This window comes from Anopheles ziemanni, chromosome 2, assembly GCF_943734765.1.
Source record: "Anopheles ziemanni chromosome 2, idAnoZiCoDA_A2_x.2, whole genome shotgun sequence".
Lineage (NCBI taxonomy): Eukaryota > Metazoa > Arthropoda > Insecta > Diptera > Culicidae > Anopheles > Anopheles ziemanni.
In genome coordinates this window covers 24855764-24977659 of record NC_080705.1, presented here as the reverse complement: position 1 = coordinate 24977659, position 121896 = coordinate 24855764, and the positions used below count along the sequence as shown (strand labels likewise).

Below are 121896 nucleotides of genomic sequence, written 5' to 3'. Positions count from 1 at the left end.
ATTCTGCACATGTGGCAAAAAGACCACCGTGTTTGTGACGAATAAGAACATGAATTCGGACTTATATAAGAAGGAGTGCGTTATGAAACAAATTTTGCCATTTGTTAGGTGTTAGGATGGTCCAGTTATGTTTTGGCCTTATCTAGTAAGCTGCCATTATAGCAAGGATGTGTTACAATGGTACAACGATACTGCTGTGAAATTCATATAAAAATGATGAATGCACCGAATTGCCCCCAGATCCGCCCAATAGAGCGATAATGGACAATAATGAAACAAAAATTAAAGAAGAAGAGAGCAGTAACTAAGGATATAATACAACTGAAGAATTTTTTTAATTTACTGGCCAGAACAGTGACTAAAACTGTTGTGTGCTGGTTGATGGGCGGTATCAACAAAAAAGTTCGAAAATTTCTTCGTAAAACCAGAACGTAATATTTTTCAATATTTTTTTTAAATATATTAAATCAAAACCTATGATTCTTTCTAACAAAGTTTAATTGGATGAATGGTATAAAAGATACACTCAATACAAAGTGTCCCATTTCTAAATGAACCAAGCCTTATCACGTGATATGAGTGCCTTTTCACGTGATTTTATGTGTGAGAAAAACTGGAGCTCGGCTCGAAAAACATTATCGGTTCGGTTTTCCTGTTTGGATAAATTTTTTAAAGAAATCGGCACTTTGAAATCCCACTAATCAGTATATAGCTGTTCTCGTCCAACTACACTGATAACGTAGTTGCGGTCTTTTGTATAAGCCAATGTTCAGTTGATCAGTCATCCGTTAGCGCTCAACCAAGTTCGATTTTCGTGTGTTTCTGGTGTGGGGCACAAACAGAGGTTTTATAAGTGGTGGAACTAATAACAAAAGTAAAAATATTGCTAACATTTCAAAGAAAATTTAAAATATTGCATATTAGTGACCGAACATGTATTGTAAAGAAAAACTCGCTTTTGTTGCGTTACTTTGCTTCCATCAATGGTTTCTACCATCCGTGACAGCGTTCAGTAAGTGTTTTTAAGGATAACTCACACATGAAAATATGCAAAGGATTATACGTACTTACTACACAATGTTTTCAGATGTTAATCGTTACAAAATTGCTTTCAATAAAATGCGTGGAGCACCGACCATTTTACCAGCAAGGAGCGAAATAACTCTCTCCAAAGATGAAGAACTTTGGATGAATTGCTCATCGTCCGAAGACATAACATGGCTGTTTGAAGAGTCCTTTCTAAACATAGCAAGTATTATTGATGCTTAACATTGGGCTATTTATTAAGTAATCTTTTTAATCAATTTTACAATTTACATATCGTTAAAGAAAGATGTTAGAAAAACCGATAGCTACAGCAACGGAGAGTATCGCAGTTCCATTCACATACCGAAAGCTAACGAAGAATATGTTGGGCAGTACTATTGCATCAAGGAGAAAGCAACAGACTTTTCTAACACGTTCAAGCTTCACCTGGATGATTTGGAGGCACAGTTTAATGCAACCAGTATCTATGTGTTTGTAACGGGCCTCCAGAACACCGTCGTCCCACAAACAGAAAAAACTATAAAAACCGACATAGTCGACGGGCTGGACTTCGTGGTGCAGTGCAAGCCGACCGCAAAAGATGTCGAAGTCGAGTTAGTAACTTACAGAGAAGTAAGTAATATTTTATTCAAGTATCATATTTTCTACTTCGAACATTTGATTATTATTCAACTAATTTTTTTCAGAAAAAACCGGTTGGGAGACTCGTTCGAAAGAAGGGTATTTATGTTGATTTCAACAGTATTGATAGTGATACGGAATATTTGTGCCGCGATAAGGATAGGCATAGTTACTTTATCATGCTACAAACAGGGTCCATCGGTAAGTTGCCATGGAAATTCTGTAAGTTGATGTGGAGGTTAAGTTATGTCAAAAATGTTTACTTACAGAACGTCCGGGTAAATTGTACCCACATCATATAACAATCAAAGCAGAAGCCCGAGCCAAAGGCATTCGGGAAAGCATCATTCCTGTAGGACGATCGGTCACACTTACATGCAGAGCAGCAGTATGTCCTAGTAATAAGATATCAGAAGAAGACATCTCCTGGTACCATGATGGTGAACCTATAACACCGGTAAATAGAATTTGCACATCCTGTTGAACTGACACTCCTCTGCTAAACAAATCATGCTTTTACATCTTCACAGAGCCGACGAATACACATCGGTCGAATGAGCTACAACACCTCGTCAGAAGACTTTTGCTTAGACACCATAAGCCAAACACTGACCATCGAAAGCCTCACTATGGATGATGCAGGATCGTACAAGTGTGTAACTACTGACAGAGTCAATAATCAAAACGAATATGGCAGCTTCAAGCTGTTCGTACTGGACCTGAAACCTAAAACCCGTCCAAGCAATCACACCTCGTTTAATGATTAAATTCCTTTCTCAACTCCATCGATTACGAAAGAGGAAGAATAAACATAATTTAGTTTTTGTCTAGTTGATAAATGATGTTATTCATTTGTGAGGAATAAATTTAAAGTTCTTCCTATTGTTAATTGAATCAACTTTTGCTTTATAGCAAGCTAGCGGAATAATAAAGTGATGCTTCAAAACACCAAACATGCCAAAAGATAGACAACAAATATATTACAAGCAGCTGTTTACAGAAAATCTTCAAAACTAAAAACAGTTAAAGCTACTCAAAAAGAGCGGTCAAAATTGCCGCTAAGAAACAATATAGGGATAGTCAAGTTGATTCTCAGAACTGGTTGAACAGAAAAATTTGAAAGTTTTGTTTTAGGTGTAGCTTTGGATTATAAGATAGGCATGTTGTGAAAAATAATTCAGCCGTTTTCTCACCAATTTTGCAACCAATTATGAGGAAGCAAGCTTGCCTAAGACGAGAATGTGAGCGCACCGAAACGAAATTACTTAAAATCTGCGGAAAGAAAACTTGAGAGAAGTGTGTTCTTATGTTTATTGGTATGCTTACCTATGTATTCGTTATTTGTTTTGTTCTACTGTTTGTTCTTTCAATCTACTGCAACAAAATCAGCACCGTTAAAGCCAAATTAATTAGAAAAACACACTTTAAAACCCCCGAACGTCCCCACGATATGTTTACGATAGATAACTAACGGGATCGACATCTCCTTCGCTATCCAAGGGTTATAAGCTGGGCAAAATTCAAAAAGCTTGCATGCCCAATGTTTTATGTGAAAGCTAAAGTTGGATGCTGAAGACATAAACATTCTGCATGCTTTCGAGTTTCAGAATCCGATTCGATTTCAATTTCTGTTTTAAAGGAATAATTTGAATTAAATCGCAATGTAGATTGTGTTGAAAGTAATTGAAACACAATGCAGCCTATTTCATTCAAGAGAAACTTATGTCAATCGTCGAAATTAAATGTATCACGTTATATGAAGTGCGTGTGAGTAAGATTGCAACCCGAATTAAATTGTGTTACATAAGTTAAGCCGCTCGGAAGAATTATCGGTTCGGTTTTCCTGTGAAACAGATGCTGGCTGAATTTTGATTTGAAAACGGAAATGGCGTGCTGAACAGAGTAATTTGTTTTATGAAACCCCCGCTTATCAGTATGCGGCTGTTCTCTTCCAGCTGCAATGATAAAGTAGTTGCGGTCTTTTGCAGGCTCTAATGTTCAGTCATCCGTTAGCAATTAATCAGGCAAGGTCGGTTTTCGTGTGTTTTTGATGTGGGGCACAAACAGAGGTTTTATAAATGTTCAACTTATAACAATAGTGAAAACATTGCTAACATTTGAAAGAAAAACTTCAAATATTGCAGTTTCGTCACCGAACATGTTCTGGAAAGAAAAATTCGCTATTGTTGCGTTACTTTGCTTCCATAAATGTTTTCTACCATACGTAGAAGCGGTCGGTAAGTGTTTTTAAGGATAACTTACACATGAAAATATGCAAAGGATTATGCGTACTTACTACACAATGTTTTCAGACGTTAATGGTTACAAAATTGCTTTCAATAAAATGCGTGGAGCACCGACCATTTTACCAGCAAGGAGCGAAATGACTCTCTCCAAAGATGAAGACGTTTGGCTGAACTGCTCATCGTCCGAAGAAATAATATGGCAATTTGAAGAATCCTTTCTAAACATAGCAAGTATTACTGATGCTTAACATTGCGCTATTTATTAATTAATCTTTTTAATCAATTTTACAATTTACATCACATTAAAGAAAGATGTTAGAAAAATCGATAGCTACAGCAACGGAGAGTATCGCAGTTCCATTCACATACCGAAAGCTAACGAAGAACATGTTGGACAGTACTATTGCATCAAAGAGAAAGCAACAGACTATTTTAACACGTACATGCTCCACCTGGACGACCTGGAGGCACAGTTTAATGCAACCAGTATTTATGTGTTTGTAACGGGCCTCCAGAACACCGTCGTCCCACAAACAGAAAAAACTATTAAAATCGACATAGTCGACGGGCTGGACTTCGTGGTGCAGTGCAAACCGACCGCAAAAGATGTCGAAGTCGAGTTAGTAACTTACAGAGAAGTAAGAAATATTTTATTCAAGTATCACATTTTCCACTTCGAACATTTGATTATTTTTTAACTAATTTTTTTCAGAAAAAACCGGTTGGGAGACTCGTTCGAAAGAAGGGTATTTATGTTGATTTCGATAGTATTGATAGTAATATGAAATTTTTGTGTCGTGATAAGGACAGGCATAGTAACTTTATGATGCTACAAACAGGGTCCATCGGTAAGTTTACCATGAAAATTCTGCAAGTTGATGAGGAGGATAAGTTATTTCGAAAATGTTTACTTACAGGACGTCCTGTTAAAATGTACCCACATCATATAACAGTCAAAGCGGAAGACCAAACCGAAGGCATTCGGGAAAGCATCATTCCTGTAGGACGATCGGTCACACTTACATGCAGAGCAGCAGTATGTCCTAGTAATAAGATATCAGAAGAAGACATATCCTGGTACCATGATGGTGAACCTATAACACCGGTAAATAGAATTTGCACATCCTGTTGAACTGACACTCCTCTGCTAAACAAATCATGCTTTTACATCTTCACAGAGCCGACGAATACACATCGGTCGAATGAGCTACAACACCTCGTCGGAAGACTTTTGCTTAGACACCATAAACCAACAACTGACCATCGAAAGGCTCACTATGGATGATGCAGGATCATACAAGTGTGTAACTACTGACAGAGTCAATAATCAAAACGAATATGGCAACTTCAAGCTGTTCGTACTTGACCGGAAACGTTCAGGGATCCACACCTCCATCAATGATTGAACTCCATAAAATGTACAAATTGTACAAATGACCGCTCTTTGGATGTGAGTGTTAAACAAGTGAACAATTATGCAATTAATGATAAAAAAAACTGACAATAACAGTTAGATTAAATTGATGTGAAATTATTTATTTTAAGTTCGTTTGTTCGTTACTCAAATAAGTTATTCCTTCTAATTCATTTGTGATACAAAGACGTTAGCAGCTCGATAAATCTCAAAGCATTGGACCGGTTTTGACGATCTGTTCAAGGTGGAACTGAAACAAGCCAAGCATATCTAATATTGTCCTAACCGGTTTTTTTAGTAACCGAAGTATTCTCGTATCGTATTTTCTTGTGATTCTTCTATTTGTGGAACTCGTTCATTCGCTTGCAACTGTTCGCCGGTGAGACAGCAGACACACGTCACGAATATATTCGATGTTGGAAAACTAAGTTATAATCAAGTTATCATTTACTCAAAGAGCTCTTATAGCAGTGATTGTCTGTTTTTACTGTGTGTCAGACAGCGACATAAAACTAGTGTTTTTATTTCATTTGAAAATTTCCTAATGACACAGTTCAGAAAAGCAACAAGTGAAAGTTTAAGAAAAAGATTTGTAGCAGTTGTTATACATACTCACGTTTGTTCATGCTAATTTTGATCGCACAAAACAGCAATCTTTACATAAAAACAAGTGTTGATAATGTTTGTATGTTAAAGCAATGACTCAATTTACTTAACCAGACCATTGCTGTTTCTGTCGAAAACTGATAATGTTAACATGAAAAGGCCACCATCTGCAAAGCCTTCGCTCTAGTTTGTTAGTCCAAGGTTTCCCGCAGACTCAACCGGATGCTGTCTCCATTCCTCACCATCGCGTGTGAAAGCCGAAGCTTGTGAAGTTTTGAAGAGCCAATCGTCTTTTGAGGATTAAAGAGTGTACTTGTGAAGTGTCGTATTTATTTAGTGTTATACATATATATATATATTCCTGGAAAAGTTGAAAAAAAAAATACTTACGGGCAACTAATGAGCGCATTATTGTGAAAAAAGAATCAATCTGAAGAATTGGAAAATGGTTTGCAAAAAGTTGATGAAGGCAATCATCATACTCTGTTCATATGTTGCCTATCTACCAGAAATTCGTGCTTTGGGTAAGAGAGAACATATACGAGTGTATATACACTCTAAATTCTTTAAGGCAAACGGTAATACGATATCCGTAGTTAGGCCACTTCCATGGATTACCCCCAACAACTATAAAAGATCTAAGAAACAGAGCAACTCAAAACATTGCACAAACATTTGTTCAAATACACATTGGAGTTACATTGAGTGTAAAAGACAAGCGTACGGGTTAAGTGCCATTTGCTAGGAGTTGTAACTCATTTACGTATATAAGCGATACATAAATAATCGTCACGTTTTGTCCATTGTCTTCTGAACAGAAATACTTACAGCAAGCAAATTTAATAGAACAGTTTTTGCTTTGCATTATTTTCTTTATAACCGTCTTATTAAAAGAGTGTGCGAAGAGCCACAAGAAAATTCATTAACAGCACCGTAGCTTCACCTGTAAAGCGGATATACAACCACTATAACCTTTGTATAGAAAAAGGCAATGAAAAGCCTTGCTGTTTACAATTTTACAGATATAAACGCCTACAAACTCAAGTTCGATAGAGAAAGAGGAGCACCGATCGTATATCCAAACAGTAGCGAAATAACGCTTTTGGCTAACGACGATTTGTGGATAAGATGTTCATCACCTGAGAAAATAGTATGGCAATTTGCAGAATCTTTCAATAATATAGTAAGTTCTTGGCAACTTTTATGATTACTTTTGATTCGAAACAGTTTTTTGTTAAAAATTGCAGAAAGATGTCGTAACAACAGATCATTTCGTCGATGGTATGTACCTCAGCTCCATTCACATAACGAAAGCTAACGAAGACCATGTCGGCCAGTACTACTGCATCAAGGAGAAAACACGAGACTTTTTAAACGAGTACAAGTTCCATCTGGACGACCTGGAGGCGCAGTTTAATGCAACCAGTATCTATGTATTTGTAACGGGCCTCCTGAATACCATCGTGCCGCAGGAACAAAATTTCATTGAAGCAGTCGACGGGTTGGACTTTGTGGCCCAGTGCAAACCAACCTCGAAAGAAATAGTTGTAGAGCTGGTGACTAACGATGGAGTAAGTTTGCGATTGCACGTTTATTATTGTGACCATACGATAGCAACAGTCGTTAGTCATTTTATATAATTGTGATAATTCTTTCAGCTACACAACTCTATCGGGTTTGTTGATCGTAAAAAAGGGGTGTACTTAGGGTTTGACGATATTGATAACCAGAAGGAGTACTTGTGCCGCGATAAAGACATTCCGAGTATCAACATAATGCTTGCCACGTTGAATTTGGGTGAGTTACGGAACCGCCCAATATTTTAAACACCCAAAAGTTTAGTTAACCAAAGCTTTAAATGAAATGTTTGTTTTCCAGCGCGCCCCGTAATTTTATACCGTCCGCATATTACCAGCAAAACGAACAACATCGTCCCGTTGGGTAAAACTGTAGTTCTCACGTGTGAAGTTGCTTGCTGCACATGTCTCAAAAAGGAAATCAAGTGGTTTCACGATACAATACCCATTATGCCGGTAAACGATGCCGATCTCTGTCTAATACTGCCATATGGTGATCGTACCCATTTTTCTGCCTTCCCAGAGTTCACGAGTTAACATCAGCCGCGTGAACCACACAGAAAACCCGGAAGACTTTTGTCTGGACACCCTTCGACAAACGATAACCATCGAAAGGCTGACTCTAGACGATGCGGGAACGTACAAGTGCGCCGTCAATGATTCGCGCGATGACAACTATACCGACTTCAAACTGTACGTGCTGGAGCTGAAACCGAGAAATTACCGATCCAACCGCATCTCGCGGGATGCGGGTTCGGACGACTTTGTTTTCTTTCACACGGAAAACAATCCTACCACGGTTAACGTGAGCCGTTCTTTAGATCGGCCGGTGAGAATGGTAATAGAGTACGATGCCTATCCGAGCCTGACGTCCGTCGAGTGGTACAAGGATGGACGTCGGCTTAGCATTCCACAGGACCATCGGTATCAAGCGACGGAAACGGATACAGACGTGCAGCTGGTGATCAACAACGTATCGCTGGACGATGTCGGCCTCTATACGGTCGTTGCAAAGACAGACACCGCACAGGATAGCTACAACGTCAGCGTGTTCGTCTACGGTATCGATCGTCGCGAAAGAACGGACCTTGCATAGAACGAATTTTCATCTATCCTTGTTCTTCCAGACAAACCTACGTTGAAACTGGGTTCCATCAATACGACGGTTGGAATGATGGTAGAATTCGTTTGCGAGAGTCACGCCTTTCCGAAACCAGTTTTTGACATCGGTTTCCTGCCGTGCCATTTATTAGACTGGAAAACCTGCTTGGGAAATCTTTCACAGTATAAAAATGTAATTTATCGTGCAGCTTAAAACATGGAAAACGACCTAGGCTCAACCAGAATGTATACTTCTTTTCTACTTCCCAGATGGATAGTAAGGAAACTATCATAAGCATCATCGAGGTGCATCATACGATCAAATTTCAAGCCAATGAATCTGGAATTGTACTCTGCGTCGTCACCAACGACTACGGAAAGGCTCAAGCGGAGGGCTACTTGATCATCGTTAATTCTTCGCTCCAGTTTGCCGTGGAGGGAGTCATAGTAAGTCTGCTCGTTGTCCTTACCCTGGTAGTAGTGGTCGTTGTTCGCCGACTTCGGCGCTTTGTGCGGTTCAGAAAGCCCCCGATAGCGAAGGATGAAGAACTGGTCATTCCGGAGCAATACGAGTTCCCCCGGGAGCGGCTGCGACTTGGTTCGCTGATCGGTTCTGGGCAGTTTGGTGTCGTACTGCAAGCGGTCGCCGATGGTATCGTGACGGAAGGGGAGGAAACGACGGTCGCCGTGAAGCAGGTGCGTGATACCAATCAAAGCAACATACTCAGTGTGCTCATCGCGGAGCTGAAGGTGATGATTCACATCGGTCACCATCTGAATGTCGTCAACCTGCTCGGTGCAGTGACGCAGAATGTCCCTAAGAGTAAGTGCCACCACCGTAACAGAAAAGAACACTTTGGATAGTTTTTAAAGCGGTGCAATTATTTTAGATGAAATGATGATTATTGTGGAACACTGCAAGTATGGGAACGTTTCGGACTTCCTGTTCAAAAATCGGACAAACTTTGTCGATGAGCTGGATCCAGTGACGGGACAGTACACAAGCAACCGCAACTTTGAAGATCTAGATTTAAAGTAAGAAGTGAACGACCAATGTTGTCCCTAACACTTACACTAGGCCTCCTACCTTGCAGTGACACCGTCGTTGGGTGCACCTTCAGTACCTCACATCTCTGCTCGTGGGCAACGCAGATCGCCCGGGGAATGAGCTTTCTGGCCACGCGCAGCGTCCTCCACGGTGATTTGGCAGCGCGCAACGTACTCCTGTGTCCCGGCAATGTGGTGAAGATTTGCGATTTCGGCCTCGCTCGGACCCTCTACCGGACCAACGTTTACAAGAAAACGTCCCCAGATCCACTGCCACTCAAATGGCTCGCATTGGAGTGCATCACGGATCGAACCTTTAGCACGCACAGCGACGTCTGGGCGTACGGTATTGTCCTGTGGGAGCTGTTTTCCCTGGGAAACGTACCCTATCCGGAGCAGGGCAACAACGTGGAGCTGGTTAACGCGCTGAAGCAAGGGTATCGCATGAAAAAACCCTCGGCCGCCAACTTCGAGATGTACATCATCATGCTGAACTGCTGGAGACAAGAGCCAACCGGTAGGCCGAGCTTCGAACAGCTGTACCAATGGTTCTACAACTTCCTACCTCAAAACATCCGAATGGTAAGACGCTTGAAAGTGAAACAGAAAACATGCCTTGAGCAAACAAAATTATCACCACCGAACTATTTTTCTTACTTCTCAAGCACCACGATCAACAACTCTTGACGATCGACAATAATGATGGCAAGGTGACAATAGTAACAGACACATGTAAGGATTCGTTTGTTTATCTGTTTCTCGTTATATTAGATTTTTAATCATTTATTGTAAAATATTTACAGGCACTGGAAAATACAATCCAGGTTACATCGATATGAAAGGATTTGCATACTGATGGGGAGCGTGTTGAATTTGATAATTTAAAAAAATGTTACTGGAATACTTATTTCTATACCATTTAAGTATATTTGCTGCGATGGCATACTTTTTATAAACATATTCAACTACATGAATTGTATGTAGAGTTCAATAAGCAACATGCTAATACGTAGAAGACACTAACTAACCCGGTTGAAAGAAATATTAATTTTTGCTGCTATCATGTAGTTCTAGCAAGAATCCGAGCAATCTTCCATGGAAAAACTTGCTGTAACTACATGACAGCTGGAAAAAATTTGAATTGAATTTTTGTCAACCAGGAATGCATCAAATGTTAATTTTTTCGCCATTTCAATATGAACGAATTATTACGCAGTATATTGATTGAATAGTATTACGAACGGCTGACCACCGATCTATAATATACCGTCTTTCGGTCACCGAAAACTCTCTTCGGAGAGAGGCCTTGTCCCACTAGGAGATGTCGTGCCACTAAAAAAAATATATATATAAGTTACGTCTCGTCTGTCGGTGCACGTCTTTATTCTTCCACGGCTCGCACAAGAAGACCGATCGTTTCCGTCTAACCACCGACGGATCCTTCTGACAGTGAGATGCTATATTAATTAAGGTTGATATAGGTCTGCTGTATCCTATCGTACTATAACTTATATATTGATTGAATATACTTTTATATATATTATATGGGTCCGCGACAGCCGAGCGGTAGCGCCGGTTAGAAAATCGGCCCATGAGCGCCGGGGCTCACCACCTCCACGGCGTGGGTTCGAATCCCAACCGAGACCGGACCCTCCCCTGTACGAGAGGACTGACTATCCACGTACAACAGGGAAACAAGTCTCGTAAGCCCTTAACGGGCAGGCATGACTAAGAGGTCGTTACGCCAAGAGGAAGACTTTTATATGCAATTTACACTTAATCATTAATCACCTTATAAATAGCAAAACACCACGAAGAAGAGCTATCGCATGAAATGGTGCGACCACGATTTTACAGATGCATTTTTTTTTCAAGAGCTTAAGTTAAGATTTAACGAACAGCTGGAGGTTTATCCTGCAGATGAAATCATGCTTCAGCCACTGAGCATTGAAGAAACACGAGAGGTTAGTCCTCAATAAGATTAGAGCGAGACGACTTAGGAGGATTTTTGGTTTCGTGAGGAGAGGCAATGCAGCAGCAGATATAATGATGAGCCCTACGAGTCGTGCGGAGATTCAAACAGGCTCCGTTGGGCTGGCCGTAAAGCCCATTTAGCCTGTCCCCAAGGACAGAGGAGGCGTGGTAGGCCTAAATTGAGGTGGAAAGAGGGCGTAGACGAAGTCAGCAGAAAAGCCTATGTACGGAATTGGACCAGTGTGGCGAGCAACCGCGAGTGGTGTCGGATAGAGTTTCATCAGGTTAAGATCGCTCAGCAGTTGTAGAGCCGCATGAATAAGTAGGTAAGTAAGGTTAGATGATTTAACATTAATCATGAGTAGTAAAAATTATCAAATATTATAACCATTTTAAAAAAAACAATTGCATACATATATTAGAGTACCCGCTCATTCTTACACACTATGAATGATAAGATAGCCTTATTCAGGCAAATCAGAGAATGTAGCACATAATCTTGTATTGTATATTCATTAATATAATTTTTTTTTCCGTAGGATCCCCTTTCAATGACATTTTTTCGGCTATTGGGTGCTCACGATCATTGTGTGCATTTGCTAGAACAACGAATTTAATCATTTGTGGTACAAGAAGTAGCAGGAAGAAATTTTTCTCATGATTCACTATTTGTTCTGGATGTATATGAGCTAAACGATTGTAACGAGTTGAAATTCTAACGAAAACAAAAATTAAAAAAAATCGTTTGTAATTTACTGGTGCTTAAGTGATGTTCTTTAAGTGATACATATGTGCTAAACATAAGTATCGTTGGTTAACTATACGAGAATGAGAATGATTTAGTAAGAATACAATCTTTGAATAAAAACATGTGCAAAGCGATTCGAAATAAAGTTAAGGCTGCATATCACAAACCGATAGCTTACAACACGTTCAACTTAAAGTGTTCACTGAAAAGGGAACTTTGTTTACCCTGCGCGAGGTTTATGTGCACAATGTATCATAATTTCTCGGGGAATACCCCTTCGCTCACGGGGTGCGAAAAGATTGATGGTGTGAGGCATCATATTGCTTACCTTTCCTCGAATCACACAAATAATCCCGCACCCTCAACCCCGCTAGGGTGGTTCTAACATTATCTAACGACGCGCACTGACCCGGTGGGAGAAGTTCGACGGATCCCACACTCGAGTGCAAACTGGCCGATGGGTCACGTTGGGCGCGTTTGCGGCGCTGCTGCAGCGATTAAAAACCGGAAACCAACGCTCGATCAACCGATCGTCCAACCGGTAGTGTTGTCAGTTATCGGAGGAGTAGCACCATTAAAATGAGTGGAATATTTACTACCCATTTCACGATTCAGTGCACGTTCTGTGCACGATGCTTCGAACTAGGCGTGTGTTGGTGGCCTTTCGAAAGTTGCTACCACGAGCCAAGCTGCAACGGGTAGGCAGGATTTTACAATATTCATCGATTCCTAGTAACTGTCATTAGTACTATCTTCGCTTTTATTGTTCCTCTTTTAGCTGATCTAGCATCAAGCGTCCCATGACAGATGTAAACAAACCAGATTCTGAGCTAATACCAGGGTAGGCAGAAAACGCTTGTACTCTGCTCGCTGTGGGAACTTGGGACTTGCCGATTGACTCATTTAGCTGCTGTAGAAAATTTCCGAACCTAGAACAAAGCCTCCTGGTGGATCGGTGTCTACTCCGGAGTTAGTAAATAATTCAACATTAATTGATCAATCCGCTCAATCTCCATGCCAGACGTCAACGGTTACTCATCGATCGTTGGCCACTTATTCCACTGCTAGCGATAGCACAATGGTCAACCGGTGTTCCCCGGGTTCGGTTTGCTGAGGATCTATCGGATTGCAACTAAAAACCGGATGATGCACGAGGTACGGCTATCATCCCGGCCGGTTTTAGTTCGTAGGTATGTAGCACTCATCCCAGCATTAGTATCAATCGCACACTGCACGATCTTCCATGACGTACTTGGTGGAGCTTTCGGGAAAAAGAGAGGGAAAGTGTATGTGGGTATGTGTAGTTAGCTCGTGTCGCTCGGGATTGTTCATAAATTGGCGGAACCAACCGACAACGGCGGGATTCTGCTGCGAACTCTCCGCCACTGACGTGCGAACAACAAAAGTTGTCACTTTTATATCAACTTACCTGTAGCGTGTCGATCACTGATATCTCTGTGCCATTAGGTTTCCGGTCTGCTGATCACGGCTCATTTCTGCCGGTAATCGATTTGTGCGGTACTTTCGGCGTGACCAAGGTGACATCTTCAACAGCCCAACACGAACTATGGCTGTCCACGCATATAGTAGTGCAAATCCCTCGGCAAATGGGATCGTGAGGTTCAGTTTGCTGCTGCTTTGCATGGGCATGCTTGGATTGGCATTCGCTTGCGTAGGTATCCATTTCCCAAGGTTTTTTGAGGCGAGAATATAAGAACCATTTTTAAAAATACATATTCAACTGCTGCCTGCTTCCAGAACGGTGGCTACAAGGTCAGGGTGAAGAAGATCGAAAACTGTGCTGGACCGGACGCGGTTATTACGGCCGACGAGAACTTTACGGTCGTGCTGACCAAGAACTGTGAAATTAAGTCCCGTGGTTGCGTGCGGTTTAAGGACTTCAAAACGGCCAACGCCAAGTATACGATCAGCAAGGATGGAGTGCAAGTGCTGCAGGGGTCGATGGACCTCTGTGATCAGGCATCGCGTCCAAGGCGCACGGAGCACATCGCCGAGTTGCTGCGAAGTCTTGGTGTACCGGAAAAGTGCCCCATAAGTGCGGTAAGTTAGAGAACCGATGTGACGAACACCGGAGATCAAAGGCCCGATTGTGATCCATTTCATTTTCTTGTAGGGAGAAATTTGCACCGAACCAAGTCAAGTGGTAAACATCAATCGCTTCAAGCAGTACCTTCCTCTGGCCCGAGGTGCTATCGGTGTAGATGTGGCCGTACAACACGATTCGGTTCGTACTTTTCAAACGACCATGTGCTGTGGACCTGATAACTAAACTTCACGTTCTCTTTTTGACAGGGAAAAAGCTGCTTCAAGATACGCTTTGACATTACCAAGTAACAACTTCAGAGCTGCGCTTCCAACTTCATCAGCAACAATCCTCCTATTGTCAAAGGCTGGTAAACGTGCAACAGGATCAAACAATCATTTAACGGTTGGCCATCCAGAACCTTCTGAGCAGTTTGGCGTAAACCGTGATGTGATAACAGTTGATTGTAAAAATAAAATACACCAATATCGCAATGTTATTTCACGATTACTATCGATTAACCTAAATTGGTTCTATAAGTTAATTAGGGGCTGTTATTTTCTACAAAAATCTTTAATGTAATGATTCTTCATCTATCAAAACCATTCTTTGAACACGTAAGAGAATAGCATTGCTTACCTTAGTATCGAGATTATAATAAAGAATATAGAGCTAGAGTGTGGAACCTAACTATATGGAAGTAATCATGGAAGCTACCGCTGAAGCAATGTTAAAGTCGAAAAATATTGATCAAGCAACACTTGAATCAACAATCGTTCAAACCAACCAACCCATATATGATCCAAGGATGGAAAGCCATTTCTGCAGGGCGAGGATGGGCATCTGCGAGAAGTGGTCAAGTCCACCGGGTACGAAATTCCTCGCTCTATTAGTCAACTGGAAAAGTTGCTGAATTGTTTTTATTAAATCAATTTGTTAATTATTTTATTTATTCAATTATTATCACATCAAAGCATAAGAGAAAAACATATACAATTATGTTACCTCAGATTTTTCAAAAGAAAATGATAAAATTATAAAAATGTATACGAAACGTATTTTTACGTATTTAGGAAACATCGTGTTCAAGAATAAAACATTCGGATCTCAAGCGAAACCAACTACATGGAAACTGAAGCCTGAAAAATATTTAAGACGAAAAATATTGATAAAGCAACACTTGATTCAATAGTCTTTCAAACCAAGGTCGCCATTTGGTTTCAAATCTACACTTCTCTTTTGTTTTAAGTCTGAGGTGTTGCAGAAACATACCACATTAGACGATACACAGTGTAACGAATCGTTCAAGGTAAGTTGATATTGCTTTCGATTTTACGATACTTTTCTGTATACTAACTGGTTTTCTAGAGTGCAACTTCTAGTGTGTCGATTACTGCTACGTCTGATGGCTGCTCACACTTACAGTAGTACTAAGCGCCCAGCGAATGGGATCGTGAGGTTTAGTTTACTGCTGCTTTCCATGGGCATGCTGGGAGTAGCATTCGCTTGCGTAGGTATCCATTTTCCAAAAGTGCTTGAAGACGTTTTCAAAAAATAACCTTTTTGATTTCCTTCCTGATATTTGCCCCTCTCCTCAGAATGGTGGCTACAAGATAACGTTGAAGAAGATCGAAAACTGCGCCGGACCGGATGCGGTTATTACGGTCGATGAGAACTTTACCGTCGTGCTGAACGAGAACTGTGCGATACAAACCAGAGGATGCGTGCACATAAAGGACTTTAAAACGGGGAAAGCCGCATACGCGATTACCAAGAGTGGAAGAAAAGTGCTTCAGAGCTGGATTGACATCTGTGATAATTCGTCAGCATCATTCGGGATGGAGCTTTTCACCCAGTTCCTGCGTAGTCTTGGTGTACCGGAAACTTGCCCCATAAGTGCGGTAATTGCAAAAGAGCTGAATATGTTAACACATTAGAAAATGAAAGTGGCCCCTGAGCAATGGTTATGTTTTATCTCATACTTTCGCAGAGAAAATCGTGCATCGAACCAAGCCAAGTGATAAACATTGGTGCCTTCAAGCAATATCTTCCTCTAGCCCGGGGTGCTATCGGTGTAGAAGTGGCCGTACAACACGATTCGGTTCGTACCTTGCAAACGAACAGTTTTCCACGTTTGGTGTAGACCAGTTCAAATAACAACTACCGATACTTCATACTAATGTTAGCGATCTTCTTTTTACAGGGGAAAAGCTGCTTGAAGATAAGTTTTGACGTCACCAAGTAAAAACAAGCTTATTTCAAAGAATGTTGAACGTGCAGCAGGACAGTTAAAACAATCATTAACCGGTTTGCCATCCGAACTCTCCCGAAAAGCTCGACAGGAACCTGCTATGGTTAGAACTATATTTGTTTGTAACAATAAAAAAACACGTTTAAAGCAAGGACAACTATCATCTTTAAAAAACAGCATTACCTTATTGTGTCTGTTTAAGATCTTTTGAAAAAATAGGAATTCATTGTCGAATTGATAGAACAAAGATTTCAAGTAAACAAAAAAGGCGATCCCGAATAAAACTTCCACGTTGTTACAGATGAAAATTATTGATAAAGCAACACTTGAATCAATAGTCTTTCAAAAGAAGGTTGTCACTGGATTTGGTTTTGAATCTACACTTGTCGTATTTTTTATGCCCGAGATGTTGCAGAAACATTAGGAGAGACCGCATTAGGAGAGACACAGTGTAACGAATCGGTCAAGGTAAGTCGATATTGCTTATGATTTTATGATACTTTTCTATCTAATTGCTGGTTTTCTAGAGTGCAACTTCTAGTGTTTCGATTACTGATTCGTCTGATGGCTGCTCACACTTACAGTAGTATCAATCACCCGGCGAATGGGATCGTGAGGTTTAGTTTGCTGCTGCTTTCCATGGGCATGCTGGGAGTAGCATTCGCTTGCGTAGGTATCCATTATTCAAAAGTGCTTGAAGACGGTTTCAAAAAAGAACCTTTTTGATTTCCTTCCTGATATTTGCACCTCTCTTCAGAATGGTGGCTACAAGATAACGTTGAAGAAGATCGAAAACTGCGCCGGACCGGATGCGGTTATTACGGTCGATGAGAACTTTACGGTCGTGCTGAACGAGAACTGTGAGATACAGACCAGCGGATGCGTGCACATAAAGGACTTTAAAACGGGGAAAGCCGCATACGCGATTACCAAGAGTGGAAGAAAAGTGCTTCAGAGCTGGATTGACATCTGTGATAATTCGTCAGCATCATTCGGGATGGAGCTTTTCACCCAGTTCCTGCGTAGCCTTGGTGTACCGGAATCGTGCCCCATGAGTGCGGTAAGCGCAAAAGGGCTGAATATGTTAACACATTAGAAAATGAAAGTGGCCCCTGAGCTATGGTTATGTTTTATCTCATACTTTTGCAGAGAACATCTTGCATCGAACCAAGCCAAGCGATAAACATCAGTGCCTTCAAGCAGTACCTTCGTCTTGTCCGGGGTGCTATCGATGTAGAAGTGGCCGTACTACACGATTCGGTTTGTACCTTGCAAACGAATAGATTTCCCCGTGTGGTGTAGACTTCTAACTTATGTCAACGATCTTCTTTTTACAGGGAGAAAGCTGCTTGAAGATAAGTTTTGACGTCACCAAGTAACAGCAACCATATTTCAAAGAGTGCTGAACGTGCAGGAAGACAAGCAGGACAGTTAAAACAATCATTAACCGGTTTGCCATCCAAATTCACCCAAAAAGCTCGCCAGGAACCTGCTGATTGCGGCTATGTTTGTTTGTAACAATAAAACAAAATACGTTTGAAGTGAGGACAAGTAACAACTTAAAAAAGCATCATTACTTGATTGTTGTAATCAAAATCTTTTCAAACAAATTGAATTGAAGAAAACCCCGAATAAAACCTCCACATCGTTACATTTTCATCTGTATTTCATATTGCTAAAGCAACACTTGAACAAACAGTCTAGCTAGACAATGTTGTCGGCGATTCTCTGTCTGGTTGTACAATCTGCCTTTGTCGTATATTTTTAGTATGTGATTTTGGCGGAAACACACCGCATTAGGAGAGTCACACAGTGGAGCGAATCGGTAAAAGTTAGTTAACATCGCTATCGATATTACTCCACCGGCAAAAGGGTATAAAGCTTACTGTTCCCGCTTTACTGTGTTGATGTTTCCAACGGAAACCATGGGTTCGAGAGCAAACATTATTCTTCTGCTATCAGTGTTCTCTTTAGTACATCGTAGTGCTTTTGCGTGTGTGAGTATTATCTCTCAAGTGCTTTCCATTTGATAAAAACGAGCTGCGACCGATCTTAATTTTTTCTGATATTAAAAGAAAACTTCATTGCAAATCACCAACGTCGAAAACTGCGCCGGACCCGATGGAATCATTACGCTGAGCGACGACGCAACCATCACCGTGAATGCCGACTGTTCCCTATCGCTAGGTGGGTGTGTAAAGGTGAAAGGTTATAACACAGCTTCCGGGCAATACCAGGTCAGCTTAAACGGCAGGCGAGTTGTGGGCAAATCCGTTGACCTCTGCGATCCTACCATCAAGAAAGATATTATCGGCAAAATTCTGCCCGGTGGCGTCTGTCCCCTGGGAGAGGTAACTGCGGCGGCATTTTCACTCACGTCATGACCAACGAGTAAACGTTTTGTTTTAATTTTCTTTCCTTTTGTTTTCTAGCGGGAAATATGTACTGATCCAAACATGAAAATTCCCGTAGGGCCAATGCTCTCCATGCTCAAGGGCACGATAGTGATCGAGGCAGTACTCAACCACGACACGGTACGTGTCGGAAATACGTTCAGATATCGTAGATCAGAGATGGGTAGATGCCTTGTTATCGTTTTTTATTCCTTTTTTCAGGGTATCAGTTGCATAAAAATTGAAGCGGTAGCTTCGAAGTAAACAACACACGCCCAACCATTGGCGCCGATTTGAATGCAGATGAAAAAGTGAAAATGATTTTTAAAATGAACCTCAAATAAAAGAAGTAGCCAGATTGGTCATCATGTGTTCAGTTCGATCAATTGTATTTATTATAAAAATAAATTAGTTTTAAAATTGATCTGCTTTTCATCGAACCGTCTGGAGTCCAGAAGAACCTGTTAGGTAAGGTATGTTATTTAATCATTTGACGGCTTACAACGCTGAATTAATTTGAAAGCAAACGTGATTGCATGTTCACACAACCACATGCATTCCCTGTTTGATACCAGATAGACTTAATTACCCCGGAAACACATATGATCTCATTTGTGGCCGCTCACGAAAACAGTAAAATGATGCTATATAAACATTCCTACCAGCCTTAGTGGCAGGAAAAGTTTACCAAGTGACCGCAAAATGCACTCATCTCGTACAACCACGACACTCTGGCTGACCGTGCTGCTGATGGGCCACGTTTGGTCAGCAAGGGCGTGTGTAAGACTAACAAAAATCCTCTCCAAGCTGCTCGCCTGTTCACCTACCAATCTCATTGCAGAACGGTGGCTTCGAAATGATCCTGCACAGTGTGGAAAACTGTGGCGGCGATGGACAGGTCATCACCATCGACCCGGGAACCACAGTCGCACTGACGAAGGATTGTGGCGTACAAACAAAGTCGACCGTGCGCACCCTGGGTTTCCGCACGGCGCAGGTGAGAAATTCGAGAGTAACAAACTTCTTCACACGATCACAAACCAAATCTCTCCCCGCAGATGCAAGTGACCATCACGAAGAATGGCTTACCGGTGGTGAAGGAGTCGGTGGATCTGTGCGCCAGTATGGACGATGCGGCCACCAACCAGGATGCGACGGAGGTGATGACCATGTTTGGCGTCCCGAACCACTGTCCCGTGGAGCCGACCGAGATCGTTTCCGATGGAAGCAAGACGTACAGCTTGGATAAGTACAAGCATCATCTACTGGTGGCGCAGGGTAGAGCACTGATCGATGTTGTAATCCAACATGATAATGTAAGTAGCACTTTAAGCAATGCCCCTTTCGAGTAGGATACAATGTTTGCTATTATTGATTTGATTTCAGGGCAAAAGTTGCTTCAAAATTGACACAGAAGTCGTCAACAAACATATGCTTGGTTAACAGTCGGGATCGTTTCTTGCCAGTCTCAAGTGATGCGATAAATAAATGTGTAAAATAAAAATAGATTAGAAAAAAATATCGCTTGCGTTTCGTATGTTTCGGTTTATTGTTCAATTCTGTTACTACTTCGTTCTGCACTAACTAGTACCTTGGGAGTCGTTTATGTATTAAATTATTTAGATCGAACATACCATTATAATGTTTTCATCATTTAAAAACGAACCTTAAAACAGTAGCCAATCAATCGATTAGTTGTAAATAAGCACGATGACGTAAAAGAAAATTGATAACTTTTTCACACATTGGGTTTTTTTTTCAAACGTTTCCTTCTCGTAGTAATGAAGCGTTTTTCTTTTTCATACAATCGACCGTCAAATTACAAAAACTGCACAAAATGATTCACCTGTTAAAGTAACGAAAACTTTAGAAATAGAAATTGAGTTTTAAACTTTCAGTCAGAGTGGAGCACCTCACCAGGCAAGAAGTGAAAACGGTTTCGGCTACAGAGTAAGGTTTGAAAGTATAGTATGTGTAGTATGTGAATGTTGGTGATTAGTTAGATTAGGGGCGTTTCATGTTACGTTCCTTTACACGTTCAGCTTTGCTCGTGAAGTTACTCAGCCCAATGGAGCCCAGACTTTGCCTTACTTTTCTCCTGTTAATGGGTGCGGTGTGGACCGATAGTACTGGTAAGATAAAATATTTGTACGGCAGCATCTATGAAGAGTTAATACGATGGGTTGTATCTTTTGTAATGTGCAATGTTTTACCAAATACCCTCCCAAAGCGTCCACCGACTACGGGATACGGCTTGTACTCGAGCATACCGATTTTCACACCGAATGCCCACTTCCCCCTAACAACGACTCGATCGTATGGAAATTTAAAGTGTACGATACTGAAAAAGTAAGAAAAGATCTAGTTTATAAAAGTTAGTCATGATATGCAGCGGAAATAAGTAAATTCCTTGGTTCATTTCCAGACACTAGAATCAAACCATCACATTCAGCTTGAAGAAGGACAGTTGTCCATGCAAAATGTGTCGAGGATCAACGCAGGTCTCTACGGGTGCTGTTACAGCTCCGACAGCAGCCCCTGTGCCACTCTTTTGATAGCAGTAATGGTCAGCAACTGTGCAATCGATCTCACAGGGCTACACCGTCACACTGGCGACAATGTGACGGTATTTGACTGCACCGACAAATTTCTTCTTGAGGTTAACGTTCCCGGTATTAACAATGAAACCAAGCTCGATACCAAATCGGTCTATAAGCAAGATCTTTCGCTTTTAAAAAATGCTGGTAAAGATAAGGTAACCTTTTCCTTGCCAAGCGGTAGCGTAAAGCAAGGCTATGTGTTTGACTTAGTTGCCAGCTACAAACACCTAAGCGAGAGCCGCCGGCTGAATGTCCTGTTCTCCGGTAAGTTTACACTTTTCCCTTTTCGATCCGTTTGGAAGCAGACTATATCTTATGATCGCTTCATAGGCAAACCCCAGCTTCAAATGAATTATACCAACTCTATGTCGAATGTCACCAGCGTTGATGTCCTCTGTTCTGGTTACGCGTATCCTGTAGCTGAAATTAACGTGTTTTTTATACCCTGCCAGTCATTGGAATGGGACAGCTGTAAGGAAAACAATGTCTCATCAACCGAATTGTCAGTGAATAAGGCAAGTTTTTCTTTACGTTTTACCAAACTTTTATATCAGTTTTGCTTCTGAGGCGTGGTATTGTTATCACGCAATGAGTAAAGTCAGTGTGGGGTGGATTTCACTCTGAAGAAAATTGAATCATGGTGGGGGATGATAAAAAAAACTGACCAAACCTAATTTAAGAAATGTTTTATCAGACTGACGAGCGATACACTGGCCGTTTCAATGCAACCAGTTCGCTGCAGAGCCCGGTGTCCGGAATCGTACGCTGCGCCGCAAACAACTCGAAAGGCGTTCTTGAAGTCGAATCACTCTACGTAAAGGATGGCGATGCGCCATTGGTACTAAAGCGCACTTATCCACACACCACCGTCTATCCCTCTGATTCCGTGAAGTTGACGTGTATGGCCATCTCAAATGACACGACGGGGCAATTCCGTCTGGCGCATGACAAGAAGAACGCTTGGATCAACGCAGGACGTACTAAAAATGTGCCGAGCGAAAAGTACACCTTGCAGAAGAACTTTACCATAGCCAAAATAAGTACCACAACGACTGCTCGCTGTGAGTTTAAGCTGAGCAATGGGACGGTTTATAAAGCGGATCTAACGATACCGGTTCGAATGCCGATTAAACCGTACTTGATAAATTCGTCTCCAGGAATAACGAACTACGCGCTGAACGACACATTTAATGGGGAAGTCGAGTTAGAGTGTGACGCCGACGGTGTGCCAAAACCGGTGATTGGATGGTTTAGAAACGATCAGCTCATACCGGGCGTTGTTGGCACAAAGTACAGTCTGAACGTTACGACAAGCGCGATCCTTTCGAAGGTGAACTGTATGGCGTACAGCTTCATGGGAACGGTCAACAAAACGTGGATTTTCACCGGGAAGAACTATCTCCAAACCCAAAAGACTCCTTTCGACGTCGTCAAAGAGAATGCGACATACATCATCCTGTTCGTATCGTTGCTCACGGTTTCGGTGCAGCTGCTAACCATCATGCGGATGGCAAGCCGGCGCCGAGATGCGAAGAGGTCTGATCGCTGCGGGGAATCGTCCATCGTTCCACCCCAGTACGAGATCGATAAGGAGAAGCTCAAGTTCGGCAGGAGACTTGGCCAGGGTGAGTTCGGTGTCGTGGTACTGGCGGAAGCGACCAACATTAAGGATTGTGAACCGACCACGACGGTGGCGGTGAAAATGATCAAACGGAACAAGCAGGAGGACACCGTGATCAAGATGCTCATCTCGGAGGTGAAGATGATGGTCCATGTTGGTCAGCACCTGAACGTGGTGAACCTGCTCGGTGCCGTCACGAAGAACATTCAAAAACGTGAGTACTCGACACATGATTACTTTCTTCAACACATTAGGGTTCCACGTGGTCTTGCATGCTTTTAGTTTCTCTGACAGTTTTATTGAAGCGTGTTCTTCAAAAGAAGATTTCCTTCCATCAGAGCCGTTTTATGGTAATTTGTAATTATTGATCTCTTTACAATTTGAGATGAGTAATAAGAAATAACAAAATCCAAACATCATGTAAACGTAATGTGAAAACTTTTTGCTAGGTTTGATTTCCTTTGTTGCTTTATGTAGAACATAACATTGTATTTGCGTATTTTCATCATATTTGGCCAGTTTTAATAGCTACTGTACTCTCTTTCGCTACATACTGAAAAGAAACAGTTTCATGTATCGAAGTAATGTTTATCTAGAAACACAAACAGCCCCCTTCCATGGTAATATACGCTGATTATTTAACTAAAAGTAAAAGAATAGTGAAAAAACAGTCGAAAAAGCAAGTGACTAACAGCTAAATTCCTAGATAGTGTAAAAAAAAAGTGTAAAGGAAACGGTAAAAAGAAATATATTTCATTCATGTTTATCATGATTTTCATAGATTTTTCTGTTTTGGATTGAACATGCAGGTCAGACCGAAAAAATATTTTTGTCTGTAAAAGACAAAATGCCAAAACAGTGTCTTATTTAGTACATTATTGTTTGCCAGAAGCTCTCGCAAGTGACATTGCAATGATATCTCTATGTTCACAGGGGAGCTAATGCTTATTTTCGAATACTGTCGGCACGGCTGCCTACTGGACTTCATGCAGAAAAATACGGAACGCTTTGTCAACTGCTTGGACACGTTGTCCGCGGCCTGGAAGACCCGGATCCAGCGTGAGAACTCTTCTGAATGGGACCCCGCAACTGACGAGTTCAACACGATCGATTTAATTTGCTGGGCGACTCAGATCGCGCACGGCATGAAGTACCTCGCGTCCAGAATGGTCATTCACCGGGATCTGGCTGCCCGGAACATCCTGCTCTGTGAGAACAACGTGGTCAAGATCGGTGACTTTGGTCTGGCACGGTCGATCCAAACCGGCAACAGCCAGTATAAGAAGTTTAGCGACGATCCGCTGCCGAGCAAGTGGTTGGCGATCGAGTGCATTACGAAACGCGTCTTTAGCACCAAGACCGACGTCTGGGCGTACGGAGTGCTGCTGTGGGAGTTGTTCTCGCTCGGCATCCAGCCGTATCCGGGAAAGGATGCTGACCAGGAGCTGTTCCAGCAGATCATCGACGGATACCGCATGGAGCAGCCGAGGTACGCCAGTGAGGATCTGTACGACATCATGATCACTTGTTGGTACGTGAACGCCACCTTACGTCCCTCGTTCGATTCTCTGTGCATTACGTTCAACAACATGCTGCCGGTAGAGATGCGCGATGTAAGTACCCTTTCCAGTCTCTTTAGAAGCCACTCAGTTATATTCTTTTCAAACACTTACTACCCTTCTCCCTAATGCAGCAATACCTTGCCATGAACAGTCCATATTTGATAGCTAACCAGAAGAATTCCAACTACATCATTGCTATAGAGAGGTCACCGAATGCCCCACTGCACCCTTGGAAAGAAGGTATAAACTTATTGGGATATATTTCACTCTTCAGGAAATTTTGAACTTATCCGTTACTCTTCTCTCTTTCAATAATCAGAATGGAAAGTTGGGCAGTTGCCAACCCAACCAACCCCACCGATGATTACATTTCACGGAAATGTCTAAGATACTCGGATGCAGATCTGGCACTACTAATTCGAGGGCTTAGCTGAGAATAATTTATAGCTTTTTCACTTAAAAATATATGAATGCATCATTTCATATATTTCATCATCACAATTATTGCAAACATTAATAATCTAATATTTTTAAAATCAATCAGACCAACTTACGCAAACAAGTCTTTAGCGCGCTTTTACCGGACGATCGTATATGCTTCAAGGAACTTTTGCTTTTCGCGACCCCTGCTTTAAATTCACATACAATTTTGCAATATTGTTCCGATCGGAAGACTCAAACGGATCGTTGCTAATCTGGCCCATTTTGCTGTCGCAGTTGAAATGTAAGAGATTTGCCATTTCTTCGACAAGCAGATCTACCTTGTGGTCCTAATAATGGGATAGTAGGAAAAACGACAGGATTGAAGCATTTTTATTTTACAATTAAGTATAATTAAGTTTTGAAACTATTTTATCTATCTTTTATTGATAAATATCTTTTTGTTTGGAAGAGAGTTTGTTCGGATGCTTGTTGATTTGGAAAAATATTTCAACCTCATCTACTAATTTGAGTATGTACTGCTCCAGGAAGCCACAAGAAATGTTTTTCAAGCCTATGTTCTCAAACCCAGTAATATTTATTTTATCTATTCCTACGATTGTCTAGTAAGAACAAATTAGCGACATTCTCTAATGAAAGCCAGGTAATGACATCGTACTATGAAAAATAACTTGCGATAACATGTATTACTAACACGTATCACATTTCTTCTGATGTACACCGATGATGTCTAATGATTACTTTATGTATTGGTTTAGAGGAAAAACTGCAGCAAACCCATTTCGCTTTAAAGAAAAGGAATCACAAAAAATTATCCATAAAGAATCACAATAATATCGGCTAAAGATAAAGATTATAGCTCAATTCAATTAATAGATATTGTTATGTACTGTAATGCTTTTCCAACATCCATTTCCAGTTACGAGTTGCAAAATGTTTTGAAAATCCTCTATTTATGCCCTAGGATGGAACTTACTTTAATTAATCGATTAGTTATGCCTGCACGATTTTGGTTACTCATTAATAAATACTGCGCCACACTAGCCCTCGGGGTCGAGAATGATTGCACTTTGCGCTCGTAAGTTAATGTGACCAACTTTAGGAGCTTTGATGCTGCTAAATGTGTTTTAATTGACCCGTGATGGGAAATTATATTTCCCCCTACAATTTTCTACAATTTACCATCCCACCGAACCCAACCCAGGCTGCACGGAAAGCGCGTTCAAATCGTCATCCGCCGTCCTTCGCGCCATCAGTCACGTCCGACATGGCGCTCGCTGTGGTTCTCTGGTTCGCACTGTGCCTTCTCCGGCTGCTACCCCACACCGATGGCTTCCCCCGCCCGGCCGGAAGAGGGGCAAATCCCACGCACACGCCGGCAGGAAACACGCTTCTGCAGCGTTCGTCGCTCAGGGACGGTTCCGGGGTCAACCGGAACCTCGGGTCAATCGAGCAGCTGAAGCCGAAGCGCCCCAAGCGTAACCTCGACGTCGTTGGCGGCATACTGAAGACGATCGGGCTGGACGTGGATCTCGGGGGGCCTCAGCTGAGCTTCAACGCACCGAACGTCACCCTGGACACGCCGGTCGGGCAGATCGGATGCATCGGCGGTACGATCGGTAAACGGGATCGACGCCATGACCATCGGCCCAACAACGCCGAGTCGCTCGGAAGCGACGAGAAGGGCTCGTCTGACGTGTCGTTCTGAGCACGCTCGATTCGCAGATTTTGCCCTCTACCCCACTGGGGGACGAACGGGATTGATGGGTTGCCCTTTCTTTTCTTCCTCTCACCTGGGGCCGGTTTCCAGTCGGTTTTGTGTTGGTACCGTTGAATACGCCCTACAAAAATCAGGTTTTACGAAATAATAAAAAGTGCACTGCGCTCTAGCTCGAATCACAATCCTTTTGGTGGCGTTCTGTTCATTTGTTTTTAGTGTCTACATTTGTGTTTCCTTTTTTGCCTTGAGCCGGTTGAGACGATCAATATTGTTGTAACAAACAACAAACTTCACATTTTCTAGTCTAAAATTGTTGTTGATTTATTTTTTTTGTTTTTCGTAGTATTTTTTCTCTAACCTGTAATCTTCTAACAAACTAAAAATATTAATAAACAGAGTAACAATGTACAATTTTAATGCCAAAGATTATGAGATATAATTAAATAGAATGAAAATTTGTATCAACGCGAAAACGTAAACGCTCAGACAAAAATCATTAGACATTTGAACTATTTTATGTTAATGAAAAACCATAGGTTTACGCTATAATCCTTGCATTAGCCTACAGTGGTTTATATGTTTGCAGAAAAAAACATAAATAACCTACATTTCCAATTGAATGTTTATACTTACATAGAGAAGTGCGAATTGAAACATAAACACATGTATTCTAAGTGAATGTGAATACAATTACTTTTGAAAATATTACCAAATTAAAATAGTTCCTAAACAGTTAAAGCTTGCAAAATTTTCAAAAAAATGCAGTACGAAGTAAATATGACCAAATAATGCCATTGATTGGTCGAATAAATCAGAGTCCAGCTTATTTAATTGCAAACAATCCAACTAAACTTGTTGAAATCACCTTACAAAAAACAAATTTATAAGGTAAAGAACACCATTTCACTTTTCAATTGTGCGGATTTTCAAACCCTATTTATTACTTGAACGTAAATAGGTTCCATTTCGGTGTCCGAAAGGGCTTCCGCGCGTGCCACAGAGAAAGAGATTCGGCCAGACATCAACGTGTAGAAACTGATCGGATGAATCAACCAAACAAACAGCGGACCCGCGGATCGGTGGCTGCTGGGCTTTCCCACCATTACGCGGCCCTGACGCCGGTCGAAAAAGCGCTGACCTTCGCCGGACCGGGACTGTCTCGTGCTGTAAGGCGGAGGGGGGCCCGGTCGGTCACTAAAGTTGGCGTTGTCTTCACCCTGAAACCCTGAACGACAGAGCGCTCATGCGGGGTGACATTCTCCTCCGGGCGCAATGCTCGGCCATCGCCCTCGTGCCCCTTCCCCAAGCCGAGAAGTCGGCGTTGGATCTGGTGGGATGTTGGGTGGCTGCATATAAATAGCTTAAGACGCAGCATAGGTTATGTCACAACGAGTGTCCATCTTGCGAGGTGAACAGGTGAAGCAAAGCTGAAGGCAAAAGGGAATCCAGTCGGTGCGTTTTGTGCTCGTGATTTTCGGTTCCCCCAGTTGTGTGATCGTACCAAACCCGAACAACATGAAGCTGTTTGCCCTCGTTTGTGCGGTGGTGTGTTTGGCGCTGGGTTGCCTCGTTTCGGCGGAGGATGCGACGGCCGCGGATCGTGTTAAGCGACAGTTCGGATTTGGCGGCTACGGACACGGATATCCGGGCTTCGGTGGTGGCTACGGCGGGTACCACGGAGGTTACGGAGGCTACGGTGGTTACGGACACGGACACGGACACGGACACGGCGGTGGCGGTTACGGACTGTACGGCGGTCATGGACACCATGGGTACGGCGGCCATGGCTACGGTCACGGGTACGGCCACGGATACGGCCATGGCTACGACGGGTACGGACATGGGCACGGCTTCGGTGGAGCCGGTTTCGGTGGATTCTTCGGCTAAATCCTAAGCGAGCGGAGGAAGTTGGCAGTGGAAAGCATTTGTGTTCGTGCGGCTAAAAGAAAATTTGTTATTTGTTGTGAATTTGTTGAAGATGGAAATGAATTGCAAACCATCACACTGAAAAACTCACCAAACCTGCATACCACAATTTATACGTTAATAAACGATTGAGGTTCAGTTTTTGTAAGGAAAAGTAAAAGAAAAAACAAGGATACACAGAATGATCAACATCCGAAACCAGAGTTGACATAAGTAAGTTTTTGCATTTGAACTGAGAAAGCTAGAGAAAACATTATTTTAACATTAAGCGATAATTAATAACTTAAATTGAATTTAAAGTTCACCTAGTATCTACACGGTGTCCAATAAATTGTCATACAAATCAATCAAACATCAATTACTAATGTCGTTGATTTTAATTGAAAGCTTACGTTTTATACGCACGCACGACTTCCAATGCTTTTTGGCATTAGCATTGAAGTGGGCTAGTTTTGCTTGTTTATAGTTGAGAGCATTTATGGCCATTCAAAATAATCCCGTTGGATAAATATCTGTAGAACTGGGAGGCCTAAAAGTCAGTCATTCTTGACTAAAAGTCAGTCCATTTTTCCCGTCATCACTTATCGATCAAATTAGGTATTTTGAGGGTGTTTCCGCACATTGTATCCTATATAAATAGCTCTCATCGGTAAAGACAACGCATCTCTAAAATCTGCCAGCGTTTGGCGCAACAATGAGACGTGCTTTTTCCTGCCTTTTAAATGGAAGATTGTAAGACTCCACCTTATCCGACGTTTTTTGACAATTTAGTATCCCAGGTCTACGTGGCCTGGTTCTCATATCCAAAAAAAAAAATACACCTTGTCGCTAGTTTTATTTTATTTCATTTATTTACTCAAAACTGCATACCATCATTATTGTCTAGTGAAGTGTAAATCAAAAAGGAAACAAATAGCCTAAAGAACCAAACAAGGAAACGAAGAGCTTATTTTTGCACTATTTTTTGACTCGCAACCGAAGTTGGATGGCACTTTTGTGCGATTTTCCCAAATCAGAACCATTTAAAAAATTAAAGAGAAAAAACGTTGAAATTAAAACAAAGGCCAACGAGGCGCTTGAGGTTTATTTTAGTACGGATTAGTAATACACTCTAACTTTACGCTTCGGTTTGTTTGTCTTCTAGCACCTAAGTGTAAGGACTTGAGGGATAAATTTGCACATTCTATATAATTTTAAACGTAGTACTTGCATTCATTCGTGCGGTAAAGCAACCCCCCTCTCGAGTCGGGAAGGTGCCCGCGGCGGTGCTATGATTAGTTCCCGCACGCATTTTAGGTTTCGTAAAACAATCTTCAATCAATCGAAAAGACGTTGACACGTGGTCAATCTCCAGTACGGTTCAAGATAAGTAGCAGCGATTCAAGTGTTTTAGAGGCGATTATTAGGCTTTGGTTGTTGTTTGCTCTCTCGCCACAGGGAGCGGCCCATATATAAGTAGCTTGCATAATGGCTGCTCTATTTACAATCTAAGCACCAACCGAAGTCGCGACAAATTAACTCTAATTCGGTTTCGAAATAAAACACACACAAAAGCAAACCGGCCCCCGGCTTGAGCGGGATGGTGGGGTTGGACCGCGTGTTCCGGTTGTGCGCTTTGGTTGGTGTCGTGTTAGGTCGAGAGGGTTGATATTCTCTTCGCAACGGTTCGTTTAAGTATCCCGCATCAATACGTAACAAGGGACTGCTCCTCTATCGGCCAGTCGGAAGTAGTGGTTGCGATCGAAACAACCACCTATTGAGGAGTGGTTTGTTGTGGGCTTCCCGGGAAACCGGAAGATGAGACTATTGCACTTTACTTGCTGGCCGCGATTTGCTTCATACGGTTCAGGGCGCTGCCGGCCTTGAACCATTCGATCTGCTGCTCGTTGAACGAGTGGTTCAGCTTGATCTTATCGACCTTGCCGTCGGTTTTGATCTCACAGTCCAGCGGCTTGCCGGGGGCGAACTTGTCCAGGCCCAGGATCGAAATCTTCGAGTGGGGTTGAACCTGAGGTAGGCGGGAGCAAACACATTGATTAGTACGAAAACCCTTGAGGTAAACACTCGCGCTCTGTTATCGATTCGCCTTTTCCGTACGCACCTTATCGTAATCCGCGGGATTGGCGAAGGTGAGCGGCAGCAGACCCTGCTTCTTGAGGTTGGTCTCGTGGATACGGGCGAAGGACTTGGTGATGATGGCGCGTCCGCCCAGATGGCGGGGTTCCAGCGCGGCGTGCTCGCGGGACGAACCCTCGCCGTAGTTCTCATCTCCCACCGCAACCCAGTTGATGCCCTTGGCCTTGTAGAAGCGGGCCACGTCCGGTACTCCGGCCCACTCGCCCGACACCTGGTTCTTGATCTTGTTCATTTCGTTGTTCTCGATGTTGGTTGCACTGGGAAACAAAATAAGCAGAAAAGCGCACCGTAAAATTCCATCCTCAAAGGGCCCTCCGCCAGGGAACCTACCCGATGAACATGTTGTTGGAGATGTTATCCAGATGGCCACGGTACTTCAGCCACGGGCCGGCGGCCGAAATGTGATCGGTGGTGCACTTGCCCTTCACCTTGATCAGGACGGTCATGTCCTGCAGATCCTTGCCGTTCCAGGTATCGAACGGTTCGAGCAGCTGGAGACGCTGGCTCTTCGGGTCCACATCGACCTTAACCTTGGAACCGTCCTGATAAATGTAAAAAAAGGAAATAAATGTTAACAACAGATCTCCAACACTAAGACATCAAGACATCAGATCATCACAACATTGAAAACAAGGGATATTTTAACTATTCAGATTTGGGTTTGGTGCAGCAGTTTCGTAACATTAGAAGGGACTAAAAAAAAGTATATAGGGTTAGTATTAATGATAACATAATGTATAATGATTTATACTAGACCTATTTTACGATTTGGAAGAAAGTTGTTTGAATATTAAAAAAAATATATTTAAACACATAAGTAACAATTTTTTTATAAAATAAACGGTTAAAAACTTTTCTTAATTGACTGTAACTTTATGAATATTAGAATCAAACGGAAGTAACTTCAAAAGTTATTATTTCGCTGTAATATTAAACTGAGTGAATCAAATTGACAAAAGAAATAAATTCTTCCTTTAACACCATAAAGTCAAAAAACGGAAATATTAAAATGTAAGGAAAAAGTGAAGAGAAAACAAATTTTCCAGGCAATGTAAAAGTAGACAATTATAAAAAAAAAACTGCTGTCAAACCATCAACCGGCGTGTTTACCGGAAGGAAAAAATTGAAAATAAAATTGAAACCTTGACCTACTCAGCACTTTTTGTTTTGCTTTTCAACAAGTAGTGTGGCTCCAATGGCCTCACAAAATCAGAGCGCCTGCTATTTGTCGGTGTTCGGTGTACTATACTCCGTACACAATCTGATAAGATAAGCTCGTGGTTGACGTCCTACTAGACTAGCAGGTAGGAAGGGGGCTCGAACTTTGGACACCGTCCAGCGTTCACCGTCCGCCACTATTCTACTGATTTTGCGAGTGTTGTCACGTGGTCTTACCGATGGGGGCGCCTCATAGGTGTCCATGCCGGGGTCGAATCCCTTCTGGGGCAGCTCGTCACCGAACGGAGAGTCCAGCTTGAACTTCTTTCCGTCCTTACCGGTCAGTTCGTCGGTCAGGGGGTTGAAGTTCAGCGTACCGGCGATCGACAGGGCCGTTACCAGCTCGGGGCTGTTAGGAAGAAAGTGCAAGATGGTTAGTCGTTTCTTTTGCCGGCGAGCAGATAACGCTTTCGTCTAACGTACCTCGTGACGAAGCAGTGCGTTGCCGGGTTGGCATCGTTACGGCCGGTGAAGTTACGATTGTACGACGTGACGATCGTGTTCTTCTCGCCCTTCTTGACGTCCTGACGGTCCCACTGGCCGATACAGGGTCCGCAAGCGTTCGCCAGCACGGTGCCGCCAAACTCGTCGAACGTCTTTGCAATGCCGTCGCGCTCGATCGTGGCACGGATCTGCTCCGATCCGGGCGTCACGTTGAACGGAATCTTCGACTTCAGGCCGTGCTTCATGGCGTTCTTCGCGATCGACGCGCACCGACCCATGTCCTCGTAGGACGAGTTCGTGCACGAACCGATAAGACCGACGCGGATGTCCATCGGGTAGCCGTTCTTGGTGGCGTTCGCCTTCAGCTTGCTGATCGGGTGGGCCAGATCGGGCGTGAACGGTCCGTTGATATGCGGTTCCAGTGTGTCCAGATTGATTTCGATCACCTGATCGTACTTGGCACCGGCGTCGGCCGTCAGCACGCTGGCCTGATACTTTTTGGCTTCGGCAGCGATGGCTGAGCGTCCGGTGGCGGACAGATAATCGGCCATACGCTTGTTGAAGGGGAAGATCGACGTGGTAGCTCCGATTTCGGCGCCCATGTTACAGATCGTCGCCATTCCGGTACACGAGATCGACTCCACACCCTTGCCAGTGTACTCGACGATCGCACCGGTACCACCCTTCACGGTCAGGATGTCGGCCACCTTCAGGATAACGTCCTTGGGCGACGTCCAGCCACCAATCTTGCCGGTCAGATTGACACCGATCACGTTCGGGCACTTCAGCTCCCACGGGATGTTGGCCATCACGTCGACGGCGTCCGCACCACCGACACCGATGCACAGTCCACCCAGACCACCTCCGTTTGGCGTGTGCGAGTCCGTACCGATCATCAACAGACCCGGGAAGGCGTAGTTCTCCAGGATGATCTGATGGATAATGCCCGAGCCGGGCTTCCAGAAACCGACACCGTACTTCGCACCGGCCGACGACAGGAACTTGTACACCTCCTGGTTGATGTCCTTCGCGCGCGCCAAATCTTTGACGCCGCCCACCTGTGCCTCGATCAGATGGTCACAGTGGATGGTGGACGGGACGGCCACCTTCGGCAGTCCGGACGAGATGAACTGCAGCATCGCCATCTGGGCGGTGGCGTCCTGCATGGCAACGCGATCGGGGCGCAGCCGAAGGTAGGACACACCACGCTGCACATCCTGATTGGCCGGATCGTCCAGATGCGAGTAGAGCACCTTCTCGCTGAGGGTCAGCGGACGCCCGAGGCGCTTCTTCACGACCTCCAGGTTCTTCTGGAGCTTCTCGTACGGCAGGTACACATTCTGGTCGAACTTGGACAAGGCGACCTTCGACGCGGCAGCGCAGGACGCGTGGAACTGACGCTGTTGGACATCGACGGCGTAGCGGGCGGCCTTGCGGACCTGTCGAGGGAAACGAAGAGAATTTTAAATTTCACCAATTGCGCTTCGATGAAAGCAAATACATTTGCTTATCAGAAGATGCTACGGAAGTTCTTATGGGACTTGCTTGGTGTTGATAAGCATAATCACCGTTAGATGCTACAGCATTCCTTTCAGCTGTGTTCATTTTTTCTTTTTTTTCACACTCAGACTCAATCATTGATGGTTGTTCCCATTAACATGACTCCTCCTTCTTTTGCCATTTCGTTCTCGAAACGATCGAACGTGATCGATGCAAATTGCACAAACCATTCAAACCCATCCGCCAGCGGTGTCAGGGGCGTTTGTGATGTGTTGGAAGGTAAACAAAAATAAAAAATAAGCCTCCTTCGCCAACAGGAAGGCAGACTGCTTTGATCAGCTACCGACACGTGATACCGTGCGATTGTACCAACGTAAATAAAGCGGATCACGAAATTTGCTAGCCTCCGTGTAGGCTGGGAAGCTACTTGACCAAATGACCTTCACCGTAAAAGGTGTGGGCAAATTGAATTCGTAATTTGTTTTCGATTCTTAGGGCAACCGGTTGCGGCCGGCTTTTCGGTATCTCGTCTCCGATGCGGAAGGACACCGGATGACATTTGACAAGGACGAAGCAGTCCTTGAAAGCGGCTGCTCGCAAACAACACACGTGCAGGTGTTTAAAGATAAAACATAGTATGCATGGACTGCTGCTTTGGAGTTCCATGCCACGATACCACGCGAAACGTCACCAAACGCCACAAGAAGTGAGAAAAATTGATCAAATCTAATCGCCTAGGGGTATTCAATCACATAAGATGTAAGTGCACGATAAAAATAAGAACACCTACACTAATTCAAGGGGCAGCAAAATCCGCCATTTAAACACTCAACAGGACAAGCACACATTCGCATAACATCGTCACAAACTGAGCTCGAAGGCAAAGTGAGCAGGGAGGTCGAATTTTCTCTTAGTCGGATCGATTATCTAACCAGCCAATTTTCTTCGCCAACGTTCTACTTTCGCGAGCACTCGAAACAAACTTTGCCCACCGGATGTCGCTGCGTAAATCGACGGAAATGGCATTCCAGCACGCCTGCACCGGGACATTCTTACTGGAACTGCAGCGCTTAAGGACATCCAGCATCGGCGACCTCGTTTAAAGGGACACACACTTTCCTATACGAACCTGCACGGACATCAGACGAGAATACTGCACCATCTTGCTAACTCTCCGAAAGAAGCTGCACGAAACGACGAAAGGGTGGATGTTTCACCTCCGGTTACACGCAATCGGAATCTTCAGCCTTCTCAGCTGGAAGATAAACTGTTGAATTGGAAATTTATTTAACCTTACGGCCAATGCGCCGGTGAAGACCCGGTGGAAAATTCGTTACCTAACACCCCGCGGTTCGAACGAGGAATAATCGAAGACGGCAGTTTTGGCAGAATCGGGGATTCGGAAGACCCGAAGATTTGGTCCCTAGGCGGATTCTGAAGATTCGAATGGCATTTGACGGATTTAATGATTTGATTCGACTGGGATTTATTCCACGGAGTGACAATGATTCAGACCAAGATGATTAAATACTGAATAGGTGACTTTTTAGAAGGTATTTTTTTAGAAAATGGCGACCGTGGTTTTTGACAGCATTGTGATAAACAGCATAGAATGTTAACAACTATACAAGTAAGCAGAAGGTACGTGAGGTGAAACTTTCAGTTCCAGTTCGGTAGTGAATCAGAGCGGATGTTAGCAGTACACAAGTTTCCTGAAAGGGTTAGCGGAAAAGTAAGGTTAGCTTGCGGCACGACCGCGTGGTCACGCCGAGCTGGAGCTCATGTCAGACAAATCCTAGCTGCCGCACATCTCGTGCTGTTTGAGTCAATCAAGCGGACCACGAGTTCTTGTGTCCTGACAACGGAAGGAATTATCTCTCCCGTGGACGGCGGGTGGACATATGGCTTTTATAGACGGTCACAAAGGACCTGCCCCTTTATAGGAGTTCGGACAGAGTCGGTACGCCTCTGATTACGAGTAAGGGAACAAAAATTTGACTTAGCGTAGGAGGATATACCCCGACTCGCGTAGCGAAAGAAGAAGAAGTAGAGGCGAAGCTTCGCCACATTTGCTCGAAAAATCGGTGACCCACTACAGCCGACGGCTTCTTAAACAATTGCCATGCGAATAAAATGAAAGCAATTAAAGAATCCGGGTGTTTGGTTCTCCAACGTTGCTGTTTGCTTATCTTCTAAGGACGATTCCCGCCAAAGTTGAGTATCAGTATATTGTCAAAGGCTATTTTTCGATTTTTTGCAGTCTAGACGTCAAAATGCTCTACATTTCGCTACCTTATATAATGTGTATTTATCTTGATTCAGACTTAGGGCATATTTACATTTTTTAACTGTATCGTTATTAAAAATATGTCAGTGTTACGGACAAAAATCACTTTGTCCGATTTTTAATGCCTGCGAAGCAAATCGTTTGCATATGTTAGTTGATTTTCAAGATTAACAGAAGTACTTACAGCGCCGAAGCTCACATCGCAAATGCTAGTAATCGGTTGTGTTTTGATGGGGATTCAGGTTAGGATAAACGATGTCCAGATCAGCATTGATTGTTTTATATCGTCTCGCAACTGTTTAATAGAATGGGATTCGGATTCGAATTGATTTACCAACACTACTCTATGCGCAGTGGAAGATTTTTCGAGCTCTCGAGCAGTTCTTCGAGCAGAATTTTTTCAGTTCCAGGTTAATTCAGGTACCTGGTTCCTTTAGTAAACTGGAACGGATACAGTTCCAATTACAAAACAGATCAAAGGTAGGTTCAATGTACATTTACCACACTACGAGCTAATGTCAACAAAATTGTTTTTATTGAAAGAAATGCAATTTTCTGCCGGAGAAAGATTCACATTTTTGGGTTAGTCGTGCAGTTTGTTGACTACAAACGACATTTTACCTCAGCAATGGTGAATGTTATGAAAGGAGTGTTAGTTGAATGGTAAGTATTAGCATCAACTCCTGTAACATCTCAGGGTTGTCTCATTTATTGATAAACATTTTTGCATTTCCCTCCGCACAGTGATCCGGCTATGAAACAGTTCCTGCTGCACCTGGACGAAACACAATCACTCGGCAAAAAGTTCATCATTCAAGATCTGGACGAGAAACACTTGTTTATATCGGTAGAGATCGTCGAAGTGTTGCAGGCCCGTGTGGACGATTTAATGGATCGCATCAGTTTCCCGCTGCACGAGAAAGAAGCCTAAACACACTACCCACTCAGCTTCAACCAAACATCTTCCTGAAAGAAAGCGCAAACAATATCTGGATAACAAAAAATGGCAGCACGAGAATCGGGACGCATACGGGAGGCCGATAAAAAGCGCACGCTTGACGATGCCGCTAGGAAGCGACGTGCGCGAAAAGCTCTCGAGGCACTGGAGCAGGACAATTTTCACGAAGATCCCCACGCGGACTTGGTGATGTCGAAGAAGGTACCCAAGTTTCACGACAGCCTCGATGGGAGTGGACCGAGTAAGAAGAAAAACCGACGCACCAAGGGGGCCGAGTACTATCGGGCAAAGTATCGCAAGACTTTCCCGCAGCTGCTCGAAGAGGACAAAATGCAGCGCCCGGAACCGCCGAATTATTTCACAGCCGCAGCCGGTCCATCGAAGCTTCCCGAGCGACACTTTTGTGCGGTGTGTGGGTTTCCATCCAGCTATACCTGTACGGCATGTGGGACTAGGTATTGCTGCGTTCGCTGTCTTGGCACGCACCAGGACACACGGTGTCTCAAGTGGACTGCTTAAAATATTCCTATTTGTGCTGAAATGTACAGTTATTAAGTTAGTTTGTATAAGGGCGAATGTAGAATGCCAACGAACGACAGTCGCACGTGTTTCCGTCGGGTTGCCATAGAAACCCGCGATGTTTTCAAAACAGTAATTCAAACATCTAGTAGTCCAACCGAAATACGTTCAAATATTTTCCGCATGACTGGTACGACTTTAACTCCATGAGATTACCTGCTTGTTGTATCCTTTCTTTCTCACCATGGTACCAATTTGGTAAAAATAAAACGCTGCTGAATTCATGGTCAAATTTACGTTTATTTGTAATTCATCCTAAATATGACATAAAAATTATGCAATTGTCTAAATATCATTTGTTTCCATCCAGCGATCGTTTGCCCTTTTCGATTTCCTTAAACCCCCCCACATTGTCGTTAGTGTTCGCCCAATACATAATGAGGAAATATGTTGATAAACTTTAAACCATACCATTTAAACATGATCTTTCAGTGTGAACAATTAACATAGTGATTTCGCTTAAATTTCTCCACATTACGATTGCCGATCGTCGAACATACCGAACATTCTTTACATTTCCTAACTATGCGACAATAAATATCGGAATGAGTACGATACACAACACGCAGTGCACTTTTTTCCTTCGATCTCGCGCCCGCTATTGATTTTTATATTTTTTCCTAAAATATCGATTATGCGATTCATGTGCTAATATATAATATTCCTCGTTCGAATAAGTGGCTGACTCAGCGGCCCCAATTTAATTTGGTTTATTGTTACAAAAAGATGAGACTAACTTCCCTCTAGTTTACCTTTCTGAATCGAACCGGGTTATCCAACCGAATCAACCCCAACCCATTTGGGGTGTGATATACGATTTTAAAACATAATAATCGTACACCGTATGACCTTAAACATCCACACGACCCGTACAATCAACCGTTTTTTCCACATTCAGTCATCGTGGTTCGTGCAGTTTGCCTTTTTACTTTCTTTTATTTAATTGTCTACTCTAATAAAAGAATACACCCTCGGATTAATGTAAAACGCTAGCCGTCGTTTTTTTCCCTCCATCGTCCTTGTTTATCTCACCACATCGGAAGCATCGGCCGTCACGCGGTCGATTCCAGGAAAGAACGTGCATATCATTGTCGCGGTCGATTAAGCTACTGAATTTGCATTGTACATTGAACAACACGAAGCACTTTAGCTCCACCAGGTCCCCCCCAGCGCCGAACCGAATGGTAGTAAAAACGAATTAAAACCGACTGATAGTCCTTTCGAACGAGGGTGATTTATCGCCGGCACCTATCGTGGCAGATAATCCGGACGGATAAACGCCAATGACAATCCGGTTATTGTACACCAGTAGGGAATGGCCGGCATACTTCCGCTTCCCGGTGCGAATGGCGCGCCACGATGGTGGGCTTGTTAGCGTTAAAATAAAGAAAAAAACAACATCCGTAAACCTGAATGGGATGCGAGGAAAGCTCTTCCCACCCACTTTTCGCAAACACGACGGGTTCAACGGCTGATTACAGCTCGCGACCGAATGTGGACAAAAGCACATTCCATTTCAATGGCATTTTCCAGATGCGTGCACCGATCACGTTGTGGTTAGTGTCGTAATTGTGGGCGTCGAACAGGTGTGAGGAAAAAAAGGATAACATTTTGCAGATACGTGCAAAAACTAGGTCCACCTTAAAGCTATAAGCAGGAACAATAAAAAAACACCTCGTGGTAGTAAATTAAAATCAGAATATCGCACCATAAAATGTACAAATGCAAAAAATCCCGTGATACACAACTTAAATAAACACATAATTTAAACCTGTCTCTAACGAGCGTTAAATTAACATTCACCTCAGCCACGGTTGGCACAATATTCATTGAATTTCATCCACACCTGCAACATCAAACGTGGAACGCATTTCCACCAATGCTTTTTTTCCAACACCTATTTATTTTCCGTAGACCATCGTTCGATTGCTTTATCTACTGTAAATGTTCATTTACGATGCTTTAAGCAAATCTCTCTTGCTATATTTTTTCCCAATGCAAGGGTTTTCTTTTTTTTTTAAACTATTTACGTTCGTTTTTTCTTTTCGCTTATTTTATTAAATTATTTGTGCGCCGTGGTTTGTTTGTAGGTTTTACAATTTTTTCTGAGCAAATTCGTTTTGAATTCACATCGGTGGAGGGTGAAGATATTGGCTTGAATTATTCCATCCCGTTTTATTTACTCTCAATGTTTTTCGTTTGCTCCCTCTTAACTTTTTTTTGCAATGGCATACGGTTTGGCCATTGTACCTTTTTACCGACACATGGATACTGCTGATATGTGTTAAAGTGTACAATTTTGTTCACGCTTTCAAAGGGCTTCGGCGTTTTTACTCTTTTTCCTGTGTCCATTTTTTTCTTTTACGCAATAAAAGTGATCCTTTTTCGATGCTCCCAAACACAATTCAATGCGAACGCCGTGGTCATGTTTGTGCAACATTTTGTTCCGCCCTTTTCATTTCTCTATATATTTTCTGTTTTAAGCTTGTACTCTTAGGGGTACCCCTCCAAGCGCGCTGCATTCGTCCAACGCGCACGATATGGCAAACATAACCTCCATTTGTAATCGCATGCTTCCGGCCGCCGAACGTCCGTTTTCACGTTTTCGGCCTTAATTAAACATCGAAGCAGCTTTCTTTGCTTCGATTCGAAGGTTTGGTTTTTTGCGCTGTTTGTTATTTTTATTTTCGGGTTTGTATCCGTGCCTACGTTTATTTTTTTCCGCTATTTTAGTGTATATTAAATTTAATTGCATTTCCGTTAGTAACAATTAATTGGTCCTGTGTTGGCGCACTTTTTTTCCGGTGCGCATAGGAATGTTCGAAAACGATAAATTTTTACATGTAGATCTTTTTCCCCGGTGCCAGAGGTCCCATGTCAAATGTGGCAGATGAGTGAGTTTGGTGGAATGGATGGCGTTTAGTAGTTTTGCTGCTCTTTCAACGGCCCCACGGGAGGACGGGATGAATTTGTATGACTATTGTCATTATTCGCGGACCGCACCGACGGTTGAGGCTTAAAATGGTGCATTTTGATTCATTATTTGATTACCGAAATGTGATTGCAGCTCGCCTGATCATGTTCCGGATCTGATTTGGTGCTAGCCGTTGCAATCAGCACCAACCGCGCGGAAAAGCTAATTAAGATAGTAATTTGACCACTGCACACAATCCCGCTTGGGAGGAGATTGCTAAATGGTGGTCGCAGGTCAAGCGGATTTGGCCACGCGCTTAGACGCGGGTTTGTAGAGCATGATTTTGTGGTCCGAGGGGTCACCGGGAGGAAGTTTGCTCGGTATTAGTTGGATGGAGCAGAGAAGTGGGAAGAACGCTGTTAGTGGGTGATACTGAAGCAATCAAAGTTCTAAATGAAATTATCTCTACACAGCGCGAATAATTGTTTCCATTCCAGAGGAGGATGTGGGTGAAATGTTGTTTCACTGAAGTTTTTAATGTTTTTGATATTAGTTTAAGGTATTTTTAAAGGTTTAATGTATTTTTACCACGCAAGTATAATTTATATATCCACTTAAAATTTGTTTCGCGAATAAACAATTAAACAAAACCCGTTTTTTATCCATACGTCGTTTTTTAAAATTGTTTATCTGTTGAATCATTACGGAGAACTGTTATTTACTTGTTGAGTGAAAACATTTAAAGAGTTATGTTCTTTCCTATTTCAATGACACAAAAAATAAAAATATAATATATAAGTAATATGAGTAGTTCTAATTGTTAAAAAGAAAAGATCTAATATAAGCATAATCAACACAACAACTCGACAACGTAAGGTGTATTCTGCCTCACAATGTCCAACACATTTTGACGCTCAGGTAAGGAATGTGGTTTATATCCTTGTTACGTTTTTTACCTTAAAAGAGTTGAAAAAATTTTGCAACGTTTCAGCTCCAAGCCGGATTTACTAGTTTTTTCTTTAACATTTTAATGTACACCAATGATTTTTTTGTAAAAACAGTTAATTAACAAGCTTTTTTGGTAAATCACTTTCAAAGTTACATAAATCGAGTTAGCAATATTCAGGTGCATTTACTCCGATCCATTTGCTCCTAACTGTTTTCATTCAATTTAAAAAAAATAAGTTTAAAATAGAATTACAACAGTTGGTAAAACCGTTTTTCACGGATTTGAACTGCAGCTCTCGATGATTACATCCATGGTTGGATGGGAATAATTATGAAATTTCGTCGCATGCACGTTTTTGTCATTTAAACCTGCACACATGGCATGGAAATTTAAAACAACCCCTGCAGGCTTTTGCGTTTTCTCGTCATGGAAAATGCCGGCTCCATTTGGCTGGTGGGCACGAAACGTATCGCAAACAAATTGATACAACATTTCGTGTCGTCTTTATGCCACCGTCTGGTGCGGGGAGATTCCGGAGCAGTCACTTCAGTGTGCCAAAACTAAAGCAACCATATCGATACGCCAAAAACTTGCCCAATAAGTAGCTGACAGCAACTGCAGCAGCAGGTTGCAGCTGTCAGAGCGAGTGAATTTTATTTCCTAATCACGCTCGGTTCCCGCTGAAATGAAATTAAAAGCAATTCGAAAGTCGGTTGATTTTGCGCACTTCCATGCGGGTCATGTGACATGGCCGTCCGGTTACGTTCTCCTTTTATTTTTCAACCTGTTTGCCATCCCGATAATCCGTGGCGGGAGATAGAATGCACCGGACTGCAGGACATTCCGTAAGACCAGAGCAGTCGCATTTGCCGCCGACGGTAGAATTAACGGTCCAATATCGGTAAGGTTATAATTGAATGTGTGATTGCATTATTGCTTCCTTTCGCTTCGTTTACTGCGGTCTGCTGCCCGTAGGTTGGACGTTCCAGTTGGACGTTCCAGTTGGACGTTTTATGCTACCGTTTGTTTGTTTTCACGGGTTTCAACCTGGTTCGTACTGCAGCGTTCGCTTAACTTGTAGCGAACGTTTTTGTTTGCGGTTCTTGCCAAAATGTCTGCCGTCGGAGTAGCGAGGAGGAAACGCGCGAAAGCGACGTTCGTTTATTTAACGACCAATCAATTTACCGTCCGATCGATGTGATAACATTTTAATGTGAACTCTCATCCGAACCAAATACAGCCAAAATGGTAAATGATAATTGACTGAGGTCATATTAGGGGTGCTTTGTCGGTCATCCTCGTTTCAATTCAATCAACCCATTATGGAATCACCAGGCGCCTCCAATAAACTGAAATAGATTAAATTCTAAACCCCTTTTTTTACTGCTCATCAGACGTACTTTACAGTCATTTTATGAGTCATGTAGGCATCGATATGAAACGAGGTCTGTAAAACAATAAAGCTCGAAGTGTAGGTGAATGGAAGAAAAAGTTTATGAAAAATTCAAACATAAAAGTTGAAGATTATCATTAAATTATTGGTTTGATACAATCTATAAAATAAAAAGAAAAATTCTTTAAAACATTTTTGAATGAAAGAAAAAGTTTATGAAAAATTCAAACATAAAAGTTGAAGATTATCATTAAATTATTGGTTTGATACAATCTATAAAATAAAAAGAAAAATTCTTTAAAACATTTTTGGTATCCCGTTGATGTGACGCACTTTAGCTCAAAAGAAACCGATTCGAATGACGAATGGGTAGTCATTACTTCTGAATGGCATTTTTTCTCAATTTTAACAAACCATCGCATCCTGGAGCTGTTCGAACGGATCATTAGACTTGGCTTGAAAGTATTGCAAATCGGAAAATAATAAATTACACATACCGGTTCACTCAAGGAAACATATTTACATAAATTGCTCTATTGCGCGCTTAAAGTATGCTAAAGTATGCTTCATTCGTTCTAGTTTTTTTTTTCTCAGACACCAGCAACGCGCTCCCGATTGATTGAATTACTCAATTTTGCCCAGCTTTTCCCAACCGACATAAGCATCCCCGTTTTCCAGCGACCGGCAAGCGGCACCGTGGATTGGGGTGGAAAATTGGTAATCATTTTTTTCCGCTCATTGAAAGTTGAACCCGGTTTGAGCTGAAAACAATGGCCAACAGCCCCGGCGGGATACACACATGCTGTTGGCATTGCCTTGGGCTAGGATGTACCGAGTGGTTTCTTGGCTTGGGAGCAGGACACAAAAAAGGAATAGATGGAGGGAAAAGTAAAATACATAAAATAAACGAAGATTTTTTTTTCTCCCCAAGAGCGCTCCTCTTTAAACATACCAAGGAGGAGATGAAAATTTTCAAGAAGAGTTTAAACAACTTCGTCGTTCTTCATCGTTGAACCGAGTCAACGAGGTTCGGAAGCAAGTGTACTGCAGACGGGAATGCCGTAACATGGTGACACTTGAAAAAGATTCTTCCTTTTCGTCCTGCCCGTGGTTCCATTTGAATGGATTACACCTGAACGTGGTATGTTTTCTTCAGAAGACCTTCGACCGGTACCATTTATGGGCCTCATAAGTCTCTTTTGCTGTCTTTTTGAAATTCGTTTTTCCCTTTCCATTTTCGGGCCGGTTCGAAATCGGATAGCCTTGACGTAAGGTTGACGCCTTATTGTTGGTAGTTGCGCTCTTTATGATTGGCCAGCCGTTGAATGGTTTGTACTTTTTTGACTTGCCTTTCGATAGAATCGGATTGCGATCGTTCGAATTCGATCTAAAGGTACGGTCAAGGGCCATTCAGACACCTTACACTTACGCAAAACACTATTGAAGACTGAGATGGTTTTTGGTCCCTCGCCATAACAAGTGCCTTTTCCTAGCAATCGATTCCTGGCAACGGTGGTGCATATCTTAAAACCAACAGCACCTGTTGCTTGGCACAAAACGGAAAACGAATTTTCAAGTAGCATCGCTTACCAGAATTCCACGAAGAGTAAATGCTTTCGTTTGCCGGGGTTTTTATAAAAAAAAAACAGTTTTTGTTTTTTACTGTAAGTGCCTCGCCAAACCGTTTTTCACCTCATAGATTTTCTTTGCAAAAGGCTATTTGATCCTTGTTCTACTCGTTGCACTCAGTTGGACGAAGACCAAAGCGTGAGCCAAAACATCCCGAGAAAGCTTAAAGCACGAATCTTGCTAATAAAAACTCACCAATTCGTTTGTTTGATTATTTTTCATAGCGTTCGCTTAGCGCTAGCTCCGTTAAGCAAGGGAAACCAAAAAGAGTGAACCTGATAGCGCTAAACAAACCGTAAAATTGCATGGATATGCAGACAACGGCTGCTTGTGTTTCGATATGCTTCGTCCTCAATTCACCTTATTTGGTTTTCGTTGAGTTATTGTTTTTCGGAATCCTTCTTTCCTATCTTGTTTTTGTATGTTATAAAAAAATATTGGTTCTGCTCTTGAAATATTTGGAACATATCAAAAAGTATTTCGTTAAAACCAATCCTTGCAAAGCGCATATGTAATAACATAAATGTTATTCGAAGCGTCACGCGAAAGAAGAGTTGTTCGTCTTTCTGCTTAAAGAAATAAAATTCTATTGTTTTAGTTTCACATTTCACATGAAATTTCGATATTTCAGTTTGGACGTCACGATTTTCAGATGTTCTCTGACTTGAACATAATTGAATACTCATATTGAAAACAATTCCAGAAAACTTTATTACCAATGTCCCTCCTCTTCCAACCTCCTCAAAAATGGCATAAAAAACAAATTAGATCAAAAATGGTCGAAAGCTTCCATTCGGCCACGCATCTCCGCTTCTTGAGCTGTGCGACATCACGGCATTACTTGTAAGGAAATTAAATACGAGCAATAAAGCAGAACGAGCGGCGTGTAGACGCTTTATCGTTCATTCGAACTGGACGCGTCCAAGTGCTTTGCGATTGTATCAGGGAAACAGTAAAACACTAAACAAAACATTAACAGGAGCGTAAAACCCTAGCTCGGACATTTAGAATACAAGAGTTTGGAATGTGCATTTGAATGCACACTAAATGATTTATGGCGTGAGACAAATAGCTTTACGTGGGAAAATTATATGAACAGTGGACGATGTTTCAATTAACGGCAGCACGAAACTAAACTTGTTCTACTAGCAGGGATACAATCTAAAAAGTTTTTTAATTTTAAAATTTTAAAAGTGCACCAACGCCGGTACAGACTAACTGGGATGCACTTTGGTGATTGCTTTGTGATGCGCTGGATCCGTTTGGATTTTCATATCATTCAGAGGGACTGAAGAACGAGACATTTTCCGTCCAGAGATTTTCTGCACTCTGGAAAAGAGTGTGTGTGAGGGGAGAGTTGTTTCAACTATGTCCGTAAGCCGAGGTTACAGTCAAATGCACTAGGGAAAATTTAGAAATAAAATGAACAACCCAGGAGGAGCCCCAGCGCAGCTCATCGTAGAAACGTTACCAACTTTAGGAAAAGTTCCCTGTAAACAACTGCAGTCCATTGGTGACCTTGGGGACATGTCGAACGATGTGGGACGAACTCTTTCCAGCCCGTGGGGGAAACAAAATATTGTACCCGACAAAGCGTTACACTTTCGCAAATTATCTCCATCAGACCTCGGGGATGGGGATTGGATGTGCTGGGAAAACAGATTTCGACAGATTTTCCACCCACTGGAAGCTGCAAGAACATGGGACGGTTCTGTCGTACGTAGGTAGACGATTACTTTCAATTAAGCTTATTTATTGCTCAGTGATTTGTGCCCGGGGTTTAACCGATTTGCTTTCGATGGTGCTTGGAGCCTTAGGGGTTGAATCGAAAATTGTTTCCATCCATCGATGCATGATCCTGAGTATTATTTATTCACCGGCATAACATTACTCGGAATGATCGGAGGGCATAAGTTGGGAAACAAATATTGATACATACCAGAGAAGTAAGAGTATTCGAACATGAGAAATTTTCCTCCAAGAAAGGAAACTTACAATCAAAATGTCAATAAGAAAACTTGAACAATTGTTAAAGAATTTGCAATAAATCTGTGAAAAAAGCTTAAAGTACGCCACCGTTTTACACGACTACATAGAAAATGTGAGCTATCTTTGCGATACCTTTTACATAATGGCCAGAGAAAATCACATGACTATTTCAGTCGACATTTCTGTTGGCACTTTCGATTGAAACATTCAATCTAATTATCTTATTTCTGGATTACCAGAGATAATGCTGCAAACTTTCGGACCGTCTTAATCCGTCCGGGCAATCTAATCACGCTGGACTAGAATACCCGAGCACGTTTCAGCTAGAACTCCAAAAGCTTCCCAGGGAAAAATGGGGAACACTTTTAATTCTGATTAATCTCATTAATTATGCAATTGCTAATCATAATTAAATCGGATACTTTTCTTTGACCTTATCCCACCCGAATTTCATTACACGAAAAAAAGACAACACCACTAGGGTATGCGGGTAGTCCCAATGGCGCAGAGACTTAATTTTAAAGGGTCGGGCTTTAAACGGAGCAGTTGTGTTGAGCATGTAATCTAACGTTTCCTTTTTGTGTCTAGGCGGGAAAAAAAATCAATTTTTTCAAGGTTGGACGTAGGCCAACGACCAACGTCCGTTAAGCAACGTACGGACCGGCGTTGCCTCCGGGGCTCATTTGTAAGTGTGTCCGAAAAGCTGCTTGAAATATTTATTCACCGCCTTGTCCAGTTCCATCTTTCAGGCGTTATTTTTAGCACGACGGTGTTATTTCAGCATGACCGTTGTATTTAAAGTAAAACTTCTCCATCCTTCTTAATCTATTATGCACAGAGCTGTGCTCTGGGAAGTCATATCTTCTGCCAACGGGAACAGGCTAGTTACTTTTTTAACTACCCTTCCAGGAGACACTAAAGTGAGTGGTCGAAATGCTGTTTGCAGCCACCCGATTCGTGGTGTTTTAAAGACTAGAAGAAAAAAGGGAAAAAAGCTCGTGCATAAAATTAAAGCAATTTTCCACACCCGGCAAGACAACGTTACCTTCAACAAACCACTTGCATTTTACATTCCCTCCAGGTGGCAATGATGGCAGTAAACTTTACCGTTGACGCTTTTATTATTTTGCGCTCGTTTCAAACGAACAAAGAAACTTGTTCTTCTTTACTATAAAAATGAGTACATGTATGTAGTATGCCTAAGGATTGAACTGACTCCTTTCTTTTCTAGGTAGTTTTTAAACGTAAACAGTGGTCTACTGTGCTTTACATTGAACTGGGTTTTAAGGAATCGATAGATTGTATAAGCGGGTGGGTTTTAACGTGGGTTTTATCGAAAGAGCTTCATTTTGTTACATGTTTAAATGTCTTTTAGTTTGCATAATGCAGTTGTAGTCCTCTTTCAAAAGGAAAATTAAACAAGCAATCTAAGGTAGCTTTGCAAAAAATTTCTGATAATTCGCGATGTGATTTTTTTTTATTTTATGAAACCTGTCAGTTTATAATTTTTTTATATTGACAGTTTTCCTATTTGAGAAGCTCGTTGCTATAAAATGCACATTTTTTTTTTATAAAGTAACTGTTTTCGCGTCCTTTTAGAAAAACTTTCAACTGAAGTAAGCTTAGTGAGATTTGCAGTACGTACAGCGATGCAATTGCTTGAAATTGCGTGGAGTACGTTAGGATGTTTGAAATCACTCAGTTGAATAATCCATCGAATGCTCTCTACTGAATTCAACAACTAACCACAAAACACAACCGTTCGCTCGCGATAGCATAATTAAGTTCTCCCGGAGGTCAGTGAATCATAAAAGCTCCACACGCGAATAGCCTGTTCGCGGAAGATGGTTTACCCGCACGGTGGTATTTTAATTAGTTTTTTCCCACGAAATATCCCTCCATAGAATCTACTAGCGCCTCCATTCCACACGTAAACTCTCACTCACATACTCACATTAATACCGCGTTACTCCGCGTGAACGGTCCGGTGCGTTTGCACCGGGATCCTCCCGGGTTTTGTGCATTCATATCCGTTCCGGAACCCGTTTTCCGGTGTAAATATTAGGTTGTTGGACACGTTTCAGCGTATCCTCGTTCCGTCAGCCGCCTTAATATCTCACGGTTGCACAAATTTAAGCTGCTTGCTCATTCTCGCGGCTACTTAGTTCCTACGATTACCTCTAGTGCACTAATCTCGGTAGCTCCGAGGCTTCGCTCGAGATCCTCGAAGCTTTCCCCGGGGGCTTAGCAACCAGGTTAAGAGGCGTTTGTCGTGTCCATCCGTCCGCCCTCGGCAGCGTCGGGTGCATTTTTCCATCACACTGTGTGCAATTTGGTGCCACCCTTCCCGTGGGAATATTTACAGCCTTCCTTAAACGAAAGACTCCCATTAAAAAGTCCTCATCCTGACGGCACGCGTTCAGTCGGTCCACTCATTACCTACCGTTCAGGAACAATTACACAGGAAGGGTTGGAGCAACCAATCTTACAACATTGCTGCTCTCTCGCCGTTAATCTTCCCCATCGTGGGTTTATTAGAGTGTCGACTACGGCTAGCAAATTCCGACAACCTACCCCTGGCGGAGATTTTAAGCCAATTTTCCCATCCACACTGGATAGGATTTTTCCAAGCCGTTAAACGGTTCCTTTGTTTTCTTACCTTGCGCCCTTTCGGTTTCCTTCGGTCGAAGAGCGGTTTAATGAAAGGATGATTCGATTTTAAAAGTATTTCACTAGCTCCTAATATTATCAGGCTTGTTGGGATTTTTTGGTCAACTTCGGGGGAAACGTGCCTATAATATGCTAGTACCGAACTTTTCCCGCTCTTCGTCTCGGTTTTCCCACACTCACTCCAAAAAATCGTGTACCTTTACGACCTCAAATCTCCCCCAAGCCCGCAAGAACTATTACGTACGGGCCGGTGAAAAGCAGATGGAGCCAATCAAGTTGAACCGTCGAACAGGGGTTGCCCTCTCTCTGTCTCGCGGAATGATGCCACTTAGACCTCCTCGGTGGTCCATTAACTATTCGTCGTGCAGTTCATGTGCTCCTCGGGCCGAACGACCGGCGGAATGTCCTCGTACGGTCGCACCCCGGAGAGGCGCTGGCTTTCCCGCACCCTCTCGACGTCCTCGAACACCCGCAGCAGATTGCGGCCGGCCAGCTTTTCCAGCTCATCGATCGTCCAGCCGTCGCCGAGCAGTTCGGCAAACAGGCGCGGATAGCTCGAGACGTCCTCCAGGTCTTTCGGGGTGCTGCTCCGGTCGCCGGGGGGTGGGTTGGGGGTTTTGAGAGCACCGAGAAGGAAAAACAAACAAGATTTATGGATGTGTTAGAGACGGTCGGTTCGTGGGAGAAGGTGGGCGGGTAGCGGAATAGAAGGCAGAATGAAATGGGCCGTTAAATGCGAGAGCGTCATATAGGAACGCCGTTCGCACTCGTGGCCATATATAAAATTTTTGTTTCGGCTTTCTTTTACGGCGGCGGAAAGAGTTTTTCACCAGCGGTCATTAAATTCCGAGGGGCCGATGGGCCTCGGTTCGCGGTCCGGGTGGAAATGTCTGCAGAAAATTGCGCGCGCACTCACGGTCGGCGGACAAATTTATGAGCTTCTTTTCGCTATTTTTTACGCGCCACACTTTGGAAGTGCGGTTCCTGGGAAGCGCCTGCAAATGGCCAGATGATGGCGTGCTTACGCGCCATGTGTCCTTCGGCCCGCCGTTGTGTGCGTGGAGTTTTATGATCAGCAGTCGTTGTTTTTTCGTTTCCCTATCCATGAGCCTTTTATGGCTCGAAAACCTCGCGCAGGAGGATTTACTTTAGCTGAAGGATTAAAAAGTTGGTTTTCTTGTTTTTAAAAAAGGTACTATTAATTAATGGCTAGCGGAACGATTTATTGCAGTCATTTCAACAATTTTACTACCAACCCAGATATTTGACACTCGTAGAGTTTTGTAAATTAATTCAAATCTGGTTCAAATTAATACAATTTAAAATCAATTTATACAAACGTAACGTGACCTTAAGTGAAGGAAAGATTATTCAACCACTTGGTTTGGCGATCAGAATACCAAAATGCCTTGTTTTTTGGTTTTTTGGAGCTTATCACCGCTACGAAACACAAACAACAATCCAAACTCATAAAATATTCCTCACGAGGCACGAATGACCAAAGATGGTCAAAATGTCTTATCGGTTTGCTTTTGGTCAAGACTCTATTGTTGACAGTTTTGAATAAGGTTACGACTAAGATCGTTTTGGAAGAATAATATTAAAATTTTATTTTGAAAAAAAAAACGCTGACAAAATACACACATTTGTTGTCCAATATTGTACAGCAAGTTTATTTGTAGCAGATTTTGTTGGTTTGAGACTGAGTTTTTAATGTTCTCTTTGACAAGCAATCAAATTCAAGAGGAAGAAAAATGATTGCTTCACCATTGCCTCATAGTTTTTGCCTCAGTATGCCGAACTTCTTCACTGTTGGATTGAATTCTGGAGATTTTTGCTTTGTTTTGGGGCATTTTGACAGACCAACTGATAATAGAAGTGGGGTTGGCAAGATTCTTTGCGTTCTAGCTTACTTCTACGGTCACACACATGCCTAAGCTATTTACTGCAAGAAGCAAGAAACTCTCAACTCGCGATAAGACGAAATGATGTTAACCCTTAAAAGTGTGTCATTTAAATGCAAAAGTATTGTTTTGAGTAATTCAACATTAATCTGAAGAAGTAAGAAAGGTTTTCTCAAATGCCATGTTTTGTGTTGTTTTCCGGGTTGTAATCTTGAACACTGTATACACGGTGTTTAAGTTTAATTTTTAAAAATGTAAAAGGAAAATTCTGTCCTTATTTAATTTCTGTTTAAATTTAATAAGCAAAACTTAGGTAAAGGGTAGCAAGTGGAAGAAGGAACTGTTAATTTACATACAATCCTGAGCCTTCAAGGGTTGTGACCCACGTAGCTAGAACCGGCTGATAGTCGTGTTCTACTGTGCCATATCAACTGTTCCCGGGACGTTTAAAATAGCTTCGACCTAATCATCCGTGGTTGGTCAGTAAGTCAAATAGTGCAGAAGCGACTGTTGGTTCCTTCGCTTCGGGATGAAGTCTCGTGTGCGTGTCGTGTTGTTATTTTTTGGCGTATTTTGCTCCCCCCATCACATCGCTGCTGCCGATAAAGTTGAGATTCAGGGTAGCTTACAAAAAACGGCCGCTGGTGCGAGTGGAGTCAAGGCAGATACGGAGCAACGGTGGGATAAATTGGACAAATTGGAACGTTCCTTGGAAGTAAAAAGCCTCGTGAAAGATTCGGTTAGATGTAGCGATTGATGATGAAGCATATATTTCTTTGCAGAATCTGGAACGGATTGTGAAGTCAGCAGACGAATCTACCAAAGCAAAACTGATAGAGTTCGAGAAAAAAATTAAGGCAAGGGATGAAATCTTGAAGGAGATTTTGCGGACGCTGAAGAGAATCGGGGTTGAATTGCCGAATATAGATGACAATTCGACGACCGAGCAGAGTGTCAAGTTGCTGGGATGTAATAATTCCTCCCAGAATGGTATGCCACCTTCCGCAAGTTCCTCTACCGTTGACAATAAGAACATCGAATCGGAGATCGTAGAAGTGCAAACCAGTACAACTGTGAAGCCTCATGTGAAAACATTGGCAACAAGCAACGGTGGCGCATCTTACCGATCATGCAAGGAAGTGCCCACAAACGTGTCCGGCATATACCCGATTCAATTACCGTCCAACGAGACTATATCGGTGTATTGTGAGCAGAAGGCACACGATGGTGGTTGGATAGTATTTCAGCATCGTTACAACGGTCAGGTTGACTTCTACCGCAATTGGACTGAATACCGCGACGGTTTCGGTGACCTCACCGGTGAGTTTTGGTTAGGGTTGGAATACCTTCATCAGCTAACTTCGGCCCAGAAGTACGAGCTAATGGTCGAAGTGAAAGACTACGAGGGACACTATGGCTGGGCAAGTTATGAGGAATTCGCGATCAGGAATGAAACGAAAAAGTATAGTCTGAAGATTGGTTATTATATAGGCACGGCAGGTAATTCGATGAATTTAAACAAGGGTAGAAAATTCAGCACGATGGATTACGATCACGACAGTGTTGCCTCGATCAACTGTGCGAAGAAGCAGCATGGAGGCTGGTGGTACCATAGTTGCACTGATGCCAACCTTAACGGTCCGTATGCAAACGTAACCGATGAGTGGCAGTCGATGAGCTGGTGGTGGTTGCGAAAAGACTATCGTTCTATGTCTTTTACACGAATGATGATGCGCGAAGTAAATTCATAGTTGAACACAATTAACGAGTGGAAATAAATGAAACTAAGCAATTAAAGTATCTAAAATTTGTATAATTTTGTGGTAGCGTACGTGACATCAATTAAAAGATGATTTCAATTGATACGTGGAAAAAATGACTAAAGTAATTAGTAGATAAGGAATTCATCAGAGTTGGTTAATTATAACAACTCTAACAGAAGCATACACAAGAGATGAGTTATAACAGATTTTTCGATTTTGTTTTTCAAATATCTCGAATCGACTCCTAGTAGTAAAGCTGGTTATCAAGCTTAGGCTTAGAACCATGTTAGGCTTAGTTGTTATTTTAGATAATTTAGGCAATCAAGCATAGAATTGTAAAACTTATGAAAAATGAAACAATAGAATAAACACGCTCTCTCCGAATCATCACTTTCTTGCACTTAATTAACATTAAATAATGTTGATTTGAGACACCCACCTTGGAGGGAATGCTTTTCCATTAACTTGTAACGTTAGACCTGATTTGTTTTCTTTTTAGTCAATTTTAAATAGTTTTGCCATTTGCTTTTTAATTTCTAGTGTATTTTTCCCTCAAAACTTGTTGTATCATTCTACTGTACCACCAGTTTTACATTAATGGCTAGAAAATATATTTAAAAGTAAACAAAAATTACTCATGAATCTACTTACAAATTGATTCCATCATAGCCCGCTCCCAGTCCGACGTGATCGATCCCAGCGACTCTGCGGATATGATTGATGTGCGCTATGTGGAAGAAATGGATTGGTGTACAAAAAAAAAACGAAGAATTAATTGAAAAGCCATTGATATCAGTTTGATAAACATAGATCGTCCCTGTTATCGTCGTAATCATCATCATCATCATCATCATTACCGAGCGCTCGTACACACATAGAAGGACTCCGTGAAGAACCTATGCTCCAGTTGCACCGCTCTCAATGGCTCTTTTATCTAAGACCTTCCAAGCGGAAGAAAATTTTCATAGACATCGTCACAAGATTACGTTCCTTTCAACTCTACTTCACGTCTCATTTCAGAGAAGCAGTACGTGCTTTTGTTAGCTGAACTGTTGAACGCTTCAGCATGTTTATCGTTCGGTTCGTTCAGGCGAAGAGCGAACCCGGCTTGGGAAGTGTTTTTTCCCTACGACCTGTACGAACCTTTGCAAGGGTTGTGCATTCTTAAAGGTCCGTCGTGCGAATTCCACACGGATCATCATCGGTAGTAATCGTGTGGGCAAACTGGTTCCAGGTCAGCATCCCGGGCCGTCACGTAGAAAGAAATACCAAACAGGATGAAGGACTGCGGCATCGGAGCTTTGGGTCAGTGCGAGACGATTCCACTGACCATTCGAATTTGGTATGATCCGTGTGTTTTCGACTCGGCGGTAGATAACGCGCCACAGTTCCCAAGAACTCTTTTTCATCTTCTCCTGAACCAAGTCCCTGCTATGAGGTTGAGTTGAAATCCATCCAAGAGATCCGGAAAGCCTGGATCCGTTCCATTTCCAAGCCTTGGCCAGTTTATGGAAGTGAAATGCAAAAATTCACAAACACACACACACACACACACACACATACATTCACAACATCCGCGGTGTGGGGTTGAGTTTTATGAAAAACGTGACGATGAAGCTGGCCGGTAGAGGAAAAGCTTTCACTCTTGCACACATCCCGCACTCAGCAGCGCATCGAGTGCATCGCGTGAAGTGTGTGCAAATACACTCATCGCTAGGGAAAACTCATCAGACTTTTCCTTTGCATTTTTTTTTTACTTGATCGTTAGTGTTTTGTTTTTTTTCTTTCCATTTCCACCCTCGTTCCGCTCCACTCAACTGGGTTGAACAAACATTGGCACTTTGCAAAGGCGACCCGTGCACGGAGCCCACGCTTTCTTCGCCAGCCTTTTAGCTGGCTTTCCTTTCCTATGCGCAACCCCACTTGCAGCACATTTATTCCGTTCCCCGGCAAACGTTCCGGTAGTTCCGGGCAACGATAAGAAACATCCACCGTCGTTGGTCAAAGGATGGAACGGCAAAATACTGAGACCACTCGCATGTCGGTACAAGAACCTGGAGCGTATAAGTGTACCTTTGACGGGTAGATAATGGGACTTGAAGGAGCTAGGTGAACGAGCAAAGCAGGAAAAGCTTTGGTTGGCGCCTGTTGATGATCCTTCGCTTGACGTGGAAACGGGGAGGGAGTAGGGTTGAGTTGAAGGAAAGCGTCAAGATGACGTACCACACACTCTGTTATACAGAGAGGACGCGGACATGTTGTGCTCTGTGGAAAAAAACAAAAAATGCGTTTCTTTATGCAGTTGTGTGCTCAAATGCATCGCTAAACCATAGTAAAACCATGAAAATCGACAGCGAATCTTCAACCGAACGTCGTTCGACAGCGGTCGCAATGAATCGGTTCACGTCCTGCTGGGAAGCTGAATAACGAAGTGGAAAAACAATAACCAACACGTTCGGTGTACGTTGGGAAAGTGTACATCATTGGTTTTTTGTTTCCAATTTGAAGTAAGTGAAGAACTACTTTCTTTTCAAAGTGGAATGATGATAGAAATTTTATTTTAAAGAAATGGAAATTTATAGAGATGTTTTTGCTGAAAACTCCAGCAGAAATAATGCGCCAGGCTCGGCATCTACTAATTGTGTGTCTTTCTATAGATACAAATTTAAAAATGGTTTCATGTTCATTCGTCTGGGAAATACATAACAACTTTTCAAAGAAGAACTCAAATGTTGGTATCCTCGCCAAGAGTAAAATAGTGTCTCGTTCAGCCTTTGCATTGAAAATAATTTTAACTTATAATATTTTTGTAGCTTTCTTTATTATAACTTCTGGGTTTCTTAAATGAAGCCCTTTTATCCAAGATTTTCCAAAGTTTATTTCTCAAATCTTAAGTTAATTTATTATTTTGGGCTTTTAATACTATATTCCATCCTTAAAATATGAACAACTTTTATGCCTCTGGTTTTGTTTGCTATTGTTACTACTTCTTACTTCTGATGGTCAACTACAACACCATACATGTTTTATTTGAATGTTACGACATAACTGAAAGGATATTCAAAACGTCTTTGTGGTTAATATTCCCTATTCAATTTCACGCTTTGCGCAAGATACTGTGCAAGTATTTTTTTGCTCGTATCTTATGTCGATTGCACTCCTGGCCATGATGTCTAGTCTTGTCTCTCGTCGTTGGGAAAGGAAAAAAAAGACACGATAAATCCACTCGATAGTAATCCCCCCGGGGCTATGTCTATTCCTGTCTGGAGCCGACAGGTCGCTCTTGTGGCATACATATTTGAATAAAATCACGGAGACTGAGGAGCAAGAAAAACTGAATACCTAAATTTAGCATCCGTATGTGATCCTCTGCCCATTGCATCAAGCAGCGCAATAAACCACGTACCTTTACGGCTCGGTGGGTGATATGTGGTATTTCTTTTTCCAATGGAAGTGTAAGAAACGAGAAACAGCGGGTACGGAATGCTGCAATTGTGCCTTGATCACCCACGCTTCGACCGAAGGACTCGTTGATCTGGAATGTGCTTCAGCACAACAAAAAAGCGGTGGCCTTCTGGTGACCACCAGAATCCACATTTTTTCCATCAATGTTCACCAGCCCCAGGTTGCGACCGGAATGAACGGAAACCACCCACTTGTGGGACAAGGGACACACTTTCGTCCCATGAATATGCATATAACCTTACCATCGATAAATGTCACCGGGTAAGATGGATAAGCTTGTTGCTCTGCTGGTCGGCGTAGGAAGAAAGCGACCGGAAGCTGAAACGAACTGAAACGTGCAAGGATGGATGCTTCAAGTGTCCGCCGGCACGCACCCGGAGCGACGGAAAGATCAGTGTTCGATTAAAGGATGGGTTTTTCATAACTCTTAAAGCCGATCGGATGGAAAAGGTGTTGGAAACGGAAAGAAAAGAAAATATAAGTAAGACAAATCTAACAAATAAAAAGTTTCATTTAAATAGTTTCCTAACTGCAGCAAAATTCGTTAAAGAAAATTCAATTTGTGGATGGAAGACAAGTGGGAAAAATTAAACTTTTTATTTTGGACGACATCTTTAAAACATTATCATTTCATCAAACTATTCGTCCATCGTTTTCTCGTTGCTTCGATAAAAAAGAACGCGAGAACAAAATCCGCTCAAATAGTAAAGTTTTCTAAGGCATTAAATTTTCATGTTATAAAAAATGCAAACTCCAACTCCCAGCAACGCCAAATCTTCTACGTGTCGAAGCCCTAAAATTGTGTCGTGTTCTCTTTAGTCACGATGGTTTGACGTTCGCGCGGTGCAGGTGCCCGTGTCATCGCAAGCTGCAAAGTGAAAGTTTTCCCGGATAAAAAGTGACAACCAGAAACCAAAAAATAAATGGAAAAATACCTACAAAAAACTTGGTCTATGTGTCGTTCCGAAGAAGGACAACCGTAGTCAGGTATGGGCTGGAAGAAGTTGGTGTGAAAATTTGCCATTGCTGCAGCTTGGGACTGGCTTTTCCCGCTACAAGCGGTGTTGTTGCAGTGCGGGAGGGACTCTGGTTCACACTGCAATCTGGTGCAGTGTGCAACATGCACATAAAATAAAAGGTAGGTCCATTACCAAACAGGTGACGAAGTGGAATATCAGCGTACGGGAAAAAAGATGCAAAGCCTTTAAAGGCACAAAGAGAAACGTTCGGTTGCGCTATGAATAATGCATTTGAATGGGTCCGGAAAATGCGTTTAGAATGTTGAATGCGGAATGTAACTGGGATAGAAATAAATATTTCAACAAATATTATTCATATCTGGTCGCACACTGACTGGGCATTAAGCCGAAATATAGGAGGATTTTTAGCCTATGTTGTGTTCCAGTTGGCGTAACGCAAATTTTTTTTTTGTGATTTGGTTATTTCCGAGGAATTACTATATAATCTTATGATTTGACTGTTTTGGAAGATTTCATTATAACAAAAATAAATGGTAAAAGCAGGATAATTTTTTTTCGTGTATAACTTTGCACCCTTGGTGTTTTTCCACCGAACTCAAGTATCTTCAGTTTCATTTGCATCCCTTTTGAAACTAAGGAAATATTTATTAGCAGCCAAGAAAGTAATTATTATCGTTGTCCTTTTCGCAGCTTCTAATTATGTACCAATTGGTTTCCAAACCAACCAACCTTCCAAAGAACCATCCTGGTAGCTATAGATAACAAATTTTAAGCCATTCATCGAAATGGATCAAAGCTTGATTTCTGCCGGCCGAAGCCATTCGTTCCTCATCTAATTAACAGGCATAATGGGGACGATACTGGCAGTCCAATGGCTGGCAACGATCGCGAATCGCATTAATGCGATAAGAATCGGCAGCGCAAAAATATTGCCATCCTGACGCCACAAGGTATTCCACTGGAACGGACAACGCGGCACATTTCAATAATTTAACATCAGAAAGCATTAATCTAAATTTAACTTTTAATTCAGTTACCAAAACAAATTATCACTTTGGGCTTTTCGACTTTCGTTGCGAACGGATGTTTGCATTCAATGGTGTTGCCTCGTTGAGACTAGAGCACTTGAGAAAATATATATACAAGACCGTAATTTGGAAGGTTTCTTTGCCAAAGCTCCGATATCCTCATGGTGTTTCTCGTTTCAGATGAAGTTATATTCCTCACTCGTTACATTTGGTTTCATTCCAAAGCCGACATCAACAACAGTTATGCAGCTTTTGCCTTTCGCCTTTTTTTTCTTCTTTTGCTTAGGGAAAAACATCATCCCATTTGGAAGTCGGGTTTTCCTTAGCGTCCTTTACCCAATGTGTACCCGATGGTTCCGCGGGGTGCAAAATTTTAATTAAAAGAGACATCATATTAAATCATCCCTTTTTACTGCCATTCCTATCCAACGCTAAGAATTGACCGCTTTCTGGTTTTCATTTGTTTCTTTGTTGTTGAAGCTGTCTATTTTTTTCTTCAACCGTATTTTTTAATTAACTCACACCAAACGAGGTTTTGTGACAAATGTAACTAAACAGCTCCGATCCATGTTGCGTATCAAAACGCGTTTTGCGTGTTTTCTTCGTAAAAAAAATCCACAAATTTAAAACAAACCACCAAATGATCCGGTCAAAAACTGTCCCGAAGGATATAAACTCGTTCCTTTCTAAACCAAAATCCTGGTCAACCAAAAAAAAGAAAAAGGAGCACAAGCATAAGCCATTGCTTAAAAAGCCGCGGAAACCTTTCGAAAATGCCATGGGGCCCAGCTTGGACAATCGGACCTCATGGAAGAGCTGTTGGTGACAGATAACAACGGTTTCCTTGTAAGCTAAATCGCCGACAGGTGTTGTGCCTAATTTTTTTGTCCTTAAACGGATAAAGTAAAATTAGCAGAAAAATTACACTGATGATTGTTCATAGCAGAGCTTCAAACTGTTCCTCCAAACGCTTCATGATTACATAAAAAACGGACTCAACGTATAAAAGGCAATCAAGTGGGTACGCATTGGAATGCACATCTTATGGTTCGTGTTTGTTTTCTTGAACCAATTCTGGTTAACTGTTACATTTATGGATCAGTTTAAAGCACAAAACTGCCTCATCAAATGGTGTCATTGCAGTGCTTTTTTACGTTACTCTGTTACTCCTGATCTGAGACGGTTCTATCTACTTTCTGTACAGCAGACTATCCACGGGGTAAGTAAAATATTAATCTTTGATAGGGTTTAGTAGGCGTGCATGGTCCGATTACATATACCTGTCGTTACCAGAAAAGGTTTTTTTTTCTTTAAAATTGTTTATGGTTAAATTTTAAAGGTAGCCCGTCTTATGAGGGTGGTCAAAGAAACGGACATCGGAAAACGTTGGACGTGAAAAAATATTCCTTCAACACTACACACATCCTTGTGGTTGTTTTTAAAACAAATCTTATTTGGATCATCTAAACCGTCGCCTCATTCACCATGCAGGTTTTGAAATTCAAATTCTTCTGACAATTTAATGATGCCAGGTAACTTAGCCCGTGGCAAAATGTACAAAGGACAGTACACAAATAAGAAGCGTTTCCTAGGCAGCTTTTGGGATGTCAAGCAGAACTCTATATATCTGGCCCTGGAAGCATCCAGATTGACATTTGCCGCGTAGGGTCGGTCTGATGCAAATCAAGCTGGCGTTGAGTAATGATGATGAGGTGGATAAAACGAACGTTGGCCGTACTGCGAATCGTGATTCCCACAGTATCAAAAAATGAAGTTTACCTATAAAAAAGTGAAACTTACCTGCGGCATCCACAACCGATGCATTCTCGCTGCACCGCAGAAACTTGTTGTAAAAGTTCACCATCACCAGGCCGCGGTTCCGCGTCACCAGCTCGAGCACCTCGTCCTGCACGTTCCGGCTCGAGTTGCATAGCGCGTAGGCGGACGAGTGGGAAAAGATGACCGGAGCTTGCGAGGTCGCTAGGACATCCTTCATCGTCCCGACGGATGACTTGGACAGGTCCACTATCATGCCCAGCCGGTTCATTTCCCGTATGATAGTCTGTGGGAGGCAGCAGATCCAAACACAATACGGTTAGAGTTGTTTCGCCGGAGATTGAATGTGTAGCGAGCCGCGGACACACGGACAGAGAGAAGGAAAAAAGTTATCAAACATAAATTGGAATACAAATGGAAATTTAGCCCCGAAATGGACAGAACGCCGTTATCCGGCCTTACTATGAATGATGGCAGAGATGAGCAAAATAAATTGGAAAAAATGAAGCACTTTCGGGTAGCGGCAGTTTTGCACACTTACGCTATTTCCAATTTACCAGAGCTCTTTGTTTTTTCTTGTTCGTTTGTGACCAGTTTTGTACGATCAACGAACTAACAATTCTTCAAGCAAGGTTGACTATTCCCCTTAACCTCGGGGACTCAAATAACTTGTCCAACTGTAGAATAAAGTTCGATCGTGGATTGCGCTAGGTCTGATGCATAGGACGAAACGGTTTATGTTCGATTTTTTGCCACATGAAATATTGTTATGAAAAAAACAGCAACAAGGTAAGTAAAAAACTCATTAATGTTGCAATTGTAACACAATCTAGCTGAGAACATACTTAATGGACCCACTGCTCTACCATAAGGACACAATCCACATAAGGCAGTTTGTAGCTTAAACGAAAATCAGTATTTAATGCAACCAACGCACGTAATTTGATTTGAAATTGATTTCTTCCTGCCATAACAGATATGTCCAAAATGTATATGGAATAATAAGTGTTGCACGTTTTATGATATTCGAGGCTCATTCCTGTTGAACGGTAGGTAACTGAAACAAACAGTTATCGACGCAAAAGAATCAAAAACGGATTTTTGCATAAAACAGAACTTGAGCTAGCGTACAAAGTGCAACAATCCACTGCTCGATAGTGCAACTTACTTTTTTGTAGTTTATTGTAGTTGTGAGCATTGAGCCCATCGCACAAGTCCCATGACCCACGAGATTGGTCAAACCCAAATGCGTTTTGTCAGGTTTATGATGTACCCCGTTATTTATTAATTTTCTCCCACTTTTCTACCGGGTCTACCGAACACAAAACCTTTCAATGAAGCGATATGGTGACATGGTTTACACTCTTGAATAGAGCAGACGGTTGACCAGGGATGAGATCATAAACCGAAATTGAAATCATTAAACTTGAGTCCAACCCTGCAGCCGGCAGCTCGATTGTCCTTAGGGTATGGTCGATGGAAAACTGACGGCCAGTGAACAAACAAGCGAACTTTTTCTGTGTGTTGGATCATGTTCACGACAAGTCGTCCTCGTGGTTGCCGAATAGGTTGTCTTGTGATATTTGAGTCAAAAGGCAAACGGATGGACTTAAGTATCTCCGAGATTGAGGAGGCAGATGAATCGAGGTGATATGAGAACATGCATAATTGGTTCAACCAAAAACGAAACAAGTTGCAAGAATTTTCAGAAATTTTCTTCAATGCAGGTTTTTAAAAGGGAAATGGAAGAGAAATGATGATGCGAAGGGTAAAAGATGAAGCTCCATCCATGATTACTGAATCCGAAAAGAGGACAAAAGTGGAAGTATGTCGAATAAATTTGTTGAAAATGCCCCCTTCATTGATGTCCCTCCATAAAATAAAAAACTATGGATAATAGCATTCAAAATAAAAAAAGTAGTGTAGTTCAACTTTCACTGTTTCTTTCTGCTTTTAAACACATTATTATCAAGGAGAAATTTACACTCTTTACAGACTTGTTTATAACGAAATTGGTTAGATACCGTACTTCTTCCCAAACCTACAGAAAAAAGTTCGCTGGTAAGAATTCAATTCCGTTCGTTTCGCAATCTTCACAAAATGACTGGAGATGCCAGTTTTCTTCGAATTTTGCGCGGCCGCGCGGGTTCGAGGGAATTTGTTTGTTTATTTAGTCACGCAAATTTTTATATATAATTAATACAAACTGTTTTATTTCTGGTTTGCTATTTGTTTATTTACCTGGTAGTTTAGCTTATTATATTACTATTCAATAATTAGAATCTTGTTTCTGTATGAAACATCTGACACTTTTGATGAGCAAAATTAAATAAAGAATAGAATATCTTCGATTGGGCGCGATTTTTGAAGAATATTCATTTCTTCGGTTACCTGCACTTCTACATCGATTTACTAGTAACCATCGAATGGATTTCAATCTCTTTCGCTTTCTTACCACACAGTGCGGTAAAGAGCCTGTCTAAGATAAATCTTCTATCCCGTGTTATACATAAGACACAGCGCTGTGTGGTGTTATGTCATATTTGTTATGTTTTTGTTTCATAAACAGTGAGTTCTATCTATTGAAATTGAAAATCTAATTGAGAATGTACCTTATAGTATTAAATAGTCGGTGTTGTAAATGTATGCCTGATTAAACGAACACCAATATAGGGCAAATGTGTAGCCACTTTTTCACCAGGTTTTATCGAATTTTTGAAAGATTTTCCGTTCTATCTACCTTCAGATCATGGCCTTACTATTAGAAAATTCATCAGTCCATTGGTGTAAGCGGTTTATATAATTTGTTTGAGTCCACAGGGACAGATTGTCAGTGAAGAACCAAGAGGACAGTGTGGGAACCAAGGGGCAACTCCTAATAGCCTACTGCCTGCTTTTGTGTGTAATCTCTTAATTATGTTTTATGGCCGGACTGGTCAGGTCCGTTCGATTCTGGGGCACGCAAATTAGAAACGAAACAATGCTTAGCAACACCATCATCGGGTGTTCTCGAACACCGGCCGGAAATTCAATTTAAAAGGTCTTTCAACCTACCTTGCCATAGGCCGTGAGGCCACCGTGCCGGACGTCATATTTCGGTGCATCCGCGCTGCTCGAGTCGGCCCACGTCGTGTGACAGGTCGAGGTGAGGGTCATATAGCGGACGCCCAGTGCATAGTAGATGCGTAGCACGCCAAGGGATCCGCCCAACGAGTGGCCACCCTCTACGCCGATTAAGGAACACATTTGACGGTTTTTGTGCGCCTGCACGATATCTGCGGGTGGGTGCGGTGAGAAGCAAATTCTAATTAGTGTCAACTACACGTGCAGTTTATAGAAAGGCGGTCCTGTAAGAGTGGTTTGGGAATGGTTGAACATTGCAATATCTGCAATGTACGCCGGACTCTACACGACCATAATGGTTGGACGTGAATATCCAACTTTCCCTGAACATGTGCACAGATAATGTATAGTGTTTAGTTTTCCCATATGAAATGAGTTAAAGTTTGAGTGACAATAATTGTGAAATATTTTTTATATATATGTATTTTAAGTTTAATGTCGAATCTTTCTTTGCTGAAGTATCCTAAATTCATTCTTTTGAGAAATAAAATTTAATTGCAACTTTGGTTTTTTTGGGTTACGATAAATGAAGTTTCTCTAACTATCTTCACCCAGACATGTTACATGTTCAGCGTTGTTCAAGCAGTCCTCTAATTTCTTTTTTAATCCCAATCGGCACGCGAATTGTTTTTAATGTTAAACATTTTTGTATTTGAAGTTACGCGAAAGCCCTAATAATAACGAACTATTGATCTATTGATCAATACCTACCGAACACCGAAGCACACGACGTCAGCTGTGGTGAGTAACGTTCTGTCAGTCTTTTAATTACGTCTATCTGTTCCAGCGTGATCTGCACCGCGTCCTTATGCTGTGCCTCGCACGGTACATACGCCGCCCAAAACTGTGGAAGAAAAACATAGAACGAATTGTTGAAAAGCACGGCCAACAAGCGAATTGATTTAACGCTGAACAAATGCACCACAATTAGGGTGAAGAATGGGTGCTGAATTAAACATTAGTCTTCAAACTAGCCGTTCGTGTCCGTGTTATGTTCGGAGTATATTTTCCGTTCGCGTGTGAAGCTTAAAACAAACGAAAATTGGAAAGAAAACTGCGGGAGCTTCCAACGCGCTACGAAGTGAAAGGATAAATTCTATTAATTATCAGCTCTTTTCATCTAATTTCCAGCAGGACGTATATAAACTTCGCTTCAAACTTTTCCGCCAATTGTCCAGCATCGGGTGGACGATCATGAAGCCCACTAATGGATGGCTGTTGGAAATCGACTTGCAATTGAATTACACCCAGCGGGAAGTGGAAACTCAAACGACCGGCAGCGTTTCGGTGGACAAGAGAATCGCTCGGCAATACGCTCTAAGCTAATTGACGATTGCTGGCACTGCTACCGTCGGTTGTCATTTCATTAAACTCGCGAGCACGTTTGACCCGATGGTGCAATGGTGGACACCAATGGGTGCTTTTCCAACCATCGGCATTAATTTGTTATCGCACCTCGCCCCGATAGCAATTACGATTAGAGCCGGGAGCGACAATCGTAGGATTTCTATTGTGAAAACGACAAAAGCGTATCCTTTGGTTGGGGTTGATTATTAGCTTAGTCGGAAGTGAAAGTTAAGTGGATTAGGAGGGCGACCGATTGAGAACTTACACTTCGGTTTTGCTAAGGAAGCGAAGTTCTGTGGAGGATGGAACATTATTGTGCCATTGAGGGTAATATCAATAAGCGTTGTATAATTGCAAGGTTCTTAACCAATAAATAAATTGTAGAAAAGTGTGAGAGCGTTGTTTCTACAAATAATTGAGAGGAGAATGCAAAATTCAAAGGAAAAGAATTTCAAATTGAGATCATTATTCATTCATTTAAACTTTGAATGTTGCTTCAGAAGCCCTTCTGCTAGTGAATGAAAGTGATTGTGATCAAACTTACAGATCGGAGCATTTCGAAGGGGTTTTTCTGGTTTCCTTTCATTCTCTTTTTTTTGTAACTGTGTTAACCCACATTGAATGGAGTGAAAATCTTTTCTTTCATTCCGTAGTGCACCATCCAAAATTTCATAATATTTCTGTTTATTTCACCTTCAAGGGTCAATAATATCCCTTCACGGTTGGGCAATCATCCACAGGGTTTGTGTGGGAACATTAAGGCACTCAATAAACCAATGGAGTCACGTGGTACTTCGTCTGTTGCAAAGGGATGATTTTCCGAAGGTAGGTTTGATAAAATTAATTTCTTCCTTCTTATTTCCAAATCTTCCTACTTCAACACAGTCATGCGCTAGAGAAATTGGTGTGAAGATAGGTAATTGGGAAGCTACGAATCATGGGTGAAAATAGCGCACGTTTTTTCCGAGGGTATAAGATTTTTTCGAGTACCACTAATGAAAGGGTTCATTTGCCTATTACATTACCACGTATTTTACATAACCTTTCGGTACAGCACAAAAAATTCCCGCGTAACGTTACATCATGTGCCCAATAAGCTTCTTATCGCCAGTAAGTTCGAGATTAATTTACATAATTTTTCAATCAGCATCATTTGTTTTCACCCGAAGGGCTTTTACAGTTTTTTTTTTAACAAAATCATCGTTCGGAAGCGCATGTTGATGGGTATTAAAACCGGTTTTTACATCTGGTATAAGAATTTGGTAATTCCTTTCCACCGAAAACGATGGACGAATTCAGTTGAAAGCAAATATCAAGAAAGGTCGCTTCGTTAACGAAAGGATTTAAGGAAGGTCGATGGGAGAAGCGAGAAGTGAATGTTTTACGTAACAGAACACGAGAGAGTAGTAGTTAATCAAAGGAAAATCGTAAAGAGGCATTCATTCCACCGTCGTCCCTATTGGTTGTAAATAAACATTGCGTACTTTGAAACTAAGGAGTTTTCAAAGTCTTTTGCCGGAACGGGTTACGCAACGATCGCAATTGAGTGTTAGGAACCCTAGGGCCTTGGAATGGGAGAAAATCAACCATCATTTAACCTCTTATTTTTTATTGCTTTTCAGTTTTATTTGTTTAGAAAATGCAACAATGAAGCATGTCTATATACAAGTTATAGTAATATCCTACAAAAAGTGAATTGAAGCTGATTTTGATTGTTTACTTTTCGTTTTAAAATAATACTTTTCATTTTAAAATTTACAATATTTAGAAGTCATTAGCTTAGAACAAAATTGACAGCAGCAATCAATAAACATAAATATTTTTAATAGCCCATATTAACAATTTTTCAACTTTCTTGCAAGGGTAAACGAACAGGCCAAACATTGTTTTGTAAATTTTACAACACCTCCTCTGCTTAATTGCAGTGCAATCACTTTTTTCTACTTTATTTGACAACTTGCATGACATGAAGCTGCTCATAAACTGGTATTGAAATTTAATTGCTCTTAAAATATATATCGATTTCTCAGAAAGGTACCCTAATTTTACCCACAGTTACATCAAACGCCTTCTTAAAGGTCGCAAAAGAGCAAGTGAGTGGTTAATGCGAATCCTTCTCTTTATCGTATCGTGCCCAAACTCCCACAAACTTTACCCTTATCGAATGGCGTTTCTTACGTTTGATTTGATCCTGAGACACGTCACATGACCTGTCGGGGTTGGAAAATTCAATTCATCGTGATGAGCGTTTGTATTTTTCATCATACGTTTAAACCGCTCGATAGAATATAAAATGAAGATAAAACGGTTCGGGGTTTTACTATCATTTTCTACGATTAATGTGCCCTGATGAAACAAAATGCCTCAGAAGGATCTACCGTTTCGTTATTACGGTGAAATAAATTTTCTGATTGCACATAAACCGTTCATTATGAAGGAGCCGGTATAAACGATCACAGATTGGAGGATCGCCATTTTGTGGCCGTATAAAGTGGAGCAAGGAACGTTAAATTTGTCAGTGTCTTGTTTGGAGGTTGCAGAAACGAGCCGTATTGGAGGTGTTTGTTAGAAGAGCATTATTTACGGGGTTTTCATAGTCATTATGTAATTCAATTATATGTGCTACGTCTTGGGTGAAAATGCTGAAACCAAAAATGATCATAACCCAGGTTAGATGGTTTACTACGTATGAAACATTGAATATTTTCAATTGAGTATAGTTTTCTAGTATAGACAAATCATGGAATTGTTTTGACAAATTCCAATGTGTATTTCATATCTCAGAGAAAGTGAAGATACAACTTAACCGTGATTGAAAAGGAATTATTAAACCTTACGACCGATCTTCCAGGAAACCTTTCGAAGAGGCACTGTTGATCGAGGAAACTTATTATTTCCCTCATTCTAACAAAACAGTAATATCAGGATGTCCGGTGGATGCGCGAAACATACAAACGTAAATTTTTTCAAGCTTAGATTTCCAGTGAATGAAGTTGAAAAAATGGATGCTGTATGAATCGTGATGAAGCGCTATCGCAAAAAGGTCGCGTTTCCTGTTCTCCAGTGCTCAGCTGATGGACTGGTTATTTCAAGATGATTTAAAAAGTACCGCACAAGAAAGAATAACAGTAAACCTTTGCATGAAGTAGGGATCAGATACTATACGCGATTAAAACATATCAATAAGAGGAAAAATGCACACACAGACCAGCAATTACTTTCGTTATATTATTGTTTACTAGCACATACTGTTGTCAGCGGATAAGTCTTACCTGGGAACTTATCCGACCCCGCTTTAGCCGCTGCAGGTCCGTATGGCTCCAGGCACTCTTCGACCAGGGTGATATCGACTTAAGGTCATCGTCAAACCTGCAACGAGGAAATAATCAAGACCAGCGTTGAAGATAAAGCTAGATTGAAAAAGTTATACTAATTGGACTTCGTGACGTAGCAGTTCGCAATTCCGTCACACACGGACACACACTCCAACAAACCAACAAGGTAGGAAAAGTATGAAGTTTCCACTCACCGAAAATCGTTTAGCTGATTGTGCAGGAATTTCCGTATGTTCCAGGGCAGATCGTTGTGGCCATCGATTAAAGGCACTGTATCGAGCAGCTGGGTGGCAACTTGAAGCCGCTCCTCCAGAGGGGCGCTGGAGGACACCTTGAGGGCGAATGGGACGGCCACCCCGGCCGCCCCCGCTATCAGCAGGATGGAGGTCACCGCAAGCCACTGCCTTGAGGGTAGATCCCACTCTACGGAAGGCACAAGAAAGAAAGCGCAAGGGAAAAGGAAACGGGGTTTTTGATTAGTTTTTTTTCCCAGGTTCAAGTGCAACGTACAGAAGAAAGCTGCGGGTGTCTAGTTTTTTTTCGATTGCATGATTCTTCCGGGCAGTATTTATCTTCATCTTGTAAAAAAAAAGTACTTAAATTGAACAAAGAATTTGTTTTACAAGAAAGAAAGGACGAAATAAAATATTGGTACTTTCATCGTCCACCGTTGAATAAAACATATATTAAGCAGCGTAATGTAGCGTTCAAAAGTTCCATAATACAACTTTGAACTTATATAGAAAGTTCTACTAGGTAGAAATGCTTGGTTTTTAGTTGATGCTATATTAATAATTACATTATTTATATTTCAATAAATTGGATTCGGGAAAGACATAATTTCTTCCTTTTTGTTAGCCTCTCCATAATGATATAACGATGTTTTTTGGTGTAAAACATATTATTTTTTCATAATTTAAACGGGATCCACATTTATCCTCCATTCGGGAATTTTGCATCGATCTAAGAGGAAATTGGTAATTGATTTTTGTTAAGCTTCTGTTAATTTTGCGAACATATTAGATTCTATTGTAGCTTAAGCCATTGTAATAGTCATTAGATAGGGCCAAATTAAGTTTATTTTGTGCATTTCATTTTGAAAATCTGAACCAAATGAAAAGCGTTTCTGATTAGCTGCATTTTGCCGTTCATTGTCAAGATAACTAACTGTATCTTGTTAATCCGCTGCGTTGCTGAAGCTTCATGGAGATACAAAGCAGTTGCATAGATTTAAGGAGAACTACTCGTTAGCGTGAATCTGCTAGCACCCGCTAGAATCGTGCCTACGAAAACAACTGAATTAAGTTGGATTTTATGCTGCCAAGATAGTTGTTTGCGCCCTCTGAAATACGGCATCATTTAACGGAATGCAATTAGCTTCCAGGCACAGAAGCTTTTTACGGCGTGGAGCATGGCTAGAAAAAATCTTTCAACCCGGTTCCTTCTTCTCATCGCTCTGCTCCGTAATCTACGCAGAAATGCAGTGTTATCGTTTGAGCCAAGAATCACACAGTCTGCTTCCACGAAAAGGGCCTTCATTACCCGTTCCTTTATTCGCGCGTATCGTCCTCCCGGTTAGGGGAAGTCCATCCATCAGGCACTTTCGTACCCCGCTGTGTGTTAGTGCATGTTTTACTGCTTGTCAACAGCTCGAAAACTTTACTGCCCAAGGGCCCTGATTAGCATCCATTTGTTGCACCGGGCGAGGTACCGGTACCGGTGTCTCACGGAGCAACTGAAGGGGGTTTTGCGCTCGAGTGCGCTGGAACTAAATTGCAATGATGTTTATTTCTATGCTTTTCGACGTCCGGGTTTTCAACCCACTAAGTTTTCGTTATTTTTTTTTCGTATCTGCCTTTCGGATGGAAAATCTTTCAGGTTTCGATGGGTTTGCGACCCTCTTCTTGGAAATGCGCTCAACAACCAACATTGTTGAGGTTGTGCTTGTTTGATAATAACCCGTGTCTGTTTTTTATATCTCACTGAATACCGTAACGAACCGAACACAAACTAACTGTGCAGTAATGGAAAAGCGTGTTGTTCTCATTTGCTATGTTTACGTTTCTGAATCTGGCTATTTAACTCTAATCTCAGATGAAGAAAATGTTTACACAAATTCGTCTAAATGGACGAACTGACCATTGTTGGCAAAATTTATTGTAGACCGCAAAACGCTCAACATTTTTGCATCTCGTTACATTAAACCACAGCGTTTCAGTTTCGTATCGTATATGCTCGAATCCCGTACAGTCAAAAGTGTTCATTTCGCTTATTGCTTTTTTTTAAATTCCTACTAGCTGATTATTTCATTAAACGAATGTAAAAATTATGTTTTAAATAAAAAGTGTTTTTTTTAAACTATTTTAGATAATTGTAAAAACTTTGATAAGTTATCGAAATTGTTATTTTGGTATTGTAAAACTATAATCTTCAATCATGGCTTAAAGTAAAATGCTCAATCAGAAGCATAAAAGTTATAAAAGGAACATATTTAAACATTATTTAAACGATCAAATAATCATCAGAAAAACTTCATTCAAAAATTTGATCAACCTTTCGCGTAAGAAAACTGATGCAATCTTCTGGAAACTATATTCCGCAGAACCTCAAAGAGGAGATGGTAAGAATTCCTTCCCCAATACTTACTTGATGATCCCGAGCCGGTGCTGCTGGAACCCCGACTGGGACACTGGCGATGCTTCCAGGGATGAGCTGGCTGAAGCTTATTGGGCGTTCCGTTGAGACTGCACGACGAAGGAAATCCATCGCCAGCACCCATAACTCCTCCGAGACCACCGGGGATAATGGTGGTACCCGGCGGAGGATCCAGCGCCGATCCGAAGTATTGCGACGGGTTGAAGTTGAAGTTGCTGAGTGAGTTCGAGAAGTGGTGAGACGCGATAAGGTTGCTCTTGGCCGAGCCCGCCTGGTACGTCTGGTTCACGTTACAGGTGCTGGCGTGGTGCCCCATACCGGGTCCTTGGTGGTGAAACGGACCGTCACTTCCGAGACCCGTGAAGTGGCCGCCCAATGGGAAATCCGTGGCGCCCACCGGTAGGTGTCCGTTCGCTCCAATTGTGTTGTACTTTGTGGGCAAACCTCCGAGGCCTTCGTATCTCGGGATGTACATCCCGCCTCCGCCGCTGACCGGTTCCACCGGATGGTGGTGACCATGGTGGGGCTGGTAAAGCTGGTACAAATGGCCACCGTCCATCGCGTCCTTAAGCGGCAGCTCGGTCGGCTCGCCGGCGTAGTAGTGGTGGTGCAGATAGTTGTCGTCGAAGTAGTAAGGCGGATACGGTTTCGTTGGCTCACCTCCAAGTGCGTCATGGTCGTTTCCATTCGCGCCGGAGGGTGCACCGGTGACGTTACCATTCATCAGGTCCACCATCATCACCGGAAGCGGCTCGGTATTCAGCTTTGACTTTCCATTCGCATTAGCACCGGTTCCGGCGACGGTGGAAGATCCCTTACTGTTTGCCAACGGTTTGCCAGATTTCAGTGTTGATTTTAGCGTCCCACCTCTGGAAGCGTCGTGCGATGAGGCAAAGTTGAAAAGATCCGGCTGATTCATGGCGGGCTGGTAACTTCCGTTTCCGATTAGGCCTTCCCGGTTGCCTAGTGACGAGCTGAGCTCGTGCATCGTTGGCTGCTGATGTTCGCCGTGCCCCGGTTCCGGCGCAACAGGTTGCTGCACAACACCACAGCCATATCCATACGAAGGCCTTCGGTTGAGTGGGGGAGGTGGTGGAGGTATCATGTCTTCGCTGTACGAATCGTCCTGCAAATGAACCACACAAGAGAAGAAATATTGAAGCAAGGGATTTATGAATTGTAAATCGATTTTTGATAAGTGAGTAGCTGCACAAACAACAGATATTTGTAAATAACTTTTTGATGTTGTTGAAGTTTGATTTACGAGAGATTGTCGATCCAAATTATTGTAGGTTTTAATAACTGTATATTAATGTTATTATATGTAGAGGGAATATCATTTCTCAACCAACTTAATGTATATTGAGGAATTAAATTGTCTTTTTGCTGTTGTTAAACTTTTGCTTACCAAACAGCTCATTTGATTAGTTAATGTGTTTGTTTTATTCTTTTGAAACATTTAAGCTAAAAACATTGAATACTCAAACCAAATATATTTTTGACGTTTTCTCTATATAGAACGTAAACTTTTAAGTATTGGTCATCTTTGTTGGATATTTCGCTAAAAACTGTGCTTGCGAAGGAAATAAAAAGCTATTATGACAACAATAAAACCGTTTTTATTCCAGTTGTTTCTGCTCTTGCCTGTGGGAGTTTTTCGTCATGCGTTTTCCTCTGCCTTAACGCTTGATTGCGTCTAAATTTCAGTGAAATTAATTGCTTCCCTAGAGCCATCGCACGCTGCTTCGGGTTGTCCCACGCGGAGTTGGCTTCTGGGCACGTGTTTTTAGAGTTTCGCCGTTCGGGGCCATACGGGAAGCGATAGAACTCATCCATAAGCACGTAATAAATGGTTGCTGGCGCGAAGGAAATCTATTTTTCTCGCTGCTCAACCGCAGAAAGCGCTGCCTTGTCACAAAGCGACACGCCGTGCAGCTGTTGCGCCCCGGGACGCCACGGAAACGCTAACGACTGGACGATCCTGGCCGAGTTTACTCAGCTGTATCCCGGACCGAATGCAACCGGCTTCGTCTCTCGAACCCCGATTCGCTCGAAAGCTGACGTGTTCCGCCGAGCGGCGAAATATTTCTGAAGCAGAACCGCAACAAACCCACGGAAAAATGCAAAACTGGCCAGCCAAGGGCAGCACGCCATCGGCGCGGCCAGGAAATTGTAGCAGAAAAATGACCCGACTACGGCAGATGGTGCGGATATTTATGACATTGTCGCGCTATGGAAATGAGGAAAATAAATGTTTCCCGAGGTTGATGGAAATGAAATGCACAATGCCCACCGAGGCATTGCGATGGTTGACCGTGTTTCCGTTGGACATTCGTCTGCAAATGTTCACCAGCATCATCTACATTCCATCCCTTTGTCGGACCATTCTTGATCTACACTTTTCATCCCCCGATTTCTGACGCTTTTTCGTTAGCTCGGTCCACTGTAGTTATCTTTTTTTCTTGCTGTGGAATTAATTTCCATTCTCTCCCACACAATGTTCCCTTTTTATTTGTTTTCCTCCTTTAATTTGTTGTCCAGACTTCCATCGCACCAAGTTCGACTGGATAGAAACATGACTAAGGGTTCACGTGTATCGTGCTTTGCTATCTCTGCATTTTGTTTCATGTTTTCTCTACTCCTTTAAAATAATGACTGGCAGATTGCTGATAACGAATGAAAGAGGACGGATAACAGTAAAACGAAAAGCCGACAAATATCTTTACAGTAGACAGGTTCGGCTGAAACAAAAAGCTTCTGACAAACTTTGGAAGAATAATGAAGGCATAAACCTAACAGTCGGACGATGAAGAATCATCAGCATGATTGCCTTCGTACGAAGGAATAAAATATATTTTTTGTACTAGCATTTTATTCTTTCATTCCACAAATGTTTTTGTTGATTGCTTAACATTTTAGTGCAGGGAAGTTTGAATAATTAATAAATTATAGTCACAATTCACTGCACTGCACATTTGAACTAGCATATATTCTCAGTATTTATGAAATTGTGTTGGCTTTTTGTTTCTATGAAAGTTGTAAAACAACTGTTACATTTCTTCACAGTTTAAAGTGTCTAGTGTTTTCGATGAAAACTTACTTTTGACAAATTATTTATTTATTTGACGTTCATTAGATAATTTAAAACAGAAAACCAACTAACAATTTGCAGTAAAAGAGAATTCTTTGTGTAAACTTGACTCAGGGTAGTCTTTTTTATCTACTGACTAAGTCAAACGAGTACCGCATCCCATTTGAATCTATTACTTTCCAACCTGAATCGTAATCCGTCTAGGGTAAGGGTAGGAAAAAAAAAACTTTCCCCGAGATGCTATCGACGAAGCATTTAGCCTGCTTCAAACTGAGCAGCTGGGGCGTGAAAATGGAGTGCCAATTTGCAAACGGAATTCCATCTCTCAAAGCCCTTGAATGCTATCCAGATCGGTTTCCGATAAGGTCTAAGAAACTCGCTCTTCGGTTGGCGAGACAAAGCAGGAATGTGCAATTTCCCACCCGTCCCCCGGCAACCATTCCCGGCATTCTGCAATCCCCCCGGAAAAGGCGGTCGGAAGGACATTCCATAAATAATACTCCAAAACCAGTGGCCGCAAAATAGTATGGCCAATAAATTTGGCCCCGTGTTCGACCACGGAATCCCCAGGTTTACTGGAAACTGAAACCCGGTGTTGGTCGGGATGGCTTTTAAATAATTTATGACCGGAAGTGCCATGGACAGTCACGTATAGGCGCGTGCACGAGCGGGGAAGAAATGAGGAATTGGCTCGTTTTTCCAGTCCAAGTTTCTACGGGGTTTAATCGATAGAAAATATTTTTCGCCTTTGTTTTTGATGATACAGCGGTTTTTGCCTGCTTCCGTTAGATACGGGTTTTCCGTCCAACTGTCCCCAAAGTGATAGGTTTGTTTAGCCTGGTACATCCCACTACGGACGTTTAGTGAAAGTGAATGTGGGGGAGTTTGAGGGAACGAACAGAGAGAGGGTTTGAATTATTGTCTATTTTTCTTTTGCGGAGTTTTACATCTGAGGTTCAATAAAAGCAAACAAGTAAACACCACCGAGGCGAAATTATTTTTTGTGATGAGTACGTGACGAAATTTAATGATTATTTCTATTGCTACCCTAGATTTGTTGTTCAGTTTTAGCTTTACAAATATATCTCATTACTATCAGTAACTTTTAATAAACAAAACTATTTTTTAAAACTTCTTTATGTTCGAGTTATCAAAAGGTTGAATGATCTCTTTTTCAAAAAAGGCATACTAAACAGACGACAAAAGAATGACACTTTTCAAACTTACCTCCGCATAATTATCACCTCCTCGTGGGAACTGTGGTCCGTGTTGGCAGTCGAATTTGAGCATGCCGACTGCTGCCGTTGCCTTACACGGGTTTCCGGTACCCTTGAGCCCGTTGCTGGCTGCCGTTAGCAGGGGCGGAGGGGTCGGCGTCGGTGTGGAAGCGGAGGAAACCGGCACGGATGCACCGGTAATGCTCGAGTGGCGCTGCATCACCGGAGCCACCATGCTGAGGTCGCCGGTCGATGTGGCGAGATGCTGCGAGGTAGTTTACCGTGGAGTTTCCAGTAAATTTCCGAAGGTTTCGTTGAGAATTTCGTGGGAAGAAAATGAAGCACTAGTGCATTAGTGTCGGTTTTCCACCAATTTTCACATCGTGCCAAAAACGGAGCGTGCAGATCGTTTCGTGAAGTCGGTTTCGGCGATGTTCCTTGGTGTAGATGGAGGCGCTTCACACACGCTTTGTTGTGGCCGTGGCACGTGTTTGGGTTTTGGGTGGGTGGTCGTGTGTGGGGAAACTCAACAATGGTCACTACAAACAACCGAAAGTACCGGAGGGCAGTGGAAAGTAACTTGGTGGTAATTCGCTGCAAAATGATGACGAAACGCTCTCGCTCGAGTTGTTCGAGCACATAGAGCATACATTCAGGAAGCCAACGTGAACAAAGTACGTCAACTGAGGACTCGAAAGGCCACCCACCGCATGAAGCATAATGCCGGGTAATGAGAAAAGCGGATGCCGGCAGAAAGCTGGCAAAACGCTGGTTGAGTTTTCATTAGCAAATTAGTTTTCTCAAGCCTTTCGTCGTCATCGTCATCGTTGTGGCGATGGCGGTGAGTAGGTGGGTAAGGGAGAAAGCTAATTGTGTCTATCATTGTTTAAATTTGATGCGAACTCGGTGCGTACGGTTTCCGCGCCTCGAGCGTGCAACTGCTCTGCTAAGTTGTGTTAGGTTTGTTGAGGGCGGAATTAATTCAGGAAGCCCTGAGCCATGTTTTACTTCGGTTCATCTTGTTTGGTTCGGACATTTATTGCGTAAGAGGATCTAGGGATTGCGAAGCAATTAGAAGACCCTTGCGAGGCTTTAAGAGCACTTCAACGTTGCGAAACAGATACAGTTCCGAATCGATAAATTAAACCATGATTGTCTATGAATCGCTGGTTAGTCACCGAAAACACTTAAAAATAAATTTGGAGCTTGAGTAGTTTTGTTTATCCACTGGCGGGTTTGTTACGGTTGGTTAATTTCAAATGCTTTCAAATAATTGTCTGGTATCCTCTCCATTAAGTTACGCACACATTCCGGCTGAATCCCGGAACTATTATCATGTTTACGGTACGAATCCAAATGACCCGCTCTAACGCCATTTGCTTAAAGCCGAAAACTTGCGTTTAGAGAGCCGTTAAATACGGCACTCAAACACGCAACAGTCAACCTAACGAACGCACACTTCTTCGGAAAATGACCCATGCGGCCACCGTTACAACATGTTTTGCTTAGGAGAAAAAAAAACCGTCTCCCGCCATACGACTCCACGGCACGACCGCAATCGCTGGGGGGAAATAAAATCACAACCAGAAACGGAACGGAATTAACACTTACCAGCTTTCCCATCGAGCCAAACTTCTTCTGGCGGTCCTTCTCCAGCCGTAGCAGGATTTGTGCGTTCTGCTCACACGTGTACGTGTGCTGGCGTGGATTTTTCCTGTCCAGACTGTACTGATATAATGGCCTTAATGGATTCGGTATTATCTGTAAATATTTGATCCGGACAGCGAGATGAGAAATTCGGAACGAAACGAAATGTTGCGCTGGTGAGTGGAGGTAATATAAAACGTTAAAGATGTGAATGAATATGTGAGAGATAACAAAAAAGTCAGAGTTGGAAACGATAGAGCAAGAGCACGAAATATGAGATGTAGGCAAAATTTGGTTTCGGAAAATGGTTTGGGATTTTCACTTAATCCAGAAAATCTATTCCAATCGTTCACTTCGTTGTACGACACAGTAGAAAATGTTCAAATACAAGTCACAAATGTAGGCCAGCAAACGCTACGGAGTTTCTTGGCAAGTCATCTCACACTCAAGTCCAACGAGAAAGCTTATGTGCTAGAGAGCAAACATTCAGCAAACAAAGACAACATATGGAATGACAGATAAGGACATAATAGTGACACTTTCACACATTAGCACATTTGAAGCACGCCAACTGCCACGAGGTACGGTCGAGCAACTATCGGAAGCCCTATCGTTCAGTGAAGCAACATGTTCGAATGCCATTACGTTCCCGTTATTGGATAATTTGTGTAATTACGTCCTTTGGTCGGGTCCGGGTCGTTCATGAAAGAAACAAAGCAGGAAATGCAAACACAAAGATCGCTGTCATCTCAAAAGACAACATCGTCAACGAAACCGATTGCCGATGTATTTCCAAATGCCGCAATCAACAGTAAAGATGGCAACTTGGCTATGCACCAAACGGGATCGTTTGCCTATCGGTTTATTGAGCCATACTAATTGAAGCTCTGGAGACCACAGATTGGTGTCAATTATCGTTATCGGGCCACATTAGAGGACCCCACACAACACGAAGTCGTATTAAGTTGAATAAATTGAATCTCATATTAGTATATTTCGAATCGGAATCGCAGTATGCATAGACAATGTACGAGCAATGTATATTCTTTGATGCATATGATGCCGATTAAGAATGTAATACGATTTTCTTTATGCATACGTATAGATATACGAACAATGTACGGCTGATGTAGATCGTAAGTCGTATATGTTGCCGACTTAGAAAATATACGACTAAACGTATACATTTTGAACAATGTACGGTTAGCGCCTCCACTTTTGTACGTATAGGCATTATTTTAGCATCATTTACGATTCAATCATATTGCATAGAAGTACGATTATTTCAAGTTGATATTCGATTTACATGCATATGTGTTGTGTGGGACGTTTCTACAGAAGTACCTCAAGGTGGTAAAATAAATTTCAGAGAATCACCTGCATTTACATATTTGGTTCAATTCCTGAGTACAATGCTAGCTGGTATGATGTAAAATAGGGATGATTCCTTACCATGCCTACCGTGGATTAAGCTGTTTCATTGTTTTGAAAATTCTTTTTGTATAAAAGTTGTTTTTGTTTTGAAACAAAATTCGAAAATGTCAAATGTTTATAATATTTATCACAGAAACTTCCAATATGTAATGTCTACGAAAGCAAATCTGTATTCCATAAGGGTTCTTATTTTTAATTTATATTTTCAGTGCCTTCAAACTCATAATAAAAGCATACATACAAACAACATCAATTTATTGAACTTTGCTGACACCTAGAACCGAAGAACGCCACTGCAGAGCCAATACCGTCGGTAATAAAAGCATTATCATTACTGGGGGCAAAGTTCATTTTGGAAACAGATCCAACGCGGCCGTTCCACTTCATTTGAAAAAAAGACATGAATAAAATACCCGCATCTGCAATCTAGCTGATTTTACCGTTAGAAAAACGAAAAGCTCCAAACGATCGTTTGGTGTGAAAATGGAATTCGCAATTTGAATCCCTGCGATAAGATCCGGCCTTTAATCCAGCTTATTCTATTTGACTCTCTCTTTTTTCGTCCCTTTTCTACAAGACTACCCTCCAAGACACCACTCGGAAGGCTCGAGATGGTCCGTAGGTTGGATGGGTCTTTTTTTTCAGGATGTCTAAACTTCTACGGGGGAACGACGGTTGTCGGTATCGGTGGTGTTTTTGTAACGATTGCCTCGGGTGGCTCAAGTATCGACGTTACATTACGCCACTGGCTACGCCGAAAAGTACACAGTAGGGGGCAAACCATGATGATAATGTGATTAAGAAAATTAATTACAAACTTCCAGCACCGTTGGCTTGGCCTGAAGTTTGGGGGGTGGGGGTCGCGAAGTCAGCAGGTTATGTCACCACCCGCGGTTGGCCGTAAGGTCATTTATCGCACTTAGCGGGGGCCAGAAAGTGAAGACATTTCGGTGATGTCTTTGAAGAAGAAACGATAATACCGACGAGCTGTTATCGACTTTGTTGTTTGGGCCAATTTTGATGGTATTTCAGCTTTGACCGCCTACAACATTCCTAAGTTTAGAAAGCCTCGTGGCATGTGGCATGAATAGCACCTTGCTTACAAAAACCGAAATTCCTTTATGAGAGCAGGAATTTTTCCAATAAGCTAAGATTTATTATAACAAATACGAAAAAAAAATAAATATCATTGCAGAGAAATTTTGATTGGATTTGTTTTGGCAACTTACACACATTTACAGAGTTCTTAAACTCAGGATTACATTTCTCTTTTCAAAATTAAAGACACCAAATAAAACTTTAAAATATCTTTACAAACCATTATCAAAGATGGTATGAAAACAAACCATGAACTAGGTGTTTTTGTATATAAACTTTAATTGAGTAGAAGTAACATCAAAATGATCATTCATATTTACACGATATCTACTTTTCTTGGATAATATATCAATAGTCAGCATAATTTAAATAATAAAAAGCCGAAACAGCTTTTCCAGTAAGCTACACCTTTAAACGAATTGGTAAGTAATACGTTTGTTGTGCCCACTAAAGGCTATTTCATTTTTCTGTTGAAAAATTGTCGGTCCGATTCTCAATTGAACAACCGATAATAATGAGACAATTTTTTGGTGCAGAAACATGCAACTGTATTATAGCTTTCCACCCCCAGGGTTAATGTACCGACCAAACATCCTCGATGGAATCGTAAGGGCAAAAATCATCTCCAGGCAGTCGAGGCGTCCCTTTCCACAATAGTCCACAAAGGCACCATAAAAGTCAGTGCCAGTGATTAACAAACCATATCGGTCATTTCATGCTTCTCGTAACCCGGAGTTTTACGTTGCATGAAAAATGGATGGGACGAAAAATGATGCGAAAGCCAGATGAAAACGAAAAAGGAATGCGATGGAAAGAGGAAATGCTTGGTAATAATGACTTACTCACCTCCGTTTCCGCATCACAGCTGCACAGCGAGAGAGTGCTTAATCCACCGGGGCCACGCCGGAGGCTGTTCCGGTTCCCGCCGAACCCCGCCGAGACTTCCCCGTGGCCGATGGTGTTGGTGGCATTTTTCAATATCGAGCCACCACCGACGCCGCCGCTTCGAGTGAGTGTGGCCGTCGCCGCGACCGTCGCTGAGATAGGGTAGGTGCTTGGAGGCGGTTGCGGCTGTTGTTGTTGAGTGTGTTGTTGCTGTGTGTGCTGATGGTGGTGTTGATGATGATGCTGGCGATGGTGGGTATGGTGCTTGTGGCGATGGGACTGGCTGTGCTGGGGATGCTGGTAATCGGATTGCGAGGACGAGCAGGTCGAGTAGCTGTCGTTGTCCACGTGCTGCTGCTGCTGCTGCTGCCGACTATACTCGCGGAGCTTCTGCTGGTGCAGCAGGACCTGCGTCTTTATCGTCTGATCGGTGTTATTTACATTTAAATTGGATTTCCCGCCGTAGCTGTTGCGGAGCGTGTGGAAGCGTTTAAAATCCTCCCCGAGCGTGGCTTCCGTTTTTACGCCGTGCGTTAGTTTGGTACTCGAGCCCACACACTCGGTGTTGCCAGCATCCGGTCCGGGAGGCGTCGGCGTTGGCGTACCGATCCCCCCAACCGAGGTCGACTGTGTGCTGGTCGAATTTTTCGAGCCCCAGCCCTGCGCCAGACCGGAACCGGCGCCGGATCTCGTTCCGACCTGGTGGAGATGGTAATGGCCGTTCGTGGAGCTCCCGCTCCGGTCCAGACTTCCATGGCCACCGAAGCCCCGTTCGATCGTATTGGCATGCTGGGGTTTTTTCGTCCGCTGATGATGGCTATTGTTGCGTTTCAACGAGCCGCTTCTGGAGGAGCTTCCGTTGCCGGTTGTGATAGCGTTGCTGGCAACACGAACATAATCGGTCGCAGCCCCCGAGGGTTGAACCGGACCCGGCGGGGATAGCGCTGATTGCGCATCGATTTTGCCATTGTGTTTTTGGTGTTTGCCGCTTCGATTGATGTCGGTCATTTTGTGGGACCGCGCGTCGACGACAGAAGGTCTAGCGGTTCAAAGGTGAAACTATAAAATGTAACGGTTTCTTTTGGCTCATACAGTATATGTTTCAATCGTTTCCTGGAACCCAGCTGGATCCTAAAACGAGCATTTGCCGTGTGCAACAAATGTTTCCTGTTTTTTTGTAAAGTAACACTTTGGTCATGGCGGCATTTTGAATGTCTTATTCTTTTTTTCCCTTTTGTTTGTCTCACATCAAACACTCACTGTTTACGCATAAGAATCAAGACACCACTCATCACAAAGGTAAGGTCCGTTCGGGATGTTTGCAACATCGCTGTGCTGTGATGAGGTCATGCTGTGGCCTTTGTTGAAAGTGAGAGCAATTAATGAGCACCTTTTTATAAGTAAACATTTCATACACACTTTTTATAAATTATTTGATGGTTCAAACTGCTGTGTTTCAAGTTTTTTTGCAACTAGTTTTGTATTTTAATTAATTTCAGTTCGTTTTGTGCAGCATAAACACCTTTTTTATTTTTTGCTCCTTTACAACCACTTTTTATGTAACTTGAAGCTTGTATATTGAAATAACTGAATTGAATTACACCGGATAGAAAAATCACTCTCAAGATACTACTTATTAAAAAGGAAAAAATCTCACTGGCCTCCAAAGAAACTAACAATGAACAGCCTGCGTGAACAAAAATCTTACGACAAAAGCGTCCCTGAGCGACCTGCTATGGAAACAAATTGTTAGCCGTTCAGTCTCTCGAATGGAGGGACAAAAACAAGCATGCTTATGCTATGCTTTCAGTAGGTAAAATTAAAGCCAAACGGGTAACAAGCTTCTACCACAGCCACATGCAGCGAGAAATAAAATTACACTCTCTGTTAAAGAGAGGGAGGAAAAACAGGGCAAACCATTCACCTTGAAAACGGATCAAGGAACGTGACCAGAACGGTTTCCGAGGCAAGTGCCGTAGCCTTGAATTGTCGATGCACCCGATGGGACTCATTTTACCGGACTACACTTCCTCGTTGGTGGCCTTTCAGTGCGAAAAAAGAAACACAGGTATATCGGTGTACTTTTCTTCTTCTGCGATGCGCACACCAAAACGCCCATCCAACGTTGGTATGGTATTTGCTGCAGGAAGTATCCAAGCAATACCGGTTGGGCCAATCGAATGATCCGGTCTGATGCCTACCATTTCTTACTCGACCAGCGAGGGAAGAAATCCTTTTCTCTTCTCGTATCCTTGGTCGTATCACTACATTACTTTCGTTATCTTCCAACGGTGTTGGGGCTAGTCCTGATAAAATTTTGTTGGAACATGTTTTTTCCCTACGTTTCACAAGAATATCCGGACCAAATCACATACTCTAGCGTTGGTTTTGGACCACTGAATGCCAGGTAGTGGTGACCTATTTCGTTCGTTACTCTATTAGCCGAGAGCTACATTGATTAACATCGGTCGCCATTCGGTGTGCTTTATTTTCCTGGCCATTTTGTTACACACTGTCGTAGCTTTTGCAGCAGTCTTCGTTTGTGCTGATGCCTTGTCCATTGGCGCAAGTCCTGAGGATTGCGTTGGGATGCTGGATATTCAAGTTTCTGAAGATATGTTCTTGCGTTCGATTCGTGCCAGTGAAAAGATTCTAGCTGAAACCTAGCAGGAGAAATGGAAGGAAACAAAGCAGAGGTTTTATTGAATGCTCTTATGAGAGTGCAGTGGCGAACACATGCTGATTTAGATTCCGAGTGTTTATGCGTTTGTGGTTTTGTCATGTTTTATTACTGAATACCGAAAAGCCAGAGAGGATTGATGTCCTGACATGGTGATGTAACAATATGTGCAAATACGAGTCAATTTAGAACAGTTGTAAGTTGGAAAATTGTGGATCTTTTCTGACTCGTTCCCCACCAAACTGTTTTTTTTTTGTAACATTTTGGAATTCGATGCAGTTCATTCGAATCCAGAATATCCATTTGCTCGATGTAATAAAGTATTTGGCAATGGTTATCATATTTTATTCTTCCTCTTCGTATTTGCGAACGTTTCTCATTTTAACAACGCTGTAAAATAATCTCTTTTACGTGAATCACTGATGTATAATGTTTAAAGTTCCTGTAGTTTGGTCAGTACTCGAGAGTATACAAATATTTGATTGATTCATTTAAAAATTACACCATCGAGAATTTAATATGCTATTAAATCAGCGATAAAAAATAGTCCTGCCTGGTAATGAAACACTTATTGGGAAGGAATGGGGTGATGGTGATTTATAACATGAACGGTCATTCCATTCAAGGCTGTCCCTGAGGGATTATACATCGATGAAAAAAGCTTCAAAGTCAGTTTGACGGATTGTTGTGGTGCTATTATAATATGGGATTTGTTGGTTTTAATTGGATCTGTCAATTGACTTAATGAAACAATGGTATTATATCTTTTAAAGCAAATATAAACCTTGTTATAGCAATTTGTTATTGACTTTTAAACTGTTTGCACATTTTCCGAATGCAAATATCACATTGTTAAATGAGCGATAATGGGCAAATAGTATAATAGTGATTTATGGTTTCATTTCTTTTTTTTAATAGGAGATTTTTTTTCCATCATCAGTCCAGGTGTACGTTTGAATTGTAATGTCTGGCGTTTGGAGCGTGCTAGGAGAAATGGTTTATCCTATTAAGGTTGTTACCGAATCGCCATAATACCGAACGTATTAACGATGGATGATGGATCGATAGATGGATGGGTGAATGTGAATATGGGGATAAAGAAGGACAGTATAACGAGTGGGCAAAAGATAAGCAGGTCGGAAAACCACGACAATGTATTTATGTAGCTAATGCTGGGCCTGCAGCGTTCGCAGCACGTATCACTCGACTTCAGTCGAACACGTCAAGGATCACACCAGACCCGACCACTAAGAGTACGGAAAGAATGATGATGATGTTGTTGGACGGACGCTAACGAACAGTTCCGAGATCCGTTTCCGGCTAATAGTCGGCCAAGCAGAAACTCGGTTCCCATAGCGCTTTAATACGATGTCCATGTGCTCAATCTGCGTATATGAAGAAGGTGGTTTTTTGCGTCCTCTAGCTCCCGCCAACTCAAGTGTTATTTTGCCTCTTCCAGGAACCAGGCGCCTCCATCGTGGATGGTATCCTCATTCCCCAAGTCGTAACGGCGGGAATTCCGGCCATCAATAGGCAGTGAGATTAACGCTGGCCTTTGTAGTGTACTAACAGGAGAGCCGACGGAAGTACGGGCAAATTGCTACAATTGGCCGAGGGAAACGTTGGTTTGAACTACGCTCGAGCTTTACCAATTAATGGTAAAACATAATTTTTCCGGTAAATGTTATCACTGGATGAGTTCATTAGCTGAATAAATGGAATGAAAGGTGATTGAAGCAGCACTTCAAGGGAGTCAGGGCACGGGAAGGAAATGTTATCCAACCAAATCGGTTTCAATGGAGACGCCTGGTGCTTGGTATATGGAGTAGGTTATTTTAACGTCAGGGTACAAAGAGAGCTAGAAGGAATTTTCTCTTGAAGTTGCTAGCTGAGTCGAAGCATTAGTTTTTCATGGAAAAATAATAGCCTTTTGTAATAAAATTTTCCGGCAAGCCTCCGGCGAAATTATATTGTTGTCAAAAAAGGAGTAAACAAATTTATATTAATAGAATATTTGAAATTAGATTGCTGTGTAAACTACAAATGAAAATACATTGTCTGCGATTGAACACTGACTTTGCGTATCATGGTCCTTAATTTGATTTATCAGTCCCTACAGCCCAATGCCTCAACTGCCTGATAGCTTGCAACCATTCGAATGCCGAAACAGCGCAAAGGCCGATGCGGCCGTCTGGCTCAGTACTCGCGTAAGCCAGCGCGCAGTCATGGGATTCCAAGTGAAACCGGGCCGAATCAATAGTATTTTGCCTCAATAATGGTGCGGCATGTTAAGTATGGCGGACGTGCCTCGAATGGAACGTACGACTTTCGGGGTTTTAACGAATTTATCCGAACCGCACCACAAAATCGCGCTTTTCGGCCCGAACCTCGGCGTGATTTACTTCCGCGAATATTGGGACTATTTTCGCTGCCAAATGGGATCAAATGGGATGAAGCAGATTTCTTCGGTTAGTGAACAAATCATTCACCGACACTCTCCCTCCGGCTGTACGTGGTATGTGTGAGTTTTCCTTGGCGCGGCGAATAAAGAGCAATAAAACACGCTAACCTAGCGCCGTGGCCAAACTTAGGAAAACATTTATCTTTCCGCGAATCCTTCACTTTCCGCGTCGGTGATAAAAAGGAATCGGTGCAATTATTGGGTCATATTTTTACCGATTGTTCGTTGGTCATTGATTTGCAATCAGTGGCGTGCGAGTCGGCAAATATATGGGTTTGATAAATTGGAAATAACATTTGGCACATTCGTGATGATATAATTTATCACACAACAAACTTTTCTTCCCAACGATGTTTTTAGAGAAAGGACATTTTTTTAACAAATTGTATGATGTAATGAGATAAACGATATTTTCAATAAAATGTTTGAATGTAAAGTTTAAAAAAGATTTATTATAGCAAAACTGATCGTGTTAACATTGTGAACATAAATTCTAAATAATCACCATCAGGCAGTAAAACAGTAAATCATAATAAATTTAGGAAACGGTCAATGTCCTTCCATTTCTGTTTCATGACACCACAATCGATTGGTAATTGATAATAAGACTAGCCTTTGTGCAAACCGATTGATTTAATCCCAAGAAAAGATTAAACACCATCTCACCATCATCATCATTATCAGCTCATCTGTCTATTATCATCACCAATCGAAACCTCAGGTTAAGAGAGACGGATAGAGGACGTTGTACAGTTAAGCTTTTTATGAAGCAGCTGTCATTTAAAAGCTCCTTATCTGCGGTTCTCATTGTAAAAACGAGAAATAGAATATTTTCATCGATATACACAACAGATGCCCTGTTATAGTAAAACTGTCCACAATGGAGGACGATGGCTTTTTGCCTTACTCTTTGTTTTTGGTTTTTATGCTCGCAAATAAGCAGAAGCTGATGCTGGTGGAAAATAGAAAGTGGGAATATTCGTTAATTAGCTACGCAAATGAGAACCCGCATCACAAACACACACACTATTCCGCTTCAAGTGACCATTTTCAAATGGATGGTGTAGCTTTTTGATGTCGACATCGTGAAACTCCATATGAACGAGTGCCACAGAAGACTCATGCCATCGTTTTTGACCTAACCAGACAGGAAAAAAGACCGAAAATCAGAGAATGCCTCGTTAGTCGACCGATTATTGGAACTGGCGGAGTTCTCAAGCGAAAATAAATTGAAAGTAGGTTAATTAATCAAAATGAGAATCTTGCCGGCACTGGACAGATGTCAAATACAGCCCATGCCTCCGGAGCGCCAGAAGCACGCAGAAAACTAGAGCACCAGAGTGAAAGAGAAAACATCAGACGTGTGAACTAGATCGAAGCTCCTAACACGCTGGTCATCCGAAAGGTCTGCGAACCCTGGCCGAAAATGTCGGCCAGAGAAAATCGATCGATACAATGGGGATGGAAAATGTGTACAAAGTTAAAAAAACGCCTATCGTTACCGTATGTGTGGTAATATGATGTGCCAACGGAATGTAAATTGATTTATGATTTATTCATCCACCCGTCTCGGGTGAACATAGGTCTAGAAGGAATATTTTTGGAGACTATCGGAAGCGATTGCGGAAGCATCGACATGCGAATCCATTGCCCTCGTTCAGGCTAATTCAATAACCGTAAAATGAACCACAAGCCTTTGAACGCCACTTGGGAATTTTCACGGAACTCTAGAACAAGCTAACGAGTACTGTTTTTTTCTTTTTGAAAATAGTTGTATTAATGCTTACACAGGTCCAGCATAAGCGTATAAGTTAAAGTTTTTTGATGAATTGGGTTTTGTCGAGTGAAACACATTCCGATGTTCAATTTATTGTCCCATGCAATTCAAATGCAAATTTGTCATTCTGTGTGATGGTTTGCTTATCCGGTTGGATCAAGAAGTCTTCCGATGGGATTATAAAAACGAACCACAGCTGCATATACCAACACCAATTATTTCACATGACCACACTTCGGTAACTAATATATCGTCCAACGTTCCAGTAGTTGTTGCGATTCGATTTTAAAGCGCATTTATAATCGAAGATTAGACACACTCGAATGGGCCAGTTGCCATCGCTTCCGTTCTAAATTACCCAGCGTTTGGACCAGCTCGAAGCCAGGGTTGATTTGCCCTCAATTTCTAATCCCGTTCCGATGCATTAGGAACGCCAGTTGCCGTCGGACGTACAAGATGTTGGATGCAAAAAGGAAACCGGTTTGCGAAGAGGAGAGGCAAAGTGTCTGACTAACGGCGTCGGCTAGGGGGTGGGCCGTTTAATGGATTATTTTATTATGCTTTATTGCGCTAAATAAATTTTCATCGAACAAATTGAAATTTCCGATCACGACGAGCAGCCTCGTTCCTGTATGTGTGCCTTTGGGTGTGCATTGGATGTCTGACGATGGCGCAGTTCAATGGCCGCTGGTTGGGAAAAGGAAATTCCGTTTGCAATGGATGGCGAACAACGATTGATGACATTTTTACGATTTGTTTCGCTATCGGTCCATTTTTACGTGTTTGGGTATGAAAACAAGTATTTTTAAGCAAATACAGTTTGTTTTATGACAAATGAACCAAAAAAGAAAGATAACTGTTTTAAAAATAAACTGATACGAATATTAGAAAATATCGACAACTTCACCACATTTGCTAGGGTTTGAATTTGATTATGGCACTTGTAAAAGTACTACAGCAAGTTAACTAACAAAAACTAAGTTGAAACGAAGTCACGAAACGTGCAATTTGCGACAGTTGACGCTTATGTTGCTTTTGTTGGCCGGTTGAAAGTATGCTTGATTGATGACCAGATTTGGTGTTAAGTACATTGAATAACGATAATGACATGCGGTGGCGCTCCGCAACGCCATTTTGTAAATAGGCCAGTTTATTTTAAAAAATATGTATGCAGCGTAAATTATGACGCCGGTGCTGACACAGGGTGTGCGGTGAAGTGATGAATAATTTATCCTGGATAGCAATCGGTGCCGACAAGAGTGGACTTAAAAAATAATAAACGTTCCAAATAATGATTCACTGCTCGTATTTCAATTTTCTACAGAATTTAAAAACATGGGCTTCGGGTATTATGCTACGCTATTTTGATACAAAAAATAAAAAGCATTTTAAAAGAACTTTTGCGAAGTGAGCAGTGAGTAAACGTGACATTTGTGCACGTGTTAGGAGTACTTAGGCGTTTTTTTGTTGCTTCTCATCTTCTGGATATGTTGGAAACTAATATGTTGTTTTGCTGGTCGAAAAAGTTTGTTAATACATACTGACCCGAAAAATTGGAAGTACACTACGTTCGCACTACGGAAAATGCACAACGAGCTGAAAAATAGCGCGTCTAGGCTAGATAAAATACGTTCCAGAAAATACCACGTTTACATGATCCAGAGTTCCGCATCGCATCTGGGAAGCTGCAAAGTAATCAAAAACACCAGCAGTGGTGAAGTTGCTGAACGCAGCAGATGGGCTTCCTTCTGGGAAACAATATTTTGTTTCACCTAATCTGATGGTTTGCAGTGGAAGCTTTACCATCGAACCTTCCCGGTCATCAGCCACGGCCCGAAAAAATCCACCAAGCAATCAGGATTGCTTCGAACGAGCGAAAGGGATTTTTAACCCCGCAAACATCCCTCAACGCTTGTGGAGCGGTTGATTGATTCAAGAAAATTGAATGATTATCGCTCTAGGGGTGTTTATAGTTTAGCTTCCGTGAATCAACTCAACGTTTGGCGTCACCAACCCATCCCAAAAGGTTGCTGCTGTTTATCAATACAGAAACAATACCTCCTCGAGGTCTTCCCACGCAAAACAAAATGTTGATTGGAAGAGCGAAAAATGTTGAACGAACGATAAGGAAATGGAAAAGATGGATCTAAGCCAGAAAATATGTTTCCACCATAAGATTGTGATGAAACATTTTGATCAACTTATTTAGTTGTACAGAAACCTGTGTGCCACTTGAAACAAGCTAAAGAAAACAACAAACAAACCGAAACTAATCTAAACATGACATGGTTTGCAAGTGCTTTTTCCTACGGCCGATCCAAAGTACGTTCCCAGTTTAGTTTCTCTTCTCCACGGTTCTTGCCAACCCAGGCTGGAAAATCATCATATTTTGCTGACTATGCTGTGAAAGTTTTCCTCATCCATCGGCCAAACTCCTCCCTAAGTGAAACGTGCCATTTTTTATGACGTTGCTCTCTTTTCCTCTCCTATCCGTCCGGTTTTTTTTAGTTTGTTTCGTAAACCTGGAAATTTTCTCGTTTGCTTACATGTGTTCATACAGTTTACTTTGCTCTCGTGGCACGGTGAACGAGGATATCCGCTGCGGACCATGCTGTTGTGCCGATCGCAAACATCCAATCGCAGTCTTAATGTAGACACTCAGTTTTTCATGTCGGTTTACTGTTGAACAAAACGAAAAGAAAAACGTATGGGCCTAAAAATACCGAACAAACTTTATGGACAAAACATCGATACCCATCAATAACAAATTTTTGACCACATTTCTTTTCCCAAGCTTTGCAGTTGGAGCCTCAATGGTGTTTCAACCAGTACTATTTTGTTGGTTTCGTTTTTACATCATAACTGGAAGGGACTATATTAGACCTATAGCTCCAGCCATTGGTCTAAACAACTATCGTACTATCCATCGATAATCAATGTGTTGCATGCTTCCTTCAGCTTTTTCGATCACGTTTTTATACCTCTATCCCGTTTGCAACTGGCCATCCATCCATAAGCACATTGCCATGTTGCTGATAACAATGCAAGAGGCACCTTTCGGGCAGAGAATAATCCCTGTAGACCGATGATATGAGGAAATGGAGTAGTATCAGCCGAGGGAATTGAACAATGTTCGAAACTCTTCGCTTGGGGAAACGTGTATCACTAGCAGATGCTTGTTAACAAATGGCATGGGCGTGATGTGCTTAGAAAAACATATCATACAATGAAAGAGTGCACTTGGTCCTGGTAAAAGCTTGAAAAAATGATTCGTGTTGCAAATATGTTGCGAGTTGATTAATTGTTTATGTTTGCAGCTAGTGATCAATATGCAAATACTTGACCTCTCCGTGGCAACTGTTTTCAGTTGGTTGCAAACGAGTTTTATGTATGTTTGGGAATTCAATATCCATTTCATCTTTGTTGTTATTTTTGAATTTGGCCACTATATTGAAAACCAGCATTTGCTACCACGCCCGGTTATAGGTTGGCTGCGATTCAATTTCAATCCAATTAAATTCGGTCAAACGTTGGATGTGCGAATTCGTGAAAAGCCGAGCAGATTGATTCGAAAACTCACTTGCTACATGAATGCTCAGTCAGTTCCAACAATCCATTTACTGTGTCGTTTGAAATGGATTTCTATGCCGGGCGAAAGCGAACCAGGACTATTCTGTGCCAAAAATCGAAGAGCGACAAAAAAGTGACACACCGAATTCCCTAATGTAGCCGAGAAAAACGGGGACGCCTTTTTCGGTCTTCAATCGTGGGTGATTCGATTGTTCTTTTAGTGCGCCAACACAATCGACGAGTTTCCTTTTTTTTCTTTTTCCGTTACTGAAACGTTGTTGAACGGAGATAAAAAAAGTGTGTCCCAAAGATTCGTTAGATGGGAAGCATGTTCTACAATCTGGTGTGAAAAATATTTACGACAGAGAAAAAAAAATCAGACAAAAGCATAAACAACCCGAACAAGAATTGATTCTTTGATCCGATAAGTCGCTTCCGCGCGAATGGTTTACGAGATGTACGCATTTTCCCTTTACTCCCGGGCATAACACACGAGGGTGCATGAAAAAAGGAACACGCCACCCATTGCGTGAATCCTTTTAAGGATTTTGCTGTGAAACTGTCCAACTCAATAGTGCTTCCCAAGCGATAGTCGACAATCGTGCAGAAAACAAGCGATGACACAAAGTGAGACGTGCGGAGTTCTAACAGTTCGACTATGAAACGACAACCGGACTCGTTGAGTTGGAAAACGAGGATTTTAGGGTTCCAGGGTTGGTAGTTGAATTGAATTTTTTGAAGATAGAGAAGAAAAAAATGTGTTGAAAAATTACGGAGATAGGAAGCATGCGGTACTACAATATTCCCTATGGGGAGGTTTTTGCCCTTCTCTAACACCCTGTGACGGGAGAGGTTTTTCCATGAGACTATCGAACGGAAACATCTTTATCTATTAACACCGAACCACAAGCTACAAAACAACAAAAAAGGAACAGGAACATATTTTGTTCCATCTGCTTCTACCGTTCGGGCCTTTTCAATCCTTGTTTTTCCTAAAACCCCCAAATCGGGACGCAATTTTTCAATGTTTTCCATTTTTTATGTGCCCTTATTTCATCGAGAGTACGAGAAGCCTCAGACACGGAAACCGTCCCACGAACCCCCATCGGCACGTGCGTTAAAAGCACAGATTCAATCTATTTGTTGAATGGCCGAAATCGAGATTTCTTCTGCCGAGAAGAACGGGCAGTCGAAACATTTATGAGGCGAAATAAATTAGGGAACGAACATCTCTCGCCGTCGGTGCCTGGAATGGAAAAAAAACGTACCTCAAACTGGAATCCGAACGCTTCGCAAATGACTGACGGAAAACGGATGTTCGGTCAAAGGCGAAGCGATGGGGAAAACGTATTCTGAAATTAAATTAACCTTTTTCGTTGTTTCCCCTCGAGGCCAAGCAATCCGCCATGTTTCTTGTGGCTTTGCCAGCTCCACTCGTCTCGAGCCATCAAGATCTTTTATGTTAGTTTTTGACCCGAAAAAAAAAAAAACCATCCCACATTCTCGAGTCCGTCCCGGGCGTCGATTCGGTTTCCCTTTTCCCTGCTGTGCGTTTGAAAGAAAAGAAATATTTGCTTTTAATACTGGCCTTTTCCCGCTGCCGAGCATAGAATACTCGGGAGACCAACTCTGAGACTCCCATTGTGCGCTCCCTTGTATCCCTGGAATTAGATTCAATTAAAAGCCTACGCTTCCCTATGCAAACGACATCAGTTCCGGGTTTCTGCACTTGACAAAATAGTAAGGTTGGCAGCAACAGACCACACTGAGGTTCGTTGAATAGTTCAAAAAGCAGTCGATCTTGGAGTCAAACCTCAGGCTTCGGTGTGTTCGAAAGGGTTGACGTCAACGACCTCCTCGCTTCCCATCCCGAAGGAGCGTCTTAGTGCTTCCGTAGTTTCAAGAAACTGTATCTTGTGCAGCACACTACTCACACGTGAACTAAGTTCGGGAAAGAAGAGGAAGTTTTCCGGTAGCACCGTTTCCCTAGAGCTACGCGAATGCTGGAAATGATTGAGGCAGATTAAGGTTGTGGGCTGGCCGGTAGACGGACCGGTTTATCCAATTACGGAAAGTTTTGTCGGGTGCAATTTGTGAGCGAAAAGTATTCCAAAGAATTGACCGGGCTTCGGACTGTAGATAATGGTTATGTGGTTATAATGGAAGGCCTTAAAGTTTTCCTTTTCAATAAACTAAAGCGAGCGGTTCTGGTTTCTTCTCCATCTCTTTCTCTTCTGGGAGAGTATGTTGTAACCTCATGAAGTAGAAGAAAAAGTTATAGTTTGTGTTTACTGCTTGTCTGATAAACTCTGCTTGCACGAAAAATACTTCTTTCTTTCCTAAAACGTATTTATCTACCACCATTGATCTTCGCAAGGAAAATAGATTGAACTACAAATAGCTAAAACCGAGTATTGATTGAAAACGATCCCTTTCGTTTCGCAAAATCTCATGGTGACTATTTTTCACCAAACACCAACTCCTTGCAAGTACAACCTCAATCCCTGCATGTACCCCTTTAATCCTGATAGATCCTGCTTTGAGTAGAATACATCTTGTCTGTATGCCGTCGTAGTTTTGAGGTTTGCTGGTAAGGGAATGCCATAAGCAGCGATACCTCGAGCTCATTCGGCCGAAGTAAAACACTGTTTCCTGCCTGCTCGAATATTTTCCGCACTATCATTCAGAAGCATGGTCGAATAAAATTATTCTCGTGTGTGTATTTGTGTTGCTGCTGCTTCCGAGCATTTGTGATTTATTTTCCAATCCAAGTCAAAGCCGTCACGTTCACCACAAGGGCTTCAAATCATTCTTTTTTTGTCCTTTGCATTTTCGTTCTGCATCGTTTGCATTTTGATCATTTTTCTTCTATTTTATTTTATTTTTACATTTGTTTCCTTACGTTTTATATTTCTCTTAGACGGCTTTCGTGTAACGATCCCCTCTCTGGACCTTACAGCACCAAACCCGTTTCAGGGCTATTGGATGATTCGTCTGCCAGACGTGCTCGTTTCACTTTAAGCGCATGCAGCATTGCAGATCTTAGCTGCCATGACATGGTTCCTTTTACGTAACGATACCAATGTTTCTTTGTTTTAGCCTGTCTCAGCATGATTGTTGTTTGCAGCAGGCACATCATTTTAATGCTGATCGCTCCGAACGGTGCGTTTGGGATTTGCTATGTTATCCTCTGGGTGCTTCGATTTCGTTCGTCATGGCATGGGAAAAAGTGCCATTTCATTTCCAATTCTTCTGCCAACTGGTTTTCGAACGCATGTGCGACAAAATCGCTGTCCAAGCTGACCAGCGAGCCCCGGTCTCGTTAAAGTCCAAGCTGTCGTTCGCGTCATCTTTGTTGACGTGTACTTGAATCGAATCCCGTGGGGGGAAAAAAAATCGCAAAGCTCCTTCGTCATCGCCTTTTTCTTCCTTTACCCGTGGTCGATGCAGATGGGGAAAAATTTCAATAAAATCGTCCCTCCAACGGTGAAGCGACATGTGAGCCTTTGTTGGTTCGTGAAAAAACGGGTGGCAAGTTACACATGCGAGTATGTATGAATGTATGCGATCGCTTTCCTTTGACCGTTTTCTGCCACCGAGAACAAAGACGTCAGACATGAAAGCGGAGTGGAGAATGTAATAAAGATGAAGATATTTGTTCACAAATTGGACCACGTGGTGCCAAGGGCTTCACTTGGTTCTCAGAACGCATGAATGTTTGCCTTCAATGTGATGATGAATAGAAATATGATGCAAAAGTCTGATAATGACAAAACCAGTCTATGAGAGGAACTCTATTTCTCATCAAATAAAAAATAAGCATGTTAGGCTATACTTATCACTGTAAATACACTTTATTTAAAAATAATATTTGAAACAATAAAATAATATTTTATAAAAGGCTCATCAACTATTGATAAATAGTGAAAAGTCAGATGTTAAAATAATAGTATCTGTCATCCTAAACGTTATAAGTTTCTTTGAAAGAGAAATCATAGCATCTTCCCCTTGGTATCGAAATGAATATTCATTCTAATTTATAGATCGATATTTTAAATTGTTTACCTGCCATCCAATTCAGAAAGACATGGCCACATGTCGTGTTTCAAAACATCACATGGAAAGAAAATATTTCTGCCATAGAAGCGAGGGCATGTAATGGGTTTTCTGTTCCTTAAAGGTAAGGTAAACATCTGGTGAACTTTTGACTACCAACCTTGGGTGGAGGACATTTTGGAAAAGTTTGGCATGAGAATTTCATTTGCTAATGCATTTCCAAAGAGAACTATAAAATGGTGGTTGTGCGAAGATGGGGTTTTGAAGGGATTTAAATTTGATTATTGTTCATTTCTTGCCGTACTGTAGTCCATAATTTTTTTTGCATTCAATCTATAATTTTTCAAATAAAAAGCTATTCAAATAATTTTGCATTGAGCTTTAACAGTTGTTGTTTCAACATAGAGATAATTTATCAATTTGTATGAATGAATGTTTCAGAAATTGAATTGAATTACTTAGTGGCCATAATGATTTCTTTATTTTTCCATGATTTTTGCATGATAGTTTGAATGTTACCTCAATCTTTGGACGAAAGTACTTAATACCATACTCACAATAAAATACAAATGTTGGACGTTACTACAGCAGGCAAGATTGTAGCGTTATGTCAAGAATCATGTTTGTCGTGAACATCCTTCTTCCATGAAATGAATCATCGTTTTCCCTGCAGCGTTGTGTGTCGTTAGTTTGTAAGCATTCTGTCGTTGAATGGGACAATGCTCCACGAAGAGCCTGCATTCTCCCACATAAAGACAAAGACCTTCTGCGGAGAACATCAGTTTCCGTTCGGTTTTAAGATGTTCTGTAGACGTCGGTGCAGTTACATGTACATACATGAGGACAGAACGCTCCATCCATCGCCTAGAAATCCGTAAATCACATTGGACGGACGTCAAATCCTTGGTTGTGGAAGGGAGAATGGTAAACGGATAGGAGATTTGAGTAACTTTAACAAATATTCACCAATTTCACGTACTTCCAGCACACGACAGTGAGTTACGTCGAACGAAAATGGTCATCAGCATGGAACCCAATCTCAAAAAATTCTTTTTTGATTCAATTTCTTTGGGTTTTCCCATGTAGTGTCTCGGTTGCCAACTATATCCTCAAAGATATAACACGAACTTCAGCAACCTAGACAAAGCATAGTATTAACAATCGTACGGCTCTTGGTTCACCTTCGGGGGAAAGATCATTCCCATTAAACCGGAACAATACTCGTAAGAGTTGTTCTGTTGGCTGAACCTTGGGATGTATCTGAATCTATTCTTCTTTCACCTCACTAGAGCTCACGCCACACAGTTAGCTTACAATTGGGCTGTTTAATTGCAACTCCTAAGAAAATAGAAAGGGGTTGCCGTTTGTTTGGATGAAAATTGCAAGATACAACGACCCAGTTTATGCGAAGGCTTAACCGATAGGGCTTACGGCCTTGAAGGGTTCCTTTTGGAGAACCGTACATAACCCTTGAAAAGGTTACGTAATGAATGCTGAGGAGTTTGAATAGAAATAAGAAGACTGTTGCTTGTATGAACTCGACAAGATGGTCAAAGTGTCTTATTCATATTCATATTCATATTCATAGCGCCTTTCAAATAGTTCATGGTATGAATTGAAACTGTAATATTTTCTATTTTTCATCAAATACACGTCAAAAATAAGACTGCAACGCCAAATATGTTACAAATATTAAAATCACCCCAAAACGAAGCATACAAGAAAATATGTCTGAACCAACTGTCTTCCAGAGGGGTGCAAACATTTTCCATGTCGATGTTTTGGAATGGAAAACGGACATGGTTTTAAGAATGGCTATCAATTTTACTTATGGTTGACATTAATAACCAACACCGTAGCAGATCGCTTACGGGTGGCATCGATGGGTGTAGAAACGGTTTCGGGGTGGAAAACCCCTTGCCAGCGATGGTAAAACTTTCTCCCTGGCGTAGACTGGAAAAGTCGTCGAAAAGCTTATTTTTCTTTCGCTTCTGCCATTTGTTTTCTCAAGGTAAGCCTACGCGGTATCGACACGGAGATTCGAGGTACGCTACACAATTTCCCACGACTGGCAAGATAATAAAACCAAACATGCGATTCTCGGGGAAAAATTCAGCAGGCAAAAATTGAGCTGCGAGGGGGAATGATAAAGCAGTCAAGTTCAATGAAACTTTTTACCACGTGCGTATCATGTGTTTGGGGGCTCTGCTTGGGTCTACTTGTGCTCTTTTCACTTCTTTCATCTGTTTTATCTAGTGTGTATGCGTTAGAATTTTCTTGAGTGCCCTTGGAAGATGAGTTGTTTGATAGAAACTGACAAATATTCTCCAAGGTATTTTATCGTTAGTGACGATGATTGTCTTGTTAATGTCGTCAAAACTGGGGTTTTTTACGCAGTGCTGTGTGTGAACCTGCACACACAAGCGATTTTTTTGTATGTTAAGCTGCGGATAGACGGATGCAATATTTCAATGCAATGAAATAAAATTTGACATTTCTACCTAAAATGACAGTCATTGCAATATTGCTATGCGTATTTCATTGCAATATTGCAAAGATCCAAACGAGATGGTTAAGCATCGAAATATTGCATTCACTGTCAGTTTTGGTAGCAATGTCAAACTTTATTTCATTGCAGTGAAATATTGCATCCGTCTATCCCCAGCTTTACAACATGTGGTTCTCAATCAGACGTTTACTAGTTGGATAGGTAAGGTTTTTATTTTAAATTGAATGTTCTTCACAAAATCTTTACTAAAAATTAACCTCAGAAGTTGAGATTGCAAAAGGCCGAGTGTTTCTAAAATATGATGAGTACTAAGTCCAACGGATATAGATATAACAGGTATTTATTACTACTAGCGGGCAGTGATTTTTCCTGAGTTTCAAAATTCTGTACATGTTTTTAAAATTTGTTGTTATTTTAAACTTCTTTACCGTAAGCTAGCACCATTGATGGGCAAAGAAAAGTTCGATTTTAGTATTCATGAGCGGTAGATTATTTCCTGCGTGGGATAATTTATGATCCTACCAGTCACCGGAAAGGTGGCGTAGGTCAACCGTTGTTTTTCCGAAATATTCTGCGTGCAAGGTTTCGCGCATTTTGCGTTGCTGACGTGAATACATTTCACCAATTCATCGCATCGTCAGGTGGCTTTTCTATCCCACACCGGCTTCGGTCATCGGGAAGCTTCGGAGCTTGATAAATGACTCATGCTTGCGTAGTTGAACGGGGATGTTGTTTAGCATTTTGTTAAGGCTATGAGGAAAAGGACACGGTCGGTACGACGTAGGTGCGTTTAAATCCGAAGGGTCTCATTATGGTCAACGCTTAATGGTTGTGGCCGAAACTAGCCCTAACAAGGCAATTTATCTGCCAACACTCATTTAGCATGATGAGAAAGGTACACGCCATGAGAAGATGGACGACGAGCTTTGGATCGCTGCTGGTCATCAACAAAGAACCCAGGTTCTATGAAATGCTTTGCCGAAACTTGTTTGTCAGTACTTGGAAAACCTTATGAAGCATAATATTGTTCATATGGTAATGGTGTATGTCTAAAATAGATTGTGATTTAAATTTAGCGTAGTTGGTACCAATGGTTTCCGTTTTTCGAACTTCGGTAAGTCAGTGTTGTCAGGTCAAAATTATCGGTAGTACATTCCCAAAAAAGAATTCGATGTGTCGCAGAAGTCCCATTAACTTATAATTATTTGAGTTAGAGTACTACAGAAAATTTTTGTTTCAAAAGGAGAGATGACAAGCTTTGTCGTTCAAAGTAAAAATCGCTGTGAGAATCTTCTTCTTCTTGGCGTAACGACCTTGTTGGTCATGCCTGCCCCGTTAAGGGCTTACGAGACTTGTTTCCCTGTTGTACGTGGATAGTCAGTCCTCTCGTACAGGGGAGGGTCCGGTCTCGGTTGGGATTCGAACCCACGCCGTCGAGGTGGTGAGCCACGGCGCTCATGGCCCGCTGTGAAAATAATGTTTTTATTTAGAGCTTAGAACATTGCTCCACTTTTAAATGTTATGCTTTGGAAAAGAAACTATAAAATTAATCACAGTGAAAAAGGAATGAAAATTTTGAATTGGACTTCAGCCCACGAATGTAACTGTAATTGGCTTCCTGGTCAAATTTTACAACCTTGCACACCGGTTAATGGGTTTTGTGTATGTGTGTATTAACTCGGTTTAAGTTAATATTTTTTGTATATATTTTTACCACTTACGTTGCATGCACATGCCGTTTTTTCCAATTAGTTGCATCTTCGTCTAGTATATCCTGTAGCTCGAGGATAAGTTTTTATCTTCTCCATTCGTAGTTTTTATTTCACATAACGCAACTGCTATAGACACACCTTGCTTCTTGAAAGATGCACCACTTTATGTGCTGTAAACCTTCACCGTACGGCTTCCTTTTCCACCAGCTCACCATCACTCTACCGAACAGACCCGATGCGTAAAGCTGGGAGATATTAAATTCCCGACTTGCGAACCATTCTTTCGCTATAACCACACAATTCACATCTCACCGGATTCGCAAACCCTCGGCGGGCACATGCTCACGGTGCTACTCACAGATACTCGGGTGGATTTGGGATCGTTTTGCTTTTATTACCTCCCGTGAGGGATGAACTCGTTAGCGGCCTTGCAGGGAATGCTTCTTATCACCATTTTTATGCTTACGCTCTTTCCCGGCTTATGAACGGTACGCACATTAGCTATATAACACTTCATTCATTGTAATTTCATGTACGTTTCCTTACAAGCTGGATTGGTTGTTCGTTTACTTCTCGGAATCACAGTGAGCTATACAACGGAAAAAATAATAACAAATGAGTAGAAAGCAACAAGCCAGTTTGAAATTTAAATCGCTTGACGTAAGGTTCCACTCGATCTGTTGAGTAGTGAGTAGAAACAAGAACTTTTTGTGTCGCTTCCATCAAACTATGTACAGTCTGCATCTCTTATCTTTGCAAATAATTCCACGTAACGGACTTGAGCTAGATGAACTATGAGGAAGAAACTTTAACTACAAAACGATCTCACGACATCGAGGCGCTTATGAATTAATTCGGAAATTATATCACGGCAATTAGGCAGCGTAGATTATCGTCGTCAACACTTCATAATTATTATCATGTGGACCATCACGCCCCACGAGGTCTGAGAAATGTATGAAGCGAAGGCTGGTGGTAGTATCGACCACCCCTCGTCATAATCTTCACAGTCAACAAGCTAACCTTGGGTTTATGGTTTGTCGAAAGGGCGAAAATTTTGTGGCGCACTATGAAACATATTTTACGCTATCTTGCTGGTTTTTATCGTTGCGTCAGATCCAAGGTAAACATCGAAGATGTGTCAATATTGCGAAAATCATCATACGCCGAGGGAGAGAGTGTGTAAGATGTTTGTTGGTTTCCAGAATAAAGTATGGTGCATGAAATTCGCGTAATAAATAAGAAACGATGACATTCCAGTATGTGTAAGTTTATTGCCTACAGGTGGCGTCGTATAGTCAAAATCTTTATGAGAAAGGTAAATTTTCATGTGGTCTTATTTTTAAACTTTTTTTTACATCTATATGGCATGTTAAAATTCTACAGGATAATCTTTTCCTTTAGAATTCAACAGTCGTTATAATTCTATTCAAGCTCCTCTACATCCATTGACCTCAACCAACGACAACACATTTCACCGACAAGTACCATTGTATTGTACGAACCCAGCACTAAATAACACTCTCTCTATTTTCTTCGACTGGCACGTACACACTTCGAACACAAATGAACCTTTTTTTTTGTGCAAGGAAACTGTAGAGTTTCCCTTTCCTTCAGCTTATTGTGCGGTCGAGGATTTCCGGCTTCCAGCTTTGCATTTCCGTCCGACTTAACCACAACAATCCAAACGGTCGAGACAGTAAGCGAGAGAGTATGAAAGAACCAGGTGCTCTCTTATGTTTTCACTACCTTACACTGACGATTGTGGTTTCCAAGATAATATCCACCAGTAGCCCGTAGCGAAACCACAATTGGTGTCTCGAATTGAGATTTTCTCGGCTTTTGAACAATGTGAGCTTCTGTGGGCTTTAGTGTTCACAAACTGTACACGATTTATTTTCTTTTCAACTCACGTTCACTCTCAGCCGTAGTATGAACTGTCCTTAAAAGGGATTTCTTGTCTTCCCATTAAACTACCGCTTGAGATCAGAACTGCTAACGCGAAAAGCTCCACCGTCCGCGCTGATGTCTGGAGCTAGACTGGAGCGAGTCTGAACGTGCTGGTCAACTGGCTGCCTGTTGTTTACGGGCGACGGTACCCGAGATTTTTCGAACACATCTTGGTGCTGTCGGATGCTGGCACAATCGTCCTCGTCGTTTCCCCGATTTCCGCAAACTGACAGCATCGGCCGAGTCTTATTCGTACAAGTTCTCCAATGCTTATTTCCCCGTTGCTGTTTTCCGTTTCGATAAGGGGAAACTGACTGTCGTGACAGTTTGTAAGGGGAAGCAGATGTCCTTGTATGTAGACGCTAAAGCTTACGCACTGGTATTGGTAACGGCAATCAACCCTCGCGCTGTGGAGCATTTTTGTTTACCTTTTCTCTTTTTCTTTTGTATCGTACAATAGGTCACCGCAAAACCGGCACCAGGATCGTCTGCTGATGTGAGTGTTTTTTTTGTATGTTTTCCTGCTCTTTTCATGTCAGATCAAATGGAGTCGCGTGTCAAAAGTTTCTAGCAGGCAAGTGGATGCAAATGTGAATGAACCCCGGGACTCACCCAGACCGATGTTTTAATCAATAAGCATCAGTAACCAGTCTACCGTGATATTTGAATGGTAATAATTTACAAAACCAATACATATTGATGCGAGATGGGATAACTTGATTTGAATTTTTCTGTCAGCCAGTCTTGCATCTTTACTGAACTATAGATCCGTCTATTGTAGAGTTTGATTTCTTATAGATTTGACTGATAAGACTTATGATTGCTACATGAATATAAATCCAAAATTTATGCTGAACAATACGAGTTTCGCTAGGAGATTTAACATAACGTATGAGTAGACAACCAGTAGACAATACATCTTTCTTTGATATAGTTTGGTTTGATTTGAAGTAATCGTCCTTCATCTATTCAAACCAGCTCTCGTTGGTTTTACAAATAGCATAGTTATGATAAAATTACTTCCTTGCAAAGAAGATCTCAATATGAGATTACAATTTACCCAACTTGTAAGGTTGGCTACATGAGTGCACCATTGAATCGTGACTATTCATTCCTTACTCTGGTTTTCCACCCACGTTTTGTTTTCTTGCTCATCATGGTTCGCAGCTGGGCACTCGCTGTTGGTTACTCATAAATTAGCACTTTTTTGCACTGCTGTCCTTCTGTCTGGAAAAATGGCGAAGCACAATCATCGACTGAGACGGTCTATTGCGTTGAAATGCCCGACGCTTTTACCGAATGTTTGTCCCTGTAATGACCCTGCAAAATAAAAGGGAGTGTGAAGGGTCCATTAATGCATTTCTTTACACTGTTTGCGCGGATGGCATAGAGAACCTTTTATGCCGGCAAGCACTTTATCAATCATGGTTTTCCACTTCGTTTGCGCTCAGTTTAAGACATGGAATCATTCGATGGAATCGAGTGAAGAGAAAGCGAGTACGATTTTCTTTTCTTTACCACATAATGGAGCTGCAAACGGTAGCTTCTTGTTCGCGTTCGCTGCTCGCTCCAAACTACAGCCCAGAGTGGCAGTTCTGCATTGTGCAGAGATATTTCCATTCTCGGTTCGATAGGCTGAATAATCGAATTTCAATGCCTGTTGTCCAATTTCGCAGGAAGGAACTGTGCATAAGTAATTTAAGGAAGCGAAAAAGAGAGAGCTCTTAATATCCCATTGCACAGTTCGTGTTTTCTAGCCATCTAGGCTGGTCTGTGCGCGATCGGTTGGAATGGATGACGAAGGATGGAATGACGAGTGGTCGACGGATAAATGAGGCTTTTGAATTTAAATTTTTGTAGACGCGATTGGGTTGATAATTTTCTAGTACATTCCTAGTTAAATGAATGCATTTTTTAAATTTTACGGAAAACTTAAAGAAAAAAAAACATAAACAAAGCAAACCTATATATGTACACAATCCATAGACTGTTAACGCGAATCCTCATCATATCCAGTTCTATGGCGGATCTACAACTGAAGATCTACATGGTTGCGTTTCAAAACGCATACAGAAGTAATGAAAAAAAAAGAATGATTTTTAGCTGGAAATGCACGGTGCATGTACATTTTTTTCGTTTGTACTTCCCGCTGTATTTCAAACTGGGTTTCGTTCTGCTCACATTTTCCAGGGAGAGTGTGTAGGAAATGCTTGATACGGGTGTTTTTCACTTTTGAAATCTTTGACGATGGTGTGAAAATTCGTTAGGTAGAAAAACCACAACATTGAATGAGGATAGTGCGATCATCACGTTGCGACCAGCATACTTGCTGTTTGCTAATTTCATTTGTTGACACGTTGCGGCTTTTTACGGTGTTAAGACATGTTTCATAGATTTTGCAAATGCTGATTTATAAAATACTTTGGGAGAATTAAGGATTTGAATATCAGACTTAAATCCTGTTGATACTCAAATATCAAAAATAAAGTAATACTAAATAACTGTTCCCCAAAAAATCAGATAGAATGAATGTGCTCATCCTGTTTCCAAACCATGAAAAATGAATAATATCCGTCAAAACATGCTTATTGAGATTAAAATCTTTCCAACGCAAATCAGCAAAGTGCTACCCACCTTGAACTCCGTGTCCAACCCGACATCTTCATCCATGCCGGAAAGATACCTTAATCCACCTTCGCGGAGCGAAAGCGAGGCAGGACCAAAACATGATCTCACGAAATGTCAACAGAATCGTAAACCAAACACTGCCAGTTTCATTTATGCGAGATGGAAAGAAGACGGCTGAGAAAAAGTACACAGTTTGCAGCTAACACCAGCGCAAAAGATCAACATGAAGCGATGAGAATTCTGCTTGCTACTGCTTGATGGCGGGCAGTACCAATGGTAGGATGGGAGGAAACCAATTTTGATTTCGAAACAGGCCCAAAATAAGTCTTCCATGACACCAGAATCAACAAGCTCCCGAGTGCTTGGTAGACAACTTTCTCTTCCAAAAGAACAAGACGAAAGAAATTCAATTTCAAACCTGTATTACTTGGAAAATAAGATTACCCCACTTTGTAATGCCACATTTCTTTCCGTGGCTCTCGTTGTAACCGGCCAAAAACCGTCGGATGTGACTAAAGGTTTCCGATGCGGCTGCCAGGGTGCCCAGATTTGCTCTCCATCTGTCCCTCTTTTCTCCAAGGCATGCAGCGGTATCAGACTATCTAAAATGAACAAAAATGCGAAATTTTCATTCCCTACACCAACTTGGTTTCAAGAGCGGAAAACAGCTTGTATTTATTTAGAGCTATTTGTCTTCTTCTTTTTATTCCCGTATGGTAATTGCCTGCAACATCGCACCGATCACACGGCTTGAACATAAGAAAAGCGTATTGGGTGATGACAAATACACATTTCCTTTTCCGCGCTACGGCATGATGTTGTTAACTGAACAAGGTGTCAGGAGCGCAGCTTTATGAGGAAGTTTAATTTTTGCACAAGCACATGCAAGCACAATCGTAAACCAAACCGGGTCACATTTGCTCATTCAATGGCTTCCACTACGCATGAAGCACAAGGCGCCTCCATGTGGTACAAGATACCATGCGTCTCCATCGTAGAGGCAAACTTTCCTTCGTTGGTACATTGTTTGAATTGTGAGAAAAAAAAAACAAACCAACCAATTTACTAAACTTTGAACTTAGTCGAACAATCCACGTTTGCGTGTTGAAAGAATTTTTAAAGCCTTTTATGCAATATACTTTTAGGGTGTAATTTTGAATAATTTAAATGAAAAATAATGTTTGAATGTTTAAAATCAAATTTTAACAGCTTCAACCATCATGAAACACTTGATTGATAAATAAGATGGAGACGCATGAATTTCATACACCATATGAATTTTCAATAGTCTGTCGCTATCGTATTTTTAAATTCCTCTACAGGATGTTTTCAACAGTACAAGTAAAATTGTTTCAAAAAAATTAATAATTAAATAGATTTGGTGCTTCATGTACACTTGTATAATGAAACATAATTAAAAAATCTCTTACCATTTAAAAATCTGAAATCATAAAGAACCATAAATTAAAAGCAACCACTTCAAAACCATACGTGGTTCTATTTCTTTAGGTGAGCAGCGAATTCATTTCGGTCACGTGCCTTTTTCTTATTGATTACGTCTATGCGTGACGACAAAACCCGTATGTTAGGGATAAAAAATCAGCTCAGGAAGACTTTCACACCATAAATGTAATCTTCTCACAGTGGCTGCAAGCAAAACATAAAATTGGTAAACTCAATCCACCCCGTGGCTCCAGCACTATGAGAACGAATCATACAGGCTGGTTCAATTGGCCTTTTCCGGGAAAGTTTTCTGTGTGGAGTCAAATAGACGAGTTTGTTATTTTTCTGTATGAATGTTAGAGCGAAGAGAAGGGGGTTTAATGCTTACACATGCAATGTAGAAAGACACGTTTGGAAAACTTAATAGCAGATTTTCCAACGTGTAATCTCGTCAAAGCATATTTTCCGTGTTTGGCATGAATTAAATGTACATAAAATTCAGCTTTAAATCAACAATTAAGAATTATTAATATGATAATCTAAAAATGCTTAGATTTGATTTATGTCTAAGCATTTTTAGATTATCATATTAATAATTCTTTGGGGGTCCGCGACACCCGAGCGGTAGCGCCGTTTAGAAAACCGGCCCATGAGCGCCGAGGCTCACCACCTCGACGGCGTGGGTTCGAATCCCAACCGAGACCGGACCCTCCCCTGTACGAGAGGACTGACTGTCCACGTACAACAGGGAAACAAGTCTCGTAAGCCTTTAATGGGCAGGCATGACCAAGAGGTCGTTACGTCAAGAAGAAGAGAATCTAAAAATGACCAACCTATCAATCAAGTTAAACCAAATTTTGTCACACTTTCGTGTAGCATAATCCACAAGGCTGTTTTTTATCCATCCGATAAGCATCAAATATTTTAGGTAGTTTTTCTCAATAAATATGCTTTATCTGCAAGATTTCTTTGAAAATGTGATTTTACTGTTGCGCCGGTTGAAGTAATGAGGCAAAATATTCGTTCCGGGAATGCTTAACTGGCATTTTGTCGCTCGTTAGCTCCTTCTGTAACTACTTCTTTACTTCGGCTGAAGTCACCAAGCGTAACTTGAGATTTCCGCTTCCAGTAGTGCTTTACAATGAAATATTCTACCATTCCTTTCCCAACTGAATTCAAGTTAGTCCCATGGCACCCGGAAGTAGTTTGTCATTTTGAGCCTTTCAGCTTGAATTCCTCCACTTGCTTGTGCATTTCAAATACAAATCTACCGGAAATGAATGGTTGTCTGGCTGTGAAGTACAAATAATTGCCCGAAATCGTTGCGTTCGTGGGTTGCACAGACTTTGACCGTGCTATTGAGAAGCGTAATAATGATTTTCCTTTTCTTTTGCTTGAACCCAAAGAAGTTTTTTCGTCGAAAGTCACGTTCAAAGCTGGCTAAGCCACTGAAAGTTGTATGGGAAGTGGAACCAAGCCGAGGACAGCCAAGAGTTTTGGGTTCATCTAGGAAAAGTAATTCCATCGGACGTGTTAGAATGATTCTCTTCTCCACTTGACTAGTTTTTGAAGGGTCTATCTATTACAGCAGTCTACTTTCTCGGCCAGATTCTTCAAGCGCGGGATATTATTTTCACATCTTTGCGAATCAATTGTTTATAGATGTACAATTCAATGGGATTGTATTTTCGTTTCATTACATGTTTAGCAGATGCATGTTTAACAGAGGACCTACTTATATCCTTGCATCTCCAATTTAATTTCTTTTCAGATTTGAAACAGGAGTTTGATTTTAACTCCAAACATGTTCAGTTTTTGGGCTACTTTATGCACAAATAACGATTTCTGAGTGGCTAAATTTGGTTCTCTCTGGAACAAACTCCGTTTGAAGTAAACAGCTTAGGCTAGTCTGCGTAAATAAAAAAATAATTAACGATATTTTCATAACCTTAAACGTTCAGTTGGGGGTGCCCATGGCGCAGCGGTAGCGCGAGGAAACACCACACCACAGGTGTGGGATCGAATCTCGAGTCTGGCACCCTCCGGTATTACGAACGGCTGACCACCGATCTATAATATACCGTATTTCGGTCACACAAACTCTCTTCGGAGAGAGGCCTTGCCCCACTAGGGGATGTCGTGCCACTTAAAAAAAAAAAAAAAAAACGTTCAGTAACCCTATGCTTGCTTTTTGACATTGAAAGCACATCGTTATGGGTTTTTATGTCTTTGCTTTTCTTCGATGACGGAAATATTTTTTCAATACGACCAATCCAATTTCCAACCTCAGCAAACGGCTATGGGGCGCATTTTGATTTGATCTCGACCAAAGCGATCCCTTCCCGTTTCTCGTTATTTTCGCATTTGATCCGCTTACTAATTCATGGCGCAAAAGGTGCGGTTCCCTTCTGTAGGAACAAATTTTACGGCTTTGCACCACCACCAGGGGAAGAAAAATAACGAAAAGTTGTTTGCTTCCGCACAACGATCTACGCATTTACGTATGTGGTTAAACTTATGATTGTTATGCTTACCTCAGGTTCCAATTCAATGTTTGTTCACCGAAGCATTTGAAGAGGAGCTTGGGAATGGTTTGAGGTACACTGAAAGTTTGATTACTTTTCTCATCCCCATCAGCATTATGCTCGAAACGATGAGTTCGGTGAAGTGGTTTAAAAAGTAATAAAAGTGTTAATATTTAATCGAGTTTTTTGGAAATCTTCACTGTTGTACCAGAACGAACAGATGAACTTGTGTCAGTGTATAAACATCCGTTTTGTCTTATGAGCGAACCGTTGCGGGATGACTTTAATGACCAGAGATTGAGCATTCGCATATATTTACCCACCGAAATGTAAAAGAAGCTGTTTCTACATCCCTCAATTTTGATGTATCCAACCCGTGACCCGCTGTCCTCCTATCATAAGACAGTGTTCGTGAAAATGGAGAACGTTTCAAATCGATAATGAAAGAAGTCAACGCAATTGATTGATTACGCCCCACGGACTATCCTACGGGCGGGTTGATTTACGACTCAGCTGGATGTTAAATGATTTTTTCTTCCAGTCTGTGCCGAAGATGCCAGCCATGGTGAACGTTCAAGTGGGCACCAAATGGATCCTGTCGAATGCCGTATCATATTGTTCCGCAGATGAGAGCAGAAATTACTTGCCATGATGCCGGGAAGTTGAGTTACATTGTCAGCGCAAGTTAGATATACAGCATATTTTGCGAAGTAACACTGAATAATTTTTATTGATGGATGTATTTGCGGATACTAACGCATTGAAATGTCGAACTGGAATCGAAGGTAATTAACCCCGCAAATAATTTGTGATCTTATTCGTTGAAAAAATGCAATAGGCCACTATTAAAGTTATAGATTAAGTATAGGATTTGGTCAAAAGAAATCTTCAAAAAGTAACATAATTTATTCAAACGTATGAAATTATGAAATGACAACTGGTTTCAACTAAACAGCAATCCTACCGTCTGCTATGAAAACAAAACACATTAAGCATTTTGTAGAACCTTGCCCTAAGAGCTTGGCTAGACACATCACAATCAAGCATTGTTTAGAGTCATTATACTTCGTTTGCTTTCCTGACAAACAGTTTCAGTGTTGCTGTTCTCTGGATATTGTTGTTTCCAAAAAGCATGATGCCCTAAGTGGTTGCTAATGTGTTCAACACCCAACCAAGGACATTGCTGGTATGTTGTTTTCTCCCGGCGTATATCCTCGTTTGCTTCGTAAGCCAAGCGTAAAACAGTTGTTTACCATCGCTTCGACGCATTCCGTATCTCCAGGCAAGAAACGAGCACGTTTCTGCAGTCCAATGACGGCCCACACGTGTGTGCGTGTAGAACATTATAAATGCAAATTGATTATCAAGCTCGATCTCAAGTGACTGCCGGTAATTTATACCGCGAATGAAACGACGCGAGACCGTTGGAATATGAGAACAGTTAACTTTGAACATGTTTGTGGCATGAGCGCGGCAGCCATGGGTGTAAAAGTTTAGCGAAAGTTTCAGGTCACGCACTGATTATCAATAATAGGTTTGACACCGTCTGGGTCAAGGAGGTTGAATCGACTTATCTACCATAGGGAGGATGGTTAGATAACAAAAAGTGAAACTGTTTGGAGTATCGATGTGTGTATATTCGTTTAGGTTCAAAACCATTTCGAAATATCGGGCGAAAAACAAACAACTGGAAACCCTGACGTGAGTGAGGTGCCATCCAATCCCTGAACCGAACCTTTTGTGTGGTACTGCTGTTGGCCGTTTACCATTTTCGATGGTATAGTCTCGAATATCAATCGACACGTTCCACAAAAACAGGTCAGTGTATCTGCTAAGCTGCTAAGAGAGTGATGGCAACGAAGCAGTGATGAGGGTGCACGATGACCAGATTATAGTTTTCCCTCGACATGCTGGGTGAATCTTTACTAAGCATATAATGCTTGGGATGTAGTGTGGTAGCTGGCATGGAGTTCACAACGTAAAACCCCGGGGGTTGATGATCGCCGAGAATTAAGCAGAAAGACTGAGAGGGAAATTTTCAAAGAGGAGCATATGGAGGGTAAAAGGTGGCGAGTGAATTGGTTGAGCTGTTTGTATTGTGTGACCCCACCAATCGGTGGTCTAACGCCATTCAGACAGCAATGGCATCGATAGTTATCGGCTAAGCTCCAAAAGTCGTCCTCCATGCTGTGCCAAAACACACAACGGATCGGTGACTAGACTGTCTAGTTCGATAATCCAAACGCCAAAAAAGCTTCATGGTTTAAGATTAAAAACAATAAAAGATTTTGAAAACTTATAGAGTGAAAAACAGAAGATAATACAAAAAGAAAAGAAAGAATGAAAATGAAAGTAATCGAACAAGTAAATTAACTTTTGATCGTATTTTAATACAAGCTATACTAGAGAGTTACGTGAATCGTGTTGATTTACGTTCCAAGTAAATCTCGGCAGAGCTTTTTCAGAAAAATATACTTTTTAAAACTTAGAGAGAAATTTAAAGCAGACAACTTTCTGAACTGGTAGAGACGAGCATCGAGCAAATCGACCCTGAACTATAACTTGCCGAAAGCAGTAACAAAATTATTTAAGACGGTGCTATGGTTTAAACTCCGAGATCCGTTTCAACTCCAACCCCATCGAAAAATCAGTGGATAGAGGATAAAAATCATGGGATGCCAGCTTTCACGTCTGCTTATTTGCGTCAGTGAAGCAGAACATGAATAAGCGTAAGCAGTGCAATCATTTTAAAGATCTAATGGGCATTTCAAAAATGCTTTCTCAACTCGCTGGTAGCTTTGGTTTTTTTAAATCTATTCTTCTTGCTTCCCTTCAAATTGAACTCGTAAAAACAGTAGTTTCTGACATCAGCGTTCGAAAAGATCCTAAAACAAACATCCTTAGCTATGAGGAGAGAGAGAAAGAAAAAGATAGAGAAAGAGAGCCAAAATCTAAACCAAACCATTGTTTGTTTCAATTTTTAATTTCATTGGAGCTGCTTTCAAGCTGCTTTGTCTGTGTTTGGCTTTTCTAAGCAGTATTAGACTTTCGTGCACGAAGAGGGTTATTTATCTGCACTAATCTAACGATTAGCTTCCTAGGATTAACATGATGCGATCCTACTAATGGTAATGAATTGGTTTTTTTGTGGTATTATAAAAATTGCTTAATTGTTGCCGTATGAAATTTCTAAAAATTTCTGCTACCAAAATATGCATAGTCGAATTTATTGAATAAGCCTCCTGTAGTCATTATACTGCAAAAACATATAAATAGTTTGGATGACATTGAACAAGATTTGAAGCTGTTTTTCTGTAAATTTGAAGCTGTATTTTTTAAGAGATCAAAGGATTTTTTCAAAGGATTACGAAGGAAAAAGATTACGCTTTCTTAGGATGCCTTCATGAAAACTCGTTTGTAATATGGTCAATAAAATTTCTGGCAATCCAGGGACTTTGCTTCAATTAGAAGCAGAAAAGTCAACCATGAGCATTTATTATAATCCCCTTTTCCAATTGCACAACTTGCGGCTCTGAAACCTACTGGAAAGTGAGCCGTACGATCTTAACCACATTTTGATAAAGAGCCATTGGGACTGCCTCATGCTTAAGCAAGAGCGACTGATTGAACGGATGTCCCGGACTATATTATAAGTCCGGGCCCTGATACCGGAAGCCAGAACAGAACTGGACCACCTCCCTGAGGCACTGTTTGCTATCTTCCTAGGCTAAGCCAAAAGCAGCTGGTCTCTGGGTTTGGAATGGTAAGGACTGTTCTGATGATCGTTGCCATTAGCACACCTACAACCCATTGGTTGGGAAAATTCCCCCTCCGGTGGACGTTGAATTGAAACTGTCCAACGGGGAATCATATTTCAGTCGCTCCAGCTGGGCAGATAATAATTTGATATATTACATGCACCATTATTTCATTGCATGGTTTAGCAAGTGTGCACCGTGTGGTGCATTTTAGGCACTGGTGAAACTACTGCCCGCTTTAGCCATTTGCATTCCCGCCAGGATTACTTCTACGTATGCGGTAAGTACTGGGAACAAAAGAATATCAAATTCCTGAAAACTTTCATACTGCCAGTAATCATCCGGCCAGCGGAAGTGAAATTTCGGATGGATATGTGCTCACTTCTTTGGATGTGGATATAGTTACGAGCTATTTCTTTTTTCACGCTCTGGTTTATAACATACTGCTCCGTATTCGTAAAAATTTTCTTCAATGGCCAATGAAAATGACGTGTTGTTTGCAAATATCATTTCTTAAAATTCAACAATACTATGAAGTCAATTTTCAATTACCATAATATGTTGCACTAAAACCAAATTAAATCGATCTTGCTCAAATTAAATCACATATTTTTTACACAATATCATAACTGTTACAGGTCTTTAAACAAACCCCTGATCCACGTCTGGCTTGAATAATGTCGCAATTCTGAGTGACCTATTGCTTTGTCAGTCACCTTCCATCATTACGCAAAATGTTGGCGTACTTCAGGATCAGCTTCTAACATGAACTTTACGCTACGTCTGTCTCGTCGTTAGCTTGCTGTTACTGGTGCCATGCGAAAATTGTCAAGTAGTCTTCCAGTTTTCAGCTAACATTTTCCACCGGCTTGTGCTTTGACGGAGTAGATATTGATTGAAACGAAAGCATGATTAATGACGACCTAACCCGAGTTGACAAGCTGTTGGAGCTGCCTTAGAGAAATGGTAGCCATCGATTTACCGGTTTGTCAGCCTTACTTTCGTGTCATGGCCTCTGTCAGTATTTTTTAAATTCTTAAGTCATTATACTAGAGTTTGTAAGGGGATATGGTCCTTAGTTAGGCAAGTATATTAAAGCTTAAGGTGGAAAACTGCTTTAAACTTTGCTTGAAAAAATATTGAATCTCAATTATATGTTTATATTGAATTTCATCAAGACTTGATTTAAAATGTAACAAATTCATAATAATAGATAAAATTAAAAAAACTACTACTTCTTTGCTGGTCGCATTCAAAACTATACTTTAAGGAACTCAATATAATTGAGTAACTCTATTAAAAACACATGTTCCTGGACTGTATGTATACCATTATCCTGTATATCACTTACTTAGTGCAATTTATCAATTCACAAGCGTTCTAAGCCACTTACATATTTAGCGTTAAATATAGACAAGTCAAACAATGCTTCTTTCAATATCGTGCACAATATGATCAATGATCACCATGTCCCTAAAGTGACAATGAAACATCGCTAGTACAGCCATCGATTCAAAATTGTTTACAATATGCCTCTTCATGCAGTATTGTTTGTCACCATATGTGGTTGTTGGCATTTTGTGTTGCATTCATCACAGATCGGCGTACATCAATCGGTCGTTCATTCCATTTATACTATGAGGATGCTTCTATTGGGGGTCCGCGACAGCCGAGCGGTAGCGCCGGTTAGAAAATCGGCCCATGAGCGCCGGGGCTCACCACCTCGACGGCGTGGGTTCGAATCCCAACCGAGACCGGACCCTCCCCTATACGAGAGGACTGACTATCCACGTACACATAGGGTAAAAAGTCTCGTAAGCCCTTTACAGGGCAGGCATGACCAACAAGGTCGTTACGCCAAGAAGAAGAAGAGAAGATGCTTCTATTGATGTTTTGAAGTACCTAATTTTACTACAATGATAACTTGATCGCTATCATATTAATAACCAACCCATCCACATCATCGAACGGAGTTGGGATGCAAAATTTGATTTATAGTTTTTCCTACTTCATTTTAAAAGTTCTAATTAATTATGATTTGATTTGAAATTAAATTAATTTGCCTTTTAACTTTCATTCTTTAGAACTCATTTTCAATAAACAATCATCAGAAATGTTTTTGTACATAGATAAGGATATTTTAATTTTATCGGTATTATGTAAGATTAATGACAAAACTATTATGTGTTCACGTGAATTACTGTTTGCCCTTATTTATTTTGTATGCAAAAGCTCGCAGAAATTGATTTTAAAGGATAAAAGCGTTTGTACAACAATGTTGAAATTGAACTGGTATTTCTGGAAAGATTCGATTTTGCTTCAATTTTTACTTTTTCACCATCACATTACAGTGTTCTGATTGGAAAGCTCTTTTCTCATTGCATTCTTTCTTCCAAAAACCAATCGACTTGCAATTGCATTTCAAGTTAATTGAATTCTTTCCCCTGCACCTTCTTACAAACAACTTCAAATTGGCAGAATTGCTGGAGCGCAAAATTAGTTTTACTAGTACAGCATTGTGCTGCAAGTGCAACCTTACTACCAGCAGACAAAGATATGCTTGTAGCAACTGTTCCACAACACTGTTGGTCTTTCTTTGACGTTGATATTGCTGCTAGCAAACAAAATGTTTTCTTTTGTTTTTTTCTTTGAACTTAGATTTCAGTCAGCTGTGCAAGTGTGCTTCTATTCATTGGGCACTAACAGTCAGTTTCTCTTTATTTTGTAACATTCCGTGCAGAAGAAAACTCCATATAAGAGAGGATGGATTAACAAGATTTCTGATCATGCGTGGATCATCAAATTATTATCAAAATTATCGCACTTGTTACGTTTTACGATGGAGAATCTGTTAATCAAATGATCCCTTCGTTTGATGTTAATATACTCGCCAATTCAACAATGAGAAGAGAGGCTGGTCATAGAATTAAGCCATCCTTATCACACTTGGCAGTTGCCTGTAACTATCTGCCAGAATATCGCATAAATTATCTGTATCAGTTGAAGGCGTCGAAACAGTTATCATATTTCAATTGTAGTTGACAAAAGAGCTGTCAACGCAACATTGTGCTCGACGATAGAAGTCACGTTGCTGTTGGTAGAAACTTTTGTACCTTACAAACTGCTGTGTCAAAACTTTCGATATCTGACAAAGTCGTCACCACAAGGAACCTAAACGATGCTTCCCGTTGGAGGAAGTTTGTAAAGCCCAAGAAAGCTGTTTTGTTGTCATTGCTGTCATTGGCTCCTCGACTGTGTAAGAGTCAGGTCTGCTGTGAACTGTTGGTGTACTTTTAGAAGTCATTAAATAAAGTAACCGTAAAATGTCGACATTTCACACCAAAATTGGTTACATCTTCGTTTTGCCGGCAGATGTTGTGTATTATCTTTGTGTTTATAAAATTGTAAAGATTGGTACTTAGTTTTAAATACATATCAGTACAGTTCCGACACTTGATTTTTAAAAGGATAAATAATTTCTTGATAACTTTTTTTGCAAAGTAAATTATATTCAAAATATTATAAAATGCCGTAGACGTAGCCTAGTGTTGCATCTTTAAACAACTAAAAGCAACATATGGTTCTGATACGACATATCCTTTCAACAGTTTTAACATAATTCATATTAAAAACGAAGTGTACTGAGAAAAGAATCCATCTGTCATTAACAGCGTAATGGAGGCGCATGGTCATTCATGGTTTCTGTTGGCCGATCGACCTTGCTTCAGTTAAGGTGTATCATCCCCAAAGTATATTTCCACTATGAGAGACATTTAATAATTTACGCAAAAATAGTTATGATATTATTGGAGCTTTTTGCTTTCCCAGGATCCCGAGGAACATTTACACAGTTTGTTCAAGGTCCAGAATTGGCAGGCTGTTTCGAGCATGTACAGATCCTTAATGAAGTCTTTTCTCACCATCAACATTCTGCCATTTATGTAACCCTTTTTTGCACGATTGTTGCAAATCCGAATAACATTATTCCCATACTTTCTATGCAAGTCACGATCATATAGCCGGGCAGCACATCAAGCATGTACATGCTGCTTCTGTTGCTGGTCTGGTTGCAATTGCACCAACACTGTTTCCTCTCAAACCAGAACCGGCAACAAGTTTCACAGTCATCTTTTCATCGTGCAGAGAATGATTATGGAGCATTTTACGGGGACGGAAGGATAAAGGTGCGGAACGATAAATGCATGCAACATTGCTCAACCGTTCCAGAATGGAACGAATGGCTGTGGAAAAAGATTAACTAGTGGCGATTTTGCAAAAGGGCATATCTCATTCTCCCACATCGCTCGAGTGCATGTCAAACGGTATAGCTATTACGTTTGTTTCGAACTGTTATGGTCGTATTCAAGAAATGGCACAAATAAAATTGAATCATTGTGCCAAGGCAAAACCAAAAACTAGGGAGCAAGTGAAGGACAGAGGACATTTTATTGAAATTTGCCCCAGATCGGTCGTTACTCTTCTGGCTACTCCTCTGTTTTCTGTCAAATGCTCCATCTCAATGTGAGATTAAAAACTTATTGTTGTTTTTTTGTTCCGCATGTGATCCTTTGGATTTTTACGATGGCGATCGATAGTGACAACCGTTGAGTCTTGCAGATTTCAGTTTCCTTTCTTTTATTTATCACGTGGACGGTTTAGTTAGTTAAAGAATTTGACAAATATCCTCACAAGTACAATGTAAAAGGTTTAGTGCTTCAGCAATGTTTATGGGAAGGAAGAAAATAAAGTGAATTTACGAGCAATGCAACAAATTGCGCTTTTATGTAGCAGGCTGAAAAAAGGTAGAAAATGCACCTGGAACACTAACGTTGCTCGACCAGCGCGACGAGCATTTTATAAGGATTTTTTTCGCGGTTGCGTTGATGTTGTATACCGTTTCTTGAGCTAACCAAGGAAATCGTGTAAAATTTTATTAAAGTGAAGAAACATCGTTTCTTCAGACGCTGGTGCTAAAAGTTGAGAACAAACGGCCGAGTTTCAGTATATTAATGAATATGGCTGATGGACATTATTTGTAACATGGCTCTGTGGTTGGTGGTCATCTAAAATTTAAATCCAGCAAACAACTCTCGTGACGTTCTCACGCAGGGTTGCACTACACTACATCATGTTTATGCTTTTGGATGTTTCCTTAATGCCTACAGAATGATTTTAGGCTTTGGGAATCGTTTTGAAAAATGATTCAACATAACTTGATCAAGTTGAAAAAAAAATTAACTGAAAGGAATGAGTTCTTTATTTTTTTATACATTCTAAAACATTTGCTAGATTCCTCGTTTAAATTGTAGCCTTTAAATAGCAGAAGCGAAACAAACGATCGCTTGGAAAAATCGATTGGGCTAAATATCGCAGGTTCGCTGATCCGTTATAATGTGCATCCCAAACTTGTTGAACAAGTTGTACACACCGTGGTATAACCTCACGCCATTACACTTGCCGTGTTCTGTATTGGTCTTGCCTTGTTGCGCTATAATTTATCGTCGAACATTACCACCGTCGCTAAATCGATGTATATCGCATTGTGGCCAGGAAAGCAAATGAGGCACGAATTGATGGTGGGAAGGTGTTGTGGGAACCATTATAGAATAACTAGTTCAATTAGTGCTGATAAATTGTCACTAGAATCGTTCGATGCTACCAAAAATATACTGTGTGATAATTTATTACACACAAGATTTTTTTCAAAAAGAAATTGAATTAATAATCGATTTTCAAACGCTGATTCGAATTTATTAGAGTGTCCATTAATGCATGAGAAATGGTTCGTGTTATCTTCACTCAACTTGTTGAAAATCATGCACTGTATCTCATTGGGGTCATTGCAACGGCCATAGTACTGGTGATTTAGTGGACATTTATCTGCTAAATTAAATTGACCCATCGACTATCTATTTTAGAATCACTCTCATTTATGACTGTTTGGTGCGTATTGTTTCAAACCATTGGCTACATAAAGTCTCCTTTGATCATAACGTTTTCTATTATCCTCACAAATTACAATCATCAGTCGTTAAAATAAAACACTTTTGTGGTTGGAAAACGTTTTGTATTGGAATAAAATGCTTCTTCGGAAACTATTATGTTTGCTCGATTCAAATTCATTTCGCGAACCATGTAGTACGTGATAAAACAAATGTATTCTTGTGCTGATTCAAATTAAGTGTTGAAACAAATATAATAGACTTGATAAGAATACTTTGGTTTGAGTGCAATCTAGACCATAACATCAAATCTACAAAAAGCTCGACAATCTACAAAAGCTTTGTCAAATAGTTTAAAATAAAAATTGGTACACCGTTCTCAGTTTAAAATACTTCAACTCAATGCAAATGCTGAGCGGTGCTTTCAATCTAAAGCCACAAAAATACCATCCGAATAGTGCCTGAAGTATATTGTCCACACGTATGCTATGTCGATTCGATGTTGCTAGGATAATGATTTGTGTAGCTTCTGTACTTTGAATGTGTGCGCAATTCAATTTATTTTAGTTTTGCGGGTGCCTGAATTATTGCATCTACAAGTGGATTCTGGGATGAACTCTACTCGGAATAAACTTTCACTTATGCTCTCATATCCGTTCCGGTTGTACTCTAGGTATAAATGCTCACTTGAAAACCATATGAAACAAATAATAATGGTTTTTACTTAATAATTTCGGAGAACTTAGTGGAAAATAGAATATGGAATATAAATTTACATTTATAGGCGAACAGATCTGCATGAATGTGAATGTTTTTGGATGCGACCAGCTGACATTTTATCGTTCAAATAACGCAAATGTGAACAAAATTTTTTATATTTTTTTATCATTTGGTTGATGTTTGCACGCTTTGGCTGTTCCATTTTCCCCAACACCAAATTTGAGTTTGTAAACGTGATATGCAATCTTCTCAGAGACTTGTTGGTACCAAATTGCTAGTGCATTAATATTCATTATCTAGACAACTTCTATTTCTGTGAGCATCTGGATTCAAAATAGATCTTGTTGTAAAGCAGTCTGGTAGCTCTACGCAGTCCACCGTTTAGTAGTTAACATCATACAACATTGACTTTATCACTTCGGAAAAATTAGTAAACAAATTCATATTCAAATTCAATAACATTTGGCTTTTCATAGCTTAAAATAAATTGATTACAGAATTTACTTATTGCAATGTATTCATTTCAAATGACAAACATCATTCCAAAAGGCGTTCCAAATGAGATGTGCAATAATAAGAACAACTTTGTATAAAAGTATACTGTATATTCCATGGAGTGTATTTCAAAATGTCGGTTTAACAAATTTGGTCCCTCTTATTCCGACGTAATTCACAGTTTGGCGATACGTAGTCTCTTCTGTTGGTTTGACCGATTCAATGTTGTGGTGGAATTTACAGGCGTTTTTGAGGATTTCCAAGAGCCTGGAGCATTATGAACATGGTACGTAAAGCCGAAACTCATGTAGCTGACACAACGCAAGGCGTTATTTAAATAATTTCTGAAAACATCTCTTGCCCAGTGACCCCGTTATAGAACAATCTTGCAATCTGAATGCAGCATAACTGCTCGAGATGCAAGATGAAAAATTGCTCGTCGTTACATGAAATGCCAATATTATTTTTATTACTCAGGGCATTCAATTCGACTCACGCAAGCAGAGACTGCTGTAAAGATTGTGAAAGGAAGACACGCAGTAGGAAACCACGGGTAAAGCAAAGAGATCCTCGTTGCAACCTGCCACCATGCCATCAATGCCATGCCAACGGAATTGAAGTGCAACTTGAAGGACTAGGACCCTTCGCTCTCGAATAAGAAGGAAGAAATGCATTTCTCAAAGGATGGTCGTTTTTCCCGGTCTTTATGATTCCTCGTCGTTTCCGTCGCTTCCAGACACTTACAGATATCAATCGAATTGCACCAGCCGTTGCATGTTTACACTCCAATTGGCATAACGATTGCATTACGTCTCCTGACAGACGAAATCTAATCTCTCCTGGAGGATAGGATGTTATTTGATCTGTTGCTTGAGTGTTCTGCTGACAAACTACCACTGGAACGAAGCCTATCAAGGGGCAATATTAAATTGGAGTCCTAAGTTTAGTTTCCACTAGAGTACATTTTCCCATTCAACAGAATGCAAGCGCAGAAGTAAACTTGCAGCAATATCCCGATAGCCTCGTTTTGATGGAAACTTGCAGTGTTGAATGAACTATACGTAACGATACGTAACAAACGTTCTTATCAATCTAATTGCTCGCATTGAAAATGGATGATGCCAATCGTTTGAATGAATGAAGCCGTCTCATTTAAGCTCCCAAGACCACTACAGTTGCTATTACAGCAATTCCTGAGGGAATAAATTCAATGAACTTACCAAGCTGTGTACGGTTTATATGTGTAAGTGACGTGTTTTAAATGTCAGTTTGAGAAACTTTGAAAGGAAAATTATGCAATGAAAAGAATTCTTTTCTTTAGAATACTATTAGAAATGGTAGAACCAAACATTATCGAGCTTGAGCGTTCAAAGGTCAGTGTTAATATTATATTGAATCACAAACAGGTAAGTGTTAATATTATAGTTCAAATGTCCTGAGTGATCCCTTTTATAGAGAAATTGCACCTTCAACATATCCTATTGAGTGGCACTGACGTGTAAACTACATTCAAGGAAAGGTTTGCTGCAATCGGTGAACGAATTGATGCCAAAATTATATCATAAAAACTGGAAATGAAACTTATCTTCTTCAAATATTTTTACAAACCATTTAACTGAATGACCCACTACTTTGCATCGACGCGTAATATGCATTCGCGACCACGAGACACAGTTCAATGTTTTTTTTTTTGAAAATGATAAAGCATCAACTATAGATTAAAAACTAGACTCAAACTCAACTAGATACTTTTTCAAGAAAGGTAAAAGCGTGGAGTCTAGTACAATATTGTTTAACATTTTGTAAATCTTGATTCGAGCATTTTTCAAACATTATCCTTCAGTTTCTACTCATTTCCGTCAATAAGTATTTGGTTTAAAATAATTTTCTCCTTTTAATTTTTTTGCCGATTTCGCTTGCTCCGAGGTTCACAGAGGGCAGCTCTGTGCCGTACTGCCAACTTTAACAGGACGTTACGACACATATCAGCATTAAATTGCTATAATTGCTTTACGTTCCGGTTCTTTACTTATGAACAAGCTTTTTTTATTTGCTTCTAGCATTGCTAGCAACCAACATGCTAAGCAACTTTATAGCCATGCCGTTCTTTCCTTGCCCTTTCCTACAGAGAAAACACGCTGTAGCACAACATGAAGGAAGAAAGAAATTTCCAGAAATGCTTCAGAAGTACTTTAAAACCTCGGAAGGTAAAAGGCCAAGTGAAAGCACGTGTAAACAATGCAAAAGTTGTAGATTGATCTTTAACGAGACGCATCAGATGATAGTAGATGCTGTGTAAAGATTTTTTTATAAATTCACTATGCAATACTTCAGTAAAGTTTTTGAAACGGATTTAAGAAAATAAATTTTTCTCATACACAATAAAGCTTTATGAAAGTTACTAATCGGGCACGCCACACACACCGCGGTTGCCGCAGCATCTCAAGCTCTAGCGCTCCAGAGCTTTTTAAACCGCGTCAAGTATTCAACCCAGAAATGGTGGGTTTTTCGTTTTGTATGGGAATGACAACGCAGCGCGTTGTCAAAAAATTTGGATCGAGCACTTTTTTGAACGCCAGAAATGCCTTCAATTTCAAAAAAAGGGACGTTACAATTTTTGATACGAAGTTAATTTTTCAATAAACGATACCATGTTATTATTTATTGTTCGTGTTAAGATGGTATTCGTTATTCGCGATATTTTTAGTAGTTTATTATTCCAAAACTTCATGTGAATAATAAATGTTTCTTATTTTGATTTTACTTTCCCGTGTTGACAATGGTGAAAAGGATGGAAGGAATACTTCTAGAACAATTTAACTCTCTCGATGTGTTTTCTGGTTTGATGGTACTTTAACATCCGGCATCCGGCGCGGTTCCTCCCGCATTTCCCATTCCATGTCTCTCACCGCAGAGACCGCTTTCTCTCCTCAAGGCTTCTGTAAACTTTTCACCACGCACTTTCCAAGCGTTCGTTGGCCAGGCTCAGTCGGCGGCCCCTGGCTCTACGGGCCTTGCTCATACCCCCCGTGACATCCTCACTTGCAACCTGCTGGAGATCAGCGAGGGTGTTTGGTGTGGTGCCTAATAACGGGCACTTGCTGTATGCTAACCATGTAAAATTATTCCTTCCCGTATCCTCTCCTTCCATCTTCTTACTCCTTCAAGAATCCCTCAATCGCTTTGCACATTCAATTGTTCTGTTATATCCTTCAGACGATCCGCTGGGGTGACCCACCACGACTACTGTATTGGTAGCGCAGCTTTGTCGCGGGTATCGGCTATCAAGGACCTTGGGGTGTGGCTGGACATCACCT

General features: G+C 41.3%; 9 protein-coding genes across 9 annotated transcripts; 7 read left to right on the top strand and 2 right to left on the bottom strand.

Annotated features, from left to right (window-relative positions):
* Positions 1-13948: 13948 nt before the first annotated feature.
* LOC131293265 (uncharacterized) lies at positions 13949-14836 on the top strand. The gene is made up of 4 exons (XM_058321345.1): positions 13949-14053; positions 14140-14442; positions 14516-14626; positions 14695-14836. The coding sequence occupies exons 1-4, from the start codon at positions 13949-13951 to the stop codon at positions 14734-14736; spliced, it is 561 nt and encodes a 186-aa protein (XP_058177328.1). The 3' UTR covers positions 14737-14836.
* Positions 14837-15830: 994 nt separating this feature from the next.
* LOC131293264 (uncharacterized) lies at positions 15831-16670 on the top strand. The gene is made up of 4 exons (XM_058321344.1): positions 15831-15935; positions 16024-16326; positions 16416-16526; positions 16629-16670. The coding sequence occupies exons 1-4, from the start codon at positions 15831-15833 to the stop codon at positions 16668-16670; spliced, it is 561 nt and encodes a 186-aa protein (XP_058177327.1).
* A 570-nt stretch (positions 16671-17240) lies between these two features.
* LOC131293263 (uncharacterized) lies at positions 17241-18055 on the top strand. The gene is made up of 4 exons (XM_058321343.1): positions 17241-17345; positions 17434-17736; positions 17826-17936; positions 18014-18055. Exons 1-4 carry the CDS (start codon positions 17241-17243, stop codon positions 18053-18055), a joined length of 561 nt encoding a protein of 186 aa, XP_058177326.1.
* A 1716-nt stretch (positions 18056-19771) lies between these two features.
* On the top strand, positions 19772-20512 carry LOC131282144 (uncharacterized). Its single transcript, XM_058311543.1, has 4 exons — positions 19772-19849; positions 19911-20066; positions 20128-20385; positions 20456-20512. Exons 1-4 carry the CDS (start codon positions 19772-19774, stop codon positions 20510-20512), a joined length of 549 nt encoding a protein of 182 aa, XP_058167526.1.
* A 1839-nt stretch (positions 20513-22351) lies between these two features.
* LOC131293261 (vascular endothelial growth factor receptor 1-like) lies at positions 22352-27001 on the top strand. Its single transcript, XM_058321342.1, has 4 exons — positions 22352-23504; positions 24224-24903; positions 24984-25092; positions 26550-27001. The coding sequence occupies exons 1-4, from the start codon at positions 22352-22354 to the stop codon at positions 26999-27001; spliced, it is 2394 nt and encodes a 797-aa protein (XP_058177325.1).
* A 2805-nt stretch (positions 27002-29806) lies between these two features.
* On the bottom strand, positions 29807-35500 carry LOC131282719 (probable aconitate hydratase, mitochondrial). The gene is made up of 6 exons (XM_058312251.1): positions 35367-35500; positions 32717-34176; positions 32471-32642; positions 31406-31617; positions 31041-31332; positions 29807-30947 (listed from the first exon to the last, which is right to left on the bottom strand). Exons 1-6 carry the CDS (start codon positions 35397-35399, stop codon positions 30753-30755), a joined length of 2364 nt encoding a protein of 787 aa, XP_058168234.1. The 5' UTR covers positions 35400-35500; the 3' UTR covers positions 29807-30752.
* A 1633-nt stretch (positions 35501-37133) lies between these two features.
* LOC131294994 (general transcription factor IIH subunit 5) lies at positions 37134-37495 on the top strand. Its single transcript, XM_058323053.1, has 2 exons — positions 37134-37187; positions 37269-37495. The coding sequence occupies exons 1-2, from the start codon at positions 37153-37155 to the stop codon at positions 37453-37455; spliced, it is 222 nt and encodes a 73-aa protein (XP_058179036.1). The 5' UTR covers positions 37134-37152; the 3' UTR covers positions 37456-37495.
* A 22-nt stretch (positions 37496-37517) lies between these two features.
* LOC131294993 (zinc finger HIT domain-containing protein 1) lies at positions 37518-38001 on the top strand. Its single transcript, XM_058323052.1, has one exon. It carries the CDS (start codon positions 37528-37530, stop codon positions 37999-38001), a length of 474 nt encoding a protein of 157 aa, XP_058179035.1. The 5' UTR covers positions 37518-37527.
* Positions 38002-49954: 11953 nt separating this feature from the next.
* Positions 49955-81361, bottom strand: LOC131291291 (uncharacterized). Its single transcript, XM_058320487.1, has 11 exons — positions 80315-81361; positions 76901-77050; positions 75300-75554; positions 70973-72107; positions 68521-68749; positions 68264-68360; positions 64356-64488; positions 63576-63796; positions 60546-60807; positions 53924-53999; positions 49955-50189 (listed from the first exon to the last, which is right to left on the bottom strand). Exons 1-11 carry the CDS (start codon positions 81359-81361, stop codon positions 49955-49957), a joined length of 3840 nt encoding a protein of 1279 aa, XP_058176470.1.
* Between the last annotated feature and the right edge of the window lie 40535 nt (positions 81362-121896).

What these genes read in the sequence shown, in the direction of transcription:
- LOC131294994 (XM_058323053.1), top strand. Translation starts at nt 37,153, where the DNA reads ATGGTGAATGTTATGAAAGGAGTGTTAGTTGAATG. An exon ending in AAAGGAGTGTTAGTTGAATG is followed by an intron (nt 37,188 to 37,268) that starts GTAAGTATTAGC and finishes CCCTCCGCACAG; the next exon opens with TGATCCGGCTATGAAACAGT.
- LOC131282719 (XM_058312251.1), bottom strand. Translation starts at nt 35,399, where the DNA reads ATGGTGCAGTATTCTCGTCTGATGTCCGTGCAG. An exon ending in ACGCACTGCTTCGTCACGAG is followed by an intron (nt 32,643 to 32,716) that starts GTACGTTAGACG and finishes TCTTCCTAACAG; the next exon opens with CCCCGAGCTGGTAACGGCCC. An exon ending in ATCCCGCGGATTACGATAAG is followed by an intron (nt 30,948 to 31,040) that starts GTGCGTACGGAA and finishes CGCCTACCTCAG; the next exon opens with GTTCAACCCCACTCGAAGAT.
- LOC131294993 (XM_058323052.1), top strand. Translation starts at nt 37,528, where the DNA reads ATGGCAGCACGAGAATCGGGACGCATACGGGAGGCCGATAAAAAGCGC.
- LOC131293264 (XM_058321344.1), top strand. Translation starts at nt 15,831, where the DNA reads ATGGCTGCTCACACTTACAGTAGTACTAAGCGCCCAGCGAATGGGATC. An exon ending in AAACTTGCCCCATAAGTGCG is followed by an intron (nt 16,327 to 16,415) that starts GTAATTGCAAAA and finishes ATACTTTCGCAG; the next exon opens with AGAAAATCGTGCATCGAACC. An exon ending in TGGCCGTACAACACGATTCG is followed by an intron (nt 16,527 to 16,628) that starts GTTCGTACCTTG and finishes TTCTTTTTACAG; the next exon opens with GGGAAAAGCTGCTTGAAGAT.
- LOC131293263 (XM_058321343.1), top strand. Translation starts at nt 17,241, where the DNA reads ATGGCTGCTCACACTTACAGTAGTATCAATCACCCGGCGAATGGGATC. An exon ending in TGGGAGTAGCATTCGCTTGC is followed by an intron (nt 17,346 to 17,433) that starts GTAGGTATCCAT and finishes ACCTCTCTTCAG; the next exon opens with AATGGTGGCTACAAGATAAC. An exon ending in AATCGTGCCCCATGAGTGCG is followed by an intron (nt 17,737 to 17,825) that starts GTAAGCGCAAAA and finishes ATACTTTTGCAG; the next exon opens with AGAACATCTTGCATCGAACC.
- LOC131291291 (XM_058320487.1), bottom strand. Translation starts at nt 81,361, where the DNA reads ATGACCGACATCAATCGAAGCGGCAAACACCAAAAACACAATGGCAAA. An exon ending in CACCGGCTCGGGATCATCAA is followed by an intron (nt 68,750 to 70,972) that starts GTAAGTATTGGG and finishes TGCCTTCCGTAG; the next exon opens with AGTGGGATCTACCCTCAAGG. An exon ending in AATCAGCTAAACGATTTTCG is followed by an intron (nt 68,361 to 68,520) that starts GTGAGTGGAAAC and finishes TCCTCGTTGCAG; the next exon opens with GTTTGACGATGACCTTAAGT.
- LOC131282144 (XM_058311543.1), top strand. Translation starts at nt 19,772, where the DNA reads ATGCACTCATCTCGTACAACCACGACACTCTGGCTGACCGTGCTGCTG. An exon ending in TGGGTTTCCGCACGGCGCAG is followed by an intron (nt 20,067 to 20,127) that starts GTGAGAAATTCG and finishes CTCTCCCCGCAG; the next exon opens with ATGCAAGTGACCATCACGAA. An exon ending in TTGTAATCCAACATGATAAT is followed by an intron (nt 20,386 to 20,455) that starts GTAAGTAGCACT and finishes ATTTGATTTCAG; the next exon opens with GGCAAAAGTTGCTTCAAAAT.
- LOC131293261 (XM_058321342.1), top strand. Translation starts at nt 22,352, where the DNA reads ATGTTTTATCAGACTGACGAGCGATACACTGGCCGTTTCAATGCAACC. An exon ending in CACGAAGAACATTCAAAAAC is followed by an intron (nt 23,505 to 24,223) that starts GTGAGTACTCGA and finishes CTATGTTCACAG; the next exon opens with GGGAGCTAATGCTTATTTTC. An exon ending in ACTGCACCCTTGGAAAGAAG is followed by an intron (nt 25,093 to 26,549) that starts GTATAAACTTAT and finishes TCGCGCCATCAG; the next exon opens with TCACGTCCGACATGGCGCTC.
- LOC131293265 (XM_058321345.1), top strand. Translation starts at nt 13,949, where the DNA reads ATGGCTGTCCACGCATATAGTAGTGCAAATCCCTCGGCAAATGGGATC. An exon ending in TTGGATTGGCATTCGCTTGC is followed by an intron (nt 14,054 to 14,139) that starts GTAGGTATCCAT and finishes GCCTGCTTCCAG; the next exon opens with AACGGTGGCTACAAGGTCAG. An exon ending in AAAAGTGCCCCATAAGTGCG is followed by an intron (nt 14,443 to 14,515) that starts GTAAGTTAGAGA and finishes ATTTTCTTGTAG; the next exon opens with GGAGAAATTTGCACCGAACC.